At 42.9% G+C, this 108,657-nt stretch overlaps 1 protein-coding gene across 3 annotated transcripts; it reads right to left on the bottom strand.

Moving 5' to 3' along the window:
* Window positions 1-44,321: 44,321 nt before the first annotated feature.
* Window positions 44,322-103,735, bottom strand: LOC122930546 (interleukin-5 receptor subunit alpha-like). 3 transcript variants are annotated; one of them, XM_044284016.1, is made up of 11 exons: window positions 103,669-103,713; window positions 98,408-98,501; window positions 94,522-94,673; window positions 92,553-92,679; window positions 72,347-72,464; window positions 71,940-72,115; window positions 69,414-69,544; window positions 62,333-62,471; window positions 57,207-57,318; window positions 55,755-55,833; window positions 44,322-44,654 (listed from the first exon to the last, which is right to left on the bottom strand). In XM_044284016.1, the coding sequence occupies exons 2-11, from the start codon at window positions 98,478-98,480 to the stop codon at window positions 44,577-44,579; spliced, it is 1,185 nt and encodes a 394-aa protein (XP_044139951.1). In that variant the 5' UTR covers window positions 98,481-98,501; window positions 103,669-103,713; the 3' UTR covers window positions 44,322-44,576. The 3 variants fall into 3 exon arrangements, with proteins under 3 accessions (XP_044139951.1, XP_044139952.1, XP_044139953.1); XM_044284017.1 differs by lacking the exon at window positions 103,669-103,713 and adding an exon at window positions 102,040-102,281; XM_044284018.1 differs by lacking the exon at window positions 94,522-94,673 and having other exon boundaries at window positions 103,669-103,735.
* Between the last annotated feature and the right edge of the window lie 4,922 nt (window positions 103,736-108,657).

Genomic DNA, 108,657 nt, shown 5'->3' with positions numbered 1-108,657 from the left:
TGTTTTCATAACAGCGTCTAATATACCTCCTACCTGGTCCTCTGGTGGTCCCTTTTGTTAGGATCGACCACCAGAGGACTCAGGTAGGTCAGTACAGTCCCACCAAACACCACACTACACTACACTACACCCCCCCCCCCCCCGTCACTTATTAACCCCTTATAAACCCCTGATCACCCATGATCACCGCATATAAACTCCCTGATCACCCCCCTGTCATTGATCACCGCCCTGTCAGGCTCCGTTCAGACGTCCGCATGATTTTTACGGATCCGATCCATGTATCCATGGATCCGTAAAAATCATGCGGACGTCTGAATGGAGCCTTACAGGGGGGTGATCAATGACAGGCGGGTGATCACCCATATACACTCCCTGATCACCCCCTGTCATTGATCACCCCCCTGTAAGGCTCCATTCAGACGTCCGCATGATTTTTACGGATCCGATCCATGTATCCATGGATCCGTAAAAATCATGCGGACGTCTGAATGGAGCCTTACAGGGGGGTGATCAATGACAGGCGGGTGATCACCCATATACACTCCCTGATCACCCCCTGTCATTGATCACCGCCCTGTCATTGATCACCCCCCTGTCAGGCTCCATTCAGACGTCCGCATGATTTTTACGGATCCGATCCATGTATCCATGGATCCGTAAAAATCATGCGGACGTCTGAATGGAGCCTTACAGGGGGGTGATCAATGACAGGCGGGTGATCACCCATATACACTCCCTGATCACCCCCTGTCATTGATCACCCCCCTGTAAGGCTCCATTCAGACGTCCGCATGATTTTTACGGATCCGATCCATGTATCCATGGATCCGTAAAAATCATGCGGACGTCTGAATGGAGCCTTACAGGGGGGTGATCAATGACAGGCGGGTGATCACCCATATACACTCCCTGATCACCCCCCTGTCATTGATCACCCCCCTGTAAGGCTCCATTCAGACGTCCGCATGATTTTTACGGATCCGATCCATGTATCCATGGATCCGTAAAAATCATGCGGACGTCTGAATGGAGCCTTACAGGGGGGTGATCAATGACAGGCGGGTGATCACCCATATACACTCCCTGATCACCCCCTGTCATTGATCACCCCCCTGTAAGGCTCCATTCAGATGTCCGCATGATTTTTACGGATCCGATCCATGTATCCGTAAAAATCATGCGGACGTCTGAATGGAGCCTTACAGGGGGGGTGATCAGTGACAGGGGGGTGATCACCCTGATCACCCCCTGTCATTGATAACCCCCCTGTAAGGCTCCATTCAGACGTCCGCATGCGTTCTGTGGATCCGATCCATGTATCCATGGATCCGTAAAAAATCATGCGGATGTCTGAATGGAGCCTTTCAGGGGGGGTGATCAGTGACAGGGGGGTGATCACCCTGATTACCCTGATCACCCCCTGTCATTGATAACCCCCCTGTAAGGCTCCATTCAGACGTCCGCATGCGTTCTGTGGATCCGATCCATGTATCCATGGATCCGTAAAAAATCATGCGGATGTCTGAATGGAGCCTTACAGGGGGGGTGATCAGTGACAGGGGGGTGATCACCCTGATTACCCTGATCACCCCCTGTCATTGATAACCCCCCTGTAAGGCTCCATTCAGACATCCGCATGCGTTCTGTGGATCCGATCCATGTATCCATGGATCCGTAAAAAATCATGCGGATGTCTGAATGGAGCCTTACAGGGGGGGTGATCAATGACAGGGGGGTGATCCGGGAGTCTATATGGGTGATCACCCCCCTGTCATTGATCACTCCCCCCCTGGTAAGGCTCCATTCAGACATTTTTTTGGCACAAGTTAGCGGAAATTTTTTGTTTGTTTTTGTTTTTGTTTTTTCTTACAAAGTCTCATATTCCACTAACTTGTGTCAAAAAATAAAATCTCACATGGACGCACCATACCCCTCACGGAATCCAAATGCGTAAACATTTTTAGACATTTATATTCCAGACTTCTTCTCACGCTTTAGGGCCCCTAAAAAGCCAGGGCAGTATAAATACCCCACATGTGACCCCATTTCGGAAAGAAGACACCCCAAGGTATTCGCTGAGGGGCATATTGAGTCCATGAAAGATTGAAATTTTTGTCCTAAGTTAGCGGAAAGTGAGACTTTGTGAGAAAAAAAAACAAAAAAAAATCAATATCCGCTAACTTATGCAAAAAAAATAAAAATTCTAGGAACTCGCCATGCCCCTCATTGAATACCTTGGGGTGTCTTCTTTCCAAAGTGGGGTCACATGTGGGGTATTTATACTGCCCTGGCTTTTTAGGGGCCCGAAAGTGTGAGAAGAAGTCTGGGATCCAAATGTCTAAAAATGCCCTCCTAAAAGGAATTTGGGCCCCTTTGCGCATCTAGGCTGCAAAAAAGTGTCACACATGTGGTATCGCCGTACTCAGGAGAAGTTGGGGAATGTGTTTTGGGGTGTCATTTTACATATACCCATGCTGGGTGAGAAAAATATCTTGGTCAAATGCCAACTTTGTATAAAAAAATGGGAAAAGTTGTCTTTTGCCAAGATATTTCTCTCACCCAGCATGGGTATATGTAAAATGACCCCCCAAAACACATTGCCCAACTTCTCCTGAGTACGGCGATACCACATGTGTGACACTTTTTTGCAGCCAAGGTGGGCAAAGGGGCGCATATTCCAAAGTGCACCTTTCGGATTTCGCAGGCCATTTTTTACACATTTTGATTGCAAGGTACTTCTTACACATTTGGGCCCCTAAATTGCCAGGGCAGTATAACTACGCCACAAGTGACCCCATTTTGGAAAGAAGACACCCCAAGGTATTCCGTGGGGGGCACGGCGAGTTCCTAGAATTTTTTATTTTTTGTCACAATTTAGCGGAAAATGATGATTTTTCTTTTTTTTTCTTTTTTCCTTACAAAGTCTCATATTCCACTAACTTGCGACAAAAAATAAAAAATTCTAGGAACTCGCCATGCCCCTCACGGAATACCTTGGGGTGTCTTCTTTCCAAAATGGGGTCACTTGTGCCGTAGTTATACTGCCCAGGCAATTTAGGGGCCCAAATGTGTGAGAAGAACTTTGCAATCAAAATGTGTAAAAAATGCCCTGCAAAATCCGAAAGGTGCACTTTGGAATATGTGCCCCTTTGCCCACCTTGGCAGCAAAAAAGTGTGACACATCTGGTATCGCCGTACTCAGGAGAAGTTGGGCAATGTGTTTTGGGGTGTCATTTTACATATACCCATGCTGGGTGAGAAAAATATCTTGGTCAAATGCCAACTTTGTATAAAAAAATGGGAAAAGTTGTCTTTTGCCAAGATATTTCTCTCACCCAGCATGGGTATATGTAAAATGACAGCCCAAAACACATTCCCCAACTTCTCCGGAGTACGGCGATACCAGATGTGTGACACTTTTTTGATGCCAAGGTGGGCAAAGGGGCACATATTCCAAAGTGCACCTTTCGGATTTCACCGGTCATTTTTTACAGATTTTGATTGCAAAGTACTTCTCACACATATGGGCCCCTAAATTGCCAGGGCAGTATAACTACACCACAAGTGACCCCATTTTGGAAAGAAGACACCCCAAGGTATTCTGTGAGGGGCATGGTGAGTTCCTAGAATTTTTTATTTTTTGTCGCAAGTTAGTGGAATATGAGACTTTGTAAGAAAAAATAAAAAAAATAAAAATCATCATCATTTTCCGCTAACTTGTGACAAAAAATAAAAAGTTCTATGAACTCACTATGCCCATCAGCGAATACCTTAGGGTGTCTACTTTCCGAAATGGGGTCATTTGTGGGGTTTTTCTACTGTTTGGGCATTGTAGAACCTCAGGAATCATGACAGGTGCTCAGAAAGTCAGAGCTGTTTCAAAAAGCGGAAATTCACATTTTTGTACCATAGTTTGTAAATGCTATAACTTTTACCCAAACCATTTTTTTTTTTTGCCCAAACATTTTTTTTTTATCAAAGACATGTAGAACAATAAATTTGGCGAAAAATTTATATATGGATGTCGTTTTTTTTGCAAAATTTTACAGCTGAAAGTGAAAAATGTCATTTTTTTGCAAAAAAATCGTTACATTTTGATTAATAACAAAAAAAGTAAAAATGCCAGCAGCAATGAAATACCACCAAATGAAAGCTCCATTAGTGAGAAGAAAAGGAGGTAAAATTCATTTGGGTGGTAAGTTGCATGACCGAGCGATAAACGGTGAAAGTAGTGTAGTGCCGAAGTGTAAAAAGTGCTCTGGTCATGAAGGGGGTTTCACCTAGCGGGGCTGAAGTGGTTAAAGGGGTTGTCCCAGAATCGCAACTTATTATCTGCCCTCAGGATAAGTAGAGAATGATATTCCGCATTCAGTCAGCAGTACTACTGGGTTTAAGAAATTAATAATGAAATGAAGGATTGTGTGTGCTGCACTGAACACTGCTTACACTGAGATGTTCTGCTTTGTGGTCAAAATACGGATGTGGCACAGTTAACCACTTAAGGACCACAGGTTTATACCCCCCTAGTGACCAGGCCCTTTTTTACAAATCGGCACTCCACAACTTTAGCGGTTTATTGCTCGGTCATGCAACTTACCACCCAAATGAATTTTACCTCCTTTTCTTCTCACTAATAGAGCTTTCATTTGGTGGTATTTCATTCTCGCTGACATTTTTACTTTTTTTGTTATTAAACGAAATTTAACGATTTTTTTGCAAAAAAATGACATTTTTCACTTTCAGCTGTAAAATTTTGCAAAGAAAACGACATCCATATATACATTTTTCGCCAAATTTATTGTTCTACATGTCTTTGATAAAAAAAAAATGTTTGGGCAAAAAAAAAATGGTTTGGGTAAAAGTTATAGCATTTACAAACTATGGTACAAAAATGTGAATTTCCGCTTTTTGAAACAGCTCTGATTTTCTGAGCACCTGTCATGATTCCTGAGGTTCTACAATGCCCAAACAGTAGAAAACCCCCACAAGTGACCCCATTTTGGAAAGAAGACACCCCAAGGTATTCCGTGAGGGGCATGGCGAGTTCCTAGAATTTTTTATTTTTTGTCACAAGTTAGCGGAAAATGATGATTTTTTTTTTCTCTCTTTTTTCCTTACAAAGTCTCATATTCCACTAACTTGCGACAAAAAATAAAAAATTCTAGGAACTCGCCGTGCCCCTCACGGAATACCTTGGGGTGTCTTCTTTCCAAAATGGCGTCACTTGTGGCGTAGTTATACTGCCCTGGCAATTTAGGGGCCCAAATGTGTGAGAAGTACTTTGCAATCAAAATCTGTAAAAAAATGACCGGTGAAATCCGAAAGGTGCACTTTGGAATATGTGCCCCTTTGCCCACCTTGGCATCAAAAAAGTGTCACACATCTGGTATCGCCGTACTCAGGAGAAGTTGGGGAATGTGTTTTGGGGTGTCATTTTACATATACCCATGCTGGGTGAGAGAAATATCTTGGCAAAAGACAACTTTTCCCATTTTTTTATACAAAGTTGGCATTTGACCAAGATATTTTTCTCACCCAGCATGGGTATATGTAAAATGACACCCCAAAACACATTCCCCAACTTCTCCTGAGTACGGCGATACCAGATGTGTCACACTTTTTTGCTGCCAAGGTGGGCAAAGGGGCACATATTCCAAAGTGCACCTTTCGGATTTTGCAGGGCATTTTTTACACATTTTGATTGCAAAGTTCTTCTCACACATTTGGGCCCCTAAATTGCCAGGGCAGTATAACTACCCCACAAGTGACCCCATTTTGGAAAGAAGACACCCCAAGGTATTCCGTGGGGGGCACTGGCGAGTTCCTAGAATTTTTTATTTTTTGTCGCAAGTTAGTGGAATATGAGACTTTGTAAGGAAAAAATAAAAAAAAATAAAAATCATCATTTTCCGCTAACTTGTGACAAAAAATAAAAAATTCTAGGAACTCGCCATGCCCCTCACGGAATACCTTGGGGTGTCTTCTTTCCAAAATGGGGTCACTTGTGGCATAGTTATACTGCCCTGGCAATTTAGGGGCCCAAATGTGTAAGAAGTACCTTGCAATCAAAATGTGTAAAAAATGGCCTGCGAAATCCGAAAGGTGCACTTTGGAATATGTGCCCCTTTGCCCACCTTGGCTGCAAAAAAGTGTCACACATCTGGTATCGCCGTACTCAGGAGAAGTTGGGCAATGTGTTTTGGGGTGTCATTTTACATATACCCATGCTGGGTGAGAGAAATATCTTGGCAAAAGACAACTTTTCCCATTTCTTTATACAAAGTTGGCATTTGACCAAGATATTTTTCTCACCCAGCATGGGAATATGTAAAATGACACCCCAAAACACATTCCCCAACTTCTCCTGAGTACGGCGATACCACATGTGTGACACTTTTTTGCAGCCTAGATGCGCAAAGGGGCCCAAATTCCTTTTAGGAGGGCATTTTTAGACATTTGGATCCCAGACTTCTTCTTACACTTTCGGGCCCCTAAAAAGCCAGGACAGTATAAATACCCCACATGTGACCCCACTTTGGAAAGAAGACACCCCAAGGTATTCAATGAGGGGCATGGCGAGTTCCTAGAATTTTTTTTTTTTTTGCATAAGTTAGCGGATATTGATTTTTTTTTGTTTTTTTCTCACAAAGTCTCACTTTCCGCTAACTTAGGACAAAAATTTCAATCTTTCATGGACTCAATATGCCCCTCACGGAATACCTTGGGGTGTCTTCTTTCCGAAATGGGGTCACATGTGGGGTATTTATACTGCCCTGGCTTTTTAGGGGCCCTAAAGCGTGAGAAGTCGTCTGGAATATAAATGTCTAAAAATGTTTACGCATTTGGATTCCGTGAGGGGTATGGTGCGTCCATGTGAGATTTTATTTTTTGACACAAGTTAGTAGAATATGAGACTTAGTAAGAAAAAACAAAAACAAAAACAAACAAAAAATTTCCGCTAACTTGTGCCAAAAAAAATGTCTGAATGGAGCCTTACCGGGGGGGGGGGGGGGGGGGGGGTGATCAATGACAGGGGGGTGATCAATGACAGGGGGGTGATCACCCATATAGACTCCCTGATCACCCCCCTGTCATTGATCACCCCCCCTGTAAGGCTCCATTCAGACATCCGCATGATTTTTTACGGATCCATGGATACATGTATCGGATCCACAGAACGCATGCGGATGTCTGAATGGAGCCTTACAGGGGGGTTATCAATGACAGGGGGTGATCAGGGTAATCAGGGTGATCACCCCCCTGTCACTGATCACCCCCCCTGTAAGGCTCCATTCAGACATCCGCATGATTTTTTACGGATCCATGGATACATGTATCGGATCCACAGAACGCATGCGGATGTCTGAATGGAGCCTTACAGGGGGGTTATCAATGACAGGGGGTGATCAGGGTAATCAGGGTGATCACCCCCCTGTCACTGATCACCCCCCCTGTAAGGCTCCATTCAGACATCCGCATGATTTTTTACGGATCCATGGATACATGGATCGGATCCACAAAACGCATGCGGACGTCTGAATGGAGCCTTACAGGGGGGTTATCAATGACAGGGGGTGATCAGGGTAATCACCCCCCTGTCACTGATCACCCCCCCTGTAAGGCTCCATTCAGACATCCGCATGATTTTTTACGGATCCATGGATACATGGATCGGATCCACAAAACGCATGCTGACGTCTGAATGGAGCCTTACAGGGGGGTGATCAATGACAGGGGGGTGATCAGGGAGTGTATATGGGTGATCACCCGCCTGTCATTGATCACCCCCTGTAAGGCTCCATTCAGACGTCCGCATGTGTTTTGCGGATCCGATCCATGTATCCATGGATCCGTAAAAATCATGCGGACGTCTGAATGGAGCCTTACAGGGGAGTGATCAATGACAGGGGGGTGATCAATGACAGGGGGTGATCAGGGAGTGTATATGGGTGATCACCCGCCTGTCATTGATCACCCCCCTGTAAGGCTCCATTCAGACGTCCGTATGCTTTTTGCGGATCCGATCCATGTATCCGTGGATCCGTAAAAATCATACGGACGTCTGAACGGAGCCTGACAGGGGGGTGATCAATGACAGGGCGGTGATCAATGACAGGGGGGTGATCAGGGAGTTTATATGGGGTGATCATGGGTGATCAGGGGTTTATAAGGGGTTAATAAGTGACGGGGGGGGGTGTAGTGTAGTGTGGTGTTTGGTGCGACTGTACTGACCTACCTGAGTCCTCTGGTGGTCGATCCTAACAAAAGGGACCACCAGAGGACCAGGTAGGAGGTATATTAGACGCTGTTATGAAAACAGCGTCTAATATACCTGTTAGGGGTTAAAAAATTCGGATCTCCAGCCTGCCAGCGAACGATCGCCGCTGGCATGCTGGAGATCCACTCGCTTACCTTCCGTTCCTGTGAGCGCGCGCGCCTGTGTGCGCGCGTTCACAGGAAATCTCGCGTCTCGCGAGATGACGCCTATTGGCGTTAGTGTGACCTGGGAGAGCCGCCGCGATGACGCCTTTCGGCGTTAGCGTGGCGGCAAGCGGTTAACAGTCACAGTTATTTAGGCTACTTTCACACCTGCGTTTAGGTGCGGATCCGTCTGGTATCTGTACAGACGGATCCGCACCTATAAGGCCTCTTTCACACTTGCGTTGTCCGGATCCCGCGTGTACTCCACTTGCCGGAATTACACGCCGGATCCGTCTTCAAAATGCTTTCAGTGCTACTATGGCACCCAGGACGCTATTAAAGTCCTGGTTGCCATAGTGGGAGCGGGGGAGCGGTATACTTACAGTCCGCGCGGCTCCCGGGGCGCCCCATGCGCATGGATGACGTGCCATGCGATCACGTTATCCATGCGCTTGGGGCGCCCTGACGTCACTCTGGAGCGCCCCGGGAGCCGCTGCTCCCCCGCTCCCCGCTACACTTTACCTTGGCTGCCAGGACTTTAGCGTCCTGGCAGCCATGTCAACCACTCTAAAAAAGCTAAACGTCGTATCCGGCAATGCGCCAAAACGACGTTTAGCTTAAGGCCGGATCCGGATCAATGCCTTTCAATGGCCATTCATTCCGGATCCGGCCTTGCGGCAAGTCTTCAGGATTTTTGGCCGGAGCAAAAAGCGCAGCATGCTGCGGTATTTTCTCCGGCCAAAAAACGTTCCGTTCCGGAACTGAAGACATCCTGATGCATCCTGAACGGATTTCACTCCATTCAGAATGCATGGGGATAATCCTGATCAGGATTCTTCCGGCATAGAGCCCCGACGACGGAACTCTATGCCGGAAGACAAGAACGCAGGTGTGAAAGAGCCCTAATGCAAACGCTTAGATCCGTTCAGAAAGGATCCTTTGCATTACCATGAACAAAAAAAAAAATATATATATATTTTTTTTTTTCATGATAATGCAAACGGATCCGTCCAGACTTTACATTGAAAGTCAATGCGGGGCGGATCCGTTTGAAAAATGCACCATATTGTGTCACCTTTGAACGGATCCGCCCCCATTGACTGCCATTGTAAGTCTGGACGGATCCGTTTGCCTCCGCACGGCCAGGTGGACACCCGAATGCTGCAAGCAGCGTTCGGGTGTCCGCCTGCTGAGCAGAGCCCAAACGCTGCCAGACTGATTCATTCTGAGCGGATCCGCATCCACTCAGAATGCATTAGGGCTGGACGGATCCGTTCGGGGCCGCTTGTGAGAGCCTTCAAACGGAACTCACAAGAGGAACCCCGAACGCAAGTATGAAAGTAGCCTTATAACGCGTTGTTGTAAATGTGCTCCAAAAAATATAGTATACAAAGCAAAATAGATGTTTGTTAGAGCTGTGTTATTGTGTAAAATACCGTGCTGCAGTGAAAAAAATAACTGACACAGGCTTTTGTATCTTAGGTCACGTCCACGTTCTGCGGCAGAGTAACAGTCTGCCAGCGTTCACTGTATTCAGCATAGCCAACCAAATAATGCCAGGAACTGCTTTCGCTTATTGGGATCCGGCTGCTTTCCGGCATAAATGTCAGGTTTAGGCTGGCCAAATACTGCAGTGGGTTTATTTCCTAGCGCATTTATGGCAGAACAGGCTGCTAGATCTCCTGTGTGTGAACCTAGCGTAAAAGGATAGCAAGTGATCCGAAATTTCTATTATGCAAAGCAAAGTCGGCGACTAATCGATTGTTTACAGGACCAATCTAATCTCCGTGCCCCAAATGCTGCAAAGGATGTATAAGAAAAAGAACAGAAGCATGATATTAGCTATTCATGAGCAGGAAGGAAAGGGTCAAACTATGCCTTCTGTTTTCAACACTTTTCTCTAAGGCTAGTTACCCGTGATCCCAATATTACCAATTCTAAGTAGCCATTTTACCCATAGAGTACAATAGAGAGGTGGCATGCAAGCAGTGAGACCCCCACTGATCCTGAAAACTGAGGTCCTGTTCCCCCATCCTAATGGAGGGGCGGGTTCTAGCAAGCACCCTGTTGCTCCATTCACTATCTGTGGGCATGCTGATATCCAAGTAAACCAAGTACATGCTTGAGGTGGTCTCAAAGATGTGGTCTTTTGGTGAGGTTTCACTGTAATTTGGACTCACTTTTTATTGAAATTAAAGGGATACTTTCAGTTAGGTATATTCTTTAAAATTCAATATTCATGGGTAATCTTTTAAATTTTTTTGCCATTTCATTTTGTCAGTATCATGCCAATTAAATGAAAATTAAATGCAAAGTATTATTTGGCTTTGGCAGCACCAATTGGATAATGTCCGACTGTGCAAGGACACATCCCGAAGTGGTAAAATACAGCTATACATTTACTCAGACTTCTAGTAGGAATCATAGAGGAATGGCACCATATAGAATCATAATGGGGAATACACTTATTTCCTAAAACAGACCTTTCCGGAGTGTTGTGTATCAAGCATGTCACATTCTACGGACCCTCACTTTATTTTTCTGTCGGCATGGCTGTATGAGGGCTAGTTGTTTGTGGGGGGAGTTGCATTTTTCAATAGCACTGTTGTGGTGTATATATAAATGTATTGATTCTTTTTATATTGTTTTGTGGGACAAGTGCAAAAACAAATAGCAATTCCCACCTCGATTTTCACACTTTTTTTTAGAATTTAATTTTTTTTTTTTGCCGTAAAAATACAAAGTCAACTTTATTCTGTTGGTGGTTATGATTGTGATGAATATGTATTTTTTTATTTTTGAAAAATAAAATAGCTTACAATGAAAATGGGGCATATGTATTCCTTTTTAAGGTTTAGGGAGATTTTTCTCTATCAGGCTGATAAAAAAAATAACATCATTTACCTAATGAAACCTTTTCTAGACCTACATACAGTGCCTAGTGGTATGCAGGGTATATAAGGGTAGGGAATAATGAAAATACTGTATGTACTATATATACTGTTTAGTTACTTTCTGGATATGATACAGTAACTTTTTTCTTTACAGTTCTTTACACTTGCTGTCTGTATCAGTCTGGAGGGACACAGGACAGCTAGTCATTGGCCTCAGTGGTCATTTGTGCATTTTGACCACTGAGACCAGTGATTGGCTGAATGGTGATGTGAATGATGGATGCAACATCATTATTTGCAGTCCAATGGGGACCAGACCAGCAGTGCTGGAACAGAGATAGGTGAATAAATAGCGGCACTACTGAATTTCTCAGGGCACCAAAGGATTGGAGCAATGACTTTTCGGGGCCCCAGAGTACCTGACGACCCAACCCATTTTCTGCTTCTTTCTTTATTATAGCGCTGCAACAGAGGGACCTTTAGCAGGTGAGTAAAAGATTTATTATTTGTTTCATAAGCCTGCCCGCTGTCCTGAAGATTTTAATAAACTGGACAATACGTTTCAAGTTTGGGGGACCCTCACCAGCTAACTGGAGCCTGGCCTGCTGACCACCTTTCAGTAAGAAACGTATTATTGAATATTAATACAAATGGGCCGGCTCACAGTTCTTAGCATGTGCCTTTACTTATTCTACCATCAATAAAAATACATTTCACACAATCCATAAAAAATAAAAATTATTACGATCCAGTTATAATTAAGCTGTTGGTCAACAATTAATATGTGAGTAAGTTCGATGCAGTTACATGCAGTCTGTTTCGCTGCATATGTCACACATACAGGTCCTTCTAAAAAAAATTAGCATATTGTGATAAAGTTCATTATTTTCTGTAATGTACTGATTAACATTAGACTTTCATATATTTTATTCATTACACACCAACTGAAGTAGTTCAAGCCTTTTATTGTTTTAATATTGATGATTTTGGCATACAGCTCATGAAAACCCAAATTTCCTATCTCAAAAAATTAGCATATTTCATCCGACCAATAAAAGAAAAGTGTTTTTAATACAAAAAAAGTCAACCTTCAAATAATTATGTTCAGTTATGCACTCAATACTTGGTCGGGAATCCTTTTGCAGAAATCACTGCTTCAATGCGGCGTGGCATGGAGGCAATCAGCCTGTGGCACTGCTGAGGTGTTATGGAGGCCCAGGATGCTTCGATAGCGGCCTTAAGCTCATCCAGAGTGTTGGGTCTTGCGTCTCTCAACTTTCTCTTCCCAATATCCCACAGATTCTCTGTGGGGTTCAGGTCAGGAGTTGAGCACAGTAATACCATGGTCAGTAAACCATTTACCAGTGGTTTTGGCACTGTGAGCAGGTGCCAGGTCGTGCTGAAAAATGAAATCTTCATCTCCATAAAGCTTTTCAGCAGATGGAAGCATGAAGTGCTCCAAAATCTCCTGATAGCTAGCTGCATTGACCCTGCCCTTGATAAAACACAGTGGACCAACACCAGCAGCTGACATGGCACCCCAGACCATCACTGACTGTGGGTACTTGACACTGGACTTCAGGCATTTTGGCATTTCCCTCTCCCCAGTCTTCCTCCAGACTCTGGCACCTTGATTTCCGAATGACATGCAAAATTTGCTTTCATCTGAAAAAAGTACTTTGGACCACTGAGCAACAGTCCAGTGCTGCTTCTCTGTAGCCCAGGTCAGGCGCTTCTGCCGCTGTTTCTGGTTCAAAAGTGGCTTGACCTGGAGAATGCGGCACCTGTAGCCAGTTTCCTGCATACGCCTGTACACGGTGGCTCTGGATGTTTCTACTCCAGACTCAGTCCACTGCTTCCGCAGGTCCCCCAAGGTCTGGAATCGGTCCTTCTCCCACAATCTTCCTCAGGGTCCGGTCACCTCTTCTCGTTGTGCAGCGTTTTCTGCCACACTTTTTCCTTCCCACAGACTTCCCACTGAGGTGCCTTGATACAGCACTCTGGGAACAGCCTATTCGTTCAGAAATTTCTTTCTGTGTCTTACCCTCTTGCTTGAGGGTGTCAATGATGGCCTTCTGGACAGCAGTCAGGTCGGCAGTCTTACCCATGATTGCGGTTTTGAGTAATGAACCAGGCTGGAAGTTTTTAAAAGCCTCAGGAATCTTTTGCAGGTAGTTAGAGTTAATTAGTTGATTCAGATGATTAGGTTAATAGCTCGTTTAGAGAACCTTTTCATGATATGCAAATTTTTTTAGATAGGAATTTGGGGTTTTCATGAGCTGTATGCCAAAATCATCAATATTAAAACAATAAAAGGCTTGAACTACTTCAGTTGGTGTGTAATGAATCTAAAATATATGAAAGTCTAATGTTTATCAGTACATTACAGAAAATAATGAACTTTATCACAATATGCTAATTTTTTTAGAAGGACCTGTATATCCAGATAATCTCTGTATTCAAGCAGCCTTCGTGCGGCACCTGTTTTATCCATATGGCGCTCACATCGATATAGCACTTAATATTGTGACATTTACTTTCTTCCACCTTTTGACAATATGTCCGTCTTACTCACTGTTCCGCTGAACCGGTTCATTCACAGCTTGGCTGTATTACTTCTTGCTGTAATGCTCCCCGCTGGACCTGCATTTTCGCCGGCTTTAGTCTTCCGTTGGACCTCTCTGGTGCTTCCACTCAGAGGTCTTCGGGATGCCGACACTTTGCTGAAAACAGTGATCGTATTTAGGCTTCTAAGTTCCCATACACACTATTTCCTTATAGACTGACACTCCACAACCACCACCAGACACGTTTCAGACAAAGTCCTTCCTCAGTGGTGTAAGGATCAAAGATTTAAAAAAAAACTGTTGGACAATCCCTGTAATCACTAGGAGGGTGCTGGCTAAGGTGTCTGCATTGAGATCTTGCTGATAACCCTCTTCAGGGGAACACTCTTATGCTGTGAAGCCAGGCCTTTGATTTACGTTACTACTACAGAGTTTTTTTTGTTCTTGAGAGTTGAATCACAAACAACCTGTTAGATCTTACATAGTAACATAGTTTGTTAGGCTGAAAAATGACATATGCCCATCCAGTTCAGCCAGCAAGTTGGTAGAAGCCAATTTTCCTCATTTTAATAGAAAAAAATCCTTCCCGACTCTAATCAGGCAATCGGAATAACTCCCTGGATCAACGACCCCTCTCTAGTAGCTATAGCCTGTAATATTATTACACTCCAGAAATACATCCAGGCCCCTCTTGTATTCTTTTAGTCAACTCACTATCACCACCTCCTCAGGCAGAGAGTTCCATAGTCTCACTGCTCTTACAGTAAAGAATCCTCTTCTATGTTTGTGTAGAAACCTTCTTTCCTCCAGACGCAGAGGATGTCCCCTCGTCACAGTCACAGTCCTGGGGATAAATAGATGATGGGCGAGATGTCTGTACTGACCTCTTATATATTTATACATAGTTATTAGATCTCCCCTCACTCGTGGTTTTTCTAAACTGAATAATCCTAATTTTGATAATCTTTCTGGGTACTGTATCCACCCATTCCAGTTATTACTTTTGTTGCCCTCTTCTGAACCCTCTCCAGCTCTGCTATGTCTGACTTGTTCACAGGAGCCCAGGACTGTACACAGTACTCCATGTGTGGTCTGACTAGTGATTTGTAAAGTGGTAGGACTATGTTCTCATCACGGGCATCTATGCCCCTTTTGATGCAACCCATTATCTTATTGGCCTTGGCAGCAGCTGCCTGACACTGGTTTTTACTGCTTAGTTTGCTGTTCACTAAAATTCCTAGGTCGTTTTCCATGTCAGTGTTACCCAGTGTTTTACCAGTATGTACAGGTGACATGTATTTTTCCTTCCCATGTGCATAACTTTACATTTGTCAGTTTTAAACCTCATCTGCCACTTCTTTGCCCAAGCCTCCAATCTATCCAGATCCATCTCTGGCAGTTGCGTGTGCTTCTGGGTTGTCAGCATTCAGATGCCATGCTCAGAATTGACCACAGCATCTTAAATGTTAAATGTCCACTATCGGCATTACCACTGGTCGCGGACATTAGCCAGTGGTGAGATTTAGACGGGATGCAGCAACAAACAGGCGGTTATAATTAGGGCTGGAATGTTACGGTATCTCTATGTTTGATTGGCCAGCAAACTTGCCTGACCTAAACCCCATAGAAAATCTATGGTGTATTGTGTAGAGGAAGAGGAGAAGCATCAGACCCAACAATGCAAGGAGCAGAAGGCCTCTATCAAAGTAACCTGAGCTTCCGTAACACCTCAGCAGTGCCACAGGCTGATCGCCTCCATGCCATGCTTCATTCATTCACAAGGAGCCCCAACCAAGTATTCAATGCATATACTTTACATACTTTTCAATTGGTCAACATTTCTGTATTTAAAATATAAATTGGTCTTATATAATATTCTAACATACTAACATTTGGGTTTTCATTAGCTGTAAGACATAATCATTAACATTAAAGCTAGTTTCACACTAGCACCCGAGAGCTCCAGCAGGCTGTTCCAGAAATGAACAACCTGCCTGAATTCTTTGGGTCGAGCATTGCTGGACGCTACCTGATGTCCGCCAGCCCAGTTGACTATAATGGGAACCTGCAAAGATCCAGCTACAACCCTGCAAATATGCAGAGAATTGCCAGGACTAAAACCACTGTGCACAGAGGTTGAGGTTTCTTTTCATTAGATGGGGTACCGTTCAGTTGCTATTGCAGCTGGGGGCCTTCTAAAGGCCCCCAGGAGTTAGACATTACAGCTTCTATGACGCCCTGCCTCTGGTAACAAAATGTGCTGAAACAAATGGAAACTGTTGTGGCTAAAAAGGGATGTACTGAATATAATAAAAGAAAACAAAACCCATTTAAAACATTGAAGGTTTAGGATTCAGAAAAAAAATTCAGGCTTACAAAGATTCATTAACAAATGTAAAAATGAAATAAAGTCAAAATCAGTCACAGAAAAAAATACTAATTGCGTAAAATAAAGTTAAATAATTGTGAAACAATATATAAATGACAAACAGAAAGATTGTTATAATGCTGTCCCTTTAAAAAGATGATCAAGGGAATATAATTGTAGAGAACAAAGGGAAGAATCTCTATTGCAACAAGGTCAGTGCCACGTGACTGAAAGACGGCTGATGTTATACTAATATTTAAAGGGGTTATCCCATCATAATGATCACTGTCAAATCTGGTAATGATTTGACAGTGATCATTTTTGTAAATATATTTGATTAACAAATTTCCACAGTTTAGGATAAAATTCATCCCCACTTACCTCATTGTTGTCATTCGGTCTCCCCTGGTTATGGCCACCGCTCGTTTCTGGTAGCTGCGCTTGCGCAGAAGACTAGTTTTCTCCCAGCTGGGCCGCTCGCTGTCCTGAATGCGCACACCACCGCACATGCGCGATGGTAACTTCTTCCTGGTCAGAATAGTACAGAGCCGTGAACGCTCATGCTGGCTCTATACTATACTGGCCAGGAATAAGTCACCATGGCGCGTGCACGTTCAATCCAGTGCGCGGTCTGGCCGGGAGAAGATGAAGCTCACCCCCAGCCAGAATCCAGGAAGTGAACGGCGCGCTGGCAGCAGGTAAGTATGAAAAGGCAAAGTGGGATAACCCCTTTAATGAAGGCAAAAAGGTGAAACCATGTAACTACCATCCAGTCTGACATCTATGGTATGTAAAATATTTCAAGGTATTCTAAGAGATGAAGCGCCTCATGTGTGTTGCTGTTTCACGTAAAAACGCAGTATATAATTGGCTGCGCTTACAGTTTGTTGTTGTGGTGAGTCACAACAACTTTATCCTGCCTTGCCAACACAAGGGGGGGGTGACGAAACCAACCTCGCCACGGTGTTTTGGAGGGGGCTGGTTGCCAGCCTCCTGCCTCAGGATTATGGCCCATACTAATTTTACTGAAGACAGGCCGGCCGCACAGCTTAAATCTGTCTTTGGAATTGTATTTTGTTATGTGAGGGTACCCAGATGGCTAGTTTAATTGTATTCGTGTGGTCTGAGTGCCATTCGCCTAATGATATGCACTCAGACTTGAGCTATCTGGGAGTATGTTAAATGTCTGTGGTTGCTGGGAGGGTGTGACATTGTGTGTTTAAATGGTGATGTCTGTCCTGTTGTCTCCACATGTGTATTGGCGATCTCCCCTTTGTCCTGAGAGATAATTGGATTATACCTCGGTTGTCTCTGGGGCAGAGAGGAGGAAACCATGATGCATTGTGGGGATGTGTTGTATCTGTTCGGTGTGTCGCAGTCTCCATTCTGGTCCCCTGGGGGCGTGTCCACCAGATGGGGACCTGCATAAATACGGGCGGGTAGCCCTCAATAAAGTGTTCCTGTTTTATCCTTCATCATGTTGAGACTGGTGTTTGGATAACTGATCAAACTGGGGGATTGCTATACGCTGAAGATTTGCTATACTCCCCCTGCATAACTACTAGCTCTTGTAAGAGCTGTTCCTGCTCTCTGGATGTAGGAGAGGTTCACCCACTGGAGCCTGGAGCCTTGTCGTAGGTCCAGCGTGGATGGAGGACGCTGAGACCCCAACCAAGCTACGGCGGTTCGTGGGGTCTGCAGTGCGTACAGTGTCAAGTGGAGTGCTTGGAGTCCTCGGAAAGCACTAGGAGCATCTATCGACGGAGGTACCCGGTCAGGGTGCCAGGCGTTCCGTTACAGGGGGTATGCTTACTCGACACCTCCATCGCTACAAATATAACAGTGCACCAAACATCGTCACAGGACATCATAGACATTAGTGAACCCATTATTACTATTGACAATACTGTTTCAGGAGCAACAGCACTAGTTCCTTTTTTAAGCCTTGCCAAAAAATCCCCACCGCCCCAATCGGTAATAAGGGAGCCTGAGGACAAACATCCTCCCCAAAAAATGACTACCCCATCCATCACCCAATACTTCAAACCCACCCCGGGAAAAATAAAATTAGAACACGAGGATGCAGGGGAGGCCAACAACAAAAAAGGAAAGCCAAACTAGATAGAAAAGATCATCCCCCCCAGAATAATAGTAATAATAAAAAAAAACTCGACAAGATTCCACATCCACAGTAAAGATCTTTAACCTCTCCTCACACACCTTATCAATATCAGAAAACAGACTGTTACAAAAAGGACTCTCTTTTTGCCCATATAATTCTATGGATCCATTTGAGCTATACCTAAACATGCAAAAATTAAGGCGAAACTTGACAATCAAAAGACACTTCGAATTTGAAAACACTAAAAATATTCACACAAATGAAATTGAGAACAGCGATTTAAATTAACTATCTACATATAAACATCAAGACTTCCGTCTGAAATCTAACTTCTTTCCCCTCCAAAGCCAGGGACACTTCATACCAAATTTTTTTTATCTAGTCGTTGCAAATGTTAAAAAGATTACCTTAATTCAAAACCTATGACCCCTCGCTATGGAGTGAGAACTTAACTAAAAAAGAAAAGAAAATGCCCTAAAAAAACTCAAGAATAACAAAGACCGCATAATCTGTCCAGCTGACAAAAGAGGAGGAGTGGTCCTACAAAATTATGAGGACTATGAAAAAGAAACCCAGAACATTCTTAACTACACAATGTACTACCGAAGAGTCTCGGAAAACCCATTCCCCGACATAAAAGACCGAACAACCTTATAAAAAGTGTGTATGAAAAACAGTACATAAACAAGAAAGAGAAGAACTTCATGTTACCAAAATCTCCCTGTACCCCCCATTTCTATCACCTCCCTAAAATTCACAAGAACACAGAAAATCCACCAGGTAGACCAATTGTATCAAACACAAAATCTGCAACGAGTAATCTATCACACTACTTACAACCGTATGTCTGTGAGCTACCTAGCTACCTGCATGACTCCAGCCAATTGAACATTGAACTTAGGGACATTGCATGTAAGGACACATATGTGTTACCATGGATGTAACAGCCCTATACTCCAATATACAACACGATCTAGGGATACAATGCATAGGTGCCACACTGTTGAATGACATTAGACTAAAACCACAAGTTAAATTTCTCCTTGAAAGCCTATACTTTTATCCTGGAGAACAATTTTTTGGGGACAAAGGTAGCACTGACCTCTGCTAATCTTTTTATGGGGAATTCAAAAATAAACACATTATTAACACACTAAACCCGAAACAGCACAATATTTATTACAAAAGATATATCGATGATATCTTTATCATCTGAGATGGGACGAGCAGTCAGCATTAGAATTCTGTAATGAACTAAACAACACTGACAGGGGAATCTCTTTCACCCCAAACTATAATAAAACTGAGATAGAATTCCTGGAGATCTCCATCACGAGCAAGGACAACCACCTCATGACAAAAACGTATTTCAAATTAGTCGACACAAACAGCTATATACACGATTCAAGCTTCCATCACAAAAAATGGCTACATAACATCCCCTACAGTCAGTACAAGCGGATTAGGCGGAACTGCACATATGATGAGGACTTCAGACGACAGGCCGAAGTCATAAAAAAGAGATTTATAGATAAAGGATATCCTAAGGGACTCATAAAAAATGCCTACATGAGAAGTATTTTGAGCACACAAGAAAACTGTCTGGAAAGCGCTAAAAATGTAAAGACACAAACTGAAATGTGCCTAAACCTTATCACTCAGTACAATACATCTAACAAAAACATCCGCGCAATATTGAATAAACTCTGGCACATCCTAAAGCAAGACCCTTACTTGAAAAAATATCTACCACAGAAACCAAGGATAATTTATAGGAGGGCCCATATGATTGGAAACATCCTAGCCCCCAGCAAGCCCAAGCATCACATCAGGGCCAAAAAGAAGAGCACACACAAACCGATTGGTAGCTGTAAATGTAGAACTAAATGCTGCCTGGGCTGCTGGTTCATTAAACACAACAGTACAAGTATTTCTGTCCCTCCCCCCTCTTTCCTTTCTTTTCTTTGTTTCTTTCTGGTTTCTATTTGCTTTTACTTCTTTCAGGAAAATTGAAAAATGCAGTCAGATTCATGTATACTAAACTCATGTTCCTCATGTAACTGTTTGTGACCCCCTGGCTTCCTCTGGAGAACATGTGGGGAAAGTATGTGTAATGTATGATATGTGGGTACATGACCCGTGCCTTGTTTCTTTTTGATGAATCTGCTCCAAATAAACAGAATTTAAAAAAAAACAACAGTACAAGTTTCACTTCAAATAAAAATTGTACCACGTTCGAAATAAAACATCACATGACATGCCAAACCAGCTATGTAATATACCTGATTGAATGCAAAGGTGGTCTTCAATATATCGGTCAAACTACATAACCTCTGCATTGCCGTTTGAACCAACACAGATATAATATTCAGAGACAGTATCTCAAAAACAGTGTTTCCAAACATTGTGCGTCTACACCTGAGAAAGAAAAACATTCACTGAAAATCACTCCTATTGACTATATACCAGAAAATCCATTCAATAGATTCAGTAACCAACAAAAAAAAGAAGTATACTGGGTCTATCAACTAGATACCCTCACACCATATGGACTAAATGAGATCATACTCTAGTATGCCCCAAAAAATCCAGCGCTGTACCAACCGCAAACCATCCGAGCAACCCCCAAACAAGGGTCTATACTATCTATACTACACCAGTGATTTAGGGTTGTCATGCCCTTTCCATTTAAAACGCTCTCTCTATATATACATACATATATATATATATATATATATATATATATATAGGTATACACATTTTTGAAGAATAAAATGTTTTAAGAATAATTCTTTACAAGCACTTGAGAAGAATATTTTAGCGATCCTACCAATTTGATCAGGGGATACCACGTACTTTGTACCTGCAAAACTGTTATACCCTGTTTTTAAAAGATTTTTTTTTTTTATATTAAAATGGACCCGATATCTTACCTCTATATCTCACATACACAGAATAAGACTACATCTATCAGATTTGATAAACCTACATGACATAGTACTTTATCCACTATATTCATGTATACTAGTGTACTAATACAGACAGCTATCCAAGAAACCTGTCACATTATCAGCCAGTAAGGGTAATGTCTATTACCCAGCTAATAATATGATGGTATATACGGGCTGCCCTGAACAGAACCTGGCCCCTTGCATGTCAAATTTACCCCATAAATAAATAGGTCCCAAAAGTACAGTATCTACTGCAGCTCCCTGCAGCCTGGATCCTTATGAGAACCATATAAGTGGAAAGAAACCCCACTTTCACCCATATGCCTCATAATACCTAAAATAGACACAATTTCTAATAATTGTGATACATTCTAACAACACATTGCCAGTTAAAGAACTCGGTTACATGTTGTATGATCAAGCGCTTCACTATATAACCGAGCGCTTGACAATAAGCAATTTTCCTCTTAAAAAATGTAGGCAATAAGTGCCCCACGGCACTCAGCGATGGACTACGGCAAGCGCTCACAGACTTTGTCATACCCTGCTACAAGATTCCAATATACTTCCACAGATAACAGACCGCAGATAAAGATAATCACGCTACTGTAAATCATGAGCAGCTACAGACTACGTGAGCGCTTCACCATCCAGGACTATCAGCACTCTGTTATTGAAAGAAGGGACTGCGATCCATCAACTCTTTAACTCCCGGTCTCGCTGTCACTTCTGTGTAAGGAGGCTGGGCTTCAGCAGCGCTACCGACTCGGCTGTCACCCTTGCACAGGGGGCTGAGCTTCGTCAGCGCTCCTGCTGTCACTCCCCAAAAAGGCCCGCCTGAAACCCCCCTCTCCAGTCCACATTGCACGCCCAAACATAGTTTATAAGGCGCACGTGTATCCATTTTTTTTGTATATGTTTTACTGTCCTGATGAAGAGGGCTGTTTGTCCTTGAAACGCGTTGACCTGAAATAAAACTAACCCTTTTACCTATACCTACCTGGTATCATGCTCTTGCTTACAGCGCCGATACAAAGGTTCACACTATTTCTTTACTTCAAGGATTCTAAGAGATGAGCTTCAGACGAATATAGCATTCAATCAACTAATAACTGATAATCAGCCTGGATTAATTTAAAACAGGTCATGTCTAACCAAAATGCTGGCTTTCTGTGAGGAAACAAAGTTCAAATCTGGATGTTGCTCATATTGCTGTTATATATCTAGATTTTGCAAAAGCACCGAATACTGTACACAAAGAGCCTTGTGCTTAACCACCTAAGAGTTTTGCCGGAGCTCAGCTTTCTAATTAGGCAGGTAACAGATGTGCGGCGCAGGGATGAGGGAAGGGGACTACCCTACCACTAGGGAGAGGGAGGAGTGGTGACCCTTAACACACCTAGCACTGGCACCTGGCTTCCCTGGCATCCCTAGACGGGCTGCTAACCCGTACACCGAGCATGTGCCTCGTCCCTGGCTTACCCTAAAATAAGCCCTAGGTAGTGAGGAGGGCGGTTGGAGCACTAGTCCTCACCACTGACACCTAGGGTAACAACAGGGAAAGGAGAAACACCACAAACAATCCCAGAAGGGAGAGAACAAACAGGAGAAAACCGGAGATCAGACAGCACCAGTTCCAATAGCTCCATAGCAACTCCAACTCCACCTGAGGTCAGAATAGAAGATCTGGAAAGAAGGTCTATATCTGGCAACAAGGGAAGCAGAAAGGAAGAATATATAGTATCTGGGAGTGGCTGACAGAGAACAGTTGAAAGGAAAATCTACAGATTCCTAGATGGGACAAAAAGAATTGCAAATCTAAGCAGGAAAACCTGGACCGGAATACATTCCCACCACTAGGTCATGGAGCGACCTCTTGAGAAACAGAGCAAGTAGCCACCTGTTGCGACCTTCTGACCCCAGGCACCACAGGGTCAGCAATAGGTCGTGACATGAGCTTAGGCTTTGGGAAAAGCACTTAACTTTGCTTGGGCAAAAGGGTAAAGGTGTGTGTGTGGGGGGGTGCTTCTTCAGTTTCTCATATCTCCAGATTGCTAGCAGCTAGAAACATGGGCCTGGTCTTGTTTGAAAGCTTGCTTTCATTTAAGACCAGAATGACAGCATTAGCATCAGAAGGAGATATCACTGTTAGAAATTGAATCAGGAATAAATGCTGTAAAACCTGCTTTTACTTATACCTTCAGCCGCATTGACTGCATCCCAAAATCTAACCAATATCTAACAGCGATATCTTCCCATGTAGTGAAGATGATGTGGTGATTCTGGCATTGTTTGAAAGCTCGGAATGTCCACTTTCAAACAATACAAATCCCACATCTTTAGATGCTACCTATTTAAAGATATGAGCAGCTAAAGCAGCCCCCCCTTCAGTCTGGAGGAGGGGGACGTCAATTTGGGAGCTGAGGAATGAAAAAAATTATAAAAAATATATAGAAATTTCACTTTATCATCGTTGTAGTGGCCCACATAGTAAAGGTATGTTATTTATACCACACAGTGAACACTAAATAAATTCCACAAAAGAATGTTAACAATTCTGCCTTTATCTTTCCTCCTAAAAATAATAAACTGTAATACTCTATAAAATGAATATACTGCGAATGCTGTCAGTTTTACATCGCAAACTGCGATGTACGAGCGAGCGGGGACTTGGGGAGGGACTGGGAGGAGGAGCTGGGGGCCGGCAATAGCAGCGGGGCGGTGCAGTCACTGTACTATAGCCCCGCCCTGCCGCTCCGGTATACTAATATAATATGTCTTATTCAATTAATAGTTATTAAATATGCCCCTTTATTCCTAATACTACCTTAAATCCTAAGCGCTTCAGTACAATGCAGGCCAGGCGGGCGGCAGCGTAACTCCCTGATGTCACGTGCCTGCGCCGCCTACTTTATGAATGAAGCAGGGGACGCAGGCAAGTGACGTCAGTGAGTGACGCGCCGGCTGCCCATCCTGCCTGCCTCCATTGTACTGAAGCGGTTAGGATGTAAGGTACTATTAGGAGTTGGGGGGCATGTTTAATAACTATTAATTGAATAAGACATCTTATATTTGTATGGGTACCGCGCTAATTCTAAAGCAATGTATGCAAACGTTAGTTACTTGAATCAAAAAGACAAAGAGCTTAGTTCATAATCTGCTACAAAGTGAAAAACACAAGTCCACATTGCATTTAAGCATAGACGGATCTCGCAAGTCTATATTCAACACGTGAATTTTCAGCAACTCTTTGCTTTGCTGTGCATAGACAAAGACAGCTGCCTCGCGTCTAATGTTTCACATGCGATGGACCTGTTGTCCGCCTCCAATGTGTAATGGGATCTCGCTTTGAAGCACCAACCGCACCCACCGCTTGCTCCAAGTCGGTCTGGATTACCTTTATAAAGGACAAAGAAAGATGGTGCAATACCCTCAAGAGTTGGAGGTAAGAAAGTTTTATTCTACTTACAAAAAAGCAGTTTTCACATGCGTATAAAATGCCCGACCCGGGTTTCGCACTTAGCTTCGTCAGCGGCTGCGACTGCGAAGCTAAGTGCGAAACCCGGGTCGGGCATTTTATACGCATGTGAAAACTGCTTTTTTGTAAGTAGAATAAAACTTTCTTACCTCCAACTCTTGAGGGTATTGCACCATCTTTCTTTGTCCTTTATAAAGGTAATGCAGACCGACTTGGTGCAAGCGGTGGGTGCGGTTGGTGCTTCAAAGCGAGATCCCATTACACATTGGAGGCGGACAACAGGTCCATCGCATGTGAAACATTAGACGCGAGGCAGCTGTCTTTGTCTATGCACAGCAAAGCAAAGGGTTACTGAAAATTCACGTGTTGAATATAGACTTGCGAGATCCGTCTATGCTTAAATGCAATGTGGACTTGTGTTTTTCACTTTGTAGCAGATTATGAACTAAGCTCTTTGTCTTTTTGATTCAAGTAACTAACGTTTGCATACATTGCTTTAGAATTAGCGCGGTACCCGTATCTTGTTCTATTTTGTACTAAGGAGTTTGAACCTATCCTATTAAGGGCACCGCAGCTTGTAGTCCATTGGTTCACACCTGCTATCTTATTTTTTGTCATCTTATATTTGTATACTGGAGCAGCGGGGGATCTGTAGATGGCACAGTTATGGGCTGGGAGGGTCTGTGGTTGACACATATATAACAGTGCCATCCACAGATCCCCCCCTGTAACAGTGCCAGCCACAAACCCCCTGTAACAGTGCAAGCCACAGATCCCCCCATAACCGTGTCCATCACAGATCCCCCCCATAACAGTGTCCGTCATCCACAGATCCCCCCATAACAGTGTCCGTCATCCACAGATCCCCCCCATAACAGTGTCCGTCATCCACAGATCCCCCCCATAACAGTGTCCGTCATCCACAGATCCCCAGTAATAGTGCCATCCACAGACCACCATTAGTTCCAAACACATAGCACACCTTTTGGTTAAAAATATTTTTTTTCTTATTTTCCTCCCCAAAAACCTAGGTGCGTCTTATGGGCCGGTGCGTCTTATACGGCGAAAAATACAGTATATATATGCCAAAATGGTTCCTTATAGACCTTCAACTAATACCACAAAATAATTTTAAAAAATTGAAAAAAAAAAAAGATTAAAAAGTTATGACTGCTTGAACACAAAGGGGAAACATGTTACTAGTCATTAAGGCTAAAATGAGGTATATCACTAAGTGGTTAAAAATGGAATTGTGTCTCCTGAATTGTGCAGACACACATTAAAAATCTACAATAAAAAGGTGACATTTTTGGGAGGGTTTGTCCAATTTTAATATGATTGTTAGGAGGTTAAGCAGCAGTTGCAGGGACAGAGGACATGTAAGCATAGTTAGAATGGGTTAAGGAACAGAAAACAAATAGTCATTGTAGATTATAAATGATGAAGCTTTTGGGTGTAATAAACATCACTGAATTTTCACCACAAGACCGGAGTGCTGCCCATTCTTCATCATTTTTACTTTACTGTTCCCGGTCCGGGAACTTTTGTGGAATTGCACCTGACAAACCTATAGAGTGCTGCTGACTTCTCTGCTTCATTGTAAATTATACATACTCTGAATGGGCTAAAGTCAGCAGTGGTATACTACATGGATCTGTGTTACGCCCAATTCTCTTTAATTTCTTTAATAATGACCTTGTGGACGGGACCGAGAATAAAGTATCAGCTTTTCCCAATAACACCAATTTCTCTGGGATGCTTAAAACCCTGATTGCAAAATATTAAATAAGCTTACAGCTTGGGCAAGAACACAGCAGATTAATTTTAACATGATAAATATTTAATAATGCACATAGGCCATATGTGGCTGCATACACATTAAATGGAGTAAAACTAGAGAAAAAATAAGAAATGAAATTAGTATTTTATTACAAGTAAGTTAAAGGGGTTTTCCAAGATTTTAGAACTGATGACCTATCCTCCAGATAGTTCATCAGTATTTGATCGGTGGGTTCCAACACCAGGGACTAGTGTTGATCAAGCACCATAGTCCTAGGGGGCTCGGGCGGAACACATCGGGATGCTCAGGTGCTCTACAGAGCACCCGAGCACAATGGAAGTCAATGGGAGAACCCGAGCATTAAATCAGGCCCTCCCTGCTCTGAAGAGGGGAGGGTGCCTGGTTCATAGGAAAAGGTCAGAAATTGATGGAAACACTACCGAAATGGTTCTGGAACAGCATGGGGAGGATGTCTTGATGCATCTTGGACTCCCAGGTCGCTGCTGGAAACGATGTTGTTCAAGTAGTATGCTCCTTTTACAGACTGACAATAATGCGCAGAAAACCAAAGATAAAATCGATTTTAGAGGAAAAGTTGTTAGGAAACATTCTTTCCTGTATATTTACTTGTATATAAAGTGCAGGTGCTGCAAAAAATTACAAGGAAGAGGCACTCTGATACAACCTGTATATCACATAAAAGAGGACCTCATTCACTAAGTAAAAGGGCTGTCAAAAATTACAAGGAACCGGTACTCCAATATACCCTTTGTTACACATAAAGGAGGGCATCATACACAGCCTTGAAAAATTATGATTGATAGCCTGCTGGTGACCCTCAAAAACATTTGGAGCAAGTGCCTGCTGATCTGACCATCTAAAACATTATGGGTGAGGGTCTGCTGTTGCTTTAGTGACTCTAGATAACCTGGAGCCGATCGCACGTCCCATGACGGTGACGATCCATTCGGATATCTGCCCTATCAACTTTTGATGTTATTTTCAGCACCAACCATGGTGACCACAGGTAAGGGTGACTCAGGTTTTGATTCCGGAGAGGGAGCCTAAGAAATGGCTACAACATCCAAGCAAGGCAGCATGCGCGCAAATTACCTATTAGATATAATTAGGTGAGGGCCTGCAGTAGCTGACCCTGTAAAATATTTTAGGTGTGGGCCTGCAGGTGAGCTGACCCTGTAAAAGATTTTAGTTGCAGGCCTGCAGGTGAGCTGACCCTGTAAAAGATTTTAGGTGAGGGCCTGCTGGTGTGCAGACCCTGTAAAAAATGATATGCGAGGGCCTTCTGGTGAGCTGACCCTCTAAAAGGTTGTAGGTGAGGGCATGCAGGTGAGCTGACCCTCTTAAACATTATATGTGAGGGCCTTCAGGTGAGCTGACCCTGTAAAATATTGTAGGTGAAGGCCTGTTGGTGAGCTGACTCTCTAAAAAATTATATGCGAGGGCCTGCTGGTGAGCTGACCCTTCCAAATATTATTTGCGAGGGCCTGCTGGTGAGCTGACCCTGTAAAAGATTTACGGTTCGGGCCTGCTGGTGAGCTGACCCTTTCAAAGGTTGTAGGTGAGGACCTGCAGGTGAGCTGACCCTCTAAAAAATTATATGCGAGGGACTTCAGGTGAGATGACCCTGTAAAAGATTGTAGGTGAAGGCCTGCTGGTGAGCTGACCCTTTAAAAAATTTGTGCCACGTGTCCAGCTTGGATACCCAGTAGTTGTAAGGAACTAAGGGATCATTGAGGATGCTGACACGGTCTGCTATGTACTACTTCACCAGTAGGCTGCGCATCAGGGTGAGCGTGCTGGCGGGGTGTCATGAAACTGTTTCAAGGCTTTGGAGAGTGTTGTCTGCCTCTGTTGGAACTGCTGTGTGTTCCCCTTGTCTCCCCTCCTCGGTTGGCCAAGGAACTACGGACTCTGCCGCCAGCGTTGTCACATGGAAATTTTTTGAGCAATTTTTCAACAAGGATCTTCTGGTATTGCACCGTTTTGCTCGTCCTCTCCACCAGAGTATTGTGAGATGAGAAGTTCTCTTTATAGCGGTGGTCGAGAAGGCTGAACAACCAGTAATCCATGTTGTCTAAAATGTGTATAACGTGCGGGTTGCTGTAAAGGCAGCCTAACATGAAGACGGCCATGTGTGCCAGAGAACCAACAGGCAAGACTTCGCTATCGTCATCAGGAGGATGACTCTCAATCTCCTCATCCTCTTCCTCCCCTTCTGCCCAATCACGCTGAACAGATGGAATTAAACTTCCATGGGTGCTACCCTCTGTAGCGGAGGCAACCATCTCCTGCTCCTCCTCTTCATCGTCCAATTTGCACTGAGAAGACAAACTGAGGGTGGTCTGGCTATCACCCTGTGTAATGTCTTCCCCCATTTCCCCCTCTTCCACATGCAAAGCGTCGTCCTTAATTGTGAGCAGCGAGCGTTTGAGTAGACACAGAAGTGGGATGGTTACGCTGATAATAGAGTTCTCACCGCTCACCATCTGTGTTGATTCCTCAAAGTTTCTTAAAACCTCACAGAGGTCAGACATCCATGCCCACTCCTCGCTTGTGAATAGTGGAAGCTGATTGGAAAGGCGATGACCATGTTGCAGCTGGTATTCCACTACTGCCCTCTGCTGCTCACAAAGCCTGGCCAACATGTGGAACGTTGAGTTCCAGCACATGCTCACGTCGCACAATGGTGAGCTGGCAATTTCAAGCGCTGCAACAGCATTGACAGACAGGCTAAAGCTGCCAATGATTTGCGGAAATGTGCACACAAACGCGCACCTTAACCAGTAGCTCAGGCAAATTGGGGTAGGTTTTGAGAAACCGCTGAACCACTAAGTTTAAGACGTGGGCTATGCATTATGAAACAGGGAAAGTGAAGCAGCTCTCACCCACCGTCCACCTGCCTGAGAACGGATGGCAACCTCCGGACTTGTAAAGAAAATATAAGGCTGGCACTCAGATATGTGAAATCAATAGAAGTGACAATTTATTACATAAAACCAATAAAATGCACAATCAGTTCATAAAAAAGCAATCAATTCATAAAAGGTGTGGGAAAATATAAAATACATGATGTGGAAGGGACCACAGATTATACAAGTACTGAAAACTGCGATCTCAGGATGACTCAAGGTATATCTGTTAGTTGGATCTATAAAGATGTTAGTGGAACAGTTTCTCTATATTAAGAGATAATCTCCTCCTTGGGGTAAACCTCTGATTGAGGTACAAGTTGTTCCAAGTACGGCGCTGTGGCCGGATGGCAGTTGCAGTTCAAGGAGGGAAATGGAAGTCCAAATGGTGTGAATACACACAAGTTCAACGTCCAACTGCGGGTGGGGGGTGAAGCGGGACCGGTTTATCTTACCCTTCTGGTTCGGGTCCGGTATCAGGTGATTCAGGCTGTTCTTTTCTCCGGCTACTTTCGGATCAAATTTCAGTGGAGCGCTCCAATATCCGAAAGAATTGCAAGTTTGTTTAGAAGCTCCGGGTCATTCTTTATGGGGGTGAACTCGCCAGACGCGTTTCGGGGACGTCTCTCCCCTTCCTCAGTGGCTCTACCCCCATTGTAGTGTCACTTCCTTTTATGGTTCACTCAGCAGCATCAGAAATCCGGATCCAAAATCCAGTCTTGGCTGTTTGCAGCATCAATGCGGTTTTTATGCGGTATTTCTGCGTCTTATGCGTTTTTATTTCTATTCTCTCTTTTTTATTATAATAGTATAATGGAGTCTTTCCACAGCAATATTATCAATGAAACATTGAATAAAAATATAAAAACATGAAAAAACATAATAAAATAAACATATATAAATGTAAATATGTTGCCATCTTCTATCTTATGAAAACAAAATTGTGATCTATATATAAATAGCCACAAAGTATTCTTAAAATATGACAACTAATAAAAACATATGGAAAAAGTGATAGGGAAATGTCCAATCTGGTGGTCACAAATAAAGACTAATATTATCTGGAGGAGGGGACACAATTTCCGGATCGTCAGCAAAAACGATATCTAATGTTCCGAAGTCTAATGGAAACCTCCCTTTTATGTCTTTTATTGTGGTGAAGTAGTAGGAATGTGGGCCTGTCTCCAAGGGGGGGTCACCGTGCCGATAGACGGCCGAACAAGTGACCCTCCGTTGGACGAGAGGCACACAAACCAAGATCTATAAGAAGCCAAAGATCTCAAGTTCGGCATTCAGGCCTGCTGGAATCAGGCTGCCAAAGTCGTATATACGTTGTGATTCTGCCCGGGACATTCGTTCCACGTGTTTGCCCCCTCTCCAGTGTGTGTCTATTTTTTCCAGGGCCGTGAATATCAGTCCCCTCGGATCTTGGTTATGGGCTTCTTTGAAGTGCTTTGAAAGTGAGTGTTTCAGATATCCTTTTCTGATGTTAGAAACGTGTTCAGATATCCTCACTTTCAAAGTTCTCTTCGTTCTCCCAATATACTGCCTGGAACAAGGACACTCAACAAGGTAAATCACACTGGTTGAGTTACAAGTCAGGAAATCTTTGATTTCCCATATAAAGCTGTTTTGTGTTGAGCTAATCTTTTTTATATTTTTTGGGGCTTTGGTCACTTTACAGCCGGCACATTGGCCGCATCTGTAAAACCCCTTTACACTCATCCAATTTTCAGTATTTGGGAGTTTTTTCAATTTATTTTTCACTGACGGGGCTATTTTTATTCCCAGATTTGGTGCCCTAGTAAAAGTAATTTGTGGTCTCACTGGGACCAGTGTACCCAGAATTTTGTCTTGTAATAAATGAGGCCAGTGTTTTCTAATAATTTCTTTGATTTTTCGATATTGTACATTATAGGGAAGTATTATGCGGAATTGAGATTCTTGTTGGACTTCTTGGGGAGGTTTATTAGTTAAAATACTGCTTCTAGGTATTTTCTTAACATTCTCTAATGCATCATCTAATATCGTATTTGGATAATTTTTCGAAACAAATCTCTTCCTCATATCTGATGCTTCTCTTTCAAATTGGGAATCTTCAGTACAGTTCCGTTTTAATCGCCGGAACTGTCCGAATGGTACATTTAGTAACCAATTCGGTAGATGACAGCTCGAGTGCAAGATAAAAGAATTTCTAGCTGAAGGTTTTTGGTATGTCTGACAAATATATTTATTATCTCTCTTAGTAATTAATAGATCCAGAAACTCCGTCCCCTCCAATCCAATTTTGGCGGTAAACACCAGATTGAAAACGTTGTCGTTTAATATGGCTATAAACGCACGTAACATTTCCTCCTCTCCTCTCCAAATTAAAATCACATCATCAATATATCGCTGCCAGAGCACCAGGCTGCCCCCGCGATATGGGTCAATAGCAGCCTGTTCCCATTGGGCTAGGAACAGGTTTGCGTAGCTGGGGGCAAACCTGGTGCCCATGGCAGTCCCTCTGATCTGTAAATAAAAATCTTTATCAAAGTAAAAATAATTGTGCTGTAAAATATGTCTGATTCCTTCTAATATATATTCTATTTGTGCCGACTTCATTGTATTACCTTTTTGCAATTGTCTGCCAATGGCATCAACCCCTTGTTCATGGTTTATAACCGTATACAACGACTGGATGTCTAATGTCGCCATAATCCAGTCTGGTTCGGTGATAAGGCCTTCTAAAATGTCTATAATTTGTGTTGTATCTTTTAAGTAAGACAATGTGGTTTTGACAAGGGGTTGTAGCCAGGTGTCTATGTATCTCGAAAGATTGGATGTCAGGGAGCCTATACCAGATATTATGGGGCGACCCGGAGGGCTCTCCATATCCTTATGTACCTTAGGAAGGCAATAAAAGACTGGGAGCCGTCCGGGTGTCCCCATAACATAGCTGTATTCTTGATTGGACAGGATCCCCATCTGTGACCCCTTTTCACAGTATTTACGCAGATTATCACAATATTTCGAAGTTGGGTCGGTTTTCAATTTTTTATATATTGAAGCATCGGAAAGCTGTCTTAGACATTCTTCTATGTATTTCGCTGTTTCTAAAATCACAATTGCTCCGCCTTTATCCGCGGGGCGGATCGTTATCTCCTCCTTTTTCTGTAGTGTTTTCATGGCCGCTATCTCTTTATTTGATAGGTTTTTCCTATAAAATGTTTTTTCTTTTAGTCTTCTAAGGTCAGTTTCGACACTTTTCTGGAAGCTGCTAATTTCCGGACCTATCTCGTTCCGGGGGAATTTTTTGGACTTATTTTTTAGCAAAGTATGTCTAAATTTATCTATTTCTTGAGTATTTGTCATTATTGGGTTTTTAATAAAATATTTCTTAAGGCAAATATTTTTGATAAATTTTTGGACACCTATATAGGTGCCAAATTTATCCAATTGTGCACTAGGAGCGAATTTCAAACCTTTGTTTAGTAAGGAAATTTGGACCGGTGTCAAAATTATATTGGTCAGATTAATAATGTTGTTTTCGTGATCAGTGTCAGATGTGATTATCGGTGGTTCCTTCTTCTTTCTTCCCCTTCGTGTCTTTTTGTTCCTGTTTGGTGGTTGTGGTATGATGTGTTCTGGGTTTCCCTCATTTTGTGTATTGATGGGGTTGTTGGGTAATTTACCTGTCTTAAGGGGCGTGTCCGTGTGGGGGAGTGTTGTTGGTGTATCTCTCGATTGATTTGTGAATTGTTGTATCTCAAATTGTACGGATGTCGTTGTGGGGTTCGTGCTCTCCTGTTGTGATTGGGGGATCGTGATTGTCTGTGTTTGACTCGTGGTGAGTGATGTGGGGGGGTCCTGTCTAAAAAAGGCTGTTGTGCAAGAGTTTCGAATCTATTTCTAATGGGTATATTGGATCCCGTATATTCTATGGGGGTCTCAATAGGTACCTCATTTCTCTCTAAATGGTTGTCATTTCTATTATATATTTTTATTGAGTTGGTATATTTATTACTCTTTTTTGAGATTATTTCAGATTCAGTTTTGTCGAGGCTCTTGCAAATTCGCTCTTGCCATAGATTAAATGTGCTATCCCTAGGTAGTTTCTCTATTTTCATTTTCATTTGGGTAATATTTTCTGTTAGAGATCCCAGAATTTGTGTTCTTCTCTTGATAATAAGCTCCATGAGAGTACGGGACTGTGTGTGGAGAAGGTTTTCCCATTCAAGGTTGAACTCCTCTCCACACAGGTCCTGGGCGGGAGTTTTGTATAGTCTAAGACCCTTGGGGATTTTATTCTGTGTTAGATATTGACGCAATGATCTAATCTCCCAATGTTGTCTAAGCTGTTTTAAAACGAGGTTTTCTAGTTCCCTAAATAGCTCATTGGTCGAGCTAGCCTCAGTAGTCGACGTTTCCGATGATTCAAATATAAATGAATCTACTTTAAGTTTTTTCAATTCAATGTGATTCCACATATCCATCTTGGGAGGGGGAGGAGCTAAATCCACAGATGGGTGAAGAGTAAAATGTGGAGTACAATAGTGGATAGCTCACCACCTCTTCCAAGCAGGACTGGTGCTCTAGCCTAAAGACTGATCACCCAATCAGTCAAAGGGGTATATAGTAAAGAAAATATAAGGCTGGCACTCAGATATGTGAAATCAATAGAAGTGACAATTTATTACATAAAACCAATAAAATGCACAATCAGTTCATAAAAAAGCAATCAATTCATAAAAAAGCAATCAATTCATAAAAGGTGTGGGAAAATATAAAATAGATGATGTGGAAGGGACCACAGATTATACAAGTACTGAAAACTGCGATCTCAGGATGACTCAAGGTATATCTGTTAGTTGGATCTTTAAAGATGTTAGTGGAACAGTTTCTCTATATTAAGATATAATCTCCTCCTTGGGGTAAACCTCTGATTGAGGTACAAGTTGTTCCAAGTACGGCGCTGTGGCCGGATGGCAGTTGCAGTTCAAGGAGGGAAATGGAAGTCCAAATGGTGTGAATACACACAAGTTCAACGTCCAACTGCGGGTGGGGGGTGAAGCGGGACCGGTTTATCTTACCCTTCTGGTTCGGGTCCAGTATCTAGGAGGTCTTTTCCTCTTGCCGCTACTCACCACGATGTACCGGCTGCTGCACACACTGTTCGGCGTCCTCGCTCGAGACTCTCGTATCACGTGATGCTGGTCTCGCGGGATTTGCCTATCAGGTGATTCAGGCTGTTCTTTTCTCCGGCTACTTTCGGATCAAATTTCAGTGGAGCGCTCCAATATCCGAAAGAATTGCAAGTTTGTTTAGAAGCTCCGGGTCATTCTTTATGGGGGTGAACTCGCCAGACGCGTTTCGGGGACGTCTCTCCCCTTCCTCAGTGGCTCTACCCCCATTGTAGTGTCACTTCCTTTTATGGTTCACTCAGCAGCATCAGAAATCCGGATCCAAAATCCAGTCTTGGCTGTTTGCAGCATCAATGCGGTTTTTATGCGGTATTTCTGCGTCTTATGCGTTTTTATTTCTATTCTCTCTTTTTTATTATAATAGTATAATGGAGTCTTTCCACAGCAATATTATCAATGAAACATTGAATAAAAATATAAAAACATGAAAAAACATAATAAAATAAACATATATAAATGTAAATATGTTGCCATCTTCTATCTTATGAAAACAAAATTGTGATCTATATATAAATAGCCACAAAGTATTCTTAAAATATGACAACTAATAAAAACATATAAAAACATATGGAAAAAGTGATAGGGAAATGTCCAATCTGGTGGTCACAAATAAAGACTAATATTATCTGGAGGAGGGGACACAATTTCCGGATCGTCAGCAAAAACGATATCTAATGTTCCGAAGTCTAATGGAAACCTCCCTTTTATGTCTTTTATTGTGGTGAAGTAGTAGGAATGTGGGCTAGGCACACAATCCGGACTTGATTTCTGTGAAATATTGAAGACCAAGAAAAATCCAGCTTCCAAGATGCAAGAGGTGGAATCTTTATTGTGCGTTTAAAATCCAATGCAAGACATCACAGGTTACAGTAACCCGTTTCAGACCGCAAGTAAATCAGGGTCCTTTATCATGACCTGGGCTAGGCATTGGATGTGTGTGAGCTTTCCGAGCTCCAAAGCCGCCACCAAGTTACAGCCATTATCAGACACAACCATGCGTGGTTCTAGGTTGAGTGTCGAGAGCCACAGCTCAGTCTGGTCTCTTATCCCCTGCCACAGCTCTGCAGCGGTGTGCTGTTTGTCCCCTAAGCATATCAGCATAAGTGCGGCCTGTTGCCGCTTCCCTACTGCAGTCCTACACTGCTTCCAGCTACCGACTGATGACTGACTGGTGCTGCACGCGGATAATTCGGAGGTGGAAGGTGAGGAGGAGGAGGAGGAGAAGTGGGGGTTGGAGCCACTAACGTAGGTGCTGGCGGAAACCCTGATCGATGTAGGGCCCACAATCCTGGGTGTTAGTAGCAACTCGCTCCTGGCCTCCACAACATTCACCCAGTGTGCCGTCATGAAAATGTAGCGTCCCTGTCCGAATGCACTTGTCCATGTGTCCGTGGTTAAGTGGACCTTCCCAGTAACTGTGTTGGTCAGGGCACGTGTGATGTTACTGGATACATGTTGGTGTAAGGCAGGCACAGCACACCTTAAAATATAGTGGTGGATGGGGACTGCGTAACACTGGACGGCGGCCGACATCAGGCTGCGGAAGGTCCACAAGTCTAAATGGCAACATTTCCAGGGCCAGTAATTTAGAAAGCTGCGCATTTAGTGCTATGGCCTGTGGGTGGGTGGCTGGGTATTTGTGCTTGCGTTCAAAGGCCTGGGGTAAGGACATTTGGATGCTGCGCTGGGACACGGAAGTGGTCGCTGATGGTGCTTGCGAAGGTCCAGGTGCAGGGCAGGAGGCATCCTGGCCTGCATCTTGGACAGGGGATTGACCAGCACATAACACAGGGGGAGAGGAGGCAGTGGTGTGTCCCGGAGACACAGATCGTGGACCCAGGCGTTCGGCCCACCTATTATGGTGCTTTGATGCCATGTGGCGGATCATGCCGGTGGTGGTGAGGTCGCTAGTGTTCACGCACTTGCTCATTTTTGTATGGCACAGGTTGCAAATTACTTTCCTCAAAAAAGCTCCATACTGCGGAACACCTACCCCTTGGCAAGGGAGATTTCTGCCAGGGTGTGCTCCGTGGAACAGTTGCAGGCCTGTGTGGTGTGGCCCCCCTTCTCCCTGCAGCAGATCCTACTCCCTCTGTACTGCTGTCCTCGCTCAGCTTTCCACCTTCCCAGGTTGGGTCAGTGACTTCATCATCCACCACCTCCTCTTCCACTTCCTCACTCTGCTCATCCTCCTGACTTGTTGACCTAACCCTTACCTCAGTGATTGACAACTGTGTCACATCCTCATGATCAACCTCTTGATAAACTAATTGCCGTTGACTTATTGGCAACTGTGTCTCTTTATCATCATCCACCTCGTGAAACTCTAATTGCCGTTCCCCACTGTCATCTTTTGTGACTGTGGATGCTTAAGAGTTTGGACATCAGTGCACACAATCTCCTCATGTCCCTCTTCAAGCTGGCTTGTCGAGAGGCCCAAATGAAGGAATGGTGCTGAAAAGAGCTCCTCGGAATATCCGAGTGTGGGATCACTTGTTTGGCAAGACTCTCCATGATAGGAGGAAGGAGGATCAGGGTGAGAATTGTGTTGACCTGACTCTTGGCTACTGAGACTGGACTTGGTGGAAGACAGGGTGGTGCTTAACCGACTGAAAGCATTATCTGCCGCAATCCAACCGACCACCTGGTCTGACTTCAAGTGGTGTCCTGCGCCGCCCTGCAAACTGGGACATGAAGCTAGGTATCGTGGATGATTGTTTTTCTTGTGCTTTGGCAGCAGGCACAGTTTTACCATGCCACTGGCCTGTCCCTTACTGCTAAAAAGAGAGAGAAAAACTTGTGATCCCTTTGTACTGTAATATTAGCCCTCTATAAATCATTGTAAGACCACATCTTGAATATGGAATTCAGTTTTGGGCACCACTAAAAATGACATAGAGCAGCTAGAAAATTTTCAGAGATGGGCAACCAGATTATTAATAATAGGAGGCAAACAAAATCCATCTTCTTCAGTTTGGCCTTAGGGGTGATCCTATTTAGAGCTCATGCACACGACTGTAGGCTGTTTCGCGGTCCTCAAATTGTGGATCCGCAAAACACGGATACTAGCAGTGTGAGTTTCGCATTTTGCAGAACGGAACGTCCGGCCCAAAATAGAACAGTCCTATCCTTGTCCATATTGCAGACAAGAATAGGACACGTTCTATATTTTTGCAAAATCCATGGAACGGACATATGGATACGGACAACACAAGGTCGCCACAAGGTGTATTGTGGAAATTGTTGCATTTATTTTTAAATTTAGCAGATTTTCTGCATTGACTTTAGTCTGTATGTTGCATCCCTGCAATTGAGATGGGAAATCTGCAACATAAAATTTGCACAATTTTTTGCATATAATCCGCAATTAATTCTGCACCAAAATCCACATAGTTGGATGCACATTTGCCCTTTTAGACCCCTTCAGACGAGCAAGTGTCACACATTGTACTCGCAGCGCAGCACCTGTCCTGAACTCCCGGCACTGACAGGGTCGCATAGCATTATACTGATTTATGATGCTATGTAGAGGTCTCGAATGTATTGGATAACACTGACAGCAGTATGTCAGTGGTATCCAATACATTCCAGAACTGTAAGGGTTACATAGCATCATAAGTAAATATAATGCTATGCGACCCCGTCAATGCTGGGAGTTCATGACGGGTGCTGCTCTGCGAGTACAATGAGTGACACTCGCTCGTCTGAAAGGGGCCTAACAAACTGTGTATTTGAGGCAGAAAAATCAGCAGTAAATCCGTTACATGAGGACTTTTCCTTATAGTATGGAATGTTTTACCCAAAGAGGTAGTAATGGCAGATACGATGTCAACATTTAAAAAATGGCTAATTGCTTAAAAGTTTGGTGCAAGAACACACATTTAGCTGGACCTGTAAAGCGAAGCTTGCTTACCCGGCGTTGGCTCCCACTCCTTCTCCTCCAGTCCTGCAAAGCTATGCTGTGGTCCCTTGCTGTAATCATCTGGTTTGACATCACTGCACCCAATCACTGGCCATGACGGAGACCAGAACCCTTTGCATCATGTGACCATTTGTCATGCCATGAGGGGAACCGGCCACTATCGTGGCCATTGATTGGCTGTGGCGATGTCAAACCAGATGCTTACAGCAAGGAAGCAGAACTGGAGGAGGAGCCAGGCCCAGCAACCCCTTCCATTCAAGGTTGAACTTGGTGGACCTGTGACATCTTTCAACCTATATTACTATGAAAAGCCATTTTAATCCCAAATTAGGCATAGTATAGAGTCGAAGAGAAAAAGCGGCTTAACTCCTACTGATCCGGGCCATTTTTACTCCCAGCCTTCCCAGAGGCATAACTTATTTATTTTTATATATGAGGGCTTGTTTTTTGCAGGACAAGTTGCACTTTATTATGGCACCATTTACTGTTTCATAAAAGATAGTGAAAAGCTAGAATTTTTTTTAAATAGGGTGGAATTAGAAAGGAAAAAAAAAAAAAATACCGCCAGTTTTATAGGTTTTGTTTTTACAGCGTTTCCAATGCAGTAAAACTGACCTGTTACCTTCATTCTCCGGGTCAGTATGATTATGGAGATACCACATTTATATAGTTTTACTTGCGTTTTGATATTGAAAAAAAAAAACTTTCTTTGCATCACAGTATTCTGACCCCCATAACTTTTTGAATTTTTATGTCTATGCAGCTGTGTGAGGTCTCATTTTTTGCAGGATGGTCTGTCTATTTTACAGATTTTGGAGTGTGTATGAATTTTTGAACACTTTTTAGTAAATTATTTGGGGGACTTGAAGTGACAAAAAATGGTAAATCAGCAATTTTATTTTTATTTTTTCATTTCGCCATATGGGATAAATATTTTTATATTTTAATAGTACAGGTGTTTTTGCACGCGGCAATCTATGATGTTTATTTTTATTTTCATTTTGGGTAAAGGGGGGGTGATTTGAATTGTGGTATATTACAATTTTTTTATATTTAAATTTTTATTTTTTATTTTTCTTGGGAACTTGAACATGCAACCATTAGATTGATTCTCTTATAGACTCCAATGCATTAGCATTGGAGTCTATGAGCATTTCAATATGTTCCTATGGAGACCTGAAAAATCTCTCATCTCTAGAAAAAAAAATGCTTATACTTAGTATTAGATTTAAATATTTGAAGCCTGTAGATATACTAGTGCATCTCACTAAATTGTTGAAAAGTTAATTTAGGCTACTTTCACACTTGCGGCAGTGTGATCCGGCGGGCAGTTCTGTCGTTGGAACTGCCCGCCGAATCCGCCGATCTGCCACTGACTGAAAGCGTTTGTGCTTTCAAATGCATTGCAAGGACGGATGCTTCTCTCTGCTTGTCATGCAGACAGACGGATCCGTCTTGTATCTTTTTTCCTATCTTTACCGGTCTGTGCATGCGCAAGTCGTAAGGACAGATCCGGCATTCCGGTATTTTGAATGCCGGATCCGGCACTAATACATTCCTATGGGAAAAAATGCCCATTCAGGCATGTCTTCAGTTTATTCGCCGGAGATAAAACCGTAGCATGCTACGGTTTTATCTTTTGCCTGATCAGTCAAAACGACTGAACTGAAGACATCCTGATGCATCATGAACGGATTACTCTCCATTCAGAATGCATGGGGATATACCTGATCAGTTTCTTTCCCTGTGATGGAACTCTATGCCGGAAAAGAAAAACGCTAGTGTGAAAGTACCCTTATTTCAGTAATTCAATTAAAAAAGCGGAACTCATATCTTATATAGATTCATTAGACACAGGGTGATCTATTTCAAGTATTTATTTCTTTTAGTGTTGATGATTATGGCTTATAGCTAATGAAAACCCAAAAGTCAGTATCTCAGAAAATTTGAATATTGTGAAAAAGTTCAATATTGTAGACACATGCTAAGGTTTCATACAAAAGTATTTTAATGACTTTTGTAGGGTCATGCAAAATGGTCACTCAGTCTGGCTCAGTAGGTTACACAATCATGGGGAAGTCTTCTGAATCGACAGTTGTCCAGAAGACAATGACTGACACCCTCAAAAGGTAATTGCTAAAGAAGCTGGCTGTTCACAGAGTGTTGTTTCCAAGCATTGTAATGGAAAGTTAAGTGGAAGGAAAAAATGTGGTAGTGATAGGCCAGCCGCCACCATCTGGCTTGAAGGACTGGCACAAAATCTTGCGCAGACTGAGATGACATTAAACAAGATGGCGGGGGCTGGCCTAATCACGAGCAAATGGATCAGATAAGTATTATTATTATATTTTTTTTTTCTCTACTTCAGGTTAAATTGATTCACTACCGTGAAGCACGAGGAACTTCGGCTTTGCAGCAAATCAAATTTATCCTGCGGTTGGGGCCAGTGCTTCAAGAGCCACCACACACAGACATATCCAGAACATGGGCTACAACTATCGCATTCCTTATGTTAAGCCCCTCATGACCCAGACACAAGATCAGAAGCATCTTACCTGGGCTAAGGGAAAAAAAAGGACTGGACTCAGAGGAAAGTAAATATGGCCTTTCATTTGTAAATCAATGTCCCAGAGTCTGGAGGAAGAGTGGAGAGGCACACAATCCAAGTTGCTCGAGGTCCAGTGTGAAGTTTCCACAGTCAGTGATGGTTTGGGGAGCTATGTCATCTGCTGGTGTTGGTCCACTATGTTAAATCAAGTCCAAAGTTAGCACAGCCGCCTACAAGCACATTTTACAGCACTTTATACTTGCATCTGCTGACAAGCCCTATGTAGATGCCGATTTCATTTTCCAGCAGGACTTGACACCTGCCCACACTTCCAAAAGTACCAATACCTGATTTAATAATAACAATATAACTGTGCTTGATTGGCCAGCAAACTCACCTGACCTTCAGTAAACCCCATAGAAAATCTATGGGGCATTGTCAAGAGGAAGATGAGAGACACCAGACTCAACGATGCAGACAAGCTGAAGGCCCCTATCAAAGCAACCTGGGCTTCTATAATACCTTAGCAGTGCCATAGGCTGATCGCCTCCATGCCACATCGATGCAGTAATTCATGAAAAAGGAGCCCAGACCAAGTATTGAGTGCATATACTGTACAGAATTTTCAGTAGGCCAACATGTCTGTATTAAAAATAATTTTTAAATTGATGTTATACTGTATAATATTCTAATTTTCTCAGATACTCACTTGGGTTTTCATTAGCTTTAAGCCATAGTCATCAACATTAAAAGAAAAAAAAAACACTTGAAAAAAGATCACTCTGTGTGTAATGATGCATGAGCTTCCCTTTTTGAACTGAATTACTGAAATAAATTCACTTTTTGATGATATTCTACATTTTTGAAATGCAGTAGTAGATTGAATGGAAGTTGTATGTTTACTTGCTCTTACAAACGAAAGCAGAACAATGCAGGGTGTCCTCTTCTTATTCCTATGGCATTTTAAGTGTCTATTTAGTCTAGTATGCAGATCTATTAAAGCTGGTAATTAATACACCAGCCTTAAAGGGAACCTGTCACCAGGATTTTGTGTATAGAGCTGAGGACTTGGGCTGCTATATGGCCGCTAGCACATCCGCAATACCCAGTCCCCGTAGCTCTGTGTGCTTTTATTTGGTAAAAAAAAACGATTTGATACATATGCAAAGTAACCTGAGATGAGTCCTGTCCCTGACTCATCTCACATACAGGACACATCTCAGGGTAATTTGCATATGTATCAAATCGTTTTTTTTACACAATAAAAGCACACAGAGCTATGGGGACTGGGTATTGCGGATGTGCTAGCGGCCATCTAGCAGCCCATGTCCTCAGCTCTATACCCAAAATCCTGGTGACCGGTTCCCTTTAAAGGGGTTTTCCGAGACATAAATACTTATGACCTATCTTCTGGATAGGTCATAGGTATCTCATAGGTGGGGTTCCAACATCTGGGACACCCACAGATCAGCTGTTCGTGAAGGCAATAGTGCTTGCAGTAGCGCTACAGCCTTCTTGCTGCTTTCGCTAGGCCTAGTGATGACACGTTCATCAGTCACATGGCCTGTGGACAGCTCAGCCCCATAGAAGTGAATGGGGCTGAGCAGCTATAGAAAGCACAGCCGCTCTACTATGTACGATGCTGTGCTTGGTGAGCATGGAGAAGGCCTCTGTGCTCTCAGGACCACTGGTGCCTTCTCCAACAGTTGATTGGCAGGGGTCCCGTGTGTCAGACCCCCATCAATCAAATACTGATGACCTATCCAGAGGATAGGTCATCAGTATTTGAATCTAGGAAAACCCTTTTAACTAGAAGTCTGTTGGAGTAACTCATGACAAATTTGAGTTGCTCACCTCTTAATAAATTTGGTATATCAGATGCAGGTGTAGATTTGCACTTAAACTTGTGTCATGTTCAGTCTTTAGACTTAAAGGGGTTGTGTCACTTCAGCAAGTGGGATTTATCATGTAGAGAAAGTTAATACAAGGCACTTACTAATTTATTGTGATTGTCCACCCTGCAATCTATCAGCGATGGCCATGCTTGTACACTATAGAAAAAATTACCAGCCTCTTGTGGCCGGGACAGTGGGAGTGCTCATAGGCCGGTACTTTTTTCTATAGTGTACAAACACAGCCACCACTGATGGATTGCAGGGTGGTCGTAACCATGGAAACGACCAGTGTATAATGAGAACACAAAATGGCCATGAAGAAGGACACAAGTCCAAAACAGGTAGGCCGGCTACATGAGTTGCATGACTTGAACATTTTTTCCATACTATTTTAGCATTAATATCAAAGAAGCACTGCAGGATTTTTTTCTTTGTCTATACAGTGCAGAATAGGCCATTATTAAAGGACGAGATTTAATGACTCTTGTGTGCGTCTTGTGTGCGTCTTACGTATGCCTGTTTTATTTGATATGTAATTTGTGAGTTGTCAGGAAAGGGGAAAGGTGGCTCATAAGTGAAAAAAGATGCATTTTTCTTTCATAAGATATATTATAATGTGTATAAGACACTATTGTACTAACAGTGCCTATGTAATTTTGTTCGACAATTTTGTACAGTGTGTCAAGTGTAATCCCTTCCGCCCTTTCAGAAGCTGAGCGGTGACACCCAGAACTAATGTCTGTGATCTGCAATTGTTGATCACAGACATTTAACCCCTTAGAGCCATGGTCAGTTGCAACCATGGCATCTTAGTGGCTTTTCCCTGAGAGCTCAGAAGGAAAAGCCCCCTTGTGCTGAGATCGGGGAAGCCGTTCTTTGTGGTAGCCTCACGCCTCTCACAGTAAAACATTCCACAAGCAGGGCTCCATAGGAACATATTGAATCTCCCATAGACTGCAATAGTGATTCATTGCTGTCTATGAGAGAAGTGATCTGATATAATATATATATGTGGTATCTCTATAATCATACTGAAAGGGAGAATGAAGACAACAGGTCAGTTTTACCACATAGGGAGCTCCATAAAAAAAAAAAATATATAAAACCATAGCAGGACTGCTTTTTTTTTCCAGTTCCACCTCATTTGGATTTTTTTCCAGCTTCCCTCTGCATTATAGGCATTAGAAAGTACAAGCTATGGCTATGAGAAGGCTCAAAGTATAAATGAAAATACGGAAAATCACAAGGCTCGGAAGGGCTTAACATTGAAATATCACAAATTTATTCAAATGAAAATGTCAATGCTTTGTTTCATTTTATAAAGGCATAAGTAAACTTCCATGAACATTCTCCTCACCACTTTGTGGTTTTGCCCACATTTCCAAGGACATGATATTGCAATAAAAAGAATACTTATTTACTCATTTCTAAATTCTTACAAAGCATAATCTATTTACAGAATGTGCTCTTTATAAAGCCGTCAAACAATTAGCCTTGCTCTATTGTTTCCTTTTTCATGCATTATTCTCCTGAAGACATATGTATTCTTCTGTTTCAGATGTTGAAAGAACAGGCGACATTAAATCAATTTTCTGTAAAAATGAAAATAAATAAAAATCACATGATATTTTTTTGCCATTACCTAATTTTTATTACACAAGGTATGTAATTTGTCCTCTCTTTCTAGATAATGCTTAATTTGTTTTGAAGGCAACACCACTTCCTCAGTACAACCAGCTTCCTAACACTTTAATGACATACAGTAAGCTATATCAGTGGCTCGTGCCTGCCGCTACTCTACTTACCCTCCTTCTCTGGCTGATCTTCCTCTGCTCCCCTGCTGTGGGAGCCACAGCCTGATTCTTGTCAGTAAAGCCCCTCCTTTACCCATAGGTGCATGCTCCCGTGGCTCCTAAAGGGCCAGTGTACACATTCACAGCAGCAAATAGCTGACTACCTTTGGGTACTTAAGGCATCTTCCCCTAGCTTGATAGTTCCCTGCAAAGGTGTGCTGTATTCGTTTGTCTGCCAGTGTACCGATTTCTTCCTGTTTGCTTGATTCTGATCCTCTGTTGCCTGACCTGTGCCTAATCTCTGTATTGACCCTTTGCTGCCTGCCTTCACTTCAGACTGTATATCCCATTGCTCGTACCCTGCCTGCCCCGACTACAGTTTTATTTGATCCCTTGGTGCCATTCATTGGTATCTCAGACCCCTGGGTTGGCTGTCAATCACACAGACTACTCCAAGAGGTAGCAGCCTGGTGATTACCCTGCATACCAAGGGCATCTGTCAGTACCCATTCATTGATGTAGCCATAGGCTTGTTTTTTGTAGGATGGGTTATTGTTTAATTGTAATTTTGCAGGTATTGTTTTTATGGTTATCACTGTGTGGTATAAAGGACGTGTTAACTTTATTTTTATAGGGTTTTCTGCATAATTAACCCTTAGGATTTGTTTTCATTTTTCTTCCCTATCTTCCTTGAGCCATAACTTTTTTATTTTTTCTGTTCACAAAGCTGTATTTTGGGGGACAAGTTGTACTTTCTAATGCCACCATTTATTATGGGATACAATGTAGTGGGAAGCAGGAAATAAATTCCAAATGGGGTGGAATTGGGAAAAAAAAGCAATTCCTCCACCGTTTTACGAGTTTTATTTAGTGTTGGGCAGAATATTGCGTGTGCTCGAGTCAGTGTATTTGAATCTAATTTAGCCCCTATTTCTGAAAAGTTTCTGGCAGTAGTCAAACTCACAACCTTCTACATTACAGACAAGAATGTTAACCACTACACTATAGAGCTGCATGGCCAGTTACTTAAAAAAATAAAAAAATAAATGAGACTTCTGCTGTATAGGAATACTTGGTGTTCCTAATAATTCTTTAGGTGAGTGTATATTCTAAATATATAATAATATATGTAAATATATTAGGGCAAAAAACATATATACAGTGGGGTGCGAAAGTTTGGGCAACTTTGTTAATCGTCATGATTTTCCTGTATAAATCGTTGGTGGTTACGATAAAAAATGTCAGTTAAATATATCATATAGGAGACACACACAGTGATATTTGAGAAGTGAAATGAAGTTTATTGGATTTACAGAAAGTGCGCTATAATTGTTTAAACAAAATTAAGCAGGTGCATACATTTGGGCACTGTTGTCATTTTATTGATTCCAAAACCTTTAGAACTAATTATTGGAACTCAAATTGGCTTGGTAAGCTCAGTGACCCCTGACCTACATACACAGGTGAATCCAATTATGAGAAAGAGTATTTAAGGGGGTCAATTGTAAGTTTCCCTCCTCTTTTAATTTTCGCTGAAGAGTAGCAACATGGGGGTCTGAAAACAACTCTCAAATGACCTGAAGACAAAGATTGTTCACCATCATGGTTTAGGGGAAGGATACAGAAAGCTGTCTCAGAGATTTCAGCTGTCTGTTTCCACAGTTAGGAACATATTGAGGAAATGGAAGACCACAGGCTCAGTTCAAGTTAAGGCTCGAAGTGGCAGACCAAGAAAAATCTCGGATAGACAGAAGCGACGAATGGTGAGAACAGTCAGAGTCAACCCACAGACCAGCACCAAAGACCTACAACATTATCTTGCTGCAGATGGAGTCACTGTGCATCGTTCAACCATTCGGCGCACTTTACACAAGGAGATGCTGTATGCGAGAGTAATGCAGAGGAAGCCTTTTCTCCGCCCACAGCACAAAAAGTGCCGCTTGAGGTGGGCTAAAGCACATTTGGACAAGCCAGCTTCATTTTGGAATAAGGTGCTGTGGACTGATGAAACTAAAATTGAGTTATTTGGCCATAACAAGGGGCGTTAAGCATGGAGGAAAAAGAACACAACATTCCAAGAAAAACACCTGCTACCTACAGTAAAATATGGTGGTGGTTCCATCATGCTGTGGGGCTGTGTGGCCAGTGCAGGGACTGGGAATCTTTTCAAAGTTGAGGGACGCATGGATTCCACTCAGTGTCAGCAGATTCTGGAGACCAATGTACAGGAATCAGTGACAAAGCTGAAGCTGTGTCGGGGTTGGATCTTTCAACAAGACAACGACCCTAAACACTGCTCAAAATCCACTAAGGCATTTATGCAGAGGAACAAGTACAACGTTCTGGAATGGCCATCTCAGTCCCCAGACCTGAATATAATTGAAAATCTGTGGTGTGACTTAAAGAGAGCTGTCCATGCTCGGAAGCCATCAAACCTGAATGAACTAAAGATATTTTGTAAAGAGGAATGGTCTAAAATACCTTCAACCAGAATCTAGACTCTCATTGGAACCTACAGGAAGCGTTTAGAGGCTGTAATTTCTGCAAAAGGAGGATCTACTAAATATGGATTTCATTTCTTTTTTGTGGTGCCCAAATTTATGCACCTGCTTAATTTTGTTTAAACAATTATAGCACACTTTCTGTAAATCCAATAAACTTCATTTCACTTCTCAAATATCACTGTGTGTGTCTCCTACATGATATATTCAACTGACATTTTTTATCGTAAAATCAAAGTGCAGTATCTGTGGATCACTGCAGCTGAGTAATGGATTTAAGGTGCTGTTGGTTTATGTGACCCACCCAGTCACAGAAAGGGATACAAAATGATATAGGATAAACCAGGAACTCAAGTATGGAGTAAATTGATAGGGATATTTATTCCCACAATAACAGTAAAATATAACAATAAAATTCACCAATAAAATTCACTAATAAAACATTATAAAACACTTTAAACCGTAATAGCAGCAATATAGGACATGTGCACTAGATAGCAGCAATAGACATATGCATTAATTGATATAAAGCAGCATTGGGCATATGTGGCTTGTAAATACTGAAGTCGTTGGGTTCAGAAAACAAGGAAAACGCAGGAAAAAAACGTAATTGGTAGCAAAGTCTTATAAGCGCTCCTTTGGTTTCGATAATACTGAATTTGCACAGCGGTGGCGTCCCACCGATTTGAGCAACTCTGTTGCTAAGTTTTACCTGGCCAGTAGTCTTTCTTTCTCCTACGTCCGGATCTGTGGAAATTCGCTGTGAGCGCTGTGTCACCTGGATATCCTACTCACCGTAGGAGAAAGAAAGACTACTGGCCAGGTAAAACTTAGCAACAGAGTTGCTCAAATCGGTGGGACGCCACCGCTGTGCAAATTCAGTATTATCGAAACCAAAGAAGCGCTTATAAGACTTTGCTACCAATTACGGTTTTTTCCTGCGTTTTCCTTGTTTTCTGAACCCAACGACTTCAGTATTTACAAGCCACATATGCCCAATGCTGCTTTATATCAATTAATGCATATGTCTATTGCTGCTATCTAGTGCACATGTCCTATATTGCTGCTATTACGGTTTAAAGTGTTTTATAATGTTTTATTAGTGAATTTTATTGGTGAATTTTATTGTTATATTTTACTGTTATTGTGGGAATAAATATCCCTATCAATTTACTCCATACTTGAGTGCCTGGTTTATCCTATATCATTTTGTATCCCTTTCTGTGACTGGGTGGGTCACATAAACCAAGAGCACCTTAAATCCATTACTCAGCTGCAGTGATCCACAGATACTGCACTTTGATTTTACTTGATCCACCTCTTCTGATGAGCTCCTCAGCTGAGAACATGGATATATGGAGTTTTATTGAGACAAAAAAACAATTGATAGATTCTTTTAGCTTTGATGACAGATCATGCTATTCGGAGTCTGTAGCGGGAGTTTTTGGAGAGCTTGAAACCCTATTGTTGAAACAAATAAAACAACAATGGGAGATTAAATCCCTTACACAGTATATTAAGAATGGGATTATCCCAAAGGGACTACAGCTCTCAAAGACTCCAGCACAAGATCTCTGTGAAGACAAGTTTAATACAGAGTGGGATCAATTACTTAAAAACCAGTCTATTTTATTAATGGAATTAATAATTAAGAGACGGGTACAGATCTTAGACGAATTATCTGGAAAAATTATGAAGATTAAAGATAAAGTTGAAATGTTTCCAAAAAATGAGGATTATAATAATTGGCAACAAAGGATCTGTAAAAATATAGACAAATTGGAACAAGAAATAATAGATAAAAAAATGAAAAAACATAGTAGACGACACTCAGCTAATGATAGGGAACATATAAGCGAGATAGTGCAGGCAAAAGAAATCACTGTACAACATTCAAAAGTAAAAGGGAAAAATAAACACAAAGAAACGCACAGAAATACTATAGAAGAAATAGACACCAATTTAGACACTAATATAAAAACTTCAAATAAATATGAAGTATTGAGCAGGGAACCTTTTTTAGATCAAAGCCCTGCACACTACCGAACTCAGAATACACGACAACGTATACAACACTCCCCGAAGAGAGTGCATCACTTAGATCCACCTGCCCAACACACGTACAATTTACGGAACAAGCATACCACACAGAATTGGAAACCCCCGAATCCCAACTCACATTGGAGGCACAACAGAACACCAGACAGGTCACTAGATTGGATACCAGACTATCAAAGACCAAAAGAAAGACACGAAGGGCAAAGAGAAAGATACAGACACAGATATTAGATTCAGCAACACTATCACCAAGCTCTATCATCAATCTGAGTGGAGCTAATTTAACATCATCCCAAATATCCTTATTAAACAAAGGCCTCAAATTTGCCCCAAGTACGCGGCTAAACAAATTCGATACCTATGTGGGCATAGAAAAATTTGTAAGGAAAATCTGTCTTAAAAAGTATTTTATGAAGAATCCTATCACATCACAATCACAGGCAACATCTGGCTTTATTCATACAGAATTAAAAGCCAGGTCGACTAAATATCCCAGAAATGAGATCAGTCCAGAGATTGAAACATTTAGGAAGAATGTAGAAAGGGACATTAGAATTTTAGGAGGTGCAAAGAACAATAAAAAAACGAATCTCTCCAATCAGGAGATTGCAGCAATTAAACAGTTGCAGAAGGATGACGATATTACTATACGCCCTGCCGATAAGGGCGGTGCGATAGTAATCCTAAATACTGATGACTATAATAGAGAATGCCAGAGACAACTGTTGGATACAAATGTATATACTAAATTAAGAGCTGATCCTACTAATGATTTTTATCCGCAATTGAAACAATTATGTGAAAAAGGTATAAGGGGAAACATTCTACTAGAAAGTGAGGCTAATTTTATATTAAGTACACAGTGTAGACTTCCTGTATTTTACTATCTGCCGAAGATACACAAAAGCCTTACTAATCCCCCTGGCCGCCCTATAATTTCGGGGATTAATTCCCTCACAGCCAACCTTTCCCAATATGTGGATCACCAATTGCAACCGGTAGTTAAAAAAACAAAATTTTATCTAAAAGATACCACACAGGTAGTAAAAATATTAGAGGAATTAATGGTAGAAGAGAATTGGACATTGGGGACTCTCGATGTCCGATCCCTTTATACATCCATCAGGCATGATCAGGGACTTGCGGCATTGAGATCTCAACTTGACAAGAGTGGTCATTTTAAAGTAGCACAAATAGAATATATTTTAGAAGCAGTGAATTTTATATTGAAGCACAATTATTTTGCTTTTAACACAGAATTCTTTTTACAGGAATCTGGTACCGCGATGGGCACCAGGTTCGCACCCAGCTACGCAAATCTTTTTATGGCGAATTGGGAGGATGAATATATTCAGCCAATACTGGGTGCGGATCTGGTGCTCTGGAAGCGGTACATAGATGACGTGATTTTTATTTGGAGAGGCACGGATTTGGCGTTGGGTTCCTTCCTGTCGAACATCAATCTAAACGATCAGAACCTTCAGTTTACAGCGAACCTGAGTAAAACAGGGATTGAATTTCTAGATCTGAAGATTGATGTTGATAGGGATAAACTGAGCTGTAGTACTTATTATAAATCCACAGCCAGGAACAATTTTATTTTACATTCAAGCTGCCACCTCCCAAGGTGGCTGCTTAATGTACCAACAAGCCAATTCAGGCGCCTCAAGAGGAATTGCACGAAGAATGAGATATTTGAAAATGAGGCCGAAATACTGAAGCAGCAGTTTGTCGAAAAAGATTACCCAAATGACTGCATCGAAAAAGCCCTGAATAAAGTAAAAAATCTAGATCGACGAGATTTTTTTGCAGAGAAACCAGTTGCATTAAGTAGTGATGGTATGACATGTGGGGAGTTACAAATAATTCTGCCCTTTAACACCCAGTACAAAAAGATTGAAACCATCATTGTTAAACACTGGTCATTTCTGCAGAAAGATAAAATCATAGGACCATTGATGCCGACAAAACCAAAAATAATCTATACTCGTGCCAATAATCTAGGTTCAAAAATTGCACCTACGATTAAAACATTCAAAAATAACTCCAAAAAAAAGGATAAACAATGGCTATGTTTTGAGGGTTTTTTCAGATGCAGAACTTGTCCAAACTGCAAAATAACAAACTTTCAAAGAAAGACAGTTAAAGTATCCTCAACCAGTAATAAATATGTGTATGAAATCAAAACTTTTCTGACATGTAACAGTAAAAATATAATATACCTGTTAACTTGTCCTTGCAGAAAGCAATATATTGGCCGTACAAAAAGGTGCCTTAAGACAAGGATTTCAGAGCATATAGCAAATATCCGTAAAAGCTATGAAAATCACACTGTCTCAAGGCATTTTAAGCTATGTCATAATAGCGATCCAACAGGTCTCACCTACGCAGCTCTAACAATGGTGACACCAGAGTGGAGGGGGGGGGGGAGATTTGATAAAAAATATGTCAAGGGTGGAATCCAAGTTTATATTTGACTTTGGTTCCCTAGTCCCACAAGGACTCAACGCTGACTGGGAACTTTTTGGCTTCTTGTGATCCCAAGACCCTTGAAATTTTCTCCCCCTCCCTCAAAATATTGTCTAATAAGTATAGGAATAAAGAAACTAGTGATGTGGTCGTTTTTATGTATATATATATATATACATGCACATGTATATTTTTACATTTATTTCACATCTTTTACATTTTTATATATTTTAAGTATTATATTGTAATTGAAATCATGTGGCATACGATTTACTTTACATTTAAATAGCAGTGGAACATAAAACGCAATCTATTACAAAAAAACGCAGCAAAAACCAGACCATAGGAATCGCATAAGGGAAAACGCATATACTGATTTCATTGGACAAATCCAGTTTTCCACATTTTGGCACGACGAAATCCTGTCCGGATCTTGCTTCTTTCCAAGATTTCATATAAAAGGATGTGGGGAAGCTCTTCAGGGTTACCACTGAGGAAGGGGTCATTCAAAGAACCCCGAAACGCGTATGGTTTAATACCCTGTACCGGCATGCTGGAAAAATAGCTCCCCTGGACTTCCAAGAATTCATCAGCTGTGACTAAGAGCGACGAACACCGGAGGAATCCTAATAAAACCACGGACATTGCTTCGGTGAGTAGGATATCCAGGTGACACCGCGCTCACAGCGAATTTCCACAGATCCGGACGTAGGAGAAAGAAAGACTACTGGCCAGGTAAAACTTAGCAACAGAGTTGCTCAAATCGGTGGGACGCCACCGCTGTGCAAATTCAGTATTATCGAAACCAAAGAAGCGCTTATAAGACTTTGCTACCAATTACGGTTTTTTCCTGCATTTTCCTTGTTTTCTGAACCCAACGACTTCAGTATTTACAAGCCACATATGCCCAATGCTGCTTTATATCAATTAATGCATATGTCTATTGCTGCTATCTAGTGCACATGTCCTATATTGCTGCTATTACGGTTTAAAGTGTTTTATAATGTTTTATTAGTGAATTTTATTGGTGAATTTTATTGTTATATTTTACTGTTATTGTGGGAATAAATATCCCTATCAATTTACTCCATACTTGAGTGCCTGGTTTATCCTATATCATTTTTTATCGTAACAACCAACGATTTATACAGGAAAATCATGACGATTAACAAGGTTGCCCAAACTTTCGCATCCCACTGTACACTACAGAGCTGTAGATTAAAAAAATTCTAATATTAAGTATTCCTATACAGTAGAAGTCTCCTATTTTTTAATTTTTTTTTAAAAAGTAACTGGAGATGCAGCTCTATTGTGCAAAGAAAAATTGGGGGTCAGAGTCAGTACATCCAGTGCGCAGGTGCGCATTGCCATGGCTGAAAGCACAAAGGCAAAAAAAAATATACAATGCAACAGCACTTTGCAAACCAAATAGAGTACAATAATGCCAAAATGATAAAAAGTATTCTGGTGCAAATGCTACGCTAAAAAATATGAGATGCTTGGCAAATCATTTTGTACAAAATTATTTGGGCCCGTCTGCCAAACGTCAAGTCGATCTCATTAAGATGGGAACCTAACACTAAATACCACATTAACTGGTGCCATACTGGCCTCCAATACATTCAGGGAATTTTGGCACCATAAGAGGCATAATATAATGTGGGCTCGGCATGCATGTGGAACCTGCATTCCCTGAATGTATTGGACGCCAGTATGGCATTTATTGTTAGGTTCCCGTTTTACTGAGATCGCCTTGACGGTCACCGTAACTAGCTGTGGGTTTCTACTGTTTGAAACAGCAGAGATCCGCCAGCCATTAAGCCGGCTACACGTGCAGCAAAGGTGTTAAAACATGTTTTTCTAAAAAAAAAAAAACATTTGCTTTTGTGTTGCATTCTAAAAGCCTTAGCTGTTTAACTTTTCCATTCACAGAGCTGAATTTTTTATTTTTTTGGATGAGTTGAAATTTTGATTGGTAGCATTTTGGAATTTATAGAATTTTTGGATAACTTTTTCAGTTTTTTTGTGTGTGGGATCAAGAAAAAACAGCTATTCTGCTTTTTTATTTTAACTTTTTACTGCATTCGTCATGTGCGATAAATAAGCCATGATAATGCTAAGCACACCTACAAACATAACTTTTGATTATGCAAATGAACTGGTAAGTGCCCAGAAAGTACGGTACTCTGGTTCTCCTGCGTAAACCCTGAAACCCTTTACCATGATTTACAGCTCAATCATTCAGCTAGGTCACTATTCTTCGACACTGAAATGTTGTGCATGAGCTGCACGGGCTTGGCACATGCGTGGTGCTCGCCATGCTGTGGACTATATATGTGAGGTCTTTCCTCTCAGCAGGTGCATGCATCGGGCCTAAATGTTTTTTAATCTTTGGAGAAATTACCAAATTTTTGGTAATTCAATACCAAATTCAATACCAAATTTTTGTGGTATGTGATTTGGATTTGCTTCCTTTAACTTTCATTGCAGATGTCCCAGCAAATTTTATCTATCTTAACCAAATGGCTGCTGCTGAATATTCGTTATTGGTTCAACCATTGTTTAGTCTTCTCAGATTATAGAATTTAGCAGCAGCCATACTCTACTAAGCTGCAATGAATTTCATAGGTCAAAGCTGTAACTACAACTCCAGCTTTTAGGATCATTAATACACAAGGCATCGCTTTAGACCCATTGATTTCATGAGACATATAATTTTACGTGAATGCCTAGGGGAACACCGTTTACACCCATAACACTGACGACACAACTTAAAGGCTATGTACACCTTTGAAGGCAATTTTTTTTATTATTGCATTGTACTTATTTTGAGCTAAAAATCATTTTTTTTCAATTGGTCTTTATTAACAATATGGAGTAATTTTTCTGTACAGAACTGACATGCTCTACTAGCTGTGGATTTTTTTAGTCTTTTCCGTCACCTGAGGAACAGTTTTTATCTTACTGAGCTTAAATAAGTGTTTATGACATCTCAGTCATTTAGAGAGAAGGGTAATTAGATGACCGGCACAAAGTGAAAGTGAAAGTACCAGTCACACAGTTAGGGTACTTTCACACTTGTGTTTTTCTTTTCCGGCATAGAGTTCCGTCACAGGAGCTCTATACCGGAAAATAACTGATCAGTTTTATCCCCATGCATTCTGAATGGAGAGTAATCCGTTCAGTTTGCATCAGGATGTCTTCAGTTCAGTCGTTTTGACTGAACAGGCAAAAGTGAAAACCGCAGCATGCTATGGTTTTATCTCCGGCGAAAAAAACTGAAGACTTGCCTGAATGCCGGAGCCGGCATTTTTTCCCATAGGAATGTATTAGGGCCGGAAAGACCCCGGAAAGACGGATCCGGCATTTCAATGCATTTTTTCGACTGATCAGGCATTTTTAAGACTGATCAGGATCCTGATCAGTCTTACTAATGCCATCAGTTAGCATACATTTTGCCTGATCAGACAGGCAGTTCCGGCGACGGAACTGCTTGCCGGATCTCTCTGCTGCAAGTGTGAAAGTAGCCTTAGAAAAACAGTCAACCCTTTGGTACAGAATGGCTCAATATTTTTAATAAAGGCCAATGGAAAATATGATTTTTAGCCAAAAATAAGTTACCTGCAATAATAAAAAACATTTGTCTCCAAAGGTGTACATAGCCTTCAAATGTGGACGAAACTAGTACAGACAACACAGAGCAGGGGGCTGTTTAAAAACCAATATACAGAAGACACTGGGTTGATGAGTGTCCAAGACTGGCAAATGGATTGTACAGTGTGCCAGTATTAATACATTTTCCTCATCTCATATACGTACTGTAGTTGGTTTGCACTTGCAATTTCATTAAATATCTACCATATGTACTTACTGTATCTGTTTTGTAGTTCTGTGGTTCATCAAAATAATTTTTGGGCTGTGGAATGCGAGGAAAGAATAGCGTGGATATCCTAGAAGAATGCAAAGACATCAAATGTTACTTGTACTATTATTATGCTGATTCTCGCTAATGGAATTAGGTTGGTTTTCGTTGTATGACCTCTCTTATAGCAAATGTTCCATTGCATAAGAAAACATTTCGGGACTTTTATTACTGTCATAGGAATGACATTGAAATGCATTCATGAAACTGAAAATTCATGAACTGCAGCAGGAAGATTTTTCTTTATAATTTTAATGTTTTTTTCTGGATTAAGATTTTGATGACCTATCCTTAGGATTATCAGATCAGTGAGGGCATGATACCTGGGTCCTCAAGATCAGCTAATTGTGGGAAATGCGACCTGACAAAACTAAAACAGTGACCCACTTTTACTAATGTGAGTGCATCTAGATTCTAGCATAACTTGGGTCAAAGATTGGCCAACTTGGGGCATCTAGGTATAGAGAATGTTTCTTAACCTAGCCTTAAAAGAGGTGCAGCCTTAAAGGGCATTTGTCAGCAGATTTGTATGTATGAAATTGGCTGACCTGTTGCATGTGCGCTTGGCAGCTGAAGGCATCTGTGTTGGTCCCATGTTGATATGTGCCCATGATTTTAAATATATGCAAATGAGCCTCTAGGGGGAGTTGCCATTACTCCTAGAGGCTCTGCTCTACACTTTTATTGACAGGGCTAGGCAGCGAAAACATCATCTTACCTGGCTCTGCCAGTCAAAGTAGAGAGGGTGCAGCATTTGCAGAGTGAGCAGAGCATCTAGGTGTAATGGCAGCATCCCATTTTCTACTACAGCCTCACTTGCATATAACAATAACAAAAAAAAAAAAATTCTCAGCAATGTGGGCACTTATGAACATGGGACCAACACAGATGCCTTCGGCTGCCAAGCATGCATGCAACAGGTCAGCTAGTTTCATAGGTAAAAATCTGCTGATAGACACCCTTTAAGAAGGAAAATTTTGTGACAAAATGTCACCACAATTCTGGCAAAATTCTGTCTTAAATTAAGCCAACCAATAGTTGGTATATAATTAGACAAAAGTGTTTAATCATGCGCCAAATTCATTATCCAGCCAGAACTACTGTGATAAATCTGGCACATGCCTAGACAGCCTGTGTAAGTTGACGCCATCTATAGGATTAGTAAATCTGCCCCTGTGTATGTAACCAGAAGTAGACAGCTCCATATACTCTAAAGAGACCCTGCTGAGTTACTGCAGCTCAGCTCCCATTCAGCTTTATGTGCGGATACTCCTCTCCATGAGTGGACACTGTGGGGCTTGTAGCAGCTGTACTTGCGACCATGGATTTGGACATCAGTTTTAATAGTTTTATTTTTGCTCCATCATTTACTTCTTTTATTGTTATAAATAAAAATGTTACCTTTTGTACTGAATGCTTATAATGATTGTAAGCAAGATTATTAGACAAGAAAGTCCCAATAATATAATCAGGATTATAAAGTCAGTTTTGTCAGATTGCTCTTGGGGTACATCTAGAAAAAAGGAAAAGGGAGGCTATTATAAATTACAAATTTGAACATGTATATTTTTTTTCAACCATGTGTGTAGTTACTATAGATATAAGCCATTAGAATTTCCCCCTCTGTCTTCACTTATGTTTGTCTTGCTATAGGTCAGTTTGTCAATCCAAGCAGAAGGTCCCCTTGGAGAACAAGCAGAGTACTCATCAAACAATCTTTGTGATCATATGGAGAACTATTATCACAGCAACACCTATCTCTAAATCATTGTCCTGCCCCAATCAGTACCAAAGGTTATGTGGAAGCTAAGTGTGATTAGTACAGCAGACATAACTTTTGGCTTATTAATTGAGTTACCCACTGCTCGACAAGTCATTAATCCCTCTATTACTCTACCCTGGTCCACCAGGGAGACAAGCTTTAATCAATTCACTACCATAGACCACCCAGAAGCAGATAGTAAACCATCCACTAGCCTAGACCACCAGGAAAACACACGTCTAACCCCCCACTACTATAGTAATAATAACCGCTTTACTACTCCAGATCACCAGAGAAGCAGGCGGTAACCCAATACCACTAGTACAGACTGTCAGAGAAAGAGCCATTAAAGCGGTTGTGCCAAGTTTGCATGGTATACCCTATCCACAGCACAGGGAATAACTACCTGGGAAAGGACTACTTCAATCCCCACCATTCCCAAGGAAGGGGGTCTTGTTTCCCTAATATGATGAAGTAGCTGGTTGGGCATACTCCGTTCTGTTCCATTCATTTTCTATGGGACCGCTGGAAAGAGACGAGTACTGTACTTAGCTATCTCCGGCAGTCACGTAGAGAATGAATTGAATGGTAAGGTACATGTCCGACCTGCCTCTCCATCAAATCAGGGGGAATGGAACCCCAATTCTTAGAACCAGTGGGGGTGCTGGCAATTGGACACCCAGCGATCAGTTATCCCCTAGGGGATAAATTGCAAACTTGGCAAAACCCACCAAATCTAAGGCTAGTTTCACCCTAGCGGCAGCCTTCTCAAGCAGGCTGTTCCGGCGGGTGAACAGCCTGCCAGATCTGGGCTGTCGTGCTATGACATGAAAACCACGACAAGAAGCAGAAGAGGCAGTAAGTCCATCCTTTGTACACTGAACTATTTTTATTGATTCAGCAACATTCAGGATCATGCAGTGTTTCAACCTCTTATAATGGCTGGGTGTTTCTCAAGCAGAGACAAGACCATTATAAGGGTCAAAACATTTCATTTTCCTACGTTTGTTGAATTAATAAATGTTATTAGATGATGGATGCTGCCTGCTGTTCTGCTTCTTGGAATGACTAGTGGTGGTGAGGACCATCAGACTTTGGAATACATGCATCCTGACTCTCCACAGTGGTTTGGTACTGTCCTACACACCTTTGTTAGTACAACCTAGATGGAAAAGGAAGTAAGTAGTAGCTAATATACTACTCTAGATCACTAAGAAATCATATTTGAAGCTCTCCACTACCTACGGACAGTTTTCCAAGTGCCAAGTACCCACTACTCAAATTACGTCAAAGCAATTTGATTGCATATTGTGCTGCCTGTTGCAAGGATATCATGACTCAATACTCACCCCTTGTTTTGTCCCCTGCTTTTTCCAACGCTGTGTTTTGGTCATCCTGCTGTTAATGTGATCTTATTGGCTGCATCTGTAACACTCCGTGCACCCAGGTCACTGCTTCAGCCAAACACTGGCCTCAGCAGTACACGGGACGTCACTGCTGAGTTCAGTGATTAGATGCACTGGTGACCTGTGTGCATGCACCGCTGCAGCCAGGAAAACAGACAGCAGCGGTGAGGACTTAAGCACAGGACTGGAAAAAGAAGGGGAATAAAGGCTTGAATGTGCATTCTTTTGTTAATTTAGACCATTTACAGGGGCTGCCCGGGTTTTTATTTAACTCAGACAACCCCTTTAACTGAGTGACTGGGTCATTCATGCACTGTCTGCAGGTATAGGCTGACAACACATACATGTTTTTTTAAAGTTGCAACAGTGTCAAAAGTAGGAACAAATTATGGAACAACAGTCAAGTACATTTATAGTTCTATTGCTTAGACCTGAAGTTTAGAAAAATTAAAAATGATCTAGCTGAAATCAATTCTTTATGTGTGTGCAGAAGGGGGGGGGGGGGGGCTTAATGTTCACCTTATTAGAAACAGACCTGGTCTATTACATGTAAAACCTGTACAGGAAATTAATATTTAACTGAAAATATGGTTATTGGTGCCCAAAACACTTTGATGTGCATGTGGAGCAAAGGCTAGTGCAGCATGATGCAGTAAGGAGGTTAGAAGTGGTGGTTGTGGCCCTGAGAAGGGTAGTGGTACTCTCAGTTCCTGATGGCAATCACCACCCTAGTGTTCCCTAGGACACCATAGTGTGACTAGATGGCACACCCTCTCTTCCCTTGGGCCACACTTTGGTATTGGAGCTCCTGCCTGGTGGTAGTTGGAGTGCCCTTGATGGTGAACAGTTGGAAGGCGTGCAAGACAGCAGCGCAGATGCAGTGGTCAGAGAATGCATGCTGGAGTTAACCATGTCCATTGGTTGTACTGAATAAAATTTTTCTTTACTGAACTTATGATAGGAATAGTAGTCACACAAAGAACAGCAAAAGGCACAGTTCTAAAGTACATGACTGTGCAGTCTTTCTCCCGATAGCTTTGTATCATCAGCAGTAATGATGGAGGTAGTAGTACTCCCTGACTCACTATCTCTAAAGACACTTTGCAGTCTCTCCAAAATGACCAGATTCTTATTAACACCTTCTGCAATTCCCGAGCTGAGGGGTACAAAATTTAAAATATGATGTCCAGTCCATTGCAAACCGTGGTAGGAGCGGGAGACAATAGTCCTTCCCACAGCAGTAAAGTCTCTTATGGCTTAAATGAGTGAATACCCTACTGACATTACCTTTCACGGCCTAAATGGTTCAGGGCTTTCTACAAAGGATGGTATCTTTCTTTCAGGTGTACTCTGTTAGTAGAGTTGCTCCTTTGACAATATTAACTGTCTGTTTCCCATACGTTGCTGTTAGGATCGCACAGTGTATAAAGTAGTGAATGCTTCAACAGTACATCACAACATTTAACTTGAAAACATTAAATTAACCCTTTTGGCAATAATTAACTCATTGCAGTAGTCCTCTGGGGTACTGTACCAGCTTGTCTGGCCTAATGCCAATATTAATCAGTTAATATTGGCTATGATTAAAGGAAACCTGTCACCATGATTTTGCGCATAGAGCTGGGGACATGGGCTGCTAGATGGCCACTAGCACATCTGCAGTACCCAGGTCCCATAGCTCTCTGCGCTTTTATTGTGTTAAAAAAAACGTTTTGAGTGATATGCAAATGACCTGATATGAGTCCTGTAGCCGGAGATGAGTCAAGCGGAAAGGAGCCCAGCACCGCCCCGCGTCCTCCGAATCTCCTCCTTGCTGGCTGACGTCACAGAGCTGGAGCGCCAAAATCTCGCGATGCGCGAGCTAGCGCATGCGCAGTGTCGGCATCATGTTCATTCCCTGGGCTGGCATCAGCACAGGGAACGAACTACGCATGCGCTAGCTCGCCTATCGTGAGATTTCGGCGCTCCAGCTCTGTGACGTCAGCCAGCAAGGAGGAGATTCGGAGGACGCGGGGCGGTGCTGGGCTCCTTTCCGCTTGACTCATCTCTGGCAACAGGACTCATATCAGGTAATTTGCATATCACTCAAAAAGTTTTTTTAACACAATAAAAGCGCAGAGAGCTATGGGACCTGGGTACTGCAGATGTGCTAGTGGCCATCTAGCAGCCCATGTCCCCAGCTCTATGCGCAAAATCATGGTGACAGGTTTCCTTTAAGAGGTCTCAGAATGCACAGTGTATGGCAGCTTCTTGTGTATGGGTCTCTAGGTCTATGCCTATGCCTATGGGTCTGGTGCCTATGCTGGCCCTTGTTTAGCAGCAAAAGCACCTACAGTGGGCACTAAAACATCAGAACTGGACACATAGAGCTATAGAAAAAGGCTTGCTCTGATTAATCATGGTTTCTTATACAATATGAGGATGGCCAAGTGTGTGATTATCATTTACCTGGGGAGAAGATGGTATATGCCAGCAGAGTAATTTTCTAGTAGTAAACCCTGGATTCTGTCATCCATGTGGATGTTTACTTTCACGGCAATGATATTGCCAAACAGCAGTGAGCAGGTTAATACTCCCTACAACACTGCAAACATTGTTCATGAATGGTTTGAGGAACATGACAAAGAGTTCAATTTGTTGATTTAGCCTCCAAACATCCCAGGTATCAATCCAGTCCAGCAAGTATGGGAAATGATGAAAAATCAAATCCTACCCATGTAGGCCCCACATCGCAATTTACAGATCTTTAATGTTACGGCCAGTCAGTGTATACTGGATAATCTAATCACATGTAAATCCATGGACAATTTCTTAAAAATGGACCAAATGCAAAGTATGCTTGTGTAAAATTCACATATTATCACAGAAAAATTCAAGGGAGCACAGGGGTGTAGAGGTGACTGTCATTTTGGGATGAAAACAAAAGATCCCTTATTTTCCTAGTGATCTGAGAAATTTGTGGTTAGCCGAGGCAGCATTTCCAATGTGTTGAGAGGGACCAGGAAGAAGTGACCAGCGGGACACAGAGACGCTGGAATGGAGGGATTGGTGGAGGTAAGAATGACTTTTTTAAATTCTATTCTTTAAAAAGAAATTACCGACTGGACAGCCTATTTGAGTCCAATTTTTCGGGCTCCAATCCACTGAAGATAAACTAATGCATCTGTAATCCACTCAGGACCTGTCAAAGATCTATCAGTAGTCTGCATTGAGATCTACCGGCTGCCTATCTAAGCCTCAGACTGCTTTTAGCCACCATTTGCAGCCTTTCCTAGAAAATGAAGCCCTTGCTTCTAATCTATACTGTGCAGAGTAGTGGAATCTATTTACAGTGTGGCTTTTATATGTTGTAAGCTTACCGCATGATATCTCTCCACTCCACTGACCCCAGTTTGTATTCATTCCACAAGTGTGGTCTCCTCTTGCTCTTATTCGGATCAAACATTCCTTGTCCAAGTTTGATATGGAAAATGGACTGCTTACATCATCAATTAACTTCTAAAGTAGACACATACATTATACATTAATATCTTAATATACATGGCTGGTCTCTAGAATACATGCTAGTAGGTTTAAAGGTTTATACCCATCACAATAAAATGCCATCCCTTTCTTATCTGTTTGGGTTCAACTGATGGGATCTCTACCAATACAGAGGTGAATACAGCTGGATTTCAGTTTCTCTGCACGGCAGGTGGTCGAGACCATTGTGTAGAGAGATGCATCATTACACCAGCATTGTAGCCCTTTTAATCTCAGGATTAGTGGGGGCAGGGGCGGATTGGTCATAGACCCTACAGGGCGACCCAAGCCCTCCTAATGATCTGATTCTCTCCTATGCACCTGTTCAGCAACTGCAGGTGCCCTCCTGAATTCAACTGCATCAATGTCAGGACAGTGATACAGTTCAATACTGTGACACAGGTGGTAGTATTTGGTATTTGGCTCAGCTGGGGCTGTATATTGCTCTGCACTATGGTATTGCTGACCCTGCCTACTTCTTTAGTCCCTGCCTACATATGTTATCCCTGACTAATTATGTTGCCTTGCCTTCTGTCAACATGGGGCCACTTTACAGTTTTTTTCCAGGGCCACTTTTAGTTTTCAGTCCGCCTCTGAGTGAGGGTCCCAGTAGTCGGACCCCCACCAATCAGAAAGTGATAGAATATTGTAGTGACAGGCCATCACTTTCTTTGAAAGGAATAACACCCGGGACCCCAGCCATGCGAGCGCAGTCTTCCCTTCATCGCAGGTGTGTAATTACAAGCTGCCCCATTCACTTCAATGGGACGGCTCTGTGGTATACACTTGAATAGGAAGGAGCCCTCCCATTGAAGTGAATGGGGCGGCTTGTAATTATACCTGCTAACCACTGTGATGTTGCCAGCTAGCAGGTAAACAATGAAGGGAAGGCTGCTCTCACATAGATCGCAACCTTCTCCTCTCGACAGCCAGGACCCCCGCCGATCTAATATTGATGACCTAACTTACCAGAAAACAACTTTAAGTCAGAGCTAACATGCCTAAAATGAAGGGTGCACCTCCAATGAGGCGAGGTGAGGCGATTGCCTCAGGCAGCACAAGGTAGGGACAAGTAGGTGGCAGCAGAAAGGCCTTGGACAGTGAGTGCTTTCATTGTGAAAGCGTTTATCTCTGCATATTCAACTGTATCGCTATATTAACCAGTATGTTTTGTAGCACTATATGTAATGTTTTCCAAGGATGCCTTTAACAGTAGGGCTGGCGGGAAGAGGTTAGGTTGAGAAATTGGCATTGGGGCGTCTTTCAGTTTTTGCCTCAGGCAGCAGAAGGCTGAGATGCACCCCCTGCTTAAAATGGTTATCCAAGAACATAGCATATAAAAGACAAATTAGAACTCGGAGAGCACAGTGGCAATAAGAACTAGTGTAATGGACTCCATACATACCTATTTGCTGTGGAAAAAAGTTCAAGAAGGAGTGTGGCACCTGGAAGATCTATGCGATGTATGTGACCCTCAACGCTCAGATTGAAGATGGCCTCCCCAGTGTGTGGGAAGTGAGGTAAGCAGAGGGGAAGGTGAGAGGGGACTTGAGATGTAGTTCAGTTATTCCATGTTAATCGTTCATGTAGATCTGACTAGATATCTCTTGCTGTATTTGTTCTTATATCTATTTCAGATTCCTTCTAATGTTTGAAAAAGGTCAATTTGTGACCAACACGTCACACTTATTTTTGCTTTGAGTAATTTACAATAACTATATCAAGAATTGTGTCATCCTCCTAGTGTTGCAGTCTAAAGCAGAACGGGGAAGTAGTAGTCTAGGACCGGACTATGTTGTATCAGGGTCCATGTGAATGATGTCACACATGAGTGTCTGTCTACTTTTAATTTGAGTAGAACAGAAGAGAAATAAAAAATCATTTTTTAACTGTACTTTACAGTCAAGTCAAGGGCACTTTAATGTGGTTTTATAGGATTAGAAAAACTGGGCCCCTGTCTTCCAAAAACAGCACCACACCTGCCCACAGGTTGTGTTTGGTGTTACAGCTCAGAGCCATTGCATTCAGTTGACCTGAGTTCCAATGCCATACATATTTCAATGACAGATGTGGCATCTACTCTAGACAACCCCTTTAAATAGTCAAGATACAATAGCAATAATACTACAAAATACTAGTGCAAAGTTATTTCAAAATAGTATTCCATGGAATAGGATTAGAGTAGACAGAATTCCAGTTTCAGTACCTATGCTACTTTGTTACCCGAGCATGCATAGGACATAGAGCCATGATACAATGCCATTGGTCCTTTCTCTAGACAGCTTATTTATTTTCCCACAAATACCTGTAATTTTTATGCTCCTGACTCCTGACAACTGTTTTGAACTGAATATAATTTTAATAATGCTTTATTTTGTATGGTAAAAATTTAGGAGAGAAGTTGCTCAGACGTGATGCTTTTATGATATGATGCTTTAATATGATGTTATCCAACAAAAAACATTCTAAATTTTTCTAGATCTGAATACTTTCGTATTTGCATGCAATTAAAAGTTTAGTATAGTCACTGAATTATTCAATATAATGTATCTGTATAGCGCCACCTGCTGTTTGTTCTTTTCCTTAGTTGTCCATCTACATTTCTGAAGTGGACGGACTTGCTCAGTTTTATCCTTCAACTGCAGTGGCTGTATATACTGTTACAAGCTGTTACAGCGAGAGACCTGCAGCAAAAATCACATGCCCCCTGTCAAAGGACACACCCTCTAAGCTGTGACAGGTAGAGAGCTATAGCAGAAAGGACACACACCCTAAGCTGTCAGCCTGAGCAGAGTCTAGCAGAGCAATTGGAGCAATGAATGAGGAGAACTCTGGACCTATGTGAGGTACCGCACTGGTTCTAGCTTCGTTAGACAGAGATTCTTATGTACTATATGATATCTAATTACATTTTTTTCAAATTAACCCTTTAATAGGGCTCTCCTGGCTTTTATTATTGATGACCTATGGTCACCAATATCAGATCGGCGGGGGTCTGACACCTGGCAACCCCGCCGCTTAGCTGCACAAGGAGAGGACGCGCAGTGCACATGTGCCGTCTCCCGCCTCTCTTCCTGTCCGCTGCTACTGTCTAAGGCAAAGACCATAGACAGCAGCAACGGACAGGAAGACAGACAGCACGTACGCATTGATTGCGCTGTCTCCTCATACAGCTAAACTGCGGGGGTGCCAGGTGTTGGACCCCTCCTATCTGATATTGATGACCTATCACGAGGATAGGTCATCAATATTAAAAGCCCAGACAACCCCTTTAATGTTGATTTCAAGATGTCAGAGGTTTTTTTCTTTTTGTTAAACAATTGAGGCATAAGGATGGGCCAAATGCTGAAAGATCCATAAATTTCCCTTATCTTTAATCATACACAATCACATCTGTTTTCAGTTCTGCATTGTATTTCCCCCAGAATATACGTAGTCTAGATACTTGAAAATCAGAAATAAGAGACGAACTGAAACAACTCCTTTCGGTTTTGGTAACACTGTGATGACATCAATATAGAAGCACCATACGGTAGAAAGCCATAGGATTCTGGAAAGGCATTTCAGTGTAGGGAACTAACATTTCTGGTTAATGTAATTGTTACTCTATGTAGTATTGTAGTTTATAGAAACAGAGGGCATGTACAGTACAGTAGTGGTAAACATATATGGATGAAACAGAGAATTATTGAACTAATGTGATAAATATTGATAGCCCTTAGTGTCTGTGCATAAGAACGACAAGACAGAAGATAATGTGCACTGAAACAAAAAAAATGGAAAAGAGTACCTCTTTGAACAGTATGTAGGCACTGGTATGAACTGTATGTTTTGAAGAACTAAGATGGAAGATGAAGCATCACCATTTATGAGAGGAAATTCAATCAAAAAGTTTTATCCAGCTAAGGCTAGTTTCACACTAGCATCCAGCATAGCTGGATACTTCTTTTGCCTCCCGGAGCCCATTAATTAGTGGGGGTCTAGACAGTTTTGGTCCAGCCGAATCCCGACAGAAATGGTGGAAACAGGCCAGATCCCTGCTGGGTCCCATTATAGTCAAAAGGGTCTGGAATTTTTCCGGTGCCAACAAGCTATGCCGGATACGATGAACTTCAGTGCACTTTTCCTCTGCTGGAACAGCCAACTGGATAGTTTTGATGCTAGTTTGAAACGTGTCTAAGCTAATTAGGTGTGAAAGTTCTCTTAATGGTAGATAGGGGTGTAGCTAAAGGGATACAGAGGTAGCAGTCATAACTGGGGCCTGGTGTCCACATAAAAAATGCCAGTACCGTTGATGGCACATGGTACTGTAGGTCAGAGCAAAGTTACAAATTGAGTTCAGATACTTCAAGTTACACCTCTGTTGCTAAGTTTGCATATTCTGGTCTATAGGATGCAGTATTAAAATGGGTAGCCCAGTACTTAGTTTGTTAGAATGGCCTTAAAAAGTAATAAACACTTTTCTGAACGAGAAATATGCCCAGGACAGTCATTAATACTCCGCCTTCACTCCGTTTGGCAGGACACAATGAATACAGGAGAAATGTAACTTTGTCATGTTACTTTCCGTTTTATATTAAACAGGTTGTCCAGACTGAGTGGTCCCACAAAGCCACTCTAAGTACACAGAACATAACTGTAGTAGAAAGTTTTTAATATACTTACCATGCTGAATTTACGCGGATCAGCCTCCGGCAATATGGTCCTGTGGCCACTGGACATCAGTGGCCCAAAATTCCTCTCCATGGCACATGCATTCACTTCATTTGCGCATGTGCCAAAGAGAGGAATGGTCCTGGCGCCATCCACAGCGGAAGTGATGTCCTGTCCATAGACCAGGCCAGAAACCTGGTAAAGGACACAACATCAGCAGAAGCTGGATTTTCAGAAGAGAAGCATCATGTGACCAGCCTCGCAGGAGGCCGATCCATTACAAACTCTCCTACAGATTTGTTCTGTGTTATTAAGGTAGCTTTGTGAGACCCCTTGGATTCCAGAAAACCCCTTTAACATTCATTGACACTTACAATGGACTCTTCTGTTGATTGATGCTCTATTGATGTTCTAACTGCATCTGTTTAATGACCCCTAAAATGGACTAGATTTTCAAGTTTGGCCAAAAGGTAGGTGAGACAACTGCCTAGGGTGAACTTACCTCAGCCAATTTATTTTAATAACTGCTTCCCCGTTCCTATTTTTTATATGAACCCAACAGACAGAGCTTCTTTGATTTGACAGTCGTAATAGCTCAATATTGGAATCTGAATTAAGGAATTGGGTACAAAACTTTTGTACCACTATGGATTGCATGCTTTTACACCGGGCTACCGTTAATTAGATGCTATGCCACCAAATGTGCCAAGAATTATATGCCATCATTAAAAGACAAGTAAATATTTAGTATTGACAGACTCTATCCAATATGCAGTAGTGGATGTTATAAAATATACTGTATGTAATTGTATACGGTAATTGATGTGATGTTCACAGTATGTGCTGATTCTTAGATGCTGGCTGTGGATTTTGCTAAATGTCTTAGATATGTGATATATTTAACCTTTCACACAAACCTTAAAGGTAATCTGTCACCAGGTTTATGCTCCGCTACGGTATATGAGGGCAGTATACAAACACAGACACTACTGACACAATAAAATTATCAATTATACGCATAAGCTGAGTGATGTATGAAGCAGGAGTTCTTAGTATTTATGAGCTGTGGGCTCCTGCTGCCTTTCCACCAGGGGTGGACTGGCCATAGACTCCAAGCCCTCCTCACTGCCATAGGCTGAGTACATAATGATCTGATGCTTTCTGTTAATGTTGGGAGCATCAGATACTTATGTACCTGATCGGCAACTTCCGGTGTCCTCCTAATTTGTATCACCATCCTCAGGACAGTCATTCAATTGGTTCTCTGCCCAACTGTTCACCCTCATAGGCCAAAAAGTGCAGGGACGTAGGGGTCTCATACCACAGGAGTATACTACTGGGGACACTATAGGGGTTATTACTATGGCAGCCCAGGCAGCATGCGGTAAGGCAGGGTTGTTGCCGTGGCTCTCATCTTACCTCCTAAGCTCTTGCTCCATATCTTAGAGACAACTGGAGGAGGACAAAATGTGGCAGCTATTGATGGCCACCACAGAATGGCAACTTATGGGGCAGTATTTTATGCTGCACTGTGGTATTTGGTGCTGCTATGGTATTTTATTGTGTGCTTTACTATGGTATTGCTGACCCTGCCTTCTTGTGTTGTCTCCATCATTTTGTGAGATCCTGCCTTCTTTCAATCTGGACTTGCCTATGACATGGGAGTTTTTTTCCCAGTCCTACCATTGATTGACAGATTTCTCCCTATTACTGTTCGTAGGCAAAAAAGCTGCCAATTAGCGGCGGGTGGGCAGTTTATGAATACAGAGGACTCCTGAGCTTGTGCATATTACTGGACTCCTGGTTTAATTAATGTTCAGCTGTTCCTGATATACAGCAATTTTATGAAAACTACACAACATTAACTAAGTGGCCCACCACTGAGCTCAGGGTGCCTGTCACCACTTTATACTTTCTTTCAGACAGGGCAGCAAAATTTGGTGCCATATTCCCTTTAAAGTACCATGACATATAAGCATAGAACAAACGTATGGACCTACAGTACAAGAAAGCAAATTAGTTATGCAACCTTTATACTGCATGTTTACTAGAGAAAACTGTCGGCATTACCCTGACGGTTGATCCACCAACTGGCAAATTTCTTCTTATGGAATCTGATTTGAATATGGATCATAAAACTCTGAGGCTAAAGCGCATTCTATTCATGTTCCATACCAGTTTAGCTCAGAAGTTGGTCCCTAACATTACATCATCTGAAAACCCAGTACAAATATAGGAGCTCTGGACAACCATTCTGTGTAATACCTTGTTGTTTTCCATTTGGTAATTAAAACATGACTGAGAAACAGCATACTGTGTATGGGGACGTGTCCAGCTCCATATAACATTTTCTTTAGAATATCCCACTGTGAGGTTGTTTGGTGGACTGAAAATTTCTTAAAAAATAAAATGAAAGGTTATAAAGAATCGACACAGTCTTATACAAATAAAGCTTAATCATTGTATAATGGAACATTCTATAATTTTCTAATATATTTCAGTTTTGTTTAATTTTTAAGATTTCTGTTGTCAGTAATACCCAGGGTTTGTTTGTAGTCCGTTACCATGGAAACGTATTGAGCTGTAAATATACAAAAATAGGAAATATTTGGGACTATTTGCAAAGCTGCATTGGAACCATAACAAATATTAGCCATTTCCTTTAAGCCTCATGCACACGTCCGTGAAACACGGAGCGTGTGATACCGGCCTGGATTTCTCCTGGATTTCACGAACGTGTGCATGAGGCTTTAAGAAGGATCCAGGATTTTCTTTAATTCTCTGCCCCCATTCAGTGTTACCTGTGTGCCTATACTTACCTACTCTCCATTGCTTCTTTCCAAGTCATGGACTGTCTTCACTGGACTGCCAGTCCCCATCTGTCGACTTCTGCATGGACGGGGTCATATGTGCCCCTACAGCGTATGGCTGGCCTCAGAGTGGACATGTCTCCGAGGGCCACTACTGGGTCACGCGACAGTTGGGAAAAGTCAAGCTTTGGTTACGTAAAACCCGAAAATTGCTTTAATTGTTCCTTAAAATAGTTTAGGTTACATCCACTCATAAAAGAAATTCTGCAGATATTCTGTCCAGATTTGTGGGTTGGAAAATTCACATTATAATAAGGTAGAAACTGCAGAAAATTATCTGCATGTAAATTGATATTTGGTGGGCATATTGCCGTGTGGTTTCACAGCAGATGATCTCATAATGGAAAATCAAGAACCTGTAGCTTTTTTTTTGGGCATCTAAATGTTTTTTTCACCACAGAGAATAGTGTGGCATACATTTGAATGAATACCATTTTAGGGTGTTTAAGTGTATACCCCAGATAGAAAGTCCAGCAGAGGGGTCATAATTCAATGCTAAAATACTACGCTACTGCAGATATTCCATACATATGCGTGGGATACAGATCATTGACAGATTTAATATGATTCTGGTTTGGGATCCACTATGAAATCTGTGTTAAATCATTGTTGTGTGACATTTCTGTGGAAATCTACAGTACAGACAAAGTACCACATTGCGTTTGAAGATAAAGTACCACATTGCTGTTTTACATCACCGTTCAGCCTTTCCGTTCTCCTGCTCCGTTTAGGAGCAGGAGAACAGAAAGGACGGATTCGGCACATAACTGAGCCGAACGGAGCCTAAGGACCCCATAGACTATAATAGGGTCCATTAGGTTTCCGCTCAGAAGATGATTTTGGAGCGGAGACAAAAGCTGTGTGCACAGGAATTTTGTCTCCTCTTCAAAAATCTTCCTCTGAGAGGAAACCTAACGGACCCCATTATAGTCTATGGGGTCCTTAGGCTCTGTTCGGCTCAGTTATGTGCCAAATCTGTCCTTTCCTAAACAAAGCAGGAGAACATTGAGGCTGAACGTTGATGTGAACAAAGCCTTAAAGTCAATATGGAAAACTATGGTCAGTGTAAAATAAAATGTACTATTTTTATAGTGTAAATGCTATGGATTTTTATGTGCAATCCTGTGCTCAGAAAATCTGCAGTGTATTATGATATCAGCCATGTGCAGCGAGCTCCTGAGGAGCCAATGCAGAGGATGGGAGTGGTAGTGGCCCTGATGAGATTGTTGTGTTGCGTGTGCTCCCTGGGGATCGGTGCAATGAAAATGTGGTTTGAAGAATCCCTTTGATGGATTCAATACACAGTTTTGGCAAGCTTTAACTTTTCCAATGGCTTTTTTGTGTTATGGGGGTTGTCCAGGTTCAGAGCTGAACCCGGACATATCCCTGTTTTCACCCAGGCAGTCCCTCTGATATGAACTTTGGAGCATTTCATGCTACGATGCTCTCCTTTACCTTGTGCTGAATAACACTGGGCAGAGGCTTTTTGTTTGGAGATCTGGTGACGTACTGAGCTCTCCATGGGTAAAGCTAGACGGAGGCTTCCGTTTAGCAGTGAGCCCAGTGACATCACTAATCGGTGGGCTTTAGTGCTGCCCTAGCCTGTCAAATAGCTAGGGCAGCGCTATAGCCCGCTCATCGGTGCTGGTGACATCACCGGGAACTCTGCTCCGATGCTCATACCAGGGGAGCTGCCGGTGTGAAAATGGGGATATCTCTGGCTCTGAACCCGGACAACCCCTTTAAGTATCAGATTTGGTGCAACTGTGTATTTAACGTTAGTATTAAGTTAGCTTTTGTGACATCTGTGCCACTGGTATGTCAACCATACTGGCGTCTAACAGTTGTACCACATGTACTACCCCGATAACAGCCCTGCTGGAGTGTGATTCAGTGTCATTACAAGTATAGTCTACTATACCTTTTTCTGCAAGTTTGAACGTATCTTTTAACACATGATTTTCAGAACCTTTCCTATTCAAAATGATGGTAACTTCCTTAAAATAATGCACAGTTAAATTATGAAATGTGCAGCTGCCCGTCCTCATTTCCAGATCATTTACGTATTGCTGGCAGTTTATGATGGTTGCGTCTTGCCTGGAGCAAAAAATATATTCCACAAGTTTAATCAGAGAAGTTTATGATATACCGTAAATCAGGGATACCCAACCTGCGGTCCTCCAGCTGTTGTAAATCTACAACTCCTGCCATGCTCTGCTGTAGACTGATAACTGTAGGTTGTCTGGGCATGCTGGGAGTTGTAGTTCTGCACGGCCGCAGGTTGGGCATCCCTGCCGTAAATACTGATACAAATGATCTGATACTTACTCTAAAGAAAGGTTGTGCTCAGTTTTATATTGTAGATTTTTACCATAGCTCCATGTACATTTCATAGAGGATACATTATATACAATGCACTCAATATTTTCTGCCATCTGATTTCTTCCTGTGAAACAACCACAATATGTTATAAGAAAAAGTAAAGCAGTAAGCCACATTTCTGATAGATTTGCCATGTTTTAATATTTTACTGTATAAGAATGGTTGGTCTAATACATAGGTGGTGCATCAAACAAGATCATTGTTTGACCATTCAGTTAAAGGGGTTCTGCAGTTTGTTTAAACTGATGATCTATCCTCTGGATAGATCATCAGCATCTGATCAGCGTGGGTACGACACCCGAGACCCCTGCCCATCAGCTGTTTGAGAAGGCAGCGGTGCTCCAGGAGCGCCGCGGCCTTCTCACTGTTTACCGCAGGCCCAGTGATGTCACGACTTGTATCAACTGGCCTGGGCGGGGCTAAGCTCTGTTCACTTGAATTTAGACCCTTTGCTATGACAATTAAAATTTAGCTCTCATTTCTCTAAACAATCTTTGAGGTGTTTCTACATCTTGATTGGAGTCGACCTGTGGTAAATTCAGTTGGTTAGACATGATATGGAAAGACACCCCCTATCTATAAAAGACCTCAAAGCTGAGAATACAGAGACCAAAAACCAAGCCATGAGGAGGAGGAAAGAACTTCCCCTAATGCTCAGACAGGATTGTGTGGAAGTAAAGATCTTGAGAAGGGTACAAAATAAATCTGCTGCTCTGAAAGTTCCCAAAAGCACAGTGGCCTCCATAATTCTCAAACAGAAGAAGTTTGGAACAACTAGGATGCTTCCTCGAGCTAGTCATCCCACCAAACTAGATGAGAAGGGCCTTGGCAAAAGAGGTGACAAAGAAGTCTCACTGAGCTCCAAAGATCCTGAGTGCAGATGGGAGAAACTTCCAGAAGGTCAAGCATCACTGCAACACTCTACCAACCAGGGATTTATAGGCAGAATGGCCAGAAAGAATCCTCTCCTCAGTAATATATGCTCGAAACCTCACCTGGAGTTTGCAGAAAAGCACCTAAAATACTCTTAGACTGTGAGAAACAAGATGTTCTGGTCTGATGAAACCAAAATTGAACTTTTTGTCCTCAATTCTAATCGTATTGTATGGAGGAAACCAGGAACTCCTTATCACCTCCCCAATAGCATCCCTAACATGGTTGTGGCTGCATCATGCTGTGGAAGTTTTTTTTTTTTTTTTTTTGTGGCTGGGGCAAGAAGACTGGCCAGAGTTGGGGGAACATTGAATGGAGCAAAGTACAGAGATATCTCTAATAATAAAATCCATGTGTGAGTGCGCTGTGTGCATGTGTGTGTCACCAGTTCTGCACTGGGCATGTGCAGCACTGCGTCCAATCAGGACACATCGCTGCACACTGACACAGCATTACTCACAAGTTTCCCTGCAGGGTGTCACCCTATAGGGTTTCCAGAGCTCCACCACTTCTGAGACAGTTCCCCCGCTGCCCTCCACTCCTGAGACAGTTCCCCCACCACCGTCCAGCCAGTGCGCATGTGCCACTTTCACCGCACAGACTTCTGGGAATTGAAATCCTGGTGAGTGGCGGCAGAGGAGATGCGCACATGCGCAGTAGTAAGGCGTGCCTGCATCACCCACACTGCCCAGACAAGCGCGCTAAAGAAGCTGCCTGTACTGCCCACACAGTATTAAGATTGTCAGCACTGCCCACAGACGGCACAGGTCGGACTGCCCCATTTTAGTGCTATTTCTGTGCCACAAAGCCCACACAAGCAAGCCGAAGAAGCCGCCTGTACCGCCCACACAGTATTAACATTGTCAGCACTGCCCACAGATGCCGCAGGTATGACTGCCTCCATTTTCATTTTTGTGCCATTTCTGTTAGTCAGTCATCACTGAGAGAAGCCCCTGTGAGCAGTCTGCCATTACAGTTTGTTAGTCATCAATGAGAGGAACCCCTGTCAGCTGTCAGCCATTTCTGTTTGCCAGTCATCAGTCACAGCACTATAGCCCAGAGAGGAGCCCCTGTCAGCAGTCTGCCATTTCTGTTCGTCAGACATCAGTCACAGCACTATAACCCATATAGAGAGGAGCCCCTGTCAGCAATCTGACCTACCAGTCGCTACCAGCAGTCTCAGGACCAGCAGTCAGCGCCAGTCGTCCAGCCACCAGTTACAGTGCCAGCTGTGTTAGCCACCAGTCCGTATCAACAGTCTCAGCCACCAGTCACAGTAGCACCAGTCAGTGACAGCAATCTCAGCTACAGCCATAGTGCAAACAGTCTCAGCCGCAGCCAGCACTCTCAGCCACAGCCAGCAGTCAGTACCAACAGTCTGCGCCACAGTCAACAGTCTCGGCCACAGCCACCAGTATCAGCCACCAGTCAGTGCCAGCAGTCTCAGCCACCTGCCGCAGTCAGCAGTCTCAGCCACAGCCAGCAGTCAGTTCCAGCAGGCTTAGCTACAAGCCACAGCCAGCAGTCTCAGCCACAGTCAGCAGTCTCGGCCTCCAGGCACCAGTCTCAGCCATCAGTCAGTGCCATCAGTCTTAGCCAAAGCCTCCAGTTAGCTCAAGCATTCTCAGCCACAAGTCAGTGACAGCAATCTCAGCTACAGCCAGCAGTAGTGCAAACAGTCCCAGCCGCAACCAGCTTTCTCAGCTACAGCCAGCAGTCAGTACCAACAGTCTGCAAAACAGCCAAAAGTCTCGGCCACAGCCACCAGGCAGTGCCAGCAGTCTCAGCCACCTGCGGCAGACAGCAGTTTCAGTGCCAGCAGTCTCAGCTACAAGCCACAGTCAGCAGTCACAGCCATCAGTCAGTGCCAGAAGTCTTAGCCACAGCCTCCAGTCAGTTCAAGCAGTCTCAGCCACCAGTCAGTGACAGCAATCTTAGCTACAGTCAGCAGTAAGGCAAACAGTCTCAGCCGCAGTCAGCACTCTCAGCCACAGCCAGCACCACATCCAACAGTCTCGGCCACAGGCACCAGTCTCAGCCACCAGTCAGTGCCAGCAGTCTCAGCCACCAGACACAACCAGCAGTCTCAGCCACAGCCAGCACTCAGTGCCATCAGTCTCAGCTACAAGCCACCAGACGCAGTCAGCAGTCTCAGCCACAGGAAGCACTCAGTGCCAGCAGTCTCAGCCACCAGACACAACCAGCAGTCTCAGCCACAGCCAGCACTCAGTGCCATCAGTCTCAGCTACAAGCCACCAGACGCAGTCAGCAGTCTCAGCCACCAGTCAGTGTCAGCAATCTCAGCCACAGCAAGCAGTCAGTGCCAGTGAGGCATATTCCCGTAACATGTAAGCCAGTATTACAGTAAGAGAAAATATTAGAAAAGCACAAACCTATATTATTGGGACTATCTACTAACAACATGCCATCCAAAAAAAGGACAAGTCAAGTAGGACAAAAGACACAGACAATCAAATCCTACATAAGCAACTTCTCCTGGAGAAACGGTCAGCTCAGCAAGAAAACATAAAAAAAAGCTGAAAAACAAAGAAAAAAAAAAGAGGAAATAGATCAATTGAAGAAAAAGAAAATGAGTGTCACAAAAACGCTGAAAGACAAAGACTCAGAAGAGCAAATAGATCTATAAAAGAACTGGAAAATCAGCGTAAAAAGAAAGGCAGGATAACAGATCTTCAATCAGCCACAATACATTTGTCAACAGCCACACAGGAGAGGATAAATTATATTAGACAAAGACAAAAATGTAAGAGACATGCTGAAAGAGAAAAGGCTAGGAGAGCAAGTCTTACACCAGAAGAACGACAATTACAATGTTTGTGGCATGCACAATTACAGAGACTGGCCCGGAGTAAATGAATGGAAAATAAGGAATCTAGGGCCACAATAGAAAGAATGGCACTGATAAATGATTTAGTTAATATTAATGAGGGTAACATTATACCCCACACATGTGGAGATTTAAATCAGATATGCAATTTTTGGCAAGCAAAACATTTTGAAGGATATAGACCATCTGACCAAAAATTTCCACAGTGTTGCTCAAAAGGAAAAGTAAATCTTTAACCAATTCGAACAAATCCTTTTATACAACAGCTCATGACGGGTCAGCATCATTACAGCAAAAATGTCATGCTAAATATAAGGTCAATAAATAGTGCTCTAGCATTTGCATTGATGGGAGCTAACATTAGTCCGCCTTCTGGCTATGGGCCATACTGTTCTCGAATCCATGGGTAGATTTGTGACAGAGCAGGAACACTGCATCCTCAACAGGGTGAAAATGGACAGTTTGTACAATTCGACATTTTAGATCCCGCTGAAGCTGCTGAGCAAAGAATGCAAAATTCTGCCAACTCAGGAATAAATTCTGAGCTTATGCAAATATTAAGTACATTTATGGCACAATTCAATCATTTTGCTGAGGCCTGCAAATTGTTGTACCAAGTTGAAAAAGAATATGAAGAGGATGCAGCAAAAAACGGCAATGTGTCCATCACAATAGTACAAGATCGCAAAAATGACCAAAGGCACTATAATGCACCAAAATATAATGAGGTTGCTTTTATTTTTCAAAATGATGATGGAGAACCACCACTTGAAAGAGATCTTCTTATACACTGCAAACTAAGTGAAGATTATACAAATAAACCCCCCCACAAATAATTAGTGTATTTTATCCTAATTTGGAACCCATGGTTTATCCATTGTTATTACCCTATGGGGATCAAAGCTGGGGAATTGACATTCCATTGGAAAACAGACCATAAGCTTTATTAAATTTACCAAACAAGTCACATAATCCTAGCGTTAGAGTCACTCAAATGCAATACTACGGTTACCGTCTTTCCATTAGAGAGGATTTTAACCCATTCTTAAATGTAGGCCGCCTTACACAGCAATATATAGTTGATGCAGATGTAAAAACAGAAGCCACAGACTCAATTATATATGTGAAAATCAGCTTAAATTGCGCGTTGAAAAATACTCTGGACTAATGGATCATTTACTTAATGTCATTTTGACTTCTTCATTTGCAGGGACCCCCAGAAACATGCAACAGAATTATAAAGATGCTGTGGCAATTGTCAGAAAATATGGAAACTAGATCTTTTTATTAGAATGACATGCAATCCCAAATGGGAAGAGATTGTACATAACCTACAACATGGACAAACTGTTGATGAACAACCACATTTAGTTGCAAGAGTATTTCACCTAAAACTTAAAGCTCTAATTGATGACATCAGTAAAAAACATATTTTTGGAGTCCCAAAAGCAATGGTCTATGTGCTAGAATTTCAAAAGAGAGGTTTACCACATGCTCACATACTTCTCATTCTTAAAGAAAGCTGTAAACCAAAAAAATGAAGAACTGATAGATAAAATTGTCTCTGCTGAAATCCCTAACATAGAAACCACCCCTCGCTTACATGCAATTGCAACAAAGCAAATGATTCACGGACCATGTGGAGCACTCAATCCTAATTCTCCATGTATGACAAATGACAAATGCTGTAAGGATTTTCCGAAGGAATTTCAACAAAAACTATTGCTAACAGAAATGGCTATCCAAAGTACAAGAGAAGAAATACAGGCCAAACTATAATTCTTAACGGAAAGAAAATTGATAACTCTTGGGTTGTACCATATAATCCTTACTTAGCGTTGAAGTACAATTGCCACATTAATGTGGAAGTTTGCACATCAGTGAACAGTGTCATATCCCTTTTTAAATATGTGTACAAAGGTCATGGTTGTGCAAATATTGTCATTCAAGAACAAGGTAATTTGAATCATGATGAAATAAAGACCTTTATTAATTTAATGTATGTCAGTGCTCCAGAAGCAGCATGGCGTTTGCATGGGTTTGAAATGCATTATCAATCCCATACCATCCACAGATTAGCGGCGCATCTGCCTGAAGAACAATCAGTTTTTTTCAACCCAAATAACATTACCACAGCGGTACAGAGGGCCTTAAACCGTGATACTCAATTGGCAGCTTGGTTCAAATTGAATCAACAAAAAGAGGAAGCAAAAAATATAATATTATATTCTGACATTCCTTTGCACTATGTGTTTGACTCTCAAAATTGTTGGAAATTGCGTCAATGTGGTGCAGAAAAATTATTGGACAAATGTATTCTGTCAATTTAACATCAGATACAGAGCATTACTGTCTGCGTATACTATTGCTGCAGGTGGTTGGTGCAGTACCCTTTGAAGATCTGAGGACATTACATGGAAATGTATATCCCACTTTCCAAGAGGCTACATGGAAGATGCTGTCCACATCGCAATGGCTAAACAACTTAGGGAATTATTTGCACATATCTGTGTTTTTGCATCATTACTAAATATGAATGCCCTTTTTCTAAAATATGCTCAATATCTCATTGAAGATTTAGTTCATAAACATAGACACAATGATGATTGCACAATATGTCGTAAGATCGCAATTACAGAAATAGCCAACATTCTGGTACTACATGGCAAAACCTGTGAAGATTTTGGATTGCCTTCCATAATGCCAAATACTGATCAACTTTGGAATATGTATGACAGAGAATTACAAAAATGCACAGGTGAAGAAATGGAGAAAACATTAAACAGAGAACAAAAAACTGCTTTAGAAAAAAATTGTCTGCAAGCAAAAATGACACCTTTGCAACCATTGTTTTTTTGGGATGGTCCAGGAGGTAGTGGTAAACCGTATCTTTACAAAACTCTTCTCAGCACAGTTCATGGAGAAGGTAACATTGCACTCCCTGTAGCCTCAACAGGTATAGCAGCCAATCTTCTTGAGGGTGGAAGAACATACCACTCTCAGTTCAAATTAACTCAATATCAAATATGCGTCTCAATTTCATTTGGGATGTGTACGATTGCCCCATCTATTGCTTTTACAGTGGTCGACAAACTGCTAAAATAAATAATGGATAACCACAAACCCTTTGGAGGAAGATCTTTGGCAAACACTTCCAGTGGTTCCTCATGCTGATCTGACAAAAATTGCTGAAGCATGTATAAAGTATAATAAACTGTGGCAAAACTTCCAAATACTTAAAGGGAACCTGTCATGTGGATATTTGATTATAATCTAACTAATTATATACAATCATTAACTACTAAAAAGTACCTTAGATGTATTCACTTACTGGTGTGACAGATGGTTACCTCATAATATACACACAAAGATGCCGCATGCCACATGCTAATGAGCTGATTCGAGTCCGGCGTGATGTCATTGAGTCCAGCGTATATTTAATTCAGAGCTATAGCCACTCCCCTGCCCACCTGCTGGTGATTCCTACGGAAACAAACTGTCATTCAGTAGCAGGTGGGCAGGGAGAGTCAGGAGCTCATGAATATTCATGACTCGTCATTATCAGCTGGAGCTTTTCAATACAAGATGTTGGCAGATTGACTGGGTCAATTAAAGAAAGTGACCCAGCATTTTGCTAAGAGAATCAGTCACTTATTTACAGGTCCTTCTAAAAAAATTTGCATATTGTGATAAAGTTCATTATTTTCTGTAATGTACTGATAAACATTAGACTTTCATATATTTTAGATTCATTACACACAACTGAAGTAGTTCAAGCCTTTTATTGTTTTAATATTGATGATTTTGGCATACAGCTCATGAAAACCCCAAATTCCTATCTAAAAAAATTAGCATATCATGAAAAGGTTCTCTAAACGAGCTATTAACCTAATCATCTGAATCAACTAATTAACTCTAAACACCTCCAAAAGATTCCTGAGGCTTTTAAAAATTCCCAGCCTGGTTTATTACTCAAAACCGCAATCATGGGTAAGACTGCCGACCTGACTGCTGTCCAGAAGGCCATCATTGACACCCTCAAGCAAGAGGGTAAGACACAGAAAGAAATTTCTGAACGAATAGGCTGTTCCCAGAGTGCTGTATCAAGGCACCTCAGTGGGAAGTCTGTGGGAAGGAAAAAGTGTGGCAGAAAACGCTGCACAACGAGAAGAGGTGACCGGACCCTGAGGAAGATTGTGGAGAAGGACCGATTCCAGGCCTTGGGGGACCTGCGGAAGCAGTGGACTGAGTCTGGAGTAGAAACATCCAGAGCCACCGTGTACAGGCGTGTGCAGGAAATGGGCTACAGGTGCCGCATTCCCCAGGTCAAGCCACTTTTGAACCAGAAACAGCAGCAGAAGCGCCTGACCTGGGCTACAGAGAAGCAGCACTGGACTGTTGCTCAGTGGTCCAAAGTACTTTTTTCGGATGAAAGCAAATTTTGCATGTCATTCGGAAATCAAGGTGCCAGAGTCTGGAGGAAGACTGGGGAGAGGGAAATGCCAAAATGCCTGAAGTCCAGTGTCAAGTACCCACAGTTAGTGATGGTCTGGGGTGCCATGTCAGCTGCTGGTGTTGGTCCACTGTGTTTTATCAAGGGCAGGGTCAATGCAGCTAGCTATCAGGAGATTTTGGAGCACTTCATGCTTCCATCTGCTGAAAATCTTTATGGAGATGAAGATTTCATTTTTCAGCACGACCTGGCACCTGCTTACAGTGCCAAAACCACTGGTAAATGGTTTACTGACCATGGTATTACTGTGCTCAACTCCTGACCTGAACCCCATAGAGAATCTGTGGGATATTGGGAAGAGAAAGTTGAGAGACGCAAGACCCAACACTCTGGATGAGCTTAAGGCCGCTATCGAAGCATCCTGGGCCTCCATAACACCTCAGCAGTGCCACAGGCTGATTGCCTCCATGCCACGCCGCATTGAAGCAGTCATTTCTGCAAAAGGATTCCCGACCAAGTATTGAGTGCATAACTGAACATAATTATTTGAAGGTTGACTTTTTTTGTATTAAAAGCACTTTTCTTTTATTGGTCGGATGAAATATGCTAATTTTTTTAGATTTGGGGTTTTCATGAGCTGTATGCCAAAATCATCAATATTAAAACAATAAAAGGCTTGAACTACTTCAGTTGTGTGCAATGAATCTAAAATATATGAAAGTCTAATGTTTATCAGTACATTACAGAAAATAATGAACTTTATCACAATATGCTAATTTTTTTTAGAAGGACCTGTATGTTGCCCTTAGTTAGGACACCATAAAACTGGTGACAGGTTCCCTTTAACCTTACTAACAATATCCGTTCAGTTGACACTGAATTCAGCAATTGGTTGATCCATGTTGGCAATGGAGATACACTACACTACACATTGACGGTTTGCCCGAAGACATAATTGAAATCCCTTCAAAAATTTTATGTACAGGAAATATTGTCAAATTTATTCTTTGCCCAAAGAACTCTAGTGTTGATAGCACCTGCAGCAGTGATAGCAACCTGTAGCAGTGATCCTATTCCATCACACCTCCTCCAGTCCCTGTCCCCGGCTGTCATCACTCACCTAACTACAATTTTCAACCTCTCTCGCTCTCTCTTCTGGTATCTTTCCCTCCTCTTTCAAACACTGTATTACAACCCCAATACTAAAGAAATCATCTCTTGACCCGACCTTTGCTGCTAACTACCGACCTGTTTCTAACCTCCCCTTCGTCTTTAAACTCCTTGAACATCTTGTCTACTCTCGCTTAATAAGCTATCTCTCTGCAAACTCTCTTCTTGACCCCTTACAATCTGCCTTTCGTCCTCTTCACTCGACAAAAATTGCCCTTACTAAAGTGTCTAATGATCTCCTTACAGCAAAAAGAAATGTTGACTATTCGCTACTTATTCTGCTGGATCTCTCTGCAGCGTTTGATACCGTAGACCATAAACTCCTCCTAACCATGCTCCACTCAATTGGCCTTAAGGACACTGCTCTCTCTTGGTTCTCTACCTACCTCTCTGGCCGCTCCTTTAGTGTATCATTCGCTGACTCTTCTTCTTCTTCTCTTCCTCTTGATGTCGGCGTTCCTCAGGGCTCAGTACTAAGTCCTCTACTCTTCTCCCTCTATACTGCCCCCATCGGACAGACTATCAGTAGATTTGGCTTTCGATACCATCTCTATGCTGACGACACCCAACTATACACTTCATCCCCTGACATCACCCCTGCTTTACTCCAAAATACCAGTAATTGTCTGACAGCTGTCTCTAACATCATGTCCTCTCTGTATCTAAAACTGAACCTCTCAAAAATGTAACTTCTTGTCTTTCCCCCATCTACTAACTCACCTAAACTTGATATTTCAATATCGGTCTGCAGCACTATTATAACTCCTGTGCAACATGCCCGCTGTCTTGGGGCCACATTTGACTCTGATCTTTCCTTTGTTCCCCATATTAAATCACTTACACGCTCTTGTCATCTGCACCTCAAGAATATCACTCACCAGAATCTGCCCTTTTCTTATGGTGGAATTGTTGCCTTGATTCATTCTCATCTTGACTACTGCAACGCATTACTAATCGGTCTCTCTCTCACTAAACTCTCCCCCCTTCAGTCTGTTCTAAATGCTGCAGCCAGGTTCATCTACCCATCCAACCGCTACTCTGATGCTACTAGTCTGTGCCAGTCACTTCACTGGTTGCCCATCCACCACAGAATACAGTTCAAACTTCTCACCCTCACCCACAAAGCTCTCCACAGTGCTGCACCTTCATATATCTCCTCCCTCATCTCCATCAACCACCCTACTAGTGCTCTCCGTTCTGTTAGCGACCTAAGAGTAATAACCTCCCTAATTCGTACCTCTAACTCCTCTCTTCAAGACTTTTCTCATGCTGCACCTACTCTCTGGAATACTCTGCCCTGTTCCGTTGTTCTGTGATCCGTGTCCGTTTTTGTTTCTGTGTGACAATCTTGTGTGCCTCAGCGTTTTTTCACGGACCCGTTGACTTGAATGGGTTCGCGAACCGTTTTCCGTGAAAAAAATAGGACAGGTTATATTTTTTTGATGGACTGAAACCACGGATTACGCAGGCGCTCTGAGATGAGGAGGCTCGTCTCCTCAGAACTCCCTCAGTGCGCCTGCGCCGATGACGTCTTCTCTTTCGGTGATGTCATTGGCGCAGGCGCACTGAGGGAGTTCTGAGGAGACGAGCCTCCTCATCTCAGAGCGCCTGCGCCGAATGAACAGAGGCGCGCGATTTTTGAAATACTGACAGGGCCGGCCGGAGGAGGAGATCACGGCTGGCCCTGTCAATCAACACGACGAGGGGGCGGTTTTCTGCGGCGGCTACCAGCAAGTAGACGCCCTACTTGCTGGTAGAGACCGGATTTGCATATTATAAAACTTTGTTTTCTCAAGAAACGGCCGCATGAAAGTAAGTGACAACATTATATTCTCATATATCACGCAATAATGAATGTAACTAGCCCAAAAACAAAAAAAAAGACTGTTGTGGGGTGACAGAAGCCCTTTAAAGGCATCCCTTCTTCTGTCTCATTCAGTAGCTATATAACAATTGAGAGAGATGTATTTTTTTAAACACATTTAACCCTCCATTTTAATTATATTATTTACCCCAGTGTTACATTTTTTCTACAGTGGGGTAGATAATTACACATTTACAAACAGGGTTTGTAGCGGTGCTCGCCCGCGTTATGCGCCATTCCAGGGAGTCGGGACCAGCCCTGCTACTAGTAACTATTGCGTTCCTGTGTCACCGTCGGCTCACCATGTAAACAGTTTTCCGCGCTTATCTGTGCAGGCAGTCTGGCACACTGTTCTGGCCATGGGTAATGTGGCTGAGATGACTTCTGAACAGACTGCTGCTTCCTCTAATTACAGAACAGGCTGTCTCCGGTTGCTATGGGCAACAGCTGTACTCCTCATGACGCATGCTGCCTGCACTATAGGAGGCTGATGCCCCATGGGTACCTGATAGCATTGTGGAGAGGTCATTGCTGTGGCTGGCAGCCTGGCACTATTCTGGGGTAGGAATAATATGTCTGACAGCTCTGTTTCAGGGGCTAATGTGGCATGTGCTGTTCTGCTTGGGGGTAACAAAGTGCCAGTCAGACATGTTACCCCCAGGCAGAACATCACCAGCCATATTAGGTCCTGAAACAGCGCTGCCAGCCATATTAACCCTACCCCAGAATAGTGCCAGGCTGCCAGCCACAGCAATGACCTCTCCTCCACACTGCTATCAGTAAAGTCAGGCTCAGGGTGTATCAAATAACCATGGGGCATCAGCCTCCTATAGTGCAGGCAGTATGCGTCATGAGGAGTAGTACAGCTGTTGCCCATAGCAACCGGAGACAGCCTGTTCTGTAATTAGAGGAAGCAGCAGTCTGTTCTTTTGTCGGTTGAGTTTTGCATGCTGTACTGCTCGGGTCTCTGACTGATGAATTTGGAGTTTCAAGAAAGGTAGAAATTCATTACATTTTATATTTACTGTATGATGTCAGCCTTGTTTGGTAAATGTAAAATTGTCTAATTTTGCTCTTTATGCATGGAATACAGCTCTAGAGTACACTAGGCAAAAGGCAACCTGCAAAGCTCATTTGTAGGGATGAGCGAACCCGAACTGTATAGTTCGGGTTCGTACCGAATTTTGGGGTGTCCGTGACACGGACCCGAACCCGGACATTTTCGTAAAAGTCCGGGTTCAGGGTTCGGTGTTCGTCGCTTTCTTGGCGCTTTTGTGACGCTTTCTTGGCGCTTTTTGAAAGGCTGCAAAGCAGCCAATCAACAAGCGTCATACTACTTGCCCCAAGAGGCCGTCACAGCCATGCCTACTATTGGCATGGCTGTGATTGGCCAGAGCACCATGTGACCCAGCCTCTATTTAAGCTGGAGTCACGTAGCGCCGCCCGTCACTCTGCTCTCATCAGCATAGGGAGAGGTTGCAGCCGCGACGTTAGGGCGAGATTAGGTAGTGATTAACTCCTCCAAAAGACTTCATTCAGAGATCGATCTGCAGCTGTGGATGATTTAACTGCTGCTATTGAATTGCTCACTGTTTTTAGGCTGCCCAGAGCGTTTTTCAGTCACTTTTTTCTGGGGTGATCGGCGGCCATTTTGTGTCTTGTGGTGTGCCAGCACAAGCTGCCACCAAGTGCATTTAACCCTCAATGGTGTGGTTGTTTTTTGGCTAAATCCTACATCAGGGTGAATCTGTCACACCAAGTGCATTTAACCAGCAATAGTATGTTTATTTTTTGGCCATATACTACATCAGGGGCAAGCTGTCACCAAGTGCATTTAACCCTCAATGGTGTGGTTGTTTTTTGGCTAAATCCTACATCAGGGTCAAGCTGTCACACCAAGTGCATTTAACCAGCAATAGTCTGGTTATTTTTTGGCCATATACTACATCAGGGGCAAGCTGCGCCTGTCACCAAGTGCATTTAACCCTCAATGGTGTGGTTGGTCAAGCTGTCACACCAAGTGCATTTAACCATCAATAGTGTGGTTATTTTTTGGCCATATCCCAGTCTAATTCTGTCAGTAAACGTATACCTGTCACCCAGCGCCTAAATACTAGGCCTCAAGTTTATATCCAGCTAAATCTGTCGTTACTGCTGTGGCTGGTCAAGTTATTTAGTGTCCGTCAAAGCACATTTTTTGTTCTGGGTTGAAATACAATTCCCAATTTAGCAATTTCCTAATTTAGTGGTTTCTGCTGTATCAGGCCTACTTTAAATTTATCCCTAAAAGGGTATATCAAATTCAAGGTGCACATAGGGTCATTCTGAATAACTTCACACACACGCTACTGTGCATTTCCAAGTCTAATTCTGTCAGTAAACCTATACCTGTCACTCAGCGCCTAAATAATAGGCCTCAAATTTATAGTCAGCTAAATCTGTCGTTACTGGTGTGGCTGGTCAAGTTATTTAGTGTCCGTCAAAGCACAGCTTTTGTTCTGGGTTGAAAGACAATTCCCAATTTAGCAATTTCCTAATTTAGTGGTTTCTGCTGTATCAGGCCTACTTTAAATTTATCCCTAAAAGGTATATTAGATTCAAGGTGCAAATAGGGTCATTCTGAATAACTTTACACACACGCTACTGTGCATATCCCAGTCTAATTCTGTCAGTAAACGTATACCTGTCACCCAGCACCTAAATACTAGGCCTCAAATTTATATCCAGCTAAATCTGTCGTTACTGCTGTACTGGTGTGGCTGGTCAAGTTATTTAGTGTCCGTCAAAGCACAGTTTTTGTTCTGGGTTGAAATACAATTCCCAATTTAGCAATTTCTTAATTTAGTGGTTTCTGCTGTATCAGGCCTACTTTAAATTTATCCCTAAAAGGGTATATCAGATTCAAGGTGCACATAGGGTCATTCTGAATAACTTTACACACACGCTACTGTGCATTTCCAAGTCTAATTCTGTCAGTAAACCTATACCTGTCACCCAGCGCCTAAATAATAGTCCTCAAATTTATAGTCAGCTAAATCTGTGGTTACTGCTGTACCTGTATTAGTATAATACGGTACCTAAATAGATAGCCAGATAGTGTTAGTTGTCTTTAAAAAAAGGCCTGAATTTGAATTCAATACATTGGGTCAAATAATATTTTTGTTGTTGTGGTGAACGATAACAATGAGGAAAACATCTAGTAAAGGACGCGGACGCGGTGGTGTTAGTGGACCCTCTGGTGCTGGGAGAGGACGTGGCCGTTCTGCCACAGCCACACGTCCTAGTGTACCAACTACCTCAGGTCCCAGTAGCCGCCATAATTTACAGCGATATTTGGTGGGGCCCAATGCCGTTCTAAGGATGGTAAGGCCTGAGCAGGTACAGGCATTAGTCAATTGGGTGGCCGACAGTGGATCCAGTACGTTCACATTATCTCCCACCCAGTCTTTTGCAGAAAGCGCACAGATGGCGCCTGAAAACCAAGCCCATCAGTATGTCACATCACCCCATGCATACCAGGGAAACTGTCTGAGCCTCAAGTTATGCAGCAGTCTCTTATGCTGTTTGAAGACTCCGCTGGCAGGGTTTCCCAAGGGCATCCACCCAGCCCTTCCCCAGCGGTGGAAGACATAGAATGCACTGACGCACAACCACTTATGTTTCCTGATGATGAGGACATGGGAATACCACCTCAGCATGTCTCTGATGATGACGAAACACAGGTGCCAACTGCTGCGTCTTTCTGCAGTGTGCAGACTGAACAGGAGGTCAGGGATCAAGACTGGGTGGAAGACGATGCAGGGGACGATGAGGTCCTAGACCCCACATGGAATGAAGGTCGTGCCACTGACTTTCACAGTTCGGAGGAAGAGGCAGTGGTGAGACCGAGCCAACAGCGTAGCAAAAGAGGGAGCAGTGGGCAAAAGCAGAACACCCGCCGCCAAGAGACTCTGCCTGCTACTGACCGCCGCCATCTGGGACCGAGCACCCCAAAGGCAGCTTCAAGGAGTTCCCTGGCATGGCACTTCTTCAAACAATGTGCTGACGACAAGACCCGAGGGGTTTGCACGCTATGCCATCAGAGCCTGAAGCGAGGCATTAACGTTCTGAACTTTAGCACAACCTGCATGACCAGGCACCTGCATGCAAAGCATGAACTGCAGTGGAGTAAACACCTTAAAACCAAGGAAGTCACTCAGGCTCACCTGCTACCTCTTCTGCTGCTGCCGCCTCGGCCTCTTCTGCTGCTGCCGCCTCGGCCTCTTCTGCTGCTGCCGCCTCGGCCTCTTCCTCCGCCTCTGGAGGAACGTTGGCACCTGCCGCCCAGCAAACAGGGGATGTACCACCAACACCACCACCACCTCCGTCACCAAGCATCTCAACCATGTCACACGGCAGCGTTCAGCTCTCCATCTCACAAACATTTGAGAGAAAGCGTAAATTCCCACCTAGCCACCCTCAATCCCTGGCCCTGAATGCCAGCATTTCTAAACTACTGGCCTATGAAATGCTGTCATTTAGGCTGGTGGACACAGACAGCTTCAAACAGCTCATGTCGCTTGCCACCCAACAGTATGTTGTTCCTAGCCGGCACTACTTCTCCAAGAGAGCCGTGCCTTCCCTGCACAACCAAGTATCCGATAAAATCAAGTGTGCACTGCGCAACGCCATCTGTGGCAAGGTCCACCTAACCACAGATACGTGGACCAGTAAGCACGGCCAGGGACGCTATATCTCCCTAACTGCACACTGGGTAAATGTAGTGGCAGCTGGGCCCCAGGCGGAGAGCTGTTTGGCGCACGTCCTTCCGCCGCCAAGGATCGCAGGGCAACATTCTTTGCCTCCTGTTGCCACCTCCTCCTTCTCGGCTTCCTCCTCCTCTTCTTCCACCTGCTCATCCAGTCAGCCACATACCTTCACCACCAACTTCAGCACAGGCCGGGGTAAACGTCAGCAGGCCATTCTAAAACTCATATGTTTGGGGGACAGGCCCCACACCGCACAGGAGTTGTGGCGGGGTATAGAACAACAGACCGATGAGTGGTTGCTGCCGGTGAGCCTCAAGCCCGGCCTGGTGGTGTGTGATAATGGGCGAAATCTTGTTGCAGCTCTGGGACTAGCCGGTTTGACGCACATCCCTTGCTTGGCGCATGTGCTGAATTTGGTGGTGCAGAAGTTCATTCACAACTACCCCGACATGTCAGAGCTGCTGCATAAAGTGCGGGCCGTCTGTTCGTGCTTCCGGCGTTCACATCCTGCTGCTGCTCGCCTGTCTGCGCTACAGCGTAACTTTGGCCTTCCCGCTCACCGCCTCATATGCGACGTGCCCACCAGGTGGAACTCCACCTTGCACATGCTGGACAGACTGTGCGAGCAGCAGCAGGCCATAGTGGAGTTTCAGCTGCAACACGCACGGGTCAGTCGCACTACGGAACAGCACCACTTCACCACCAATGACTGGGCCTCCATGCGAGACCTGTGTGCCCTGTTGCGCTGTTTCGAGTACTCCACCAACATGGCCAGTGGCGATGACGCCGTTATCAGCGTTACAATACCACTTCTATGTCTCCTTGAGAAAACACTTAGGGCGATGATGGAAGAGGAGGTGGCCCAGAGGAGGAGGAGGAGGAGGAGGAGGAGGAAGAGGGGTAATTTTTAGCACTTTCAGGCCAGTCTCTTCGAAGTGACTCAGAGGGAGGTTTTTTGCAACAGCAGAGGCCAGGTACAAATGTGGCCAGCCAGGGCCCACTACTGGAGGACGAGGATGAGGAGGAGGTGGAGGAGGATGAGGATGAAGCATGGTCACAGTGGGGTGGCACCCAACGCAGCTCGGGCCCATCACTGGTGCGTGGCTGGGGGGAAAGGCAGGACGATGACGATACGCCTCCCACAGAGGACAGCTTGTCCTTACCTCTGGGCAGCCTGGCACACATGAGCGACTACATGCTGCAGTGCCTGCGCAACGACAGCAGAGTTGCCCACATTTTATTGTGTGCAGACTACTGGGTTGCCACCCTGCTGGATCCACGCTACAAAGACAATGTGCCCACCTTACTTCCTTCACTGGAGCGTGATAGGAAGATGCGCGAGTACAAGCGCACGTTGGTAGACTCGCTACTGAGAGCATTCCCAAATGTCACAGGGGAACAAGTGGAAGCCCGAGGGCAAGGCAGAGGAGGAGCAAGAGGTCGCCAAGGCAGCTGTGTCACGGCCAGCTCCTCTGAGGGCAGGGTTAGCATGGCAGAGATGTGGAAAAGTTTTGTCAACACGCCACAGCTAACTGCACCACCACCTGATACGCAACGTGTTAGCAGGAGGCAACATTCCACTAACATGGTGGAACAGTACGTGTGCACACCCCTCCACGTACTGACTGATGGTTCGGCCCCATTTAACTTCTGGGTCTCCAAATTGTCCACGTGGCCAGAGCTAGCCTTTTATGCCTTGGAGGTGCTGGCCTGCCCGGCGGCCAGCGTTTTGTCTGAACAGACAAACGCAGCCGCCTGTCTACAGCCAATGTGGACAAGCTGACATTCATAAAAATGAACCAGGCATGGATCCCACAGGACCTATCCATCCCTTGTGCAGATTAGACATTAACTACCTCCCCTTAACCGTATATTATTGTACTCCAGGGCACTTCTTCATTCAATCCTCTTTTTATTTTCATTTTACCATTATATTGCGGGGCAACCCAAAGTTGAATGAACATCTCCTCTGTCTGGGTGCCGGGGCCTAAATATATGCCAATGGACTGTTCCAATGTTGGCTGACGTGAAGCCTGATTCTCTGCTATGACATGCAGACTGATTCTCTGCTGACATGAAGCCAGATTCTCTGTTACGGGACCTCTCTCCTCTGGCTGGGTACCTGGGCCTAAATATATGCCAATGGACTGTTGCAGTGGTGGCTGACGTGAAGCCTGATTCTCTTCTATGACATGCAGACTGATTCTCTGCTGACATGAAGCCAGATTCTCTGTTACGGGACCTATATCCTCTGGCTGGGTACCTGGGCCTAAATATATGCCAATGGACTGTTGCAGTGGTGGCTGACGTGAAGCCTGATTCTCTGCTATGACATGCAGACTGATTCTCTGCTGACATGAAGCCAGATTCTCTGTTACGGGACCTCTCTCCTCTGCCTGGGTGCCTGGGCCTACATATATGCCAATGGACTGTTGCAGTGGTGGCTGACGTGAAGCCTGATTCGCTGCTATGGGACCTCTCTCCAATTGATATTGGTTAATTTTTATTTATTTTATTTTAATTCTTATTCATTTCCCTATCCACATTTGTTTGCAGGGGATTTACCTACATGTTGCTGCCTTTTGCAGCCCTCTAGCTCTTTCCTGGGCTGTTTTACAGCCTTTTTAGTGCCGAAAAGTTCGGGTCCCCATTGACTTCAATGGGGTTCGGGTTCAGGACGAAGTTCGGATCGGGTTCGGATCCCGAACCCGAACATTTCCGGGAAGTTCGGCCGAACTTCTCGAACACGAACATCCAGGTGTCCCCTCAACTCTACTCATTTGCCTCAAGTGAAGTCTTGAGAAGCTATAGCTAGTATCTGCAGACACCGCTGTAAGGGAGCAACAACCTGAGGGAGTACACCATGACACAACACTTCATCAGGGCCACTCCTGTCCTCAATACCAGCTTCCTAGGGGGTTGCCACAGATGTACCATAAAACCCTTTAATGAGGAAGCAGAATTAATTACATGTATCCAGGGCTGCCATCAGGAATTTCAGGGTCCCATACGGGCAAACTCTATGGGCCCAACCACCCCACCCCCGGCCCTTCTCACATTCGTGTCCTTAAAGGGTTTTCCAAGATTTTATCCTATCCTCTAATTGGTGGGGGTCGGACACCTAGGACCCCCGCCGATCAGCTGTTTGAGAAAGCATCGGTGCTCCTATGAGTGCCGCAGCCTTCTCGCAGCTTACCAAGCTCAGCGCTGTACATTGTATAGTGTCTGGTATCGCAGCTCAGCGCCATTCACTTCAATAGGGGTTAGCACCATACCAAGCACAGCCGCTATGCAATTTACAGTGCTGTGCTTGGTAAGCTGCTAGAAGGCCGTGGTGCTCACAGGAGAACTGGTGTCTTCTCAAACAGCTGATTGGTGGGGGTCCTAGCTGTCAGACCCCCACTAATTAGAGGATAGGATAGGTCATCAGTATCAAAATCTCGGAAATACCCCTTTAAAAGCCCAAACTTTTTTTTAGCATCAAGCCATTTTGCCATGCACATAAGTGAAAGTTTAATTTGTAACAACCTTTATCATTGGTTAAATAAAGGGGAAAATGGCATCATTTTTATTTATACTGTTTATCGATCACCATAAATAATGTGTTTACTGTATTGTATGTGCTATGATTATAGGGATATCAAACACTGTTTTGTGATATTTAATAGTATGTTACAAAAATGCGGATATTGTAATTTGTTTTGGCTTTTTTCTGCTTACTTCTTTTAGTAACATTAAGGCCTCCGTGTTTTTTAGTGCTCCCATTGACTTGAATGGGTCCGCAAACCATTTTTTCAGTTAAAAAAATAGGACAGGTTATATTTTTTTGACGGACTGGACCCACGGATGCTGATGACAAACGATGCATTAGCCGAGTTTTCAACGGACCTATTGAAAGTCAATGGGTCCACAGAAAATCACAAAAAACTGAACAACGGACACGGAATGAAACAACGGTTGTGTGCAGGAGGCCTACCTTTGCAGAAAAATGAAACTTTTACCATAAAATAAAAATTACTAAATAAAAGTTATTTTCTTCCCTAACTTTTACAAAGAAAATTACTTAATATTGAGAAGAGTATACATTATAGTTACACATAAATTATAGTCAATATCATTGGGTTCCAACATCTTACCTGGATTCAGGCAAATTGAAGCATTTTGACATTTCTCTAAATTTAAATATGGTGTCACCAGGACACAAACTGGACTCGGGGCGTCATCTAGCAGACTCAGGGATATCGCTTCTCCGCATACATGTGCCTGAATAACAAACAGCAATTGGGATTAAAATCTGTTGTCACAAAGGCACTATGGCCCTGATTTATCAACAAGAGGCAATTGGACATGTGTGTGAAGGTGACGGTCTGTGTTCCAGCACTTGCTGAATTTAGCACAGGCAAACAATCTCAGCTACGGCAGGTCAGAAGTGCAGGGAGCTTGAATCTATTTTTTGAGACAATCCCTGTGATAAACAAGACCAAAATCCAGCAAACTCTACAGGAAGGCCCACAAAACAGCTGGATTTCTGAAACTTACTGAGCAAGAGCAAGAAATAGCATTGGCCTGTTTCAGACAATTGATAAACTTCTCTTAAAATTAAAATGACAGAAAAGTCCCAATTTACTCCAAAACAGGACAAAGCCAGTTTGATATATCAGGACCTATGTGTCAACATATAGAGTGCCTATGGGTCTGGGTCTGGGTCTGTGCTGCATTTCATATAATACCACATAGATCAGTATTTAAAGCACAGCTAAATGCTACAATATGTGCATGTGGAATCATAATACAGCAGAGCCATGTGCACAGAGCATGTATGAAGGGTATTAGCAGCACTGACAAAAGACTAATGTGTATGGCCAGCTTTAAGGACCAGTAACGTTTTTCCTCCTCTACATTCCGGTTATAACTTTTTAAATATTTTTTCTTTATTTTGGCTGAATAAAACCTTTAATTTAGCAGGAAGGAGAGAAGATAAAAAGAAAACTGCACTTATTTCAGTACCGCCCCTGAAATATGCAGCCCTGTGCAGGAGCCCAGTTTGCCCTGGTTTGTCATGATGGTTTGTTTTGTAAAACTAATTAAAAACAATAATTTATGGCAACAGTCACTGCGAAAAAAAATATTTTCTGACTCATGGGAGCCTTTTTCATCTGTTAGAAATATATCTCTCTCTAGTGATAATTATTATTGCTATTACCACTGTGTGTAAGGTTTTATGTTAAGATCCACTATGGACAGGATAGGGACAGTGTAAGATGGGAAGTTTATTTGACAATGTGATCTGTGCGCTGGTAAACGTCTGGGTCATGGCACCAATGAATGGTGTAATTAGGTTCAGATGATGATTAGATGAACAAGTGCTGATCTTTTCACTCAGCTTCTAGAAAAAAAAATATAGATATGTCAATCAAGTATGATGTATGTTTAATGGGGGAGAGGGGAAAATAACATGAACAGAAGTCCATGTTATTCTCGACCTGGGACCTTGTACAGTCACACAGGGAGAGAGAATATATGTCTGTCCTCCTGCAGAATACCAGCACTTCTCCCACTTGCTTTAACCCTTCATACCTCAGATGTGATACTGGTCTACTTTGAAAGCTGACAATCTAAACTTTTAAATAAGCTTAATATGCTGGCTGAGCTACAGCCTTTAGAAATCAGGTTGGGGTTGAAAGCTACAGGTGTTGCAGCTCTTACTAGGACCCATTTCTAGTGGCTGTATCTTGCGATGTATTTAGGCTAGTGTGATCTTGGTCTTATTTTAAATCATGGCTGTAGGCTAATCACAGCTTAAGATATAGTCCTCAGAAGTTGCCCCTCTTTCTGCATCCACATATGGTGTTCTTTCAAAGCAGTGTGTCATGCACCATCAGACACTAGAGGAACAATTGAATTGAGAGCATTTAAAGGGGTTGTCTGCTTTCAGAAAGAAACCGGACAACATACGGGATCCTTCTGCAAAAAAGAAGTAAGCGTTACTTACCTGACAGATCGGCTGGGCTCAGTTTACCTAGCTTCAGCGGTAATCAACAACATCATGTTACCTCATTGTCACACAATAGAAACATTATAACACATATATAATAAATAACTTACATCTTTTACAAATTCCCAATCTTCAAGTTTCAAGAAGATTTCATATGAAATGTTACTGACGTTTTCCATGGGAATATCACAGTCCCAAGTCAAAAAACCTTCTTTGTTCCTGATACTCAGTGACAGATTTTTTACCAAGTTGTATTCAAGCCCTAAAAAATAATTTTGGAAAGGTGGTAAGTACATATCCACTTTTCCATGGTGATTGTCTTGCAATTGGATTTTAGAGGATTGTACATGTTTTAGTAATGCACATCCCCTCAGCAATGCCCTCTGACATACGTATGGTTTAGATACTTATTATGAATTGATAGCCTTTTTAAAGCTATCAAAGACAAGGGAAACAAAATGGAAGCCAGATTCATTATCAATGTGCCCTCCCCCCCCCCCCCCCCCCAATAGATTCAAATGTGAAAGAAAAAAGAAGGTTTGGGGAATATGCTCAGAGATGTACACATTAGCTGAGCTTTGCTTCCCTAAAGTAGTGTCAGGGATCAGAGAGGAAGGAAAGAGGGTGCACTCTGACTCCACCCTCAACCCCTGTCCCTGCCTACTTACACTACCCGTACTAGGTGACGGGGCGTAACTGGGCGATGGTCCCTTACTTACGTAAGTGCACAGAGGAAAGATACGGAAGGTCAACTAACCAAGGGTCAGAACCAGGAGAGGCAGGAGTACAAATGGAGTGGGCAAATGTAATGTCAACAATCAGAGCCGAGGTCAATCCAGGAGAGCAAATACGTATAAAGGATGAGACGAAGTCGAGGTCAAAGAACGAGCCGAGGTCACAAAGTCAGGAGGTCAATCAGAACAAGCAGCCGCAGACTAGAACCAAGGAACAAGGAAGCACCAATGGACCAGTATCACAGGCAACCTGTAGCCAACAGGTTGCCTGTATTTATAGTGGGGAGTGAGGGTCATGTGACGTGGCCAGCGTCACATGACCGACAGACAGACAAGTCAAGCACCGAGTGATCAGCTCGGCGCTCAAGGCAGACCTAGGAGCAGGGAGCCTTCCAGCTAGCAAAGCCACCCTGGGAACAAGGCCGAACACAGATCCTCGCTCCCGAAGCTAAGCAGAGCTTGTTGGGAGCCTGAGTGTGCCTTCGGTGCCCCGTTACAAGTAGATTATAAATAGAGATGAGAGAATCTAATCTAAAGTGGAATTCTATCCGAATTTCAGAATAAATTTGATTAGCTGCGAAGACAAGTTTCCTCGTGCTTCATGGTAGCAAATGGATTTAACCTGAAATTGTAAGAAAGTGTAAAAAAACAAACAAAAAATCATACTTACATCATCTATTTGCTTCTGACAGGCCGGCAGCCTCCATCTTGATTGACGTCATCTCGGGCCGCACTAGATTTCACGCAAGACCTTCAAGCAAGATGGCATCGGCAGGTCCGTTGCGAGCAAATGGAGGAGGTAAGTATGATTTCATTTTTTTTTATGTTCATTTTACACTGTATTTTTACATGCTGCAATCATGTATGAACGCTGGCATCTGAGCGAAACAACGATAGGGAGCGGAGTTATCGCAGCTGTCATTGCGTCCACTACTTACAAAGAAATGCGGTTCATGACGAAGTAATTCGTCACAAAGTTAATTTTCCAAAACTTCGCTCATCTCTAATTATAACAGATTGACTGGACCCTAAGGCTGGGTTCAGACCTGAGCGTTTTACAGCGCGTTCCTACGCGCTGTAAAACGCTCAACATGCAAGAACCAATGATTCCCTATGGGAATGGTTCTCACCTGAGCGTTTTACAGCGCGTATGATCGCGCTGTAAAACGCCCGACGCCCCAAGAAGTACATGAGCTTCTTTGGGGCGTCTTGTCACGTGTTCCCGTACATAGACTTCAGCGGGAACGCGCGACAATGGGCGTTCGCTTGTCTCTGTATGCGCGATTGCAAACGCCCGTACAATCGCGCATACAGAGCGCTCCATCGCGAACGCTCAGCTCTGAACTCAGCGTTAGCATGTCTTCACACGCCACAGATTTCTGCAACTGAAGATCAGTTCCATTCATCTGAATGAGGATTGCAGAAATCCATGTGCTTGCCATTAAAACAACCCCATTCACATGAATGAACTGATTTTCAGCTGCAGCAATTTCTGCAACAAAATGTGTCGCATGTGAAGGCAATCTTACCAGCCCTTTCGGCAAAAGAAGCCACCCTAAGTTGTATGGCCACATGAGCCTTAATTTCTGCATTACATTTTGCTACATCTTCATGTGTTATATGCAAATTTGTCATGGATTTTGTTGTGAATTTGCAATGGATTTCACCCTATGCATGAAGTCTGTCTTAATATGCCGCTGCACTCGCGGTGTAGATCCACCACTGATTCTAAATGTAAGACAACTTCCAAGCTGTTTTACATTTTGACCATTTTCTAAGCCTAAAAACAGGTGTAGAAAATGGTAAATGAGATGGGCCTGCTGCAACATGGCGTGCACCAGATATACCCTACAAAAGTGGCATATATCTGTTTGTATATGACCCCCCCCCCATGTTTTTTGTGTGTGTATAAGATTTCTAAAAATGTCATTGTTAGTACTGTTAAACTGTCTGATAAGCTCTGCGAATTTTATCAAAATGTCATATACACCCCAAAATGGTATCAGTAAAAAGTACAGATCGCCCCTCAAAAATTAGCCCTCACACAGCTCCATTTAAGCCCTCACACAGCTCCACAGAAATATACAAAAGTTATGGAGGTATAATTTTATTTTATTTTTTTCCGTTTTTCAAAACCAGTGGTGTAACTAGAATTGACTGGGCCCCACAGCAAATTTCTGAACGGGGCTCCCCCCTCAGCAACTTCTTTGCAACCACCTCCCTTCATGCAACCCCCACTCTTGTGGCTAGTCAAAATCTTTCTGTCAGACCAGGCCAGGCAGCTGCTCCATCTGTTTTCTACAGTATCAATGTATACAATGAAATATTGTATTCCTCCTCTTGGGTGGGCCCCAAAGCAGCTGCTTCCCCTATAGCTACGCCCCTGATCAAAACTATACAAATGTGGTATTGCTGTAAGCATACTGAGCTAGAGAATGAAGGGCACAGGTGAGTTTTACTGCACGATGAACACTGTGAAAACAATACCCATTAAATTGTGGCAGAATTGGATTTTTTTTTTCCAGTTCCACCCCATTTTTCCCCAGCTTCCCACTCCATTGTATGCAAGAATAAATGGTTCCATTCTAAAGTACTACTTTTCCCACAAAAAAACAAGTTCTCATGTTATGCGAATGGAAATACAATATATATATATATATATATATATATATATATATATATATATATATCTATATGGGCCCACAGGCAGGGAGTGAAAAGCAAAAATCAAAAAATTTCCCTAAAAGGGTTAAAGGCAATGTGTCACCAAAAATGTTATCTGACAGTTAAAACCAGATAGAAACACATATCCTTTTATCTAACCTGTTTTAATTCACTGTAGATTTATTTATTCTATTTCATGAACATGATTATGTGGGCGGACATCTTGCCTAAGCTGTTCATAACAGGATTTATAAAGCATTAAGAAAATTGCTTTACAGCGGCCACATCCTATTGTGAATGGTGGATCCTGTCTTATCTATACACAGAGGTGAGATCATTACAGGCAGAATTAGGATGACAGATAAGCAGATATCTGCAGTAAAGTGATATGTACAGACCAAGAAGTGGTGCCTATTTATTAGGCTTAGCGACCAGTGCAGTTTTTGTTTAACTATAGCTATTGAAATGAAAGATTAAAATGACATTATAAAAAATTCTTTAAAAATATGTTAAATGTAAAAACACAATTTAAACAATAGGTATTTTTCTGATGACACATTCCCTTTAAGTAAACAATTATAAATTTTGAAAGGCTTACCGGGAAATTTGCAACACCAATGTGAACGAAAACAGTGCCACAGTATCCATATAAATGCCATGGAAATATGCATTTTCTATTATTCTGTTCAAATCTGGAAAACAATAAAAACCCTGTAAATATTGGAATTTTGTTCATTTCAAGTGCATATAATAACAGCCTGGTTGAAGAGGACTCCAGCTTGTATAGGCCCAATATCCTCCTGTGCGTGGATTCTCCTTTAATCGACTTCTAGCAGGCATATAGCACACTAACAAAAGATCCAGCCTCAGGGTAAGAGCAAATAGACTGTAGCTTTACACCAATTAAATAAAAAATCATAGCAGCAAAAATACAATACCCCCAGCAACTGCTTAAATAACGCAAACACAAACTCAGGATAGTTTGCGAACTGTTGTGGAGGCTAGTCTATTTTTGCTATTATGATTTTAACTTTATTGGAAGGAAGCTCTTACCCTGATACTACATAATTTGTTTCTCATGCATCTACTGACAGACTTGTAATGATTTCAATATGTTTATGATGAACAAAAGGTGGTAATAAAAAAAACTGTTGTAAGATTTACAGAAGTACCATTTTTTAGGATGAAGAAGACCAACAATTTAGGCTACATTGACACGAATGTGGTGTTTTGCAGATACGCAAATTGCAGATATGCAAAACACGAACACCGGCCCATGTGTGTTCTGCAATTTGCGGACCGCTCATGCCATGGCTGTCATAGAAAATGCCTATTCTTGTCCGCAATTGCGGACAAGAATTGGACATGTTCTATTTTTTTTTGCAGGGCCGCGGCACAGAGAAACGGATGCAGCCCCACAGAAATGAATGGGACTTGAATAGAACTGAGCTGCAACTAGACCATGTGACTGTACAGTGAGGTCACATGCCCTAGGAAGAAGCCGTGGCACTCACATCTAATCGGCGGGGTTCCCAGGTGTCACACCTCCACCGATCGGATATTGATAACTTATGCAGAGAATAGGTCATCAATATAAATTCCAAGATAACCCCTTTACCTACTACCATAGGCGTGCGCAGCCTATTGCATTAGGGTGTGCACCCTAAAGCACAAACACACGCCGCGCGTGTGTATGAAATATATATATATATATATATATATACACATACATATACACACACACACAAATACACTAAAGGGTATCAGGGTACATTATTATACAGGGGTAATATAACTAAGGGGTATCAGGGTACATTATTATACAGGGGTAATATAACTAAGGGGTATCAGGGTAAATTATACAGGAGTAATATAACTAGGAGGGCTATCAGGAACATTATACAGGGGTAATATAACTTATATTATATAAGTTATATTCCCCCTTCATCATGTTGCCTGAGATAGCCCTCCTCAGTTATATTACCCCTGTATAATAATGTACCCTGATACCCCTTAGTTTTACCCCTTGTATAAATTACCCTGATCCCTCAGTTATATTACCCCCTGTATAATGTCCCCGACAGCCCTCCTCAGTTATATTACCCCCTGTAATTTACCCTGATACCCCTCAGTTATACGGTATCATATAACTGAGGGGTATCAGGGTACATTATACAGGGGTGTAAATGAGGAGCGGTAGCAAGCAGCAGGAAACATACAGGGCAGAGTTCCAGTGGCGTAGTGTGGGTTTTGCCAGCACCCAGAGCAATTCAAGTATTGCTCCCCCCCCCAACCCTTCCTCAACGTTTTCATTCGGAGATATGACCGCCATGATACCTTCCTTCAGCCGCGTCTCTGCAGAGTTTCACAGATTTTTTTTTTTGATTTCTCACTTTACTATCATCCTCAGATAACAGACCTCCCCTCCCCCCGTAGTGCCGATAAGTATAATGCCCTCTGTATAATTATAATATATACTGGCCCCTCTGTATTATTATTATTATTAATATTATAATGGCCCCCTCTGTATTAGGCTCCCTTCACACGTCCGCAGAATGTGTCCGCATCCATTCTGCAATTGTGCGGAACGGGTGCGGACCCATGCATTCTCTATGGGGACAGAATGGATGTGGAAAGCACACAGTGTGCTCTTCGCATCCGCATTTCCGGAGCGGCCTGCCGAACTTCCGGTTCGCGGCTCTGGAAAAAAATAGAACATGTCCTATTCTTGTCCGCAGCTGTGGACAAGAATAGGCAGTTCTATGGGGGTGCCGGCCGGGTGTATTGTGGATCCGCAAAACACTACAGACGTGTCAATGGACCCGAATAGTAATAATTATGGCGCTCTTCAGCCCCTCCAGCATACAGTCCTATGTAAAATACATCACTCCTTGCCTTCAGCCCCTCCAACATACAGTCCCATGTAAAATACAAAACTCCCCCTGCCTTCAGCCCCTCCAGCATATAGTCCCATGTAAATAATATCAACCTTCCCCTCTTGGCCGCCTGCCTTCAGCCCTTCAGCATACAGTCCCATGTAAAATACATCACTCCCCGCCTTCAGCCCCTCCAACATACAGTCCCATGTAAAATACAAAACTCCCCCTGCCTTCAGCCCTTCCAGCATACAGTCCCCATGTAAAACAATATTACCCCTCCTGCCTTCAGCCCCTCCAGCATACAGTATCATGTAAAATACATCACTCTCTTTGCCTTTAGCCCCTCCAGCATACAGTCCCCATGTAAATAATATCACTTCACCCCCCTCTCTCTTCAGACCACTCTAACATACAGTCTCCAGTACAAGGATTATTCCTCCTCCCTTCAGCCCCTGCAAAAAGCCCCCCAATAACACATAACAGTCAATCTTCTCCACACACTGACCTGTAGCTTCTGCTCCTCTCTCCAACGTGCTCTGTTGAATCTCCTCCTGCACATCTTGAGCCCCCGCCCCCTCTATGACGAGACTCCGCCTCTTCCTCCGATCATCATACCTCCCTGGAGCAAATCCATTCTAGGGCTCTACGGTCTCATAGGCTTCAGAACACTTGCCTGAAGCCTATGTGAAGCATGGGATCAGGAGTTGGCACTTGACAGATGGCAGTGCAGCACGGAGGTGATATTTAGGGTGTGCCCAGGCACACCCGGCACACCCCGTGCGCACGCCTATGCCTACTACCTTCACCGATTCTCGCCACCCCTGTTCTAGTGTTGCTCTGATTCCTGGTTCAGCGATGACAGGGGCTGACTGGAAACTAAAAGTGGCCCTGGAAAAAACTTAAAAGTGGCAGGGACAAAAGAAGTAGCCAGGGACAGAAATACCATAGTGCAGAGAAATATACTGTCCCAGCTGAGCCAACTACCACTATGCACAAAATACTACCACCTGTGTCACAGTATTGAACTGTATCACTGTCCTGAGGACATCGATGCAGTTGAATTCAGAAGGGCTCCTGCAGCTGCTGAACAGGTGCGTAGGAGAGAATCAGATCATTAGGAGCGCTATCGGCCCACTGGGGAATTTCACTGTAGGGTCTATGGCCAATCCACCCCGGATGTTCTGACACAGGGGCATGTCACTGCCACAGCCAGTCACCAGCTGCTGCAATCTAAATTGGTGACCAGCCTTCTATTAATTAGTAATTCACTATAATTTGAAGACCAGACAACCCCTTTAAGATTCTTTGCATTCATAAGATAAAACAGTGTAGAGTATTTCCACAAAATTACCTAATGCATTTTAATGCTTAATAAAATGAAGAAGTGTCCTCCAATTATAGGAATGTCCTGCATCTTCATAAGACTACAGGCAGACAGTTATGTTCTTCTGAAGTTCTTCTATTACACAGGGAGATACATTCAATGTATTGTATGGTTTTCTGTATGGTGAAATGATGTTGAACTGCTAACACAAAGAGAACAAGCAATATGCACTGTCAAGAACTCTTAGTTCTATTCTGTGGTCATCATTCTTGGTGACATCTTTTCTTTCTTCCCCCTTAGAACTTTTTGTGGTCATCCCTTCTAGCTCAATGTGTCTTCTTAACTTTAGCATTTTCACATCGCATGGTTTCCCAGCTATACATGCCGAAAAAGAAACTGATTTAAATGCAGTGGTTGATCAGTAGGAATATGCAACTGTGGCTGATGTTCATTAAGGTCAATAAGAATGAATGGAACAGGCAGTTATGGCTTTATCAGACACATATAGGCTGCCCATACACAATGCAGTTAGTAGCAGGATCCGCATGTGGATCATCCCTAATTGCCAGACCGCACCTGTACTTGCCGGCCAGCACCTGCACATGCCATTTGTTTCAAACAATATGTACAAGCGAGGCCCAGCAGATACAGGTGTGGCCCGGTAATTAGATGTGATGAACATGCAGATATAACCTTAGATCACTGGATAGGCCATTACTATCTGATTTGTGGTGGTCTGGGATGCTACCACAGCTGTTCTCCAGTTGTTTTCGCTCCAGAACTACATGGCTTCCTCCATTGTGAAATGAATGAAGCTGTTGACTGCAGCACTACTCCAATTAAAGTGAATGGCAGCAGTGCTGGAGTAACCTGAGGATAGGCCATCACTTGTAAAGGTTGTCCTAAAGAAAATTAAATTACAGTATGCTAAGAGCGGGCAAAGTTCTGAGACGCAATTTTCAAAATTATCTGGCTTTTGTATTAATAAAACAACTTTTCAACTATTGCCAAGGGCAGCAAAAAAAAAAAGCTAAATTAATTGCTTAAATTGTTTACTTCTTGCAGAAATTTACATTGAAAACTGGGGTAAATTGATGGTGAATAAACAAGGACCGATGCCATGATACGTCACACGTGAAAACCTTAAAGAAAAACTTACCCTGAAAGTAAAATACTACTGTTTTCCCCTCTAGTTTATCCACAGTTAATTCACAATGCTTACTAATTTATATAAAACATTTCACTCTTTTATACTACTTATTATTAGTACATATTGGCTATTTAGTATATATAACTACACATTGCACCAGTGTAGTTCCCTACAGCTATGTGACATTCACGGTTTAAAACGAACGCTACATACATACAGTCAATGTTATCTGCAGGACATCAGCTATGCAATGAATATTGTGACTTCTCTGTTATCAGCCAATTCAAGCTGTAGTACTTTTCAGTAGGATTAGTGACAATAGGTAACTCTTTTATCTCATGTAAGTCCAGTTCTAATAACCTTTCAAAATATTTCCATGTATATTTTAAATACTTATTGCTTTACATTTTTTATTTTTTACTTTTACAGTTCTAAATTGTCCAATATACTGCATAAACCACCTATTACCACATATCACATACAGTATGACATACTACCCAGCTCACCTGTAGTTTCTGGCCATTCATTTCACTGGAGCCTGTATCTTTATTCACTTTACAAGAAGAGTGATTATTTCTGGGAAGTACACAGAAGTATACAATATCATCATAATGCATTAGTAAGGGACTTCCCACAAAAGTAGGGAGGAAGGAGGACAGAAAGAAGAACAAATGGTTAGATGTGCTCTTCCATCAGTTCCTCTGTCTATAACTGTAAAACTTTTATGAGCAGAATAAATCTGTTCTGCTCATAAAAGGTGGCCCTGCCAAAGGTGGCCCTCCAGACAGGCTCAGAACGCAACTTAAAACGACTTAGGCCACAGATCCCTTGATAAAGGTCGACAGCCGACCGAAACGTTGGGGTTTCATTTTTTGGCCAATTGTATTGCATTGTCACTTGCTTTGGATGGAACATAAAAATTATGTAAAAATCACTATGTATTAAAAACACTATCTGATAAAGAAAAAATGGTTGGTGTGCCGTGGATTTCTCCTAGGAATCAATTGACACATGTCCTCTACGAGCACCCACCACCCAGGGTGTGCAGATCTCATCTTTCTCTTGTGAGACAAACATTTTTTCCCTTCCCCCACGACAGCACCACAGAGACAGGATCCGCCCCCAGGGACAGGAAACCTGCAGAATAAAAAGGTGGAGCCTCTCTCCAACTTCAGTGGTTTCCTGTCCCTGGAGCGGGAGACCTGCAGTTTTCCTTTCAGGTACCGCTAGCCTAGGAGATCCCAGAAATGTTCTGGAGGGCTATGTGGTAATACCTGCCGGGGTCTATCGCGCCATAGTTTTGGGCTGACAGGACCCTAGGAACCAGGGGGGGGGGGGGGGGTATTCCAAGTCCTCTGTCTGGTTCTTGCAGCAGGTGCGTGGGCCCCACACTGGAGTAAGGCCACGTGACATTTGAAGCCCAGATCGATGGGTAAGAGGAAGCAGCCCAGAGGGGTATTGCATTCTACCGCATGCAGCACAGATCCATGGAGGGAGCATGTTTTCCGATGCATTCTCCCCGACGAGGAAGAAGGAGCCTAGATCATGCAGCTCTCATGGCTGTGAAAGAAGGTACTCCTTAAATTGACTCTACTTAAGCTACACAGCGAATATTTGGGTTGTCTTCCTCATGGCTTTAGGGTCTAGTTGTCTGCCTCATGGTTTTAGGGCCTGGTTGTCTGCCTCATGGTTTTAGGGCCTGGTTGTCTGCCTCATGGTTTTAGGGCCTGGTTGTCTGCCTCATGGCTTTAGGGCCTGGTTGTCTGCCTCATGGCTTTAGGGCCTGGTTGTCTGCCTCATGGCTTTAGGGCCTGGTTGTCTGCCTCATGGCTTTAGGGCCTGGTTGTCTGCCTCATGGTTTTAGGGCCTGGTTGTCTGCCTCATGGTTTTAGGGCCTGGTTGTCTGCCTCATGGTTTTAGGGCCTGGTTGTCTGCCTCATGGCTTTAGGGCCTGGTTGTCTGGTTCATGGCTTTAGGGCCTGGTTGTCTGCCTCATGGCTTTAGGGCCTGGTTGTCTGCCTCATGGCTTTAAAGCCTGGTTGTCTGCCTCATAGCTTTAGGGCCTGGTTGTCTGCCTCATGGCTTTAGGGCCTGGTTGTTTGCCTCATAGCTTTAGGGCCTGGTTGTCTTCCTCATGGATTTAGGGCCTGTCTGCCTGCCTTATGGCTTTGGGGCCTGGTTGTTTATCTGCCTCATGGCTTTGGGGCCTGGTTGTCTGCCTCATGGCTTTAGGGCCTGAATGTTTTGCCTTTGAGCCTGTGCCTGTCTGGTGGGCTGCCTTTGAGCTCATATCTGTTTGGCTGGTTGACTGCCTTTTTTGTGAGTCTTTGACTGTCTGGCTGATTACCTTGGAATCTGTGACTATCTGGCTGACTGCTTGGAATCCGTGCCTGGCAGGCTGGCTACATTTTGGTATTGGCCTCATGTACCTAAGGAGCTGTTTGCTTATGTGTTTATGCTTGCTGGGATGACGGCTCTTTGTGTCTCCTTCTGCTGCTGAGTGTCACGGAAGGTGTACAGGAAACAAGACAATGCAAAACGAATATTTGACTCACTGGATCCAAAACTAAGGAACAAAAGGGAGACCCCTGCATCAGACCTAGCTCTCTCCCTGTCTGCTCAGCCTATGCGAAAATCCCAATGGTGGATGATCGCATATCCACGTACCTCGACTATATACCACCTGAACACCCTACAATAGTGAGGGGACACGACCACCGGCTCCCTACACTAGACACGGAGGGAGTCAGGGTCACCTGGGATCCAGCAAACAGAAAATCACAAATAAATGTACATCACTTATCTTGTAGAAGGCTGGAAGATAGGATCAGCATGCACACACACTCCAGGAAGTTGTATAAGCCGCACACTAATGCATTATGGGGAGGAATTTAAAGGGATGCAATCAGTCCAACTACATGACAGCTGAGAGAGGCTAACGAGATGAGGAACTGAAATTCAAAACAAAGAAAACTCAAGGAGGAGGTTCTGAAAGGCTTCTGTCAGAGCTTCTCAGCTGTCTGGTTGTGACACTGAGTTTATCTAGTGTGTTGATCATCGGACAGCTCCACATGGCCGACGGCTTCTACGGCTGTGTCAGCATTAAGGAACGGCTACTAGCGGCCGTGTCTGTATGGCTGGTGTCTTCTGTTGCCATGACTAAATAGTGGACCACTCATGCAGCAGTGTCTGGATGAATGAACTTGGCTCTGAGTGAGTATCTATGTGTCCAGTGGTGCCTGGGGTGCCGCCAAGTCTTTGTGACGGTCTATCTTGGTGGCTATGCATGCAGGGTGAACTAGTTTTGTGCCTATGTTTGGTTGTCAATTTGTAGTTTAACAAGTTTAATTCTACAATAGGCGTAGTACTCCAACAAATCCCTATAATACACCTGATGAGGAGTGAGAAAATGGGCTGGACCATATTGCTTGAATGGCCAAAATTATGTATGACATAACAACAGAGCCCTATATGGCTCCATGTGGGGCGTAATAAGATGGACTGGAACATTTAGTCTGGATGGCCTACAGAAGGTATGGCGCAAACTCTATAAATACTTGCTGCGGATCTAGAATTCCAAAACTGAAGAGTCCAGTGTGCTCTTTGGACCTCTGGCGGCAGATACGTGAGCTCCCCCGGGGGATGGAGGCCAATGTAGTTTTCCATCATGGATACCAGATTGCGAGTAAGGAGATTTGATGTCTAAAGTTGTTCTGGTAGATGTAACACATGGCCTCCAGTGGCTCTTGGATCAAAGCATCTGTCTCGCAATATATTCTGCACCAAAGGAATCGGTGTTCAGCAATCATTTTCAGTTTATTATTCCTTGTCAAAATAAGTACTTCTCTAAGATGTTTTGTTACAATCTGTTATGATTATTTTGATAAACACTTGAGATTTCTTTTTATAAGATTATGCTAGATTTAAGTATAATGTCCGGTATTAAAAATTCCTAGGATGTTATTGATCAGACCCTTTTTCCTTTAGGTTCGGACCATTAGTTAGCTTTTAGATTCCCTATACTTCTATCTGGGTATCCTTACCTTTCATTACTTTTCAAGCACTTCTGATAAGCCCAGGAATCTAAAGGAATAAGTTGCCAATGTCCGGACTTTTCGGAGATGCATTATACGTTACCTAGGGGTAACTAAAAGATTTGAGAAGTCCTCCGCGCTTTTGTTTCCATTTTGGCATAAATAAGGGTAAGGCGGCCTCGAAGAGTTCACTAGCCAGATAGTTTAGATAATTTTTTTCTCTGGCTTACATTTTTTCTGGAATCACAGCTAAGACAGTAGCCCGTCAGAGGGTCAGTATGCCAAGGCAGTATAAAGTCAAGTATAGAGTATTCACAGAGTACCACCCTAATTAAAACGTAGCCTTTATTCAAAGCGCTAAAATTGCCCGACACAAAATATGCAAAACAAAAAAGCAATATTATTTCAAAAGAAAGGCTGTGTAAACTCAGCAGTAGGGATGAGCGAACTCGAACTGTATAGTTCGGGTTCGTACCGAATTTTGGGGTGTCCGTGACACGGACCCGAACCCGGACATTTTCGTAAAAGTCCGGGTTCGGGTTCGGTGTTCGTCGCTTTCTTCGCGCTTTTGTGACGCTTTCTTGGCGCTTTTTGAAAGGCTGCAAAGCAGCCAATCAACAAGCGTCATACTACTTGCCCCAAGAGGCCATCACAGCCATGCCTACTATTGGCATGGCTGTGATTGGCCAGAGCACCATGTGACCCAGCCTCTATTTAAGCTGGAGTCACATAGCGCCGCCCGTCACTCTGCTCTGATTAGCGTAGGGAGAGGTTGCGGCTGCGACAGTAGGGCGAGATTAGGCAGATTAACTCCTCCAAAGGACTTGATTAACTGATCGATCTGCAGCTGTGGATCATTGAGCTGCTGATCCTCAATTGCTCACTGTTTTTAGGCTGCACAGACCGTTTGTCAGTCACATTTTTCTGGGGTGATCGGCGGCCATTTTGTGTCTTGTGGTGCGCCAGCACAAGCTGCGACCAAGTGCATTTAACCCTCAATGGTGTGGTTGTTTTTTGGCTAAAGCCTACATCAGGGTGAAGCTGTCACACCAAGTGCATTTAACCAGCAATAGTCTGTTCATTTTTTGGCCATATACAAAATCAGGGGCAAGCTGCGCCTGTCACCAAGTGCATTTAACCCTCAATGGTGTGGTTGTTTTTTGGCTAAAGCCTACATCAGGGTGAAGCTGTCACACCAAGTGCATTTAACCAGCAATAGTCTGTTCATTTTTTGGCCATATACAAAATCAGGGGCAAGCTGCGCCTGTCACCAAGTGCATTTAACCCTCAATGGTGTGGTTGTTTTTTGGCTAAAGCCTACATCAGGGTGAAGCTGTCACACCAAGTGCATTTAACCAGCAATAGTCTGTTCATTTTTTGGCCATATACAAAATCAGGGGCAAGCTGCGCCTGTCACCAAGTGCATTTAACCCTCAATGGTGTGGTTGTTTTTTGGCTAAA

This window comes from Bufo gargarizans, chromosome 3 (assembly GCF_014858855.1).
Source record: "Bufo gargarizans isolate SCDJY-AF-19 chromosome 3, ASM1485885v1, whole genome shotgun sequence".
NCBI lineage: Eukaryota > Metazoa > Chordata > Amphibia > Anura > Bufonidae > Bufo > Bufo gargarizans.
Note: the sequence above shows the minus strand (reverse complement) of the source record. Positions and strands in the feature narration are given on the sequence as shown.

Bases quoted from the DNA above. Each gene is read 5' to 3' on its own strand.
- LOC122930546 (XM_044284016.1), bottom strand. From the start codon at position 98,480: ATGCATATTTCCATGGCATTTATATGGATACTGTGGCACTGTTTTCGT. The intron at 94,674-98,407 runs GTAAGCCTTTCA...ATTATTTTTTAG, and splicing joins TTGGTGTTGCAAATTTCCCG to GGCTTGAATACAACTTGGTA. The intron at 72,116-72,346 runs GTAAGTATCAGA...TTTTTGCTCCAG, and splicing joins GAGCACAACCTTTCTTTAGA to GCAAGACGCAACCATCATAA.